This window comes from Notothenia coriiceps, unplaced genomic scaffold (genome assembly GCF_000735185.1).
Source record: "Notothenia coriiceps isolate Sejong01 unplaced genomic scaffold, NC01 NC01_scaffold00031504, whole genome shotgun sequence".
NCBI lineage: Eukaryota > Metazoa > Chordata > Actinopteri > Perciformes > Nototheniidae > Notothenia > Notothenia coriiceps.
Genome location: NW_011364205.1, coordinates 342713 through 456207, shown reverse-complemented (window position 1 = coordinate 456207; position 113495 = coordinate 342713). Strand labels below are relative to the sequence as shown.

Sequence of the window (113495 nt, the reverse complement as noted above, 5' to 3'; positions counted from 1 at the left end):
TTTATTTACAGTAAAACACTTTTTGTTATATTCCATGGTAATGACTCTTAACATCCCGATAGCAATGAATATATTAAATGCTTTGACAATAAATACATACAAAATTAATCTCTGTAAGCTGTAGTACTGTAAAAAGCACGACCAATCATCTGAGCCGGCCCGGCTAAAGTAACTGGATGGCCTACCTGCCTGTCAGCCTTCCATCTGTGCACAAATTTATCTCGTGCCCTCATTGATGATGCGCGTTCGTGTGTGTTGGAGGAGGGGCTCTGTAAGGAAGTCTGAAGGAAGGGGCAGATTTTTTCCGGCTGTGTATTTTCAAATTCTAGCGCACTCGAGCTGGTTTCTCCATTCTTACCTACCCTACCTTTAACTATTTTTAGGGTGCAGCTACAGGTTTTATTTATTTCAAAGTGGGCCCATTTTAATAATATTTGTTTACCTTCAAATGTGCAGAGGACTCCCCAATTGCTGTGTTTAATTTATTTTAAAGTAGGCCTGTGTATTATTTTTAATTCTCCTTAGGAGTTCTTTGTTTCTTATTAGAGGTTAACAGTTTTATATAATGTAATAAATAGCCTAATAAATGCAAAAAAACTGTAGTTTTTGTCTGATATAACAATAAATACAACTTTATTAGCTATCAAGCTATGAAATATGTTTTGCGGCTCCAGACAAAAAAATGTTTTGGAAAAAGGAGCAAAATTGCTCTTTTGGTCAAAAAGGTTGCAGACCCCTGGGTTAGAGCAATGCAAATATTCGCATGGCGTCCATTGTGAACGCAGCATAATGCAGTTCAGAAACCACTGTTCTGACGCTTTTAAAGCAACTTTTAACAGTGTGAGGGGCCCAAAGCCCATGGTGGCCGTAGGACGTACAATTATTTGTGGGGCATAACGGCCAGACCGAGGGGCTACGGCCGTCATGGCCGCCGTGAAAATCCCACCCTGTATGTGAGCGTGAAACTGTTCCTGTGAACTGGAGATGCCATGGCTGGACGCCACAGCTGCTCCAAGACATGAACAAGGGGAGTAATTACTGTATAGTGTACTTACATGGGGTAGGAGGTCAAATTACACTCTTTTCACTGCTATAATTGGAGACTTCATATACCTTCTCTGAATGATCAGAGTTTGGATTGTAAGGTCCTGTGGAAGCCTTAAAATTAATAGCATTTAGTCTAAATTCAATCTTACACTGATGAACTATAGAATGCATTTTTCAAAACAGCACAAAGTTGCAATCAAAATCCCTTCTTTATTAGTATGCGTTAAACAAAAGCAAGGTTTCTGTAATTTGTGTGAGTTGTTTTGACAGTAAAAATCTCAAGAGGAAAACATTTTATTTCCGAATGTATTGGCTTGTTAGCATTTGATGCAAAAAAACTCATTGCCTGATCCTGCATCCACAACCACCCTCACTACGAGGGCATATTGTAGGAACATATGGAGAGAGTGATGAGTTTTGTAAAATGTAGTGAGTGGAGCTTTCCAGGTCTAATATAATGTGCATTGACATCAGAGTCATTGCCACTCATCCTCTGCAGGGAGACATGAGGTGACATTTTGACTCCAAGGATGCATGTCTGTTCATTTCTAGTCTCTAAAGCCTAACCCTGATCTGTTTAACATCTGTCCTCACTCTTTAACTTCTGCTTCCCTTTTATATTAGCCTCTATCGAGACAGAATGTCTTATGAAACATATTGTGTGCAAAACTACAGGATCACAATTGAAGATATCAAGAGGGGGATTTATTTTTCAAATGTGAAGACTAGAGTCTTAACGAGACAGCACATGCAGCATGGAGTTTTGCACCCCGGGCTGGGAAAGCTCCCAGAATATCAGTTTGGGATGAAGTGTATCAGATACTTTAGTTAAAAGTAGAATAACCACACTGTTACAGTACTCTAACACAAGAGCAATCCTCCATTAAATATTCTATTAGAATAACGTTTCGAGGCACAAAATACAAATATGAACCCGAAAAAGAGCATAAAAAGGACCCTTTGAATGAACAACCAATAAATGATTAGTTGGATGAAAAACGTCTTGAACATGAAAAGTATATTAAATAGGTACATTTCAAAGTAATTCTGTACAGATACCCGTTGAGCTAGCTTGTATTTACCACTCATATGGTGTCTGCCTGTTAAATGCTGTATTTCCTGTTTGTTCTATAGTGCATTATCCAAAGCACCTTGAATTGCCTTTATTTATAAAAATGTGTTATATTACGAAATGATTTAACTTGCCTTTTATAAATTCAAGTCTCATCTGATAATATCAACTCATCTAATTGGTTATTAATCATTCTGTTTAATGTTATGTTTGCTGTTGTTTTTCTGGTATGTTTTAATGTCATGTCCAGTTCATCTTTCAAAAGGAAGGAACCCTTATCAGAAATGTCTGTTTATATTACGTGTTTCAGTGGCAACATTTGAAACATTGGCCCTGATTTTTGTAACTCCTAAATATCAATATTGGCATTGGCCTAAGAACTCCATTCTCAGCACTTGGCTTGCAACCAAATTAGTGCTAATTGCTATGCAAACAGACTTTTAATGTCAGGCGTCTTTCTGAATAAAACATGAGATGTTGACGCAAGTCATTGACTACTAGGGGTTTGCGACAACACATTCAATCAGGGTAATTTGTGCAGCACATTGAAAATATTTCACAACAAAGTATTTTCCTAGTAATTAGAGTGCAGACATTCAAGGTCAGAGGACAGTCATATTATGCTTGTAGCAAGCTGACAAACTACTAAAAAGGATTTTTTATGATGGCTGCCGGAGATTTAACTGATTAGCTGTGAGATTAGATTGGATGCGAGCTGATTGGAGTTACACAACACATGTTACACCCCACAGTTAGGAACTGTCGGATGGAATCCTTCACGGCGGCAGAGTGGACAGCTTCAGGGATTCAGCATGTCTGATCAGAGTGTGTGTGGTGAGGGAAGAGGTGTTACTCAGTCACGTCTTCTACCCACATTTCAAAATTAGCCCCAGAGCACCCATTAAAACTTCAAACCACAACCCTACCATTATGAAATATGTGAATAATTTGTAGTTTTTCCTCAAAGGCCTGACTGAGGACCTCATTAATCTACTGCAGGACTGCAAGGCAAGTCCTGGGTAAAAGTTTTACTAAACAAGGTAATCTTTCAAGGAAAATGTCAAACACTTTTTGAAATGAACTCCAAAATGTGAGGATTTGTCTTTTCTCTTTCATTTATGATAGTAAATGTTAATCAATTTAGGTTTTGTACTGTCAGGTTGAATGCAGTAATAGAGGAATTTGAAGATATCAGTATGGGCTCTGGTGATTTAAAATGGTAGTTTCTCAACGTATTATTGATAAATTAATTTAAAAAAAAAAGAATCAGCAGATCAACCGATGAATAAATGATTTGCAGTTGCAGCTTGTCAAGTGATAACGAAAAGAAAAGCATGTTATATATCACAGAAACAAGGTTTATCACATATCCAAGGTGCTAAGAGTGATTAATATGTGGCAGGTACCTCTGTAGGAAGCGAGGGTAGGTCTGTCTGTAGGCGAAGCCGGCACGCCGCACTCTGACGTTCTCCAGCAGCCCGAGGTACTCCACCTGGTGGCGGCAGCGCTCCTGCTCGAACAGGAGAGGCGACTTCACCTCGTTGGGCTTGATGCAGCGCACATAGTAGGGTTCCTAGAGTGGGAAACTGTGTTAATATCTAACTGAATATGTTTTATTTCTGATGCAAAATTCAAGACTTTGTTCTGGAACTCTCAGGCATGTTATTTTAAAATGTAAGGGTTCGTGTGTGTTTAAAACAAAGGGTGTATCATCCAGACTGCTCACCTTGCAGGCCAGGTTCTCCACCAACATGATCATGGAGTTTTTGAAGAGCGTTGCAGCAGTTAGTGGCCGTTTGGTGACCTCATTGATTCTCAGTTTGCCTTCAGGCCACATGCACTTCAATACTGGGTTAGAGCTGTGAACATGAAAGGAAGAGTTGTATAACTAGATATTAAAACACTTTAATGAGCATTGAGTAACAAAATAAAGAAATAATCAGTGTTTCTCTACTGATGTACGCTGCCACTAAGATTGTTTCTCTGATTGTTATCAATGTGGTTAAAAACTATTAAGATTCAAATGTGTATCCTAAAGTTGGATAAAAAGTTAGTTTATGAAGAGTGATGAGTTTATGTCAGACAACAACAACAAGAAGGAGATACATTGCCAAAAATTGAGACAAAATGTGAGTGTATTGTTAACGTAAAACTAGCACTGCAATAATTCATTAATATAATATATTCCCTAGGTTTTAAAAATGTATACTCTTAATACAGCACCAACCCAAATACTGTAGGTTTTCCCATTAGGCTATTAGCACCCACGTTAAAACATTTCTGGCTGCTATCCAAATTGTCTCTTAGGAGTAAAGAGTATCATAAAATGCACATTAAACAGGTCAGGTCAGTTACTAGACCTCACATTTATATTCAGCGGAGGAAAAACACCAGGGAGAGGAGCAGGATATAAGCCTGCTGAAAGGAGATTAGTTGTACTTGTGCTGCACTGTTCGTTCCAGAGCATAGTCATGTACAGTGATGCCAGGAATACAGAGAATAAAGTGTGTGATTGAAGAGGTGTGTATTACTCTGTGTGTTTTTTGATTGTGTCACCTGTTGTACAGCAGCCTCTTGAAATCCTGGAACAGAGTGTCTTTGTTCTTATCAATGAAACCCACCACTGAGTACCTGTGGAGAGAGGGAGGCAGGTGAATAAATGTTCGCAAAAACACATGTCTTGCTTATTGTTCTGACAAGTAACAGCATTACTATGATTATGTTGACCTTATTCTATCTCTAGATGATCTTTTTATTTACACTTGGCCACTTTTTAGGTACATTTTTCCAATCCTGCCACCAGAACAACCGGAAATGTTTATTTTCTCCGTGCTGAGGTGATGGCATTACACATTTGCTGGAGATTTGACGGCTGCTTATTCATGCTGTGAATCTCCTGCAACACAACTAAAAGTGCTGCCTTATCAGATTGAGATCTAGTGGCTATGGAGGCCATTGGAGTACCTTGAACTCAGTGCCATGTTGGTGGAATCAGAATGAGGTAAGATGTACCTGTGAGACGTTATTCACTGCGTGGTGCATTTGTTGTAAAATGTCCATTAAAGATGGGCAGTATGTGTGCATAAAGGGGTGCACATGGCAAGCAACAAAACTCAGGGTAGGCTGTGCATTTTAAAATAAGGCTTGATTGGTATTAAGGGTGTGCCAAGAAAATGTCTTCTTCACCATAAGACCAATAAAGAACATTTGAAATTCACCAAACAAGGCAACAATTGTTTCCAGTGCGAGCTAGTTCAGACTGTGGCATTGCTTTTCTTATTTGAAAGGAGAGGAACTGGTGGTGGTCTTCAGCGGCTGTAGTCCATCACTTCCAGGTTTAATGTGTTGTGTGTTCACAGATGTTGTACTGCTGCCATGCTTTTTGAGTTACCGTCGCCTTCCGGTCAACTTAGACGGGTCAGGTCAGGCTATTCTCCCCTGATTTCTCCTCTGAAGACCGTTGTACGTGAAAATCCGAGGACATCTCGGAAGAGTTTCTGAGACACTCAAACCCCTTTGTGTGGCACCACAAATCCTTGCAAAGTCAAAGTGACTTAAGCTGTGTTTCCACTTCATGGTAAGGCTCTGCTTTGCATGACTCATTTTGAGGAAGAGGTAATTATTTATTGTGTTTCAATGCACCCCTACCAGGGTGATGAGGCATGAAATGCTGTGACACCATCTACAACTGGTAACACGCTGCGTTACAAAGGAACGTATTGTCCTGTGTTGCATTGGTGCATTTCTCTGACCAATCATTGGTCTGCAGTGTATTAACTTCACCCCCTAATACTGTATAAACTCGCTTGGAACTTCCATTGAGGTGGAACAAAAACATACAATATCATCTGCTTTCCTCAACTTTTGCGTGTGAAAAAATATTTTAAAAAGAATCAAGTTCTGTATAGCTGCATGCCGTACCATCTATTGAAAATGTGGTATTACAGTAGATTCTGACATCTGGCATTAACAAGTGAACTTCTTGTCCAGGTCTGATTACTACAGGCATTGAGTGTCTTGACAGATAGTTGGCTGATCATATAATAGCATAACAAAACAGCTAGGTGTACAACTGCACTTAATAAAGTGGCCACTGGATGTTTAAATTGTGGTTTCCATGAATCTAAATATAAGTTGGACCTTACAGCCTCCTGTAAACGTTAATGTGTGCTGTTAAGCTATAAAAGCAGAGCTGCAGCATCCCATGCTGTGTGTTGTGAGCAGCCCTCTGCCTGCTATAAGTAGCTCAGGGATCAATCACGCTGCCAGTCAGGCTCCTATGGCTGAGTCCTCCCCTGGGCAGCAGACACTAGACAAATGAGCTCAACACGTTTGAGAGCCCTTTTTGGAGGCTTATCGTGTGTTATTTATTCATTTGAATGGTACCCAAGTACTTTGGGGCATTGGGAAGTGGTGCTGTCATTTTGGGAGACAGCCTGCTATGAAGATGATGTTAAAATGTTTGCATGTGTGCTCCAGTTGTGAATATTAAGTGGGGGCCAATTGTTGGCATTGATGGTGGTCATTTTAATGAAATTCATTTGTGTTTTATTGCTACTGTTCAGAATACAATGCCAACCTATGTGTGTGCACTACGATGACTCTACATTAAGCATTTCAACATGTTACAAAGTTTCATTTCTTTCAAACAAAAATAAAATAAATATATACATAAATACAAAAATACAACATCAATCAATTATAGAAACATCATCCACACACCGACCCATACTTTTGTAAAACTCTTACGATGTGGGAAGTAGGTGTTTTGATGTTGTTTATACCTATGGCAGAAATGGTTTGCTTCTAAAATGTTGATGCTTAGATAGAATGTATTCAGTATATACTACTTCAGACTTCAAGTAAGCATTTTAAAAACACCATTTTTAAAACATCTGTTGGAAAAACCGTGTTCCACCAAAAGTGTGTATTACTACTTACTTGTGCCATAATGCAACTGTAACTACAGCAAACGATGATATCACGGTGTACTGAGGGTAAAGAGTTTTTTCAAAACCATCCTTTTGAAAACAAATATTTTTGTGAATGAGTGGTTCTCCCACATCCCCAAAAAAACATCAAGTTGAATTAGGAAGCCAAACTCCCATGTGCTCTCTAAGCTGCCAAAGTACACGACTGTGATTTCAGTAGGCAGTTAGGTGGAGAAATTCAAAGGGGTATGGATGTAGGAAAAGAGCATGAATCACAGTTAAAAGCTTTTACGGAGTAGATCAAACTGAGAGACACTTACACCACATCTCCTGCGTAATGGCGGATGCGGAAGTCGCGGTCAAACTCCAGACTCTTGTCCGTGGGTGAGAGCTGCAAAGAGACAGACAAAGAGAGTGAGTCAGCTATTATAAAACATCTCAGAATAAAGTATGTAAAGAGCAAAGAGATACTGTATACTTAACAACACATTTTTTTCACTTGTTCTGCTTTTTCAAAAACAATAATGTTCCTCCTTTGCCTGATGCTGTCTTGTACTGATCACTTCGAACTGAATAATGTCCAACCATGAATGTCATTTATAATAAATAAATACATATAAATATGACGCATCTTCCAGCAAACTTCCTTTTACTGTATGATGAATAAAGGACGAGAAACCACATCTGGTTTCTAAATGTTGACCATTAAAGTTACGTCAATAGTATTGTTTATGTGCTGTAGATAAAAAGGTATTTCCATACTTAGACAGATCTATGAATAATTTACACAAGTTTCCAAAGTATCACCTTAGAGCCTGCATGATGTTTTGACCTTTCTTGTATGAATGTCATGATTATGCATAACATCGTTATGTCATCATGTCTTCATTAGCAGCTGTTTAGCAAATAAAATGACTACAAACAATGATTATAACGCAAAAGCAACGATATGTGCAATTCAGCCAGAAGAGATGGATATATTAAACTAAGAAAAATGATTTGAAAATAATTGTAATTTGGCTGTATTTAAGGTTTTCTCTTTTCTTATGTTGACATTCAAAGATGATAGCTCATCTGGAAAAAGTTTTCAGTTCGAGCAATATCATAGGAATGGTGTTTGATCAAGAGTAGGTCATAGTTTCTAAACAAATGTGACAATAGGACCGCTACACTTTAGTAGAGGAGGAAAAGCATGACCTTGTAGTCAGTAACCAATGTAGCTTTAACTGTGTTGTTATTAATATTTGGAAGGAACTGTCATACGCTTCAGAATCGTCCTGCTTGGATAGATTGGGTGAATTGTCCTTCTGAAAAATGTTGAAATATGGAAACGCAAACAAACAATCCAGATTCTTAAGCATCCATTTTTCATTTCTCTATCCTGGTTCATGATTTGCAGAACTGCAAGGGCAACTGCAGGCCAGATGCAGTGGGGCAGAACACACTGTCAGGGTGGATAAAGTATCACAGAAGAGATGAAGCGACGAGGGAGAGCAAAAGTGGAAGGAACATGCAAAAGGAGATGAAAAAAAAAAAATCAAGAAGGAGACGAGGACTGAGTAAAAGGGAAGAGAGATGAATGAATTGTGATGGGAAGAGACATTAACAGATAAAGAGCGTGTGTGCGCGTGTGTGTGTGTGTGCGCGTGTGTGTGTGTGTATGTGGGATAGTGATCCCTGTATGTAGGTCAGTTAGCAGGAGCACTGGGAGGGGAGAAGCATGAATGAAAAAGAGTATCACAGGTTCTCATGAGCATCCAGATCTGCAAACCTGCCAATGACAAGTACGTTTGTGACGTGTTGTGCAGCGTCGTAAAGTAAAGTCTGTGTGTGTGTTTCACTAAATGAATTATACAGACATGAGATACTGTATTATTAGAGGGAGACATAAGTGTAAAGGGGATCCAGTACTCTCATAACAATCCCAATGAGAGAGACGTGATTAGCATATCATATCAGAGGGCAGCAGCGAGATAAAACTCATTTCAACAAGGAGGAGAAAAAGACTGATGTCCGAAGGGTAATACAGATAAAGGAGTGGTTCAACATAATTAGCATAGAGACATCAAACCTGGCAACCTCACTGCAACGAAACAGACCTGTAATGTTGTGAGGCTGTTAAGAGGTGCTGGTAGGGTCAGGTTTTTTTACTTTAAAACAAAGCTAGGCTAGTTTTTCCCTAGTCTCTAGTGTGTATGCTAAGCTAGTCTCCCCACGTCTTGTCTTTAGCTCCAAGCTTGAACAAACATTTTCAGAATGATTTCTCCAATGCTACAGCAGACAAGTATATGTCAGACAATAGTGACCATACGACTTTTGCAACAGTTTGTTTGGATTTGTTCTTGTTTCAACCATGACAATACCATACTGTAGCTTCAATAACAAATCCTGGCCTTAAACCCATCCAACATCCTTTGGATAACACCCTAATATATTTTGTTTGGTTACATTTAAGAAAACCTCATGAACAATATTCCTAGATATTTGGAGGCCGGAATTACAGCAGAATAATGATCAAGGTTTTAGAACAAGACGTTACTATAGTAACATAATGTTGAAATGTGTTGGTGTCCACATACATTTGGCCACAGAGTATTGCATCAACCCGGAAAACTGTTGAGAAGAAAGAAAAAAAAAGCCAACAATCAAAACTTTAACAGCAACATTCCTCTCCACCTATGGTCCCGTCCCCCCCCCCACCCCCCCCACTTTACCTACTGGTAGCCTGATATGTACAGTAGCTAACTAGTCTCAACCTATTGTTTACTCCTCGCCAAAAAAGGTGTTACTAAGAAAATAAATTTCTACATAGAACCCGTGGTGCACGGAAAGAACACCTGCTGTCGCTTAGACTTGCCTCTCTGTCTCTCCAAAGGGGGGGGGGGGGGGTGTACGGCCGTGGTACTAGGTCCCCGACCTAGGTTTGGATCCAGAGGACGAACCGGTCTCGGGGGGTCAGTACCCCGTGGCGGTCGGAGTAGGGTTAAAGAAGTCTTGTACAAAATCTCTAAACCGCCAAGGAGTTACAGGTGTTTGTTTGAGGTGTTAACCGATTATACTGTGTCAGCAGGACGGGGACCAAAGGCACCGGAGAGGAACACGACCACAATTATAAATGTGCGAGTTATAACAATTGTTTGCAGTCTGGTGACATTTTCCGAAGGTCACCTGACTAGTCGACTAGTGGAGTGAGGTACAAGTCTTAGACGCTCAAATAGGCAACTTAGGTAGTATAGATGAAAATAAGTCCTATAAGAAAGAAATGTGTAAACCTTAGTCGCTACAAGTCTGTCATAAACTTCCCTCCAATATGCGGACCGACGGTGACAGCACATAGACGAAGAGTCTGGTGTTCCGCTAAACTGTCAACCTAGTCACCACCCACAAAATCGGAAGAGGCGGGAAATGACCGATGTTTACAACCACAAAAAAAACTAAGTAATTCACTCAACACCATGAACCGGTTACGACGTCGAAAACATCTTGAAGTACCAGGTGTGTACAGGACTTGTGCGTCGATAACGAACTTGTTTTCTTATTAGCGTGGGTCTCACACAGGAGGACACCGGGAAGTTAATGATATCAGATTTCACCCCCATCACCGGGGGACACTTTCGGACCAAAAAAAATAGGACGGGTACATAGAATTCTGGCCAGTGTCAGTGGAGCGTTCGACTTCCACTTTTACGTGTCTTCAATACAATAGTATGTGGGAGGATCAGTGAAATTGTGCCCACGACGATTGTGGAGCACATGCGACTCACCAAGGACCGAATTTATATAATATGTAGAGAAGTCAGATGTAGTTTCGTTAGAGTGGAGAGAAGAGCGGAGAGAACTGTAAAACAGAAAGTCAACAAGAGCGGGTAGAGTATTGTTTTTTATACAAGGATAGAGGCAGGTTTACTTCTGACTGTAGCCAGAACGGAAACGTATATGTATTAATAATATAAGGAATTTTATTGTGGGAACGGGAACAGAAACATTGATGTATAAGATGAGGTTCGGTTAAGGAAAAAGGTGTACACAGTGAATGCGGAAAAAAAAACTGAACCTGATTCAGGATCACAGTCGAGTCCAGGTAATACCCGGGAATTTCTACATAAAGAATGAAGAGAATGTGAATGAGACAACTAAGCGGAAAGTGCATTACGCACTTGGGATACTTTGTATCAGGGTTGACTTCAACAAAGTTGTCAGATTCTGAGACTACAGATCAAACAGTTGCGGTATTTTACGATTGCCTATAAGCCAATTCTATACTATAATTTGTCTCTTCTCGTCCTGTCGAGAGGTTTCATGCTGAATTTCTTTCCGTAAATGAGGCGGTATAAAGAACTTACTAATCCACTTTTACATTCGCTAATAGTTTAGATAGGTAGTAGTATCCTAAATTCTCTCAGATTTTGTAACATGAACTAGAACAACAAAGGGTTCGGTGTTTGTCCGGTCTTTTGTTCTCTATAAATTGATTGTTACTAATGTTTTTGACTTTTTCGTTGAAATAAATTCTGCGCCGACAAGACCGGACAAATCGATCTTGTGGTAGGAAGATAAACTTTAAGAAAATGTAAAGACTCTAAATTATTTGTAATTCGGTCAGGTTTTAGACCTTATTTATGACAGGTAGTTTTTTTTCGCCACATGATATTATAGACAGTCCTTATGTAAGAGAGTATATTTATTCGAACTATTTATAACCCATTTGCAAATAAACTAGGTTAATTAATTATACACCACACCACTGAGAAAATTTCGGGTAGATACTTATTAAGAGGTCGGCGGTCGTCCCGGAGAGAAGTAAACCACTAAGAGTCGGACAACTCATCCGAATATATTTTCAGGGTTATAAATACATATACTTTGTATTAGTAATCACATTCACTGTCTTTCTCGGTCTGGGTCCTCGTCCTTTGTAACTTTTACTCATACTTTTCATCGTCTCCTTTTCCTTATACAAATGTATTTAAGTTGTGGACACCTTAGATACAGTCGTAAACATAGGCCCGTCCTGACACCACACACACACACGACCACACACACACACACACACAACACACACACACACACAACACACACAACACACACACACACACACACACACACACACACACACACACACAACACACACACACACACACACCAACACACACACCACAACACACACAACACACACACCACACAACACACACACGACACACAACCACCCACACACGCACACACACAATCTCACCACTGACTAACATACCTCTCCAGACACACCGAAAGGTCGTCTAGGTCCGGACAGGAAAGACTGCCACGCAGACAACAGAGCGAGACACAAACAAAGCCACACGTAAAGTACACAAACAAAACGACGTTCACACTCAGTTATAAATAGGAACTTTTACACTAACACAAGAATTAAAGAGATGAAATCAATGAAGGGGATTAGACCGTGTCAGGTGTAGAGGTTGTGTCCGACCTTATGTTTAGAACTCATAACTCTGTAATAGGGATAGTAATAGGAGATTTTCGATTTTTATATTGTAATAATGCAATTATTAGAGTGTTTATTTTACAGAGCAACACACAAACGAGTATTAGACACGTTTTTTTGCAAGTCCCTTATAATGACCTTCGTGAAAGTTAGCGAAGTCTCCAAAAGATCTTAGAGGTCTTCTCCATGTATAAAATAAACTACACAAGAGGAACCTAGACGGTGTCTAAATGAATCCCCGGGGCTACACCAAACCTAGGTCCGGAAAACCTAGACTAGTTCCGGACTGACTATCTAAATCGAGGAGACTACCATTTAGCGACAGACAGAAGAATCCTCCGAAAATAATACAAAAGCGTTATAAAAGCTTTGAATACGTCTTAACCAAGGAAGACAGTGAGCAAACGGAATTCTCAGGGAGGTGTTACTCAGTGAGGTTATAACAGTTGTTTTTTCTCTCTCGTTTGCATGACAGTACGGACTACCTNCCGTTTTGTCTAAACGTCTCCAACGCCTCTGGCTCCAGGTACAATGTCTGGCAGTTAGAGGAGTGGCTGGCGGAGCGGGAAATGTCCGACTGCGGAGCCTGGCTCCGCAGTCGGACATTTCCCGCTCCGCCAGCCACTCCTCTAACTGCCAGACATTGTACCTGGAGCCAGAGGCGTTGGAGACGTTTAGACAAAACGGAGGTATAGCAGAGCAAAGTCAAACCTGACATCTGTGCTGTGACACCAGAGACATTCTTAAGCATCATTAAAGAACTCCTCCCTACTCAGAAAAGGAGTTTACTCCATGGTTCTCCAGGAAGCAAGCATTCTGCAAATAACTGTTATCTTTTTACAGGATCTTAGTTGTTGACTCCACTGTGCATGATGTTTTTGTTCAGACTCATTTATGAACAACCTCACCATTGGGTGTCTGAGAAACAAGGAGCAGCACACCTCAATCCAAACCCTCCCACTTCTCTCGTTGCATTAAATAAAGTAACGACAGGCCAATGAGCATTCTGTGCAGTACCTGATCTGCAGGCCTTTACTCCAGGAGCACATTTCCTTCCGCAGCAGCAGGTTGTTGAGTGTGACCGCACAGATGATGTAGAACTGCTGCTTGACCAGCTGTTTGATGAGCTCCAAGTCCATCCCGTGTTGACACATGGTGGTGTAGAAGAGGCCGAGGCGCTGCAGCAGGATCTCCACGGTTACAGCCGCCTCTGAGGAACTGCTGCTCCTCTTCCTCAGGCCGGTGGTTGGAGCCCAGAATGCCTTGGATGGTTTCGTGCTCCAGCATGCTAGCCACTGCACATAAGAAACAGAACAAATACATGTCATGATGTGGTTATGGAAAGGAGAAGGAAACAAGACGTGTTGTGAGACATTCTCACCGATCAGGGGCTGCATGTTGTTCTCTGTGCATTTGATGAGCTGCCGGTAGATTTGGATAGCTAGATCACCAAAGACCTGCTGGTACTCCGACAGCTCAAAGTTGGCGAGGCACTGCTCATTCTGCTTAGGAGTGTTGTGTGTTATGAACACCTATATGAAGAGGATGTACAGACGTCCAGGGTTAAGTAAGGCAAATGTACAGCTGTGAATATATCTGTGGTATAAAGGCTTACCTCGTCTCCACTGTACTGCTTCAGACAGTGCATTAGTCGGCATGTGTTGGCCAGCCAGAAAGACACCCTTTCAAAATCATGTCCTTTCCTCTATGGAAGAAGATTACAAATGAATTCAAATCAAAGCATCCCTTAAGTTTCTTTCCACAAATCAAAAAGGTATATACCCCACCTTTATGACCCCCTTGATGCTGCTGATGGTGGAATTGAGCAGCGTGCTGACTCTCTGATCGTCATTCACATTGTCTGCATATCGCACGCACATGAAGATGATGTAAGCCGGAAGGCCAGGAATGAAGTTGACCGCTACGCCACGTGGCTTCAGATCTGAGAAGGTTTGAAAGCAAAATTCACAAATGTGTTTTCAATCTTATTTATTTAATATTGTTTACATTACTTTGTATTTATTTTTTCCTTCTTATTTCTTTTCATCGTTATGCGGTTTGATTATTATTTTAGCCCTGGAAATTGCCTTGTAATATTTGTATTGGTGTATGAGTGCATTTGTGTACTTATACACCTGAACATATGGTGCTTATGTATATTCTGTGTATGTGTGAACAAAAAGTCACTTGAAAATAAGTGCTCACAATGTTTATATGCATATATTATTATTATTTATTTGCCAAGTACATGTGTACATATATATTTTTATATATAGTATTTTCCTTTTCAAAAAAGATAGTCAACTGCTATTGACATGTGCAGAAAATGACCCTATATCTAGTTTTCATATATGCATTTTTTTTTTTTCCCCAGTTTTCTTTATTTCTTTGTACTCCTTTATTTCTATACGTTTTTGACGCAATAATGCCAATGTTATATTAGGATGATTCACGGGAGGGTTACTTCCCATAAGCTATGCTTCAGCCCTCCTGCTTCTACTAATTTTGTTTATCTTTGTGTGTATGAACTATATTTTTTTCTCTTTTGGATGAATTAGTAGAATAAATAAAATAAAAATAAATCTGTGAAAAACATTAGCCTGTCATTTTAACCCATTCATAAAATGGTTTCCTTTAACATACCTGAGACCAGATTCTTGAGCAGGCGGCTCTCGTCGCCCCCCCTGTACTCCAACATGCCCCGGTACTCTTTCTCCTTGCGGGTGATATTCACCGCTCGGTGAGGAGCAGTCATCACGGCGGTCTTATTACTCTTTTGCTGTGAACTCGCTAAAAACCACACAGACACATTATAAGAAAGCCAGGGGGTTATGACGTACGAGTTATTTAGAAAATGCGCTGTATGAGAACAGTCGACGTGAATACCTTCAACATCTTCAACTTTTTGGATATAACATTTGAGATCTCTTTTCAGCTGGCGCATGGTTTGGTTCTGTTGCTCTTGCTTCTTCATGAGTTCCTAAAATGAAGTAAACATAGAGGTTAAGTCTGTGTACGACACTTTAACGGTGCTCATGCTTATACAAATGTGAAATTAAAACGTCTTAAAATTGCAGCATTGTGAATTATTTTTAAAAGTCTTAAATCAAAACACTTCAAAAACATTACATTTCTCTTCTGTATTTGTTTTGCATTTTATTCTTTACCAATGCAACAAAAACATGCACCTGAAAGAACAGAACATGTCATCTCATTTGAAAAAGAGGAAACAGGTAGACGCCCCTTCCAAAGGTACAGATCCAAGATGAGACAGAGAACTGTTTACTATGTGGGGACTCTGCTTTGCGATCATATGTGTACACAGTCATGATATGAATGAGAGGCAGAGTGAGAGATCCAGTCCAGAGTGCACACTCACCAGGTTCTCATCGGTGAGCCGTGTGATCTCGTGCTTCAGACTGGCATCGATACGGGCGCCTTCAGGCAGGAGGAGGCTCTGGGCCAGCAGCCTCTGCTGTTGCTCCTTTTCAACCTTCAACCTGCTCACCTCCTCCTGCAGCTTCCTGTTCTCCTCGTTGTGAACACGGTGCTGCAGCTGCATCTGGCTCTCCACGATCCTGTAAGATAGAGAGATTGTATTTACTTCTATGTGGCATGGACTTGCTCCAATGCAACTACAGGATATGATTGGATTACCTATTGGTCTCTTTCAAGCCTTCATAAGCCAGCCACAGCTCCCCATCTTCATTCAGTGTGTGGATGTCAGTGGACCTGAGGAACAGATCATTTCATTAACAACACTTAACTCTACTACCTGAAGAGTTGAAGCTGGAGTGGGAGCCACAGCTTACCTGTCCACATCTTGAAATGAGGGAACGTCATTGAGATCCAAATTCACCCTTTCCCCGAGCGCAGAGTCCTAGAGGTCAGTTGATGCAGGGTAAAGGTTATTTAGGTATTGTCACATGTCTGTTGCATTAAATACAAAGATACTAAATAAACAATAACAACAAAGTCGATGTAATTCACTTTTCACCTTGTATTTGAGAGCTTCTTGGCGGACCATATGTGAGCGGAGGAGCAGCACTTCCTCTTTTCGCATATCCAGCTCCTCATTGGAAGAAGTGAGTTGTTCCAGCAGGATGTTGTAGGACATAGAGCCAGCAGCAGGGGGCGCCAGATCCCTGTTCTCATTGGTCAGAGAATTACGCAGCTCATTCAGATCCTGCTTCAACTTCTTGTTGTCAGACTCCAGTTCTTGCCGCTAAGACATTTAGAGAAACAGTCAAACATCCCAAAATGTGTTTTTTTGTCTCTATTCACCTTTCATTTAGAATAGAAAACAGTTTTTAGGAACACTATAGTGATGGCTCTTTGTGGACATCTTCTTCATGGGATGTTGGAAGAGAGCTATCTACTTGTACCTGTGATGTTTCCTGCTTTTACTTCCTGGTAAAGCCATACTATCTCCATGAACAAGTTGTCAAATAAACTGTTGGCGGATACAGTTCATTTGTATTCAAAGTTAGTTTTTATGAACTCTTCAACAACATTGTGACATCCTTACACGTGTGCACGTAACTCTGACAACCAACCTTGTTTCCCATGAGCCCTAGGCTTTATGTAGTAGCTCTCTGATTGGTTACACCATGTCTGTCTATTGCTATTAGCCAATACCTTGACAAAAGTAAACAAATGGGACATGGTACACCTGGAGTACTGCCTTTTTTATCACTATCTCCGACATCTTTTTTTTTTTTTTTAATCTCTCAAATGTTATCAGTGTCCTTTGTTGTGAGGCGCTTCGAGATTTGTCTTAAATGCACATGCGTACACCTCTTCAAAATATAACTACACCACAACATCCACAATGGAAATAACTCCTGGGACGTTATTGTGTTGTCCTGAACTTTGAATAAGTCTTACCTTTAGTGTTTCCAAATCCAGTTCTGCTCGGCCAACAGTTCTCTGCAACTCCACCTCCTTTTAGAAAGAATACACACAACAAATATCAAGCCACAAAATGACCACTAGCTTATTGGTGAATAGCAGAATAACACCATTAAGAAACAAGGTTATCTTTTCATTCCATACTTTGGCCTTTTCTTGCTGGGCTTCTTCTCCCTTGTCCAGCTGCTGCCACAGAGAGTGCTTTTCCTGCTCCAGTTCCTTCACTCTTCTCTGGAACTTCAGCAGGACCGGCAAGTCTACCGCTGCCGGGGTCTCCTGCTAACAAAACACAGAAAGCATCGGGTGAGGAATCTCTTCACAAACTAACTACAATGCTGCACTAATAGGATTATAACACAGACAAGAGCAGACAAAGAAAGTCCCACAGCTGTTCCCAAAAAGCGTCCAGTGTTTTGTAAACAGAAACCTTGTAATCTAATTATTCACAGTGATCATTCAGGGCTATTCAATTAGTTTGGAATGGGGGCCGGTTGATGAAAATGATCCAAAGCAAGGGGCCGGGAAAAAGATGGCTTGAAATATGAGCAATCATATTAAGAGCTTCAGATACAGTAAATACTACAACAGCATAGTGGAGTGCATATATTGTGTTTAATTCAATCAAACAACATAGCCCCAAAGCCTTTCTAGATCTAAATGGCAGGTTCAGAACTCAGTAGGCCTACATGTGAAGCTGATTTAACCATCAACATCATTTCATTTCATTTAGGTGGAATGATCTAATCGTGACAGGAGTTGTCACTACAGTAGCTAGTAGGTGGGTTCGAAACCCGAGCCCGCAGAAGCTTTCAGGCAATGTCTTCCCCTCTATCCCTCAATGTAGCCCCCTCTCTGGAATAAAGCCACTCTGGCCCAAAACAAACTAAAAATGTGTTTACTTTTTAACATTATACTCAAAGGGCCAGTAAATATCACCCCGGGGCCGGATTTGGCCCGCGGGCCGCCCATTGAATAGCCCTGATTTATACCAAGCATTGTGACTGGCACTTCATGTCAGTAAAGCCGTTTTCTGTAGACAACACCAATTTGTCCATTGTGAAAACTGGAATGTGTTGTAACTGTGTTCACACCACAGCTGGTATTCTTGTCAACATATAACACGTTATACAGGCAGCTTTTAGCTCTCAGGGGGAGCTTTGGACACTCAAACATTTACATTGTATTTCTATCAACATCATTCTGATACTGTGTCTTGACATTGTGTAGTTTTCAACATTACCTCTGGTGTGATTGGGCTGTCCTCTCCCTCAGAGGAGCCTAAGCTCTGACCGAACCCAGATGAGTTGCTGCTGTAGTTGGAGTCTGTCCTGGTGTGACTACATTTGCTCGAACTCTGGTTAAGTATTTAAACAAATTAAAAAAACGTTAAGAAGCACAAGATAGTCAGACCATATTATGTTTTTTCATGACTACTGAACTAAATTGTGTGAGACCAATATGAAATATCCATGTTGATAAAATCCATAGACCAACTCTTGTTGTAATGTCAACAATGTGGCAGCAAGTGAAGAGTTCCTCACAGTGCTGAGGTCCAGCTCCTCCGTCAGGTCTCGGTGCCGCTCCTCCAGATCCAGGTGTTCGCTCAGAAGACTTTGGTAGCGAGAGCGCTCTTCAGTTAAGTCCTTCTCCAGCTGGTCAGCATTCTCAACGTTGGTTTTGATTTCTGAAACCAAACAGTTGTATTCATCCATTCATTGTTAATGCAGCCGTTACTGAGAGTACGAGGATGGTTGAGGCAAACTGCTCAGTACCTGTTAGCTGATTGGTTTGTTCCAGGACTATTTGGTTCAGTTCATCTTTCTCGCTGTTCAACAGAGTGTTCTTCTTATTAAGGTCTTCTACCATCTGATTGGGAGAGGAGGCAAAATCATCTTATCTTAGTTTTTAATACTCATTTCAATCATGTCTTTTGAGGTTCTTGAAACTGAAAAGAGTAGGAAACAATAAACTACTAAAGTTCATCAAATGCCCAAAGGGCTACCTTTAAACCATGAACTCTGGAAATGCAGATATTTAGCAAAAAGGGCCATGTAGAAAATGGTATTGAAGTTACCAGTCAGTTTGGATAAGTTCAGAGGAAGGAGACATACCTGTAGTGTGTGCTCCTTGTAGACCTTGGTCTGCTCTGTGAGGTGTGTGTTCTCTCTGCGTGTGTCTTCCAGCTGGTGCTGGAGGAAGGACAGCTGATCCAGGAGCGAGGGAAGCGTCGCTGCCTTGCTTTTGGCCTCCTGCTCTGATCTGCGTAGGTTTTCAATGTCTCTGCTCTGCTTCTCTCTCTCAGTGGTCTGAGTCTTCTGCACAACAGTCAGCCTCTCACTGAGCTCTCTGTTTTCTTTGTGCTGCGGGGGGGAAACAAACACATGTTGTGCATGTGATGCCACCACTCCCAATGACCCAATGTTTCTTCAGCCTCAATTATTTTCTTTTTCACCAGATTCCAGAATGAAGGACTTACCAAAGACTAAAGTAAACACCCACACAGTCACTACTCACCTGCTCATTTATCTTGTGCTGCAACTGCATAATCTTGTTCTCCATGCCACTGTTGAGCTTCTTGATGCGCTCCACAGAGCGGGCCTCCACCTTCAGCTTCTTTAACTCCTTCTTGGCCCTCAGGCGACGCACACAGCTCTGCAGCAGCACGATGGCTGCCAGGGTGCGTCGGTAACGCCGTCTAACCAGCCAGCCTTTCACCCATTTCTGGATGATAACTGCTTTTTGTTCATACATCAACTGTGAAAGAAATATATACATTATGTTATGTCAAAATATAATTTAAAAGTTTAAAAAAGGGTTACAAGGTTTCCATTAGTAGGATTTAATTAATGATTAAGCTAAACTGAAAAGGCAAATAGAGGCTGATGTTGACATTGCCTCCTTATGTCATTAAGATCTTATTTTGACTTTAAAGCCTTACATCAAAGTACAATGAGTGTGAAAGGACACCATATCCAGTTCCTTAAGCTCAGTCTTACCTTAAAGTACTGCTTTCTAGCCATGTAGGCCCTCAAGATGCACTGAATAGTGATGGCTGCAGAGCGCTGCTGCTGGTAGCTTCTCCTGGTCGCCCACATACGCACATTACGCTGAATGACAACAGCTGCTCTGGTTCTTCGCAAAAACTTCACATAACTGGGAGAGGAAAACAAGTGTAAGAAACATGCTGGATCAGCTGAGCTTACCATCAGCTCTTATTCTGCTTTTGTTGAATGTCTCCACTCACCAGCGCGCCTGGTGACCCCGGACATGTCTCTGTATGGTGAGAGCAGATTGCTTCATCCTCAGGTACTTTTTGCGAGCGAGCCAGCAGCGGATAGTCTTCTGGATGCGAACACAAGCATTACGCAGCTTGTCAAAACGAAGCTTCTCCAGGTACGCCACCTGACCAGCCCGGAAGAAGATCTTGTTTTTGCCAAACTGATACTTCTCTTGGTCCTAGGAAACAAACAAAAGATACATTAGCAAATATAATATGTGTTGTTTTATTGGGTCTGGAAGAGCTCCAATATTTAGTTTGCTATAAAACTCAAACAAACCTTTATTAGTTTTTCCAGGAGATTTCTGCAGGTTTGTTTTCTGTCAGAGAGCACATCCTTTTGCTTCATCAGGACCCGATAACGACTAAAGAATTCCTGATAGGTCCATCTGCAGCATTCATATAAACAAACACATTGGATGGATTCTTTTGAAAGGTGAAAGTTATATACATGTATAAACTGCACTTGGCCCTGTGCTCTGTACCAGATGCCGTTGAAATTCTACCTCGATGGAAAGCCTGCTGCTGATATCCGGATTGTTTCCAGGATGCCACATGCCCGAAGCTGCTGAACGGCCCTCACAGGGTCCATGCTTCATTCAGGATAAGCAACACAAAAACAAATGTTTTCAAAATAAGAGTACTACCCCTTCATCTGTGCTTCTTTCTGTGCTACTGCAGATATAAACAGAAGAGTGAAATCATCCTCACAAGAATGGAGATTTGTCGTCATTAGGCTTGATGCAGCGTACATAGTGAGGAGTCGTGGCATTTAGTGTGTCCATCAGCAGTTGAAGAGACTGCCGGAACTAAGTCAAAAGAAAAGAATAAATCCTTTATACACAATGTGGAAATAAGGGAATTGTAAAAAGCGTGGTGAAACATTCAGATTAAATCTCTATTATCAGATTTTCAGAGTCATATATTTTTTTGAAAGGCATTTAGATCTGACCAGCTGTGGAAGCAATACATGAAATCATTTTACATCATCATTTTTTTGTATTAAAGGTAGGGTGGGTAAGAATGGAGAAACCAGCTCGTGCACTAGAATTTGAAAATACACAACCGGAAAAAATCTGCCCATTCCGTCAGACTTCCTTACAGAGCCCCTCCTCCAACACACGAACGCGCACATGACCAAGGAGGGCACGAGATAAGTTTATGCACAGATGGAAGGCTGACAGGCAGGTAGGCCATCCAGTTATTTTAGCTGGGCCGGCTCAGATGATTGGTCGTGGTTTTTACAGTACTACGGCTTCCACAGGTGACATTTTTTATGGATTTATTGTCAAAGCATTTAATATATTCATTGCTATCGGGATGTTAAGAGCATTCCATGGAATATAACAAAAAGTGTTTCTGAAGTGAATTACCTACCCCACCTTTAAGCAAGTCTTTTCGCACTCCTTCCAACATCATGCTCTTTATGTTCATACCTGCAGTCCAACTGTCTTCTTGTTATCCCTCGGAGTCGGACCAGCTCGTGCAGAGACACCACTTCGCTTCTTTGTTGAACTTTTTGCCTTCTCGTCATCCTCAAACAGCCTCCGCAGCCAGTCAACCTAAAAACATTATTGTTCAGAGATTAAAGTTGCAAAAATACAATCCTTTCATTGGACAGCAGGTGGCAGTGTTTTCAATCCGAGATTCAAACGTGGGTGTATTTCCTCCAATAGTTGTGGTTGAACAATTCTAGGGTGTGTACCCAGGAACATGCAATACAAAATACACATTTGCTTTAAAATGTTGGGTGGTGACATTGAATCCCTGGAACTTCCGTGAATGGACTGATTGAAAAGAACCAGGAAGTGAAACTATAATGAACTATTAATAAACATTTCACCTGGCTCTTTTTCAGCACAGTGATATGCTCCTCGTTGACCGTGTCCTTGTTTTTCTCCAGGAAACCCTCACACTGGTACTCCACCTTGGCAATAGGAAATAGGTGTCATTTCAAAGTAAAGGTCATATTCATCGTTCAAAGTTTAAAGTGGACTGATTTGTAATGCTATAATAAATAGAATCATCGAACATTTATTGTAAAGGCATGAAATGGTATCTTTGCCAAAGCTCATGTAATGTCACAGTTGACTTTGGATGCTCTGCAGAAGTTATTACAATGTCACACATGACACATGAGTCATGCATCCATCCACTGACCACATAATGCCAACTCAGCAGGTGATATACGGCTCTTTATTACCTTGTCTGCAAAGTGGAGGACGATGAAAGCTTGGTTTGATAACCTGGGTTTATCAAAGTGAGCATTCTGCTTCAGGAGTGTGTTGTACAGTTTCTGGGCCCATGAGTCGTCAGAGCCTTTGGGCATCTATGGAAACAGGAAGGGCTGACACATTAGTTAGTCATCTTGGCCTTACTCATAACTTCCAAAAAGAGCACGGTGGAGATTTCTCCAGTGGAAAGTAGCTCGACATAGAAATAAATAATAAAACTGGCATTTTACCTTGCACTCTTCATCCAGGAGGTCCAGAACACCCAGCTTTGCCTCAATGAGATCAATACAGGGCTGGTTGTCGTCAAAGTCAATCAGTGTCCAAGGGATCTCCTCTTTCATGTACTCCTCTTGCTCCAGTTTGAAGACATGCTGGAGGAGGGAAAGGATTTACGGGAATGTTCCGAGGACAAACTGAATGTGTTGAGCAAGAGGATACACATACCAGGTTGAACTGTTGTTGAAGCTTCTCGTTGGCATAATTGATGCAGAACTGTTCAAAGCTGTTGATATCAAACGTTTCAAACCTGAGGGGAAAACATTGTTTTACATTAAGAGCTCTGACAATCCAGCGAAAAAATGAAAAGGCCACAAACCTGGGGAAAAAAACAAACCCGTAAATGTCGAGCACACCGATGAAGGAGTGTTGTTTTGCTGCAGACCTCAAGGCATTGTTAATACTGCCCACAATCCAGCTGAAGATTCTGGCATAGATGTATTTGGCGAGGGCATCTCGGCCATTCACCGCATTCATTTTGGAGACAGACTTCACATATGTTTCTGTGGTCGTCTTGAGTTTCCTGTGACATAACCAGTGGGCCATCTCTTCACTGGGCACCCCCATCAACTCACAAAACACCATCAGGTGGACATCGCCTGGCTGAAAATACATTCACAATAAAGCTCTTAGACGGGTACAAATGTTAACATCCTCAATACAACAATCGAATAGAAAAAATACCAAATACTAGTGTTGTATTTCGAGGAAATCAGTGTTTACCAAGATGCTGCTTTTGTCTGCCGACTGATCCTTCACCTCCACATTGCTAAGATGGAGAATAGCAGCCAGAATTTGGTAAATTGACATTTGATCCCTTTCACTGATTCCTACAAAAAAACAAACAACAATAAAACAACAACAAAAAGACAGATCATGAAAGGTAATCCAGAAACAAAAACAATGTTTGTCAATTTTGTATACATCAGGGGTGTCAAACTCAAGGCCCGAGGGCCAAATCCGGACCGCGACTTCATTTTATGTGGCCCCGCAAGAGCTTGCAAAGAATATAATTAAATATAAAAGAATAACGTTTATTATACGGTTACATGGCGCTTGACAGAAGCACGTTGCTCATAAACTACATGTCCCACAATGCATCTCAAATTAGATTTTTACTTTTTTGCTTCAAAATGTTTCTTTTATTTGTTAGAATTTGACTTTTTTTCCTCAAAATGTAACTTTTTTTAAAATGTTGAATTTGTTTTCTTTTTTTATCATTTTGTGACATTCTCACTGAAGAGACTTGCAATTATTTGCCCTAGACTTCTGCTTTCAGACGTAGTTATTTATGAAGTTATCCAATAAAAATCAGAGGCAATAATGCAATATAATATACGTTTATATTGATTAAATATTTATATATGTATTTTGATATAGTCTTGAAGTTACAGCCGGCCCTTTGAGTGCAACCATAATGCTGATGTGGCCCGTGATGAAATTGAGTTTGACCCCCGTGGTATACATGATAAATGCAAACCTCATTGAAAGGCAACAAGCACTCACCTAACCGTGAGAAAGCCCTCCTGGTTTTACTCAGGTCTTTGGCATCATCCACTCCATCAATGACTGGGCTCTGGCCCTGGTTAGTGAAGTGGAAGTCGTCTGCACAACCTTCAAACAGAAATCATATCACATTTTAAATTAAATATTTACCAAATGGATCCGTTTTAAAATCCGGCTTGAATGACAACTGATAGTTGAGTGACTCTTATACCTAACTGGAAGGCTTTGAACTCGGGTAAATGTGCAGAGGCGCACAGCTGGTAGAAGATATGGTAGTTCCTCTCTTCCTGGGCCTAAAAGTAGTGCAAAGGATACAAAAGAGGAATGAAGTAAATCACAGATGTATTGCAAACATATTTAGGAAAATGTATAGTTCCTTCAGTTAAAGGCGCATCGATAAACTGCAAGCCCAAGATTATGTCTCTTTTAAATAGTTCACAAAACCAAGTATGTTGCCATCTTCCTGAGTGAAGGGTCAGGCAGGCTAAAGGGAGTGTTGTTTATGATTGTTGATATTACGTTGCTAAGATATAGACATGTTGAAATGTGACATTCACATGACACTGTTCAAATCAATTAAATGCGAGGAGAAACAAAGCAAATGGAAAGATATGGAAGGCCACATTCAGATGGTGGTCACATGATAGCATACCAATGAAAATTACCTGAAACACAACTCTAGACTTCTCCAGTAAGTAGGTTCTCATGTTGGCCCCAATAATGCGATGCTTCTTGTCAAACCCAATCTCAATGTACTTCCCAAAGCGACTGCTGTTGTCATTCCTTGTTGTCTTGGCATTCCCAAGAGCCTGAGGAAACAGACAAAAGGCTTTCAGAAACTTGGTCATTTTATAATTGTTGTCATATTTCCCTGTTGTGTGATTCACCTCCATGATAGGGTTGGAGGCTAGGACTCTCTCCTCAACGTTTGCCTCGCCCGAGGAGCAGCTGACTGTGGCAAAGTAGCGCATAGCATACTTAGCAGAGACAGTTTTGCCAGCTCCAGACTCACCACTCACTATGATGGACTGGTTTCTTTCATCTCTGTATGAAAAGATGTGATGGCATACAGACGGAGGGTATCAGCATGGAGGTAAAGTAACATTTAATTCACTTTGAGATGTAAATTATAATTTATTTGAAGGTAACAAAACCTGGCCATCTGTTTGTATGCTTCCTCTGCCACTGCAAATATATGGGGGTCCATGTCTCCCATGTTCTGCCCACAGTAGGCATTGATGATGTCCTCTTCATAGATGGGAAGGCTCTCATACGGATTGATGGCAACGAGGACGATTCCTAAATACCACAAAGATAATCAGTCAGAATCTGAATATGTTATCTTACATGATTTTCAAATTAATAAAGTGTGTGTTCCTTTAAGAGCAGCCTGAGCCACAATAATCAGCATGATATACTGTAGATTATCTCAGAGCGTACAGTGAGCAGGGTTTCAAAGTCTGCAGTGACATTGATAGTGTGACTCAAAGGAGATGAAGCTAGTTACCACAGTATGTGTAAATGGTCTTGGAGTCGATAAAGCGCACTTTGAGGTTGTGTAGCACTGCAGGCTCATGCAGGTAGCTGAGAGCTGTGAGGTCATTTTCGCCCACCAGGATGTTAGGGTTTCTCAGTGGTGGCAGGTCGTTGGTTTTGGGATTTATTTTGTGTTCCACCTCCTAGAAAGACACAAGAAGGAAGCTATGAGTACCCACAGTATGAGACTTAAGGGAAAAAAAGACAAAACAAAGTAAAAATAGATGGTTAAGCAATCAAATCTTAGCATCAGTTGAACTTCATGGTAAAAGCTAACCTGCAAACACTGTGCTTGGCTTGTTCATGTTCGCTCATGATAATGCTTTGGCCTTATTTCCATACCTGGAGAGCATGCCCAAACTCGACCTCACAGCTTCAGGTAGCAAAGCTAGAGTGAACAGAGTGTAAAAACGAACTGTTGGTCAATCAGTTGACTTATTTTAGACCCAGTACATTACCCTGGCTTCCTGTATTCAAGGTGTTGTATTGTTGCATACAGAGGCAGAATGTCTTTGTCTTGCCTAAGTATTTATAAGCGCTAACCAAACACCACAGCTGCCTAAAATAATCCCACAGCACAATACAGAGTTATGAGTCTCTATTGCCAGTGCTCTTGCAGAGAAATGTGCTCATGGCTTTCTGACAGAATATCACACCCATTTCCACCTCAATGCCGTGTGTGTGTGTGTGTGTGTGTGTGTGTGTGTTTTCCTGTCTCACCGTGCCATCCTCCAGCTGCAGAGCCAGCTTCAGGTCGCCAGGAGTGTAATCTTTGATAAGCTCTGCTGACCTCCACACTTCTCCTGCATCTGGCAGCCATACACGGGCATACTGATGGACACAGTGGAGGGGATAAGGGTCAGAGCCATTCAACCACTTAACATTACAGTCAAACAGTCATTTTTACAAAGCTACAGAAAAACAGCGATGACTTGTAGCTCAGGAGAAAAGCAGGATGGCAAATTTGAAGTTAGCAGACAGCATGTCATGCGAATAAAATGGGCATTTTAAGTGGGAGGCAGAAAAAAACTCAGTGGTGGAAGAAGTATTCAAATGCTTTATTTGTGTAAAAATACCAACATTATGGTCAAAATACTTCACTACAAGTAAAAGTACAAAAGAATTGTCAGCAAAACGTACTTTAAATATAAAAGTAATCATTGTGCAGGAAAATAGCCTTTATATAATTATGTGTGTATATGTGACATTTATAAATAATAGTGTTGCATCAAGTAGCATATTAGTGTTGTAGAAAAATATCTGATTTACTTAATATGTAAAATACTAAAATAATTTGACTCTTTTGTGACTTCTAAGACTTTGTCCAAGTTTAATTTTTAGAGATGCATTTTTGTTAAAATAAACAAAAACTTACAGGATTTATCTTCTAAATGTAGTGGAGTAGAAGTACAAAGTAGCATAACATGGAAATACTCAGGTAAAGTACCTCAAATGTGTACTTAAGTACAGTTTGGGTAAATGTACTTAGTTAATTCCTACCTCTGTAAAAGCAATACATTTAGTTATCAAAAGGCTAAAAACTGTTCTGTAAACAGCCCTGACTAATTAACGCGAGTAAACCAACGTTATTCAAAGAAACGTTTTTAATTTACATTTTGGACTAGCGTGACATTAGCAAGAGGAAACCGTTGAATGAGCCGGAAAAACCGTCACAGAAAAACTGTTCCTACCTTCGCGTAAAGTTCAGAGGCTGCCATGTCTCACAAGTCCCTCAGTGAGTCCTCAGAAACGTCCTCTGCCCGCAGATAAAAGAAGCAACATTTCACTGACTCCCGAGGCAGGAAAAGTTAACTTCTCTGAGCTGCTCTCGTCGGAGGACAGTCTGTCTGCTGTCAGCTGCGCGTGCCCTGACACGTTTTGCTCTCGTGCGTGTTTCCCGCCACCTAGCGGCCAACACGCTCTTGGCAACTGTTGGCACGGGTGGATTTTGAAACAATGGGCCCCCCGGGCACAGTAATGGGGGGGGGAAGGCCCCGTCAACTCTCCTACACAGTAGCAGGACCATGAGCAGGACGCACAGATTGTAGTTGTTTTTAATCTTCTGACTGTTCTTTTCTGTGTCTTTATAGTCATTTTAAATCAAGTTTGTGTGTGTCATTTTGTAGTTGTTTAGTTGTTTTTGTAGTCATCTTTTTGTATGTGGTACTTTTGCACCTTTTTGTGCCTCCTGCTCGATGTTTCATGGTAATTGTGTGTTTTTTTTTTGTTAAACACCTCTTGGTGGTTCCTGTGATCTCTCTGTAGTTGGTTCGTGTCACAGTGAAATTGTTTAGTTTTATTTGTACATGTAAGTACAGGCGACGGTTGCAGTAACTCTGCTGAGTGAACCGAGGATAAGGCTCAGGTGGTGTAAACATTACTGCCATGGGATGGAAAATCACACCATGAGACCTAATAGCTCTCTCATTTTGGTCATAATGTAAGAAGGGTAACTTTACAGATATACATCTAAAAAGGGATTGTTATGGGACACACGGCAGCGTGTGTTGAAGCTAACTAGTTTATTTTGCTTGCACATAACCAGCAGTTTACATCAAAAAAATATAGTATTGTATTTAAGATGATTTCAGTAACTGACTATCACTAATATGTAATAAACTACAATAAGAAGACTTTGTTTCATTTAATCTGAAAGTTATTTTTTTGCCACTTGCAGATGAAAATATACTTACGTTTTTATTTTTACTTGGCAGGGTAAGGCTTTACATAAGAGGTTAGACCTGAGGCCATATGGGAGTTTGCCTCCACAATAAAACTTGTAATCATTGGTCAAGGTATCAACCATATAACGTTGTAAATGACTGCATGTTTTAAATATATGTTCTGCTCTAGTCTCAACACAATTAACTCACTTACATTGACATTAATCAAGCATCCATTGTGGTTACTTAGTTGAATTTATTCACACATGTTCCTCAATTTTAGTGATTCATATTTCAGTAAATATAATGAAAATACCAAACCATGTAAGTTGTTTCTAATCTTAGGTGAGTACACCACAAACTGGGCTACTTTTAGTGCAGGTAGTATTAGCAACATTTGAGGGCAAAAATAAAAGCAAGGAAACATTCAATTGAATAAGTGTACTTGTAACATATTATGCAAAACTATTTTATTTACAAAACAAATGGCACAGTGTGACTGCACAGTAAATGCACATGCACACTCCAGACATGTCATGGGAGTTTCTTTCCATAAAATCCTAAGCGATTCCAGTCAGACAGTGACAGACATTTCAGGCAAAATGCATAACTAAGATTCTCACTGAGGGAGCAAATATTGCTCAAGAGGAACAACGATTCATTACTTTTAAGGCCATTTTAGATGTCAGGATGAGATGGAGACCAGCAGCAGTCATTGCAAACCAATGTCACTAAAATGAATTAAATACAACTGGCTACAAAGCATGTGTGATCCAATCTTCAGTACTTGGAAAGCACAGAATCGAACGGCTTCACAGAGAGAGGAAGGGAAACAACCACGGGTTAGAAACAAAAAAGCAGGATTTCACCACTTTTCACTATTTATGTGAAATATGTGCCTCCATACGAGCAGTAGAATAGTCAAAACCATTTGAAACTGATATACATATCTGTGAATTACACTTCTACTTTTTGAGTACATCAATGCCAATGGTCTGTGGTGGTGACTAGTATTTTTGCCTGTGATGATCAGTTACATGGCGGATTAAGATTCCTCTGCTGCTCTTTAGCTGCTGTTAGACAGGCAATTTGTATGGAGGTATATATCCTTAAAAAGTGAAAATGTATAAGATAGCATTAAATTCTACTCATATTTATAATATTTTTTTGTCATCAATCACTATTCAGCATTTTTAAGATCTTGAGAAGGATTTGCAGCTTTAACTTTTTGTTGGACTTAGCTCACTGGCAATCCAGTGCCTGGCAGTGGCCATTTTTCTCAAGAATTTGGCTTGGTTCATTACTTGTTCTTAGAGAATACATATAAAAAGGTGAACATAAACAAAAATAAACCAAAAAGAAGATATAAAGTGGGGGTTGGAATGGTAACATAACGGTAAACATAAAACCCATTAACCAGCCAGTTTGCTGGCCACGATTGATGTCTTTCTTTGAGGCAGATCCTGAGGTGTTGGGATGTGCCCCCCTGTGATCTCGGTCTTCTCCGTTGGGGCTGATGGAAGCTGTTTATTCTTCATCTTTGCCTTTGCCATGTTGTAGTCACCAGAGTCAAAATACTTTGGCTGGGAAAAACAAAAATATATAAAGTGAGAATATTAGTATTGGTATTTACTCAGCAAAGAACTAGCCAGGTTTACATAAGAAACACACCCCCTTCTGAAGTCTCTTCCTCAGTAAGTCAGAGCCACCAGGCTTGGCTGCCAGGTTAGGATACCTGGCCTTCAGCTTGGCCTCCTCTGCCTTCTCAGGACTGATTACCGTGTCCTCCATTTCCTGCAGAGAAGAGTAGTGTATGGATGGAAAATGCACCACTCAGCTCACATAATAGGAGATGAACACTGTTGTTAAAAATGCATACGACATAAATGATTCATGAATCGGCAATGATATTATGGTACCAAATACAGCTAGCATGGCTAACGTACAATTTATATTTCAAAATATGCAAGGGCCGCCATAAGGTACAACTCCAACTGGTGTTTGCACTAGCATGAATCTTGCTAGTTCACTTAAGCTACATATGAACCCACTTCAGATATGCTATTGACTCCGAAACAGCAGGGCTTTTGTTTTAGTTTACCAATATATGCTAGGAGCTATTAGCTCATTGCTTGGCGGTTAGCCTCGTTCATGTCATTAGCTAACTAGCTTACTGCTAGCCGTGTGCTAATTCACAAGATTCGACGTGCTAGCAGCGCAGGCTAAGTGGTTAAATTAGCATTTTTTCACTAGTAATTTACCTGCTTTTCCTCCGCAGTTCTTGTTCCCTCAACCTCTTCAGACATCGTTGTATTTAATCCCTGGTTTTCTCGCAAAACTGCGGGTGTAGCGCTAGCCGTTCAACCAGCTCTTCTGGGATATGAAAGGTGGAAACGTTATTGGGAGCGACTCGGCGGGCGAGGGAACAGCCTGTACAGCAACAGGCCGGGGAGTCGATGCAAGAGCTGCGGATGTGGTGCAGGCTCCTTCAGTTTATTATTTTAATCATATACGTTGTGGCCCAAAAGGTATATTCTATACAATATTAAAGCTGATTTGTAAAAACTTGTTAAAACATTATTTTAAACAAGTATAATGTCGTATTGTTGTCTGATTTTAATAAAAAAAATTAAACATTGAATAGGCTATGTTGCGTTATGCTCCAAATTCATCTGTGTAACATCTTTAATGTTTTATATAAACACTTGTAAATTCATATTTAACTTTCCATAACTCAATGTTGCCTCTGTAAAATAAACTTCAATAATCAGAATTGTCTAATTAAAATGTAGGAATATAGTTGTTTGCACTTGTTAGGCTTGAAAGATTGGTTATTTTGTTGTGTTTTTCTATGTTTTACCAATATTAATAACACATATCCCATCTGATGTGGTCTGTGGTAAATACCAATCAGACTTACTTTCCCCACATTGAAGCCTTCATATTTATGTGTAAAAATAACTGACATTGTCCCTCTGCTAGCAGATAATGAATATATGTAATGTTTATCCCTGTTATAGCCTAACAGTTTAGATTTGGAGGCTGAATGTGACATTTCAATGTATTTTTAAATACAAATAACACATTTGTGGAATGCATAAATGATGAACATTGACTAAGCCTACACTGTTAAATATGATGTAATGTTTAGATTATACATTTTTTAAATAATTTGGTTGCAGTGTGGGAAAGGCAGCTAATGACCATGGGAAACTAAGGCCTTAACAAATATCCACAAGTAATTTGCTAATTGAAAGGTTTATCGTTCTGACAAAATATTTTAGCCAAAGTATATTCAGCTGAAGTATAAATACTATGCTTATAGTGAATATGTCGCAACAAAAACAAAAGTTAAGAAAAAATAGTTGAAAAGATGTTTATTACCTTTTTGTTTGTTACCCTTTTTAAACTTTTCTGTATTACTCTAATACACTTTACTATGCAAAATGATCGAGAACATTCTTTAAAGCACAAACTACCACACAGGAAAAAACAAACAAACAAACTTGGAGGCATGTGGTTAATTACTGCTGCTTTAGGGGCAGATAATTGTTAGATCAATGCGTTCAGTCCTCTTAAGCTTTTTAAAACTCAAAAGGATTACAGAGTCCATCATCAGCCAATTGGACATTTTAATTCCAAACAGGAGTACAATATAATACATGTTAACTTGGTCATGAGAGTCTTTCTGAAGATTACAGATCTTCATCCGCCATGTCCACGTCTTCTTGCAACTTCTGCACCATCTTGGCTTCCAGTTGTTTGGCCTTTCCTATAAACAAACAAACACAAACAGATTTTTAACAGTGCTAAAAGGACAACCGTATCTTATGTATATTAGTGAAAACAAACATTACAAAATATACATCATCTCTAGATTTTACCCAAGACAAATGTCTTTCCAATCAATATCCACCTCTGATATGAAAAATAATTTTGTTTTATGTCCGGACATTAGGTGTTGTTTGTTTGATTTCTCAAGCTTCATTGTGTTTATTGTACTAAATGGGTCAGATGCTATCAGTGAACAAAATTTTTTTTCATCAATTAAAAATACTTTTACATGATTACAGGATACTAGTTGTATACCGTTGCTAAATTTGGTTCCTAAAAAATGCTTACCTGCATGTGGTGCTCTGATAAGGTGAATATTTTTCTTCACTTCGGTGATGGCCTCCTCCTTCTCCAACATTTTGCCCTTCTTTAATCTATAAAGTGGAGGCGAACAAGTAAAAAGGTAAGGCAAGCACTGTTTTTCAAATCCTGTAAATCCAGTATTTGTTGAATCAATAACAGTTTAACATAAGATGGTGTCTCTAAGATGCAGAAAGATGAACTCAAAAGAAACATCAAAGAATGAAAAAAAAACGCCTTGCTCACCTGTTCATGATAAATCGTGCCTGTCGTTTCCGTTTGATTTCTTCCACCCTCTTCATTGCTTCCACTGTAAAAAATGTAAGTGAAGCATGACTACTCAGCTCAAGAATCAAAACAGGAAAAAAACCTACACATAAGAAATAGATTTCTACATTACCTGTCTTATCCCAAATAGCTCTGTTATATTTAACAGGCATATTTCTTCGTTTCTCAAACTCCAATGCGTTATCCTGAAAGAAAGGAAATGTGTTAAGTTACAGTAAAACAAATCTATGACAGCTATAGAGCTCTATTGATAAACCACTCACCACGGTCAATTCCTTTCCTGAGGCCTTTCTGAATGCTTTGGTCCATCTGGTCTTTCTAGGGTTACGCTTCTTCTTGAAGTTCTTGTGGCATTTTGATCTGCAGAATCTGAACGACTGTTTACAAAGAGGGGCAGAAGGAAACATTTTTTATGGTTATGCTTTTGTAACACCATTCATTTTCCCCAGTAAGCAAAGGGAAACTGCAGCAAACAAAGGTATTCTGATTCTTTCTGTTCATCCTGTTTCATTTACACAATAACATTTCTTTTACAGAATAGCATGAAAGGAAACGGACAGCAAATGATTAAAATTGTAAAATGTAAATTATAACAAGTTGAAAACTAGTGGGTTTTATATACATTATTGTATTAATATGTATCAAAATATGAAGAAATTATTAGCCTTCGAATCTTGTGTTTTGTAAAGCTTATGTTTTCTCCTTGTTGTGACTTTGTAAGGTTTTAAAACACATGTAGTTCTGCCAATTGAAGCCTTAAAAATTAATGCACATTATTTTGTGCAAGTATCGCTTGACACATCTCAACCAACACAAAGAAAGTTTAGATCAATAACCGAGGGTGTTTATGATAAGTCCAAAGTGAACCTCTAGAGGGCGCAACTACTCCACGAGCCAAACATGAGGCCCTGCTGTTTAAATGTCCGGCCTCAGCATCGACTAGATTTTCATTTAAGGCAAAGTTGATTTAACATTTCAAAAAGTATCAACATTATGCGCTCTAACCTCGAAATATAAACCAATTAATGCGAATAATATAATCACCATGTTGAGTTGTTAACAGTCTTTCAGAAAGAAAACGCATTTTTTGATCCCACGTGAGTCCCACAGCACGTTATGTTAGCATGCTAGCTAGAAAGCTATCGTTATTGGGCTAACGCTGACAGTGAAACACGAGCTTCTATTAAAGTTACAGGATTATTCATATGGAAATACATTGACATACCTTGCAGTCGTTCCTTACAAACATCATTCCATGCCCGGGATACACTGGTCCCGAGCAGAAATAACATTTTTCGATGCGCATTTTCACAGCAGAGACGCTGCGTGCGAGCACCGATACAAACAAGACCGAGCAGCCTCTTCTTCTTCTTCCCGTTCCTATTTCCCCGCCGCAGCTGCAGCTCCTGCCCCCTGCTGGCCCTGTGGTACACTACGCTTCTCCGTGGAGACATACAGTATTCTAATCTAGCGGACTCAAAGGACATCATTTACCACTTTCTTTGTTTACACACTACCAATGAACTTCATGCAGTGGTGTAAAGTAACTAAGTAGCTTTACTCTTAAGTACTGTACAATTGTCAGTTACTAGTATCTTACTTGAGTATTTTTAAATGTTTTGCTAGAGGTAAACTGTATATTTTTACTCTCCAACATTTATTTAATAGCCTATACTTTTAGTTTCCTTGCATATTTAAATGAGACTTTAGTTACAACTGAAATACATTTCACAAGCTACTCTGCAGCATACAAAGTAATTAAAATGAGCTGCACCTTTATGAGCTTTAAAAACACTTAAATGTATCAATAATGTGTAATGTAATCTGCAATTAGTACTTTTGGTATTATAAGTACATTTTGATGCTAATACTTTTGTACTTTTACTTGAGTAACATTTTGATTGTAGGGCTTTTACTTGTAACAAAGTATTTCTACACTCTATATACTTAATTATATATACTTTTTCAACCTCTGACTTTATGGGGCTTCTCTGTGATGTTTTGCCTTCACACTGACTAACCCTGTGCAATCGTTACCGTCACTACGGAAACTTAGAATGTTGAGTGACGTTTGCCAACAGTCAGGTTGTTGGGATTTTAACTGTTTTTCTTTTTTTGACATGTTCAAAATAATAATCTAATCTAATTTTCACATTCAACTTCAGTGTTTGTAACCACATTTTACTTACTTATACTGTAATTTACTTTTTTTTCATTATAGTAATGTCCTTTTTCTTTTTCAAAACTGTTTGGATTTTTTGTAATGGAAATTTCCACCAAACCCGGTTTTTATACCTTTATTAAGGAACAGGTTAAAAGTAATGAGTTTACTTTAAAAGATTAACACAATTTTAGGCTATTTCATTTGTGAATGATTCAATATGTAACACTATATGTTATCATCTCATACAGCTGGTGACCATTGTCTTAAATGTCATGATTATGGAGTCAAACATAGCTCTCTATGATCAATAAGCCAAACACCAGAAAATGTGTGGATTTTACTCAATTGTGAAAAAGACTTAAAATGTGTGAGGAAACCAATACAACACCCACACACACCCCCACACCCCCCCACACACCACACACACACACACACACACACACACACACACACACACACACACACACACACACACACACACACACACACACACACACACACACACACACACACACACACACACACGGACACACACGGACACACACACACACGGACACACACACACACAACACAACATTTTTCAATAAGAATTTTATTATCTAGTATTTGGGATCATCTTGAGATTATCAAAAAGTCTGTTGCAACATCTAAACACTTAAAATAATTTGTTTTGTTGCTCACTTTGGATTAAAAGATACATTTTGGTATTCAAAAGCAGAAATACAAAACAAAAACATAACTTTAATATTAACATTTAAGTCTACACTCTAAATCTACATTTGGCACCTGAGTTAAGTCAGCAAAATTATCTGTGGCTTCAAATGAACCTTTCATAATAATGAATAACACAGACAAACTTTTAACTTGAACTTATTAATTTAGTCAAATGTCCCATTTTAATTGGGAAATGTTTTTGTTTACGACATCATCTAAATTCAAATTTTCATTTTAACCTACTTAAGTATCATTTGGGTAAGATTTCCTGGTGATAAAAGGACAGCAGAACAGTTGGACATCTCAAGCTTTAAAAAAAGAAACTACGTTAAAATGCCTTTCTAGCAATCAAAACCATTGGAAATTATATCACATTTAAATGCAAATAATGTAAATGAAACCAAAGAAAATCACTAAATAACAGAGACTTCAAATTTCTTTGGTTAGGATTATTTGTATTACAAAGATATAAAAAATGATTATGTTGCTCTTCACACATAGGGTTTCCATTTTGATAGTCAGTATCCTTCATTGTCACACCTGGACAGGAGTTTTTATGGAGAGAGAAAAACAATTCTTCCCCATCGGTGATCGGTAACAGATGATTCTCTTAAAAAGAATAAATATCATCATCTATCACTGGCAGGACAAACTAGATCTTTGGTCGTGTGTCAAATATTTCCACCTCATAGTACCAAGGATCATGTGAATGAAAGCCATACCCATCTGAGGAAGGAGACAACTCTTTGGATAATAGCATCGGCATCACCGCTGCGTTTAGCAATGGTTTAGAAAGCAAACGGAGCACAAGCCAGGGAGACTTGTGCTAAAGCTTTTACCAGAATGAAGCATCATGAAAATGTACACTAAGAAAAGCATTCAAACCACCATTCTAAGGGAAATTTACATCATTGGCAAGAACAATATTTTTGGCAAACGCACCCTTAATGTATAATCTTTATCTTTTTGGTTGCCTTAAAATATCTTTTGTTTTATCAAAAACTCTTTGGGTACAATTTTTCCCGTCTTTGGATCTCGTCTTCTATGGTATGCAAAGCCCTTTCGATATTAAGGCCATGTTAAAGCTTTGAGTTCAGTGCACTGGAAATGCCAAACGATATCATGTGATAAAGCTCATATAGTTTGACCATTTCTAAAGCACTTGTTATTTTCACAACATACATCATTCAAAGACAATGCAAATGAAACAAAAAATCTTTCAACCGTGAAAATAAAAGTTCAGAGAATTAAAGAAATGAGCACCTCCAAAAAATAACGCCTGAACAGAGGTAGCAAGACATGGCAATGAATGTGTGTCCCCTGAGTCTGAAATAATACTGCACATAATGTGGTGAAAAAGAGGTAGTAATGTATACACAAGAATGTGGAGGTAGATAATCAGTCAAAAGGGTCCAACTTCACCCTCTGCTCCAGTGAAAAGTAATTAAATATAATGAAAATGTATCACAGTACATTCTTGACATTCTTTTTAACATTCATCGTAGGTGAGCTTTGGTTTAGGACAGATAACGGCGAACACAGACAAACAGGTAGAAAGTTAAAAAGATGGAAATAAAATGTTATAACGAACATCCATACAAAATCCTGAGGTAGATCCGAAGCGAAAACACCTTTCGTCCATCGTAGCAGCTGGCTTCCTTAACCCTTGTGCCTCAGGAAATAACCAAGGGGCTCAACTCAGGAAGCAAACGAGGTAGAAGTGGCGTAGCTCCGGCTGCTGGAGAGCAGCTTTAGGCCTCCTGATGTCAGGAGCCAACGTCCTGGGCCGAGTGCAGGGCAGGAGGGGAGCCCTGCGAGGTGCAGCAGAGTTGGGTTGCATCAGAGGCGGAGTGATGGAGGGGATGGCTCAGCATCTCCTCGTTTTCCACAACAAAAGACTGCTTCAGCTCAGCAACAGTGGAGCTTTGGCTGGTGGAAGGGTTGCTCAACTCTTCGTTGCTTTCTTCGTTGGAGTAGTGTCCCGAGTCCCCCGTCCCCTGGCTGCCCTCACTGGTCTGAGAGCTCTCCGAGTGGTAAGGTCCGAAGATGATCTCGCGGGATGAAGGAGGCAGAGGCGCTGAACCTAAATGCTCCTCATACCTCAAAACAGTTTTTCCAGCCTCGTACAAGCTGGCTCTCCTCTCAGCCTAATGAGGAGGAGAAGAGAAAAGGAAATTAACATAAAAAAGAGAAGTCTAAAAAGAAAGTGGATTGATCAGAATAATGTTGCATCACTCACATCACTTTCAGATGTGTTCCTCATTTCCCTCTTGAAGAGCAGCCACCTCTTGCTTTTATTCTTGCTGATTGGACCGCCACTGTTTTTGACAATATTAGACCCGACCTGGAACTAAAGAGAAATAAATCAGATCAGATTTTTTTTTATGGTCGTGTGCTCTTTTGAACATCAGACACATAACTCAAATATATTACATTTCTGAAACCAGAAGAACCATCATCACACTTTTTGTTTGTCTCACCTTGGTATCTAGAAAGTTGTGACTGATCATGGGTATAATGGCCTCAACATTCTCTGTATGCTGTTCATTGGGCCAGGAAAACCCAGCTTGTGGACCTCCAGGATCTTCAACAGCAAGGACCTTTTGACTGGAGGATTTCCTATGAATCATACAAAGATAATATCGTTAGAACATTTCAGGAGAATATAATGTTAACTGTTAAAAATTGAGTAAAAATTGACAAAATGTACCTTGGTCTTCCCTTACTGATGAGGATTAAGGCACATATTACAATACAGGACAAGGCGATGCTCACTCCAACAATGATGCCTGTCATGGACCTCTGGTCTATGTGGTAGAGATCATCAGAGTAGACTGGAAGATAAACAACAGTGTTTTAGATGGAATATAATTACATATGTTATAATAACTAAGAGAAATTAATTGAAAGAGGGGTGATAAACCTGAAGGAAATAAAAAAGTAAATGCCCTAAGCCTAAAAAATGCTGTTTAACAACCCTTCACATTCATAGACTGATGTTTACAGTTCATGATTAACACTGTGTGAAGGCCTGACGGTATAGCTTTCATTAGAAACAAACTAAACTTTTCACTGTCCTATTCAATGTGAACAAAAACGAATTGCATGTGAAAAATCGTATCAACATATATAATATATAATATATGGTTATCAGGTGCTGCTGACCTACACCTCCTTGTGGTTTGTTTTCTAACAGGAATGAGCTTTTATTCTCTCCATTTTCACTAATGATTATGAAACCATACTGCCTTTAAAGTGTATCACCTCACCAATTTATTTTATTAAGTTACATTAAAGCCTAAGAGAAATTCAAACCATTTAATTTCAAGACAACACTAACAACTGAGTATAGCTTTACTTGAATAATGAATGCCACATAACTACCAGCTTAATATAAATAAGAAGCAATCTAATGATGTGTACCTGTTGTATCGGGGAAGTTTTCAGAGTGCCTGGGGTTTTTGGTGCGGTGTTTTTTTCCATTCTTCAGAGCCAGCTCCACGATCTCAGAGAAAGGCCCGTCACCCACCTGGTTGGAGGCAGATATTTTCACCAGGTAGACGTTCCCCGCCTCCAGCTTCTCCAGCAGCGCCATTGTGTGGCTCCCTGTAAAAAAAAGCAAAAATGCAATTAAGTACAAATATAGAAAATGAATTCTAGTGCACATCATTATGCTTAAATAACAGTTACACCCCCTATGACATTATCTTAGGCATGTACATTAGTCCCATTCAACTAAGAAATACATTTTGTTTCCTGGAAATGTTTGTATATTTAAAAATAGTCCTACGGCACTAAAATGCTATGAGGGTTAAAAGGGATTAAGACATTTTTAGTGTTTCATTTATTTAGCTTAAAGGATGTTTGCAAATCTCTTGAATCTGTATTGACCTACTGTATGTGATGTTCTTAATAAATATATATTTAAAACTGTAATTATATCACCAACAAAACATATTTTATGATGCTGTCCACTACTCACCCTCCCTCTGCAATATCTGCCAGTGTCCAGCCATCCAGGCCTTCTGGGAGGCGTACAGGATGGTGTAGCGTGTCACCACCACATTGGGCTCGGTGGGCTCCCTCCAGGACACCAGGGCGGTGTCATCCTCGATCAGAGTGACTCGCACTCCTTTAGGCGGCTGGCCAGGTGCTGCAAACAGAGAAATCATATTTACGGTAAATTAGACTTGCTGAGAAATGTTCTGAGCAATATGCAATTAACTGACTTGTGTCTCGAGAGTAGAAGAACTGGACAAACAGAAACATAATCATGGTGAAATGATGTTACAGTAAGTTATTACCTGCTTGTAAAGTCTGACGGTAAACAACAGAACTCCAAGGACTCGACATCTGGTCCACATGAAGACGCACAACAAACTCATAGCGAGTGTTTGTTTCCAAATTCTGAACAGTCATGTTTTGTCTCGTGCTGTGGACAGACAACATTTATATATATGAGCTTTTGACATACAATTATACAGACAGCAAATTAAAAAGAGTACAACGGCCACATCATTCACAAACATGCAGTGTTACATAACATAAATACTTAGCAACAAAAACAAAAGAGTATTCTGAGGCTGTATTTATCATGCCAGATGTAAAATACTGAATTTGTTGGGGGTTCTCGGCTTACGTTTGCAGGTAGCGTATAGCAGAGGCGTTGTGGGTGCCCACAGGCGTACAACGGATGGTATAGCTGACAGCCTTTCCAGACGAGAAAGCAGGACGGCCCCAACGCAGAGACACTGAAGACGAGTTGGTGGCTGAGACAGCCACATGATCTGGAGGTGGAGGGGCTGTCGCCAGTTGGTCTCTGGCCGCTGAATGATGGAAAAAAATGTTTTTGTCATATCTCTCAATTTGTGAAAAGTTGTAAGGTCTATTTAAATTAAAAAGGCGTTTGAAACAAACAACAGAGAGATGTACTTACACACACATCCCGGGGTGCTAACTGTTTGGTCCGTCTGATAGCCATCACCAGCTTGACCGACAGCCAGAATCTTGACATGATACTTTCTCCTTGGATCTGAAACACAAAGAATACATTTTCAGTCATGTTGTAAAAACTAAAAGTGAAGGTGGATCAAAGTGACTGCTTTAATAATAATAATAATAATAGATTTAATTTGTTAGCGCTTTTACAGGTGCTCAAAGACGCTAGTGCAGCTTTTAAAACCTGAGTAGTCCAACAGGGCCCAGACATAATTCCAAACCCTGAGAGATTTCCATTAAAATGTCAAAAGCAAGAATAGATAGAGCAGCATTTATTAAAAAGAAAAGCAGACTCTTTCACAACTGGCTGCAGGAGGGGACACTTGCAGCTCATTAATGGCCCTTCCCCATTCCCTGACAATGCATGGCCCCCTGAGTCACCCCAACCCCTCCTTTATCATGCATTGTAATGAGTAGGGAGCATGATAAAGATCAACCAGGTCCTAGACCAAGTAAATATGGTGAGATGATCAATAAGCTCTATGAAATTATCACAAAACTATATTGTCTTTTACATTTTCAAATCCTATAAAGATTTTACAACCATGAAAATGGCAGTGCTAGGTTTAAAAAACTAAAACACACACATTACAAAATTGGAGGGAAACAACAGAGGCGAGATGAGGTTCATTTTTTAAAATAAAGTAATTATGGGGAAAACAATGTTGTATCAAGAACTGGGTCAAATACATCAGGAAGATCATTGTGGTCTGGGGAGGGAAGCTTTCGTTTGAAAACATCAGTAACATTTTAACTTGAGTGAAACAATTTTTTCACTTGGAAAGCATTGCATCAGCTCCTAAATCAGGGTGTTTGAGGGACTGTTTAGGTTTGTTTTATGCCTCCAGTGTGAAAGGTCAGCCAATGGGTATTGACCAGTGAAGGCGGTGTGTCCAGGCCTGACGTGGGGGCTGGGCCAGGGGCTGCCTTCAGCTGCTGGGATCCGAGGCCCATGGGACTGGGGGGGGGGGTTTGCCTCGGGTCACCAGGTCAGGCCAAGATAAAACAGAAGGAATCTGGGCTCAGGACTGTGGGAGAGTAGCCGGGCCCCTTTGTTCCCCCATTCACGCCCTTCCTACTGGCCTTGTGTTATAGCCTTAAACTTGGATCAGCGCAGAAAGAAACATAGCTCCAAGACAGAACTTTATATATCAGGGATATAATAGAACATGGAACCAGTGACAGCAACTTGTGTTATTATTAATATGAAATAAAAATGAAAGGGCTTTTACAGATCCAGCATATATTGAATCAGCTTGTTTGATTATTAGTAAAGAAATAAAGTGAAGGGTTTACAGATAAAGAGAGTTTTACTGCAAGCAAACATTTAATTTAAAACGGCTTATAACAATATACAGATTGGTATGTTAGCTTTTTAGGTATAAACTGCATAGGATGCACACTTATAATATTAACAGGCCCTGGTTATCTGCATATAGATTGGGCTTTGGGTTATTTACATGGACAGCACAGATGACCGGGGGGGGGCAGGGTCCTGATCCAGGACTGCTGTCTCATGGCTAAAGGTCAGTGTCTCAGTCCAATTTTGACCAATCCCAGGGGTTTTTGTTTGTGTGATTCAGTGTCCGGCTAAAGGGGGCAGTGGCCAGGGTCTTACAGGGCAGGCCTGGCCTTGGATGGAATACAATGGCCAGGATAATTATGCAAGCCGCGGGATGGCAAACGGTGGTGGGAGGGACATCTGGATCCTGACCTCTAACCCTGGGAGCCTGCTCTCACACTACACTGCAGCAGGACTGAAGGGGGCAACAGGGGTCAGCCCATATTGATCAGCACAGAGGGTGAAAATGCAAATGTAGCTTCTAACTGCCCACCGGATTAAATTGGGACCCATTTGAACCCATCGGTCACTCTCTGTTGTCTCTACGTCAATATCCCTGGTCTAGATGGCAGAGATGCACTAAAATAGTCAAATATACAAGTGATCTGTTCTTCACCCAATCCACTTCCCATCATCTCACAACACTAAGGTTAGACAAGCTACAGTGCATTACTCACCAAGGCCACTGATGGTGTAGGTGTAGTTTTGAGCCTGCAGCTGGAGGATGGGCTGCTCTGGTTGGCCTTCCTCATGGTAACACAGCCGGTAACCCTGGACAGCCACAGACTGAGGGGAGGTTTCCCAGCGTGCCATAATGGAGGTGCAGTTAAGCGGCTCAAGTTGAAGAGTAGGGGCTGAAGGCACTATGGGGCAGAAACACCAGACATGGGATCAATACACACATTTGAATTCAAAATATTGCTAAGCACAAAGGATGAATAAACAAAAAAAAAACAGGACACAGGGTATAGAGAAAGGATGGATGGTAGGTGATCTCATTATCACAATGGATGGGTGTGACAGAGTTATAATTTAAGTTGCACTGCGTATAAATGCATTAACCACACACATATCATCCCTAGTTTTCATATTCTAGACCTTGATCTCTAATAAAAAAATGTATAATTCTGTCGATTGTGCTGCTCTACATCAACTAAATATACAACCAAACTTTTGAAAGAAGAAGTTCAGCTTTGGTGGACAAACAGCCTCCCCCAACACACCAGGCCATGAAAAGAGGCTATTCTTTCCCCCCACATAGACGCCTGAGGCCCTCTCTTTATGACCCGTGACTGAGGCCACTCTAACATCACTGACAGCGAAGGGCAAAGGTTCCTGGGTAACCAACACAAAGACTGTGGGACAATGCTACAAGAGCAAACTCTAGTCCAAAGCCGGCCACTCTGCATGAGCCCTAGTGATCTTCCTGGTATTTTAACAGCAGCAAAACAAAACGATGTTACAAAAGCAGAAGCATAGTTTGGTACCACGATATTCTATTACTCTCTAGCATGTACTTATTGTTGGCTTTTGACCCTGCTAAAGATGCCTGCTTTTGACCCTAAGAATACATTCAATTACACTTCAAAACTTTGTCACAATTGACCAAAACTGCTCTATACATTAGAATGACATTTAGCTTTCACCAGCTTGCAACATGTTGTGGTTTCCCTTTCCACTTTCTGCAGGTTTACCTTTGCTGCTGGAGATCTTAGGTGTACGGTGGGAGGTCCACGTAGGAGGCTCACACCAGCCCACACGGGTGGCTGCAGCCATGCGGAGTAGGTAGATGGTGTCCGGCTGAAGATCTTGCAGCAGATATTCGGTGCTGTTCTGAGGTATCTCCACAGAGATGACAGTGCTGTCCGCAGCCGTGCGATAAGAGAGTCTGTATGCAGACAACCGACCGCGGCTCAACTTGGCGGGCAGCGGCTGCCAGGTCACCTGAATATCTGTGGCGCTGTGGCTGGTCAGACTCAGCTCTGGGGTACGTAAAGGCACTGCGGAAAGACATAGATATTAGAAATGTATTTAGTCCAATGCACTTCTTCAACATACAAGCATGCTGGCAGAAACCTCAAATGTCATATTTCCAATTAGCATTCACATAAATGAGCTCTAAGTAAGCAGAAAACTGTGCTAACAACAGAATGCCCATCCCCCTTATTTCAACTCAAAATGTGCTCTGTACACACATCACTTGCAAGCAAGTTAGCTTTACTACCAGAGTGATTTATAGCAAGGAATGCTGGGAGTCTCAATGCTTTATGCTTACCATCCTCCAGGGTATGTTGACTGACTTGGTCTGACATACGACTGGCTCCCATTGGCATATAAGCCACGATGTAAAAAGTGTAGTTTCGAGCTGGCTCAAGGTCATCGATGATATAACTGGTTGTGTCGTTGCCAATAACAATTTGGTATTCTTCGTTGTTTAGACCTGAAAGAGATGGATCATAAAGTGTGTTAAGATAATCAAAAAAAGAGAGGGACCTCTAACAGTTATTTGAAAGGCTTGATGCTGGCTTTATCCAAATGTCACTCATCTTTTCTATAAACATGGGTAATGAGAGGCACAACCATATACCAACCAACAAGGCTCTTAACACAAAGCTGATAACCTCTTAAAGTGTGTTTACTAAAAAGGCAGATATGACATAGGGTAACTTCAATGTCAATATAATGGTTAAAGTTAAATATCTCCTGATGCTACTGGTCTGCAAGACTGTGATGCTTTTAAAAAGCTACACTGTCCCTTTAAGTGCAGGCAGATTGAGCTGGGGAGTGGACAATGGGCTGGCTAAGCCTGTTGTTATTTCAGCAAAGTTGCCTTTCTGAGTCGTCCTTGACCTCTGATCTGCGCAGCAACAACAGATGGCCTTCACCAAGGAAAGTTGATCACATGTGAGAGAGTGAGATAGCGTATTGTTGCATCTGTTCACACCTTCATCTCTCCCAATTCATAACAGCTCAAATAAAAAAGCATGAACAGAATTAACTGGTTCTTCCTTTTGGTCTCACCTTCAGCCTTCATATAATGGATGGAGTAGGCAATGACTTTGTCTGCATTGTAGAGAGGTCTCTGCCAGGCCAGTAAGATAGCAGAGCTGGAGATGGTCTCAGCGTGGATGTTTCTCGGTGCACTGGGCCTGTCCTCGGACATTACAACAATAAGGCGAGCCAAGGACAACACAGAGCCCTGATCATTCTCTGCCATGCACTGATAGATGGCATCATCCTCTGGGATGATCTGAGTTATCACCAACTTACTGTGAAACAAGAAACACAATATTAACAATCAGTACTCACCTCAGAAAGTACATTGAATGTGATTTAGACAGTTTATTGGTATGGTACTTGGTTATGTTTGATTTCAATACCTGTTGTACATCTTGATCCTCCCATTTAAGTGAACCTCTTCTCCATTCTTTAGCCAGCTGATGCGTGGCGAAGGCACTCCCTCTGCTTGGCACATAAACCGGGCAGTACCTGCTCTCGGACGGGTCTGGCTCTCCGGCCTCTCAACTAAGGATGGAGGCACTGAAACAGACGTGTAAGAGAAAAGCAATGAGCACATAGTATATTGCTTTACATTTCGTAACCCATAGCAGACTACTTGAGTTGCTTCTTGCACCATATCACTTTCTCTATAAACAATGTGGACTTATCTTCTAAAGTCAAAAATATTTTCACATCTCAAAAAGCTTTAGCTGTATTATGGAATATAGGAAGCACGTATGATATGTTGTCAGAGAACCAGTGCTATATAAGTGAGACTCCACTGCACCTTGTACTGTGATGTTGGCTGCAGCAAGAGTGTAGTTGCGGGTTCCAGGGGTGGTGGCCCTGCAGAGGTACACTCCACTGTGCTTGGAGTTGACATCAGAAATAACAAGGTTCCCGTTGCCCAGCACTTTGGCGTTGTACACGTCGATGGGTTTCCTGTCAGCGCGGCTCCAGGAGATGATGGGACAGGGGTTGCCTGTGGCCACACACTCCAGGACAACCGTCTGGTGAAGAGACACTGAGACATTCTGAGGTCCTGCAATGATTCTGGGCCTCTGACGTGGTTTAGGGCCAGCACCTTAACAAGAAAGGAACATTTTCAAAATCAATTTCCAATATGATATGATGGCTTAATGGTCAGCCCTTATGCACTCTCTGTACCTTGGTTGACTGTCAGTGTGGCCTCTCTACTTTTCAAACGGCTACCAATGTTAGTTGCCACACATTGATACTGTCCTGCGTCTTCCAATCGTACATTGTGGATCTGAAGAACTCCGTTAGGCAAAACTGTGAATCTGGGAACATAAAACAATAACTTTAGGCACAAACTCTTGGATTTTATTTACATGTATATGAAACGGAACACATTTGTGTGTGCATTGAAAAACACAAGTGTGGATCCCGGAAATACAAGTGTGAATCCTTTTGCGGATCATGAAATACAAGTGTGAATCCTTCTGTGTGCATGTGTGTATTATGAGACTGTTCTGAGCCCATATCAAAGCATCTATCATGAAATCTATATTGCTACAATAAATGCAATTGGGAAAAAATTAAGTTTACAGAAATCATATAATCATATATTGAAACTTTTCTATTTACTAGCTGTGTATGTAAAATTAAATTGCATGTTTCGTTCAGGATTATTCAATGATGCAGAGTAAGGAATTAACAAAGGCCTTGAACAACCCGTGAACACAACAAAATAACTATTTTTTAAATGAGTGGTTGTGTAGATGAAACAGGATATCATGTGTAAAATCAAACCTTTTACAAGGGGCATATCCATATTAAGTCATATACCTAACCTTAAAACATATTAAGTATTACAATTAAGCTTTTTCCAAATGTTCAAGTCTTTGTTCGAACTCTGTTTACCAGGTAAACCACAGTTTGGGAGCTGCTTCTAAATAACAAATTCACATTGCTCACAAGACAATAAGATGTTACGGGATCTTATGATGGGGAAAGAAGGTGTGTTGATGGGTACCTTTCGGTTTTCAGAGGTAATGTGCTTTGGTTGAGCTCCCAGGTGATGGTGGCCGGAGGGCTGGAGGTGACGGCACAGGTGAGTCGTACCACTGAACCCTCAGTCACGACCATAGGCACAGGATGCAATACAAACTCTGAGATACCTGAGGGGGGGAAATACATTATCAATCAATGTAGCAGAACATTAAAAACATGTTTATTAACCTACTCTGAAAATATTCAGAATTTCTAAGTAGTGGGCTGCTGAATTCAATATTTACTAACACCGATTTGTTTGGCACTTAATTGTGTTTGTCACTTACTAAATAGAGCATATTCTTTCAATATTTGGTAAAACAAACCATACATTATGCATGCAACACCCTGACTGTGATGGATGTTAAATGATTGTATGAAAGGTATTGATCTTTGTGCGACACCATGATCTTGCTTGTGTGCAGATGAGCTATCAGGTCATATACTGACCAGCTGGTCCAATCAATGGATCAATTGAAGAATGACACTGAATGATGCATTGTTATAGGTAAAAACTAATCAATTCACTTTGCATAAGGAGGAGGGCCAGAAACCTTTAATATAATATAACATATCAAAAATACTGTTTAAATATAGAAGACAAACTATTACTTGCAGAAGTCAACATGACACACTATGTATATCATTTGAATCTTGAATTGAATTTTGTCGGACTTGTGTTGCAAATGTTTTACAGCTATGCTTGATATGCATATTTAAATGTTCTGCAAGACCCTGCTAGATCAAGTATAACTACATTTGCTTTAAAACTACTAAAACCACTGGGATCAAGTTCATGACTCACATTCTGTCTATGTGTTTTCAAAAGACCTTTCAATAATAACCACAATAAGCAACTCAAAATCTGCATTTGTCTCCAGAAGGATATTACAAATGACCTTCATTCATTAGGGTGATAACTCTCTCCCTTCCCCCTCACTCACAGGAAGGAAGTCAATATTATGTTAAAGAAAATCAATACCCTGTTCCCCCACTGAAACCCCAAATTTAAATCCTGAGCTTTGGGACATCTAAATTAAAGAGCAATCCTTTAATTCAAGACCTTAACTCATCAATATTACACAAATAAATAGCAACCCTGCTGATGTCAAGTGAATAAACCAGGGCCTTAAAATGATCCATGAAAGTTTGATTTTGAATGATTTCTCGGAAATAGCAGGTTTTCCTTCAGTGTTAGTACATGACAACCTCTCTATTTGTATAACAGGCAGTCTTCACTTAGGCAGGGATCAGAGATGTAGATTGTGGGTGTGGCCTGCACAGACACAGCCACTAATATGGTCACCTCTGCTGTGAAGTACAAATCAATGTCTAGGTCAAAAAGCACAAAGGTTTCTCTAAAGAGGTCAAAGTTCGCCTTTACCCCCTGTCCATTCAATTTGAGCCCAAACTGGGAGGCAGATCGAAAGTCAGTCTACCATTAGTCTACAAGAGTGAATCTTGTGATTTCTATGTTGTTTATATCCTATATAAAATGCTACAGTAGTATTACATTGGAATGACAAGAGACGTAACTTCTTCTATAAATGTAACATTCTCATGGATATGTGATACCCTGTGAATCCAAGAGGTGCTTAAATAAGTTATGTAGTCCTAGAAACAACAAGGAAAACACCTCCTGAATGTAAGCATGTTTTGAAAAGATCATCACTATTTACTGCAATATCAGGCCCGTTCAATCACATGACACACTGGCCTTTCTTTAACAAAAGGGGCTCTGCTTGACAGTGCAACAAAGCGGCTGATCCCGTGAAAGGGATTGTGGGCAGGGAGAAAGAACATCAGGGCGGCCGAGCCCGGGCAGGCCTGTGACATCACAAAGCCTTTCCCTGCTGACCCCCGACCCCCAGGACCTCTGGACAGAAGGGGAGCCCAGAGGAGGCCCATCCAACCCCTCCCTGCCTACAGCTGACCAAAAAACCTTTAACCCTTTCACTGACAAAGGCTGGACACCCGGCCACATTTGAGGGTTTTTATATCTTATCACACAAATAAATGGATATCTAAGTTTTCTTTTAATAGATTGACAAGAATCATGACATAATTGTCAGAGTAGAGTTGGGGTCTCCATTTGTTTTCCTACTTGTATTTCTATTATTATGATTAATAATCTCTTGCTGTGGGTTGTATTTAGGCCTTCAAAGTTTTGTCCTGTTAAGTATTGGGATATATTGGCCCAACGTTTTTATCCTCAGTGTCAAAATCAGTATATTTCAGAAGGCAATGTTGGTTTCCACGACACAGCTGATGGGATATCCTTTCTAAGACCTCTGAAAAGTGTCCATGGTAAACCAGGCCCATTGAAGAGACACAGCTGTCCTGTCCACTGATATGTGGACAAATAAAATGCCCTGAAAACCTAACCTTTTCTTCTGGGGCGGTCAGGGTGACTCCAAACAAAGGCTAAAAGCAGAACAGCCTTTCAGAGATTCCTCTGTGTGGCAGACCATTCAACAATTAAACAGAGCCACAGTCCTTATTGACAATGTAATCCCACTAAACATAAGAAGAGAAAAGGCTAAATCCTAACTTTTTGCAAATGTTTCTTACTTTCATAGGAGAAGAAGTTTTAATTGTACTAAGAACAGTAAGAAGATAGTTTACTCTGACTCATGGCTGCCAGTTTATGGAGTTTTTATGAGCTTTTAGATTGACTCTCCATCTACTTTTAACTGTCTCTTAAAATGATCCTATAACTGGACTGACAGCTCTGAACTCAAGCATGACCAAGTCTAAACAACTTCCAAAAACATGGAAAGCCAAACTTTAGAGGTTTTTCCTGAGCAAAGAAAAAAAAAGTGGGGTGGGGTGGGGTACATCTGCTTCCCATCTCCAGGTTAATAATCCATGAACTTGCCATTCTAATGCCTGCATGCTGACAACACAAAGTGGATATCACCGAAAAGTTAACTCATCCTCATCTTGATCCTAACCATGGAAAATAGGAACAAAATCCATGTTGTCTTCAGAGAATATCTTTCACTTTGAACTCCATACTTACTTGTGATAGTCAGACGTGATCTTTGGCTTAGGATAGCTCCATATTTGTTTTGGGATAGGCACTGGTAGAATCCTTCATCTGAATCCTCCTTGGTATCTTTTATCTTTGGTATGTACAAGGAGCCGTTGGGCAGAAACTGTATGTGCTCACTTTCTGTCAGCCGAACTCCATTTCTCAGCCACTTGATAGTGACTGGAGGCAGCCCATGAGCCTGACAGTCCAAGACTGCAGAGTCCTTTGGTAATAAGGTCACATCACTGGGCTCTGTGATGAAGGATAACTCGCTGAAACAAAAAATACCTAGAGTAAAAACAAAGGGATCATTAGTAAGGACTTGGTTATGTGTCTGTGCAATGAGACTACAAATGCACAACAATATATACTACTTCCATAAAGACCATAATGTAATAAAACAAACTTCATTGATATTACCTTATTTTTAAAGAGGACACGCAGAATGCATTGATTTCGTAGTATGATTGACACTCTATTGATATTTGTAATTAGAAACAGCTGTATTAAGCATACATAATCATACATTAATATACGTTGATGTATAATTGGCTGGATAAAAAAAGGTATTTCTGTCAGAAAAACATTGATGTATGGTATGTTGTTTTAATATTTGCATTGCATCTATAAATATTAGAATTAAGTTTGTCAGAATCCGGACGAGGTTAACAGTTGGCTGACGTTAATGACAGAAAAACACAGAACCAGAATAAAATAGATAGAAAGTAAAGGGTCACTTCAAATATAAAAACATGTCTTGTAATATTCTCATCGTCAACAAGGTTCAGAATACAATGTTGTCTCTGAAAAACATAGTTACAGAAGGCATATTTCTTATAGGAACAATAGATAACGTTAGCCTGCATTATGTTCACCTAATGCCATCAACAGTCCGCGCTCGGAACACATTATATCAGGTAAGCACTAAAAACTCAACAAAAACAAGACACTCACCTGATAAAGGAAGAAACAAAACTAAAAACAACCAGTGCTGGTGGACTTTCATCTTAAACTTCGCCATTTATCCAGATGTATGTGTCATTTTCCCCGAGCGCGACCCGCCGCTCTCCTTCGTGATGCTGTCCGTATATCCCCGAAATCACTTCTGATCTGCTGGCAGCACAGCACCGGCGGCTCTACAGGGGCCCCGCACCCGCCTCCTCACGCATGCGCAGACCACACAGGCCAGTAGCAAGTGTGTCCAAAGTGAGGTGTGGGGACCCCAGGGGCCTCCAGGAGGAACTGTCACAAAACAGGAACCGGAGGATACATTTAATTAATAGATAACGCAATGTTTAAAGAAGATGATACTTGTATACTACATACTCAGCTGGAGTGGAAACAGCTTACTCAAAGAGGGTCATATGTTTTACATATAACCACTATCATGTCTGTATCGGCTAACAGTGTGTATCTATCTTCCTAATGAAATAATAATAATGGGTGCATAGATTATTAAGGTCACATTATTTTACAACAATGGTCATTCGGTTTCCTTTGTGTTGTTATTTCTCCAATGCTTTTTTGTCTACTTTGTATACAATACATTAATTGCAAGTCTGTCCTGACAGAACTAGCCCTTTACTCTGTTGCTCTTCTGTTCTTGTGGTACTCCTTTTATCAATGTTAAAAGGATTTTTAGGGGTGTCCAAATTCAGATGAAGGGTCTAAGGACAATGAAGAATGTACTGTACATCATGTAGTTTGTAAATATTGTTCTGACACAAATTTTAGATATTGGGCTAGTAATGGATTTGTGACTTTATACTTGATTCAAGTCCAACAAGTGGAGTGGTTTTTAGTTCTTTCAATCAATCTATATAAAGCCAAAATGCACATTAACTGGATGTCAAGCTTGTATCAGGTCATGATACATCTTTAAACAATATTTTTCAGACGACAGATTGATCAGACATCAACCTACTGATTTCCCATGTAGCAACCTAGCATTGTGAGATCTTCTTTTTTGTGCATCAGATATTTAAGACAATAAACTAAGATGAACAACATAAATATCAGTTACCAAGGGCCACTGGTTATAAGGTCACCCTGGACGGCATCTGCTTCTAACACAAAACCTGGTAATTATAAGGAGATATTGATGGCTGCATGTCAGCTGCCTAATGAATTCAGTTATTGATCCAGCGACCGTGCCTTTTGACAATGACCCTTCCGTCTCCCAGCCCTCATTCAATAGCAATACAATGGGCTCCAGCTGTGGGATCACCCATGCTGTATCAGCGAAACACCCATTCATTGGTACAGGTAAATGCAGTCGTCACATTTAGAACAGGAAGTGTGTTGTACTTTCCAAAATATATTATATAACTCGTGTTTTCAACAACATCTGTGAATTGTTGATTAAGTATTTGTATGGATGACTGTCATAAACATGCACCCCCAAACTTTAATATCCAATCAAATGAGGAGAGTGGAGTGTAATTATGTATTGATTAGAGCTAACTATTGATTTAATCATCCAAAGCCTTATAATTTTAATTCAAATCTCAAAACCTAGGGTCAGGTTAATATCATCCTTTAATGTGTTGACTTAATAGTTTAGATTTCAAATTATTTAATTAAAGATTCTATACCCGAGAGAAAGTAGTGCATCTATTATTATATATTTAAATACCCCTTTCTTTATTGGGACATCACTTATGTTGTAGTTTATTAGTTTTGTATGATTTTTAACTAGTTCAATTTATTGACATGCATTCGTTGGCACTCATGTAAAAAGCATATATTTAGTTTATTTGGAGGCAAAAAATATGTCTTCCTCACACTGACGATTTTAGAAGTGAAGAGAATTTTAAAAAATGTAGGTGGATAACATAAACAAAACATGAGTTATCTGTATTGCTGCCACACTTTATCTATATCTGTGCATTCTATGGTTATTGATAGGTTGTATACAAACAGGAAGCATTATCCAGTATTGCTAAATCTGTTGAGTCACAGATGTTGTGTTGTGTAGGTTACCGCTGGCCTTCACATGGTTTAAGGTTAGGCTGTTTGGCCATGATCAATAGGGTTAAGGTCATTAACATGTTATGAATATCATGAGGCCCTGGGAAAGCGGCGCAGAGGACCAACGAACTGGCCTCTGATTGGCTGCAGCGTGAAGCGGCCACCCCCCAGTGACCCCAGAGGTCATCAGAAGAGCAGATGACCTCTGACTTCATCTCGGGGGGGGATGAAAAGGTTTGGACACTCGACTACTAAAATATTATAAGTGTGTGGGGTTCACCCAAGAACAAATAAACATCAGTATTAGTTTGACAAAAATCAATACCATAATGTCACAAGCTGGGGTCAGATCAATCAAAACTTAGTTTTTATCCTGCAATGTTTGTGTTGGAGACAGATACTAAGCATCTTTCTTAAATATAAAATCTTTCAAAAGCATTACCGGCAATGATATTTCATATAGAATTGTTTAGCTAATAAATAAGCCAATTGAAATATTTATAATTCATATTCTTTAAATACCACAACTACTAAGTCCTGTGAAGTTACTTCATGCTTTGAAGCATAGTTTTATTTAATGGAATAAAATACAAAATCATGAGCACATGAACACAAAGAAGATTCTTTAAAAAAGTTTATTGGCTTTTAAAACCACTTTAAAAATCTCACCAGTGAGTACTTTCCATTGAAAAAAGAAACAACGCGTTTGCAATATTAACAAGCTACTGTACATTAAGCAGTACACCAGACAACACCACAGAGGAGGGTTTTTTTTTCTACCGGTAGAAATGGACAAGATAGTCAAACAGAGTTGGTTCTGGGTCAGTCAAAGGTAAAGAATCAGAGTCACTGCTTGATGGAGCTCCTGTGCTCATTAAGAGGTGCATTTCCTTCTTTAAAATTCAATTATCAGTGCCTTATTGTTAAAGAAAGAATTAAAAGTTTCTTCACAAATGCATTTAGCAAAATAGGAATATGTCAAATCAACAGAAAACAGTCATCAACATAACATGTAGAACAACATTAACTGAGTAAACAGCACACAACAAAATTATGTAACTCATGAAACTAGCACTGCCAGTCTGGTTAACAGAACCTGCCCAAATCACAGAAGACAGTGGTTACCAAGAATACAAAGTACAACAGAAGTCATCACACATGCGTGCGTACAATCATTTATCAACATAATGCGCATGTAGGTTTTAAAAGGTTGTTTAACATTTTTTTTCCCTCAATGCTTTTTATTCTCATGTATGAGAATGAGTAAGAAATGTGTATCTCACTGAGATTAATGCACATTTTGCTACAAGACAATTAGTCATTTTCCGACAGTTAATTTCCCTACTCATCTCGTCATAAAAAATATTTTTTTCTTTTTTGTGGGCACCCATCATTACATTTGTCCATAAAGATGTGGCAAAGCCGTGTCATAAAAATTTAGTGCAATAATGTGAACCTCCAAAGTTTGTTGAAACATGAGTAATCGTTTTTTTTCTCCAGTGTCTGCTGAAAGGCTTTGAGCACAATGTCTGTCACAGAGATGTTTGCAACCAGCTAACAGTATCACAACTTTTTTTCTCAATATACCATGCTATTAATCCTGCTCAAAGCACACATCACTTCTGCAACTGCAGAGACCTATTATCTTTGAATAGAAAAAAAGTAAAAGAAAATCAGCAAGCGAGACCAGACAGCATTACTTTACGACACATTGAGCCAGAAATGTAACACACAACATACAGTATCTTGCCGACTATAGATCTGTTAAGCTTTTTTTTCTTTTGAATGGCACATACTTGGCTAGAATAAGGGCCATAATATAGTGTCTTGATACATCAAATCTCTATGTATCTATTCTATTTACAGATGGAGCTTAAACATGACTTATACAACATTGACAATAGCCAAAAACTCAAGCAAGCATCCTACTGTATCACAGAGCCTACCTGGCTAGCAGTGATGGTTTCAACATGCTTTCAGGTCCATGGTTACCTATAAAACATAGGACAGCGACCATTTCACAAATTTACATACTGTACATAAGATTTACGCAACTTAACCCTTTTCCTCAAATGCAATAAAACTCTTTTATATCTCCGAGGCGCCCCGTTTCTCATTGTTGGTAATGTTTCCTAGGACTGTCTCGATGTGTCATAATCTCATGTTATTCAAATGGATCATCTTTGGTATGGAAATAAGGCTGGATTCTCCACAAACATAATTTCATTTCCTCTTGATCCCAAGATGACATCAAGACATAAATGTCAGCCTCTAGCTTTCTACGTAACTAAGCCTTCTCCATACCATTGATATTCTTATCCAAGCTGGGAGTATAGCATGCCAAAAAAAATCTCATGACTGAAAGTGTGCCTGCCATGGTTGATGGACAACGTATCAAATTTCTCTAAATCCATTAATAATAAGGGCACACACAGTGTAGTCGTTAGCCTATACAATACGCATCTATATTGTAACACTGCAAAAACAAAAACAATAAGAAATAGTACAGCTGCCTTGATATGATGAAGCTCTGGATGGTTCAGAATGTTCTTAACATTATACTATTTACAGTCTCTCTACAGATGGCATAAGGCCTTGGACTTTGGGATTTAAGGCAGCCAGTTGTTGATTCCTTTCGATGTATTGTCCACAAAGTGGCCTGAATTCCCATCTTCTCCCTACTGATTCATCTACTCCCTTTATAAGATATTAAACAGTACAAGAAGTATAGGCTTTAAGAAAATGTCACGCTCGGACAATGCTCAGATGTGAATCAGTTTTCCAATGATTTGGTATATGATAAAGTATAAAGAATATGTCATAAATTCAGCACCTGGCAGCATGAGATGCTACCCTTTTTTTATATTCCGATATGGCAGGCAAATGTACTACAACTATTATGTGCATATACTTCAATCCCGATATTGTCTCCATTTGGTTGAACTTGAACTGCACACACTGAAAATAGTATACAACAGCATAGGTTTTTTGGTCTTTTGTGCCAAATTTCATACCCATCTCTTTCTTTCATTAAGTGTCCGTTAAATATAAATATTGCATTATTGATTGGTTATAACATGGAAGATTATGTTTCTCTTAATATCCATACCATTTGTAAGAGCATGCTGCCACCAAGTACTCACACTTCTTACTTGAAATGCTTAGATTTCTAATTTCAGATGAGAGAGAGAGAGAAAAGTACTGAGTACTGAAACTCAGGGTGACAAATGAAAAAGGAGAGAAGAAACCAAAGGTCAGTAGGAGAGATTTTCTGGTAAGCCTGGCACTTTGAACAGAACGGATGGCAAAGTCCAGACAAATCCCAACAAACTATAGTTTGAAAACAGATAAAATACATACGCACCAAACAGACAACAGAAAACAGAAATAATACAGATTAAAAGATAACGTTAGCCCAGCATCTCTACTGTAGTTGGCTGGTCTTTGCTTTCTAGCCAGTCAAAACCAGAGTTCACAGTATCACTGCATATCTGCTGAAAAAGCGGGTCGTTCTTCAGTTCTTCCAGTGTTGAGTCTTCATATTGTTCCTGCTGTTGATTGGGATCAAACAGCAGGTTGGTGTCCAACGTGTTAAGGTCAGTGATGCTACTGGACAGATCTGAGGTCAGTCTCATGTCATTTGAGAAGTCAGACGCCACAGCGTTGAGCTCGGAGGCTACCTGACCCACCAACTGGGAACTGGGGTTGAGGCCATCGTGCCCCAACAAGTCCTTGACAGTGTTGTTGAAATCCAGCTGCTGTTGCTCGTCCTCCACCTCCTGCTGCTGTGTGCTCTGGAGGAGGAGCTGTGATTGTGTCTGCACGGGATTCTCCTGGAGCTGCTGCTGCTGCTGCTGCTGGTGGTCTTGCTCACCAGGACCCGCTTGTGCTTGGCTGTCCCCAGTGGAGAAACTCACCTGTTCCCCACTGCCGCTGTTGAGGTAGCCATGCTGCTGCATCTCAAAGGCAGCAGGGCTGGAGCTAACAGGCAGTTGATTCTGGTGAGCCGTTCCTCCAGAGAAGCTAGGGGTGGTCTCCAGGATCTGTGTGAGGTTCATACGGGCCGTGTAGTTAGAGGGGAGGTTGTTTATACCCAGGCCACGGACTGAATCGTCCCCATCAGCCTCCATCTTGCTGAGGAGAACATTGGTGATTTTGGCGGTGTTACTCTGCCCCTGAACAGGCATCATCTCACTCTGCATCATGATGTTCAGGGGCACAGATCGGCTACGCTGGACCATGCTGTGGACAGAGCTGACCGTCTGGCTGTTGGACAGTATGTTGAGCACCTCGGCGGTGATGGGGGAGTTAAAGGGTGACACCACGGTTCGGGTGGTTGTAGTTGTATTTATGATGCAGGTCTGAGGGCCCGTGTTGCCACTAGAGTTTCTCTGGAGCACTGCAGGGCTGACACTGCGGCAACGGAAAGTACTAGACGCGGATGAGGTTGATGCTTTGTTGTCTAACGGTGCAGGCACAGCAAAACTCTCCTGTTTGGTTGGAGTAGTGACACCTGTTAGCTGCTGCTGCTGCTGCTGCTGCTGCTGCTGCTGCTGCTGCTGCTGTACCGGGGAAATAGGAGTCAAACGGCCAAAGTGAGAAGCATCCTGTCTCGTCTGAGCCTGAAATGACTGACCGGGAATTGCAAAGGCATGCGGCTTACGAAACTGGTCATCTACAAGGTCTTGGTAGCTGGGCAGAATGCCAATGCTATGGTTGGGCAAAGGACCTGTGGAGTTGCTGTTATAGCGGTTGTTGATCCATTCCAGTTTGGCTTTGTCAGGGTGAGTAGCCATCGGCCTCTGCATGGGCTTTACAGGGCTGCTGGAGACAATACTGGCGTCGTGGTAACCTGTGATACTTGAGTTAATAGGCGTGAATGCAAAAGGGTTCCTGCACTCCACTGGGCTCGGGGGGACGCTGCTGCTGCAGTTGGAAAGCGGTGTGCTGATGGGGGTGTGGCGACCCATGGCTCCATCCACCGGGGTGATGGGAGCCATGCGGGAGCAGGGGCTCTCTCTCGTCATGCTGTGCCCAAGCGTCATTTCCGAGGTGGGGGTGGGAGTTGGGGTCGGTGTTGGGGTGGGAGTTTGGACCGGAGTGGTGCTGCTGTGGACCGAGTGGAAGAAGGTGGAGCCAGCCTGGTGAGCATTAAGCATGGAGCCTTGACTGCTAGTCGACTGGCTTTGTAAAGACACGTCAACGCAGCTGTTAAACAGACCCTTCAGCTTCATCTGCTCCTCCATCTGGACCAGCTCCTCCACGATGCTGTCCTGGGTCATGTCATCGTCATTGAACGGGAAGTAGTCCATGTTGGGCTGAGAACCTGCAAAGTCGACCATCTCCTGCGTGAGGGTGAGTTGACTTGAGGCTTCGGAGGGCTGAGCTATTAGGGAAAGTTGGTCAGTGGGGGCTTGTTTGTGTTCTGCTGGGATCTGCTGCGCAAATGCCTGCTTCCGGAGCTCGTCAAGCTGTCCCTCCTCCCATATTGTGCTCTTTAAGTGGCTCATCACAGAGGCTTCGTGTGCTCCTGAGTTGGCTGCTAAAGCGTGAGGGCCCCCAGTGATCTGCCGTAGCAAAGCCTGATCCGACGTGCTGGTGTCGGCGCTGAGAGAACGCTCTTCGCGTTTCAACACCAAAGCTTGGGGTTTGACAACAGTCTGGGAGCCCTGCGTGTGTGTGATGGGCGAGTCAGAGAGTGCGAGGATCTGTGTGGGCCCGATGGAGGTGTGTTTCACAGTCACTTTGCAGGGGGCACTCTCTGGTCTGGCAGGAGTTCCCGGTCTGGGGATCCTCTTCAATGAAGCAGGTTTGGGATTGTCAATTATAGCGAGTGGCTGCTGGGAGATAAACACCCTCTTCACAGGAATCACATGGGACTCCCCGCCTGTGCGCTTCCTGGGGCTCTTAGCATCTAGGCAGGGGTCCTTTGTCATGGGGGTAACAGCGGAGGAGCCAATGGAGTTCTGATTATCAACAGTCAGGTACAAAGTACTGTCATGGCAGTTACTGTTATTGCTGTCCCGAGTCCCAGCTGCAGATACAGAGATGAAAGTGGACATGTGGTCACTTTTTCCCCTTGCTCCTCTGTCTGGTCCCGGAGAACACTTAATCAGGAAGCTGGGCTCACTGGCGGCCCTGAACTTAGCCATTCTCTCCACAGAAGCCATTTTCTCTGTGCCATGGCCGTGGTTATTGTCATTTCCAGCTGCGTACGTCACTTTGGTGTCAGTGGAGAGGATTGCGGTGGCGACTACGGCATTGGGTCTGATTGCACTAGACTGAGAGGCAGTTGAGAACGCACCGTGGAACTGCATGGACTCGTCCAAAGCAGCGATTGTATTCACACCCGCCGAGGCAGGACGCCCTGTTGTGCTGCTGCTGCTGCTGGGAGCCAGAGCGATGGCCGTCATCTTCACCACGTTCACCGAGCTGACGTGAGGTGTTGGCATCACAGTTTTCATGGGGCTGTTGGTGATGAGCAGAGTGGGGGGGGAGCGCAGCGTGATGGCACTGGTGGCAGAGGGCTTGGGGAGGATTTGTGCGTACCGTGTGCCGTGTCGTGCCATCCGGTCACCCACAGGACTAGCGGAGATGTTCTGGGGATGTTTGGGGGACTGTTTAAGAGACTGAGTGACAACTTGGAAGTTTACAGGCAACACTTTCCCCTCTGCTGTCCCGATAGGGCTGGGTGAGGTCATCAACTGCCTGCCTCTCTGTACCTGGGAGAAGGAAAGGGAGAATACAGAGTAACATTTAGGACCATTTGTCAATAACATGTCTGATCATAAATAGAGAAAGAAATGTAAGCTGCATACCGTGACTGGGCTGGGGACAGCTGCCACCACGATGCCGATGGTGGGCTGAGGAGACAGCAGAGCGGGGCTGCCACAAGACATTATGGGGCCGGGGGTGCTGGCCTCCGTCCTCTTCATCTGGGCCTCGCTGGGCAGAGGTGAGTGGAGCTTTTGCTCCTGCTGCTTCTTCTGGATTTTGCGCTGCAGTTGCTGCTTTGCATCAATAGAGGGAGAGGGCAGGGTCTTCACCTGGGGCTGGAAAGAGTTCGTCTCAGCTGTCGGCACAAACGCAGAGGATGGAGTTGGCGTCTTCATTCCTGTCAAGAGTAGAAAATTACACTGTCATTCAGAGCAAAACACATAAGATTTGCAGTGCCAAATACAATATAAGCAACTAAAGTACTAATGTTTGAAAACTAGAACCCCTTTCATCATAGAAAATCTTCCTTACATATTGACAAGAACCTAATACGAGAGATTCGTAAGTATTCACAAAATACATAATTTTCGATTCCGCTCCTTTTGAGGAAGTGTGAGAGAATTGTCTTTTTGGATTTTAAGCTACTTTTGGTTTGTGCTTGATTGCATTAAAGCCAAGATCTGACTGTTGTGAGTGCTTTGGCCACAATGTAGTCAGTTTGACAAAACGTTTTCTCGAATTCAACAATTAATTCAACACCTTGCACAGAAATAAGTGAAAATCCAGGCGCCGTAAACCATGATGTCCAATAATGATAAATATAAGGCACATAAATGAAAATGTAAACAACAAATGCTGTACAGGGCACACAAACCACACACAGTCCCACCACCAGCAGATCAGAGGGCATTTTACCTGTGGGAGTTCCGGTCATAACAGTGAGTGCAGCCATGGACTTAGTACCAATGTAGTGGCTATTGAGCAGGAAGCGGGCCAGGTCCTCAACGTGGTCAAACTGACGACTCAGGACCTTTTGGGCCCACTCGCACACCAGTCCGCAGGCTGCAGATCTCATTTCATCCTCAGCGCTCGGGGACTGTCCCGAAGGCTCCATCAGCTCACACTAAGGGAGAGAGCAGCAGGTGGATGACAATCGGGCCTTTTTACAAGTCAAACTAGATTTTACTGTAGGTTTTTTGTGTTACTTACCCCATCACCAGATGTCTGCAGATCCAGGTTGGGTAAGGAGGGCATGTGAACAAAAGCTTTCTTCCTTAACCCGCTATAACAGTATGTGAGAAGGAGTTAAGGTGAAACATCATAAAATGATAAAGAAATGTAAATTATAGGCTGGTTTTACGTTGGGTCCGGACAAATTAGATTTTGCGTCTAGTCTATATTGCTCAAATCTTCCAGGTCTGAGCAAGAGGACCTCTATAGCCCTCACGCAATAGCCTTTATTTACCTATCAATGCCACAAACACAATTGTAAATGGGCAAAGAGTTTATCTAAATCTAGAATTTTAAAATGTATGTGGACGATATGTGCCATTAATTCAGCTGATGGAAAGCTTATAACCTTAATTTTTCTTATTTAAAAGTTAAAACGGAAATACATTCTCCAGTTCAAATCTTGCCGCCACTACATGCCTATAACAAACAAACAGCATCAACTTAGTTGCTCACAATTTGAAGACTATGAAGGCAGAATAAAGTGATGCAAAGACAAAAACAAAGGTGGACATAGGAAGACTTTGTTAACCGGTTCATCTAAATTAAAGGATATTTGGATTTGCCCCTCATGCCCAGTCGGCGTGCCTTCATGTTAGGAAAGACATTCTTCATGATCTTTCCAAAGTCTGCTGCACTCAGTGGGTTGTAGCCGAGATTGTCACAATAGCTCCTGCAAGAAAAGAGCATCCTCCATAAAATTAAAGGTGAAATACATATTGATATTAGTTCTTTTTTCGTTTCCCAGACACTCACTTGTATTCATCGTACACCTCTTGCTTAGGGAGGGAAGTCTCCGGGTGCTCTTCTAGGTGATTCCGTATCCAGTTGAATGCATACATCTGTTGAGTACGGCTTGACGACATGGAACTCTGATCACTGAAATTGTTACAGAAAGAAAAAATAAATCTAGTGAGGCAATGTCCTCCATTTGTACGCATCATCTCTTGTTAATACAGAAACTTTAGTACCATAATCCAGGAGTGGAGGACCCCCTCTCATTCTCAGTCCAAATGGGCAGAATTTGGGGGTTGGGGTGATGAATAGATATGGGGAAACAAATGAAACACAGAAAGCTAGGTATAGCAAAAGTCTACAGAAATCAGTGGATTGCTTCAACATGATAATCAATCATACAGCCGAAAAATGAATGATAATTTCGTACAAAAAAAGCTCACCAATTACAGAAACCCCCCAAAAATGTGAAAAATATTCATATTTCCCCCACCCAGTAGATAGTAACAAGCAATGAGACAACAGTGCCAATAATGTAATGAGAACCATAACAAAGCAGCCTTATGTATGTGAGACACAAAAAAGTGAAGTGAAAAACTAGAAAAGTAAAGTGTGTGTGTGTGTGTGTGTGTGTGTGTGTGTGTGTGTGTGTGTGTGTGTGTGTGTGTGTGTGTGTGTGTGTGTGTGTGTGTGTGTGTGTGTGTGTGTGTGCCATACCTTTTATCATTGCCACTGCTGGGACCAGAAGGCAACTTCAGGTAGAGGTAGAGTTTTTCGATGTCTGTAAACTTCTCAACATCTTGCTGTATAATGAAATAACCACAGAAGGAAAATGCTTATTCATATAAAACTAAGTAAAAATGGTTTCCCAAACTGATTACATGAATAGCAATATGCAATATGGATAGAGAATGGAGAAATAAGGTGATCCAAAGACTTAAAAAGTTAAATTTAATCCAAGATTTCTAATTGTAACCTATTCACAGCTGGTGATGTTAGATGTTGGTTTGAATTAATTGTAACATTATAGTTGTATTAAATGTGTTAGTAATTATATGTAATACATCTGTGATTGGATGTGTTTTAGTTATTATAGTTGTTTGTGTGATGGACACTAAGAAATGTTGTTGAATGTTTGATGGAAAATAGCTTTTAGCTATAATCTGCCATATAGCATCTCATCTCTTCTTAAGATAAATGTATTTATGCATTGTCCTTGTTCAAAAATGTTTTTGACTCAGAATTTAGCGCCTATTTTTAAACGCTAAAAAGGTTAGAGTTACACTCAACCTTCCTACTATTGATCCCCCCCCCAATTGAAAATTGCTTTTCAATTGGTTTCTAAGAATGGACTCATCTTACCTCTTTCCTTTTCTATTTGCCTCTTTGTTGCTATGGGAACCAATACTTGAATGAATGAGGTGAGAGCCGTCAGCCAATGAGCGCTGAATGAAAACGCTAGTTACTAAAGCCCATTGCTACAAGCATAGAGTGAATTAGTGCTTCTCAGCTGTTGGGTCTTTTGGCACCATGCCCTTCAAGGTTTTCTTGGATATTCTAAGTTGACCTTTACACCTGGCGTCAGAAACGTATAAAAAAGGTAACCAAGGCTACCTCAGAGGTTCGGTTTACATAATGAGATGTTCATTTACAAAATCACATGACACAGATTACGGAGCCACCCAACGGCCACACGATGCAAGCACTATGTGTATATCACAGGTATCATTACAATAAGCTTTTTTGTTTTCTACATTCGAAGCTTGCATTTAGTTTAGTTTTTTTAAATAAGCTTTGATTGTCTGTCCTTATGTTTTGGACGTTATCAGCCGAGCATTTTTCTGGATAACTGTAATTTATGGTGCCATTTGATTGCTTGGCTTTACTTTTCGAATGGAAAGTCTTTTTTTTATTTGACTGTAGTGCAAAATTATGTTTTTTGAAGGCTAAACATCAACAAATATTACACAAAATCATGTTTTTTTTAATACACAATACTTCCTTTAAAGGATTTCTAATGTATGAATGTGATTAATTATAATTTGCCAGTTAAATAATTCATGTTATATATACTCACCAATATGCTGTCCACTTTTGATTGTACAGATTTGCTATAATAAAAGAAGAGAGCAAAAGACAGAAATGTGAATAAATATGACCTGGACTTAAAAACATTTATACATGCAAGATTTCCTCATTTCATTTCATTTAGTTTTTTCCTATCCCTTTTATTCTAATACATTTGATACGAAACAGAAAGAGTTTTTATAATTTTCCATCCAACACTGTTTTTCTTTTAATACAAATAAATACGCTTAACTATAATATACAACTTGACGTGCTGTAAAATCTGCTGCATCACCATGCCGTAAAGAAATTGAAATAAAGAGAAATATATATGGCACATCAAAACAGTGTCGTACATATTTATACAAATTATAAATCTCAAATTTGTATGATAATTAAGACTCTTAAAAGAATCAACTTTGGCAAAAACTCCAGTCTCAACTCTTCTTTCTGGTGGTTTCTCATTGGGTAGTGTGGGAACTGCCATCTGCAAGATTCTTCACAGATGTTTATTAGGCTTAAACTGGGCCATTCAAGGACATTTGGAAACGTTCCCAAAGCCACCTTGGCTGACTGTTTTGGGTTGCTGTCGAGTTGAACTGTAAACCTTCACCTCAGCACCCTCTCTGTGTTTGTGTGCACTCTGGAGAAGGTTTACGTCAAGATCCTTTTTGTATTTGTCTGCTTTCTTTCTTCCTTTTGACAAGTTTATTTTGCAAAGAAGCACCGCCACACCATCATGCTGTTAATATCCCTCTGCTTTATTATAATTAGTGATGTTAGCCAGTGATGCTGGCTGGCCAGTTTTAACATTTTTTTCAAGTCATTTGAAATTTGACAAAGGAAAAAAGCAATGAAGTTATAGGTTGTATACTCATCCACAACTACCAATGGATACCCCTTTACTTTATTATAGAGTGAGATTTTTTTTAAATTGTCATAATTTGTTGGCAGTTGTAGTGTCACACAATTGTAATTTATGCATCTTTAAATGCACCCAATTGCTTTTGGACACTACTTTTGTTGTCTACATAACATTACACATTAGGACTCACTATGATAGTAAAAGCCCAGGTGCTTTATTAAGGAATCGTAGTAAGCTGTGACAGTGTGACAGCGAGCCAGCATGCACGATACCAGGACCCTGAAAATGCAGCAGCTAAATTCAACTCAGCCGTCATTGTTTTCATTATGAAGCTTTATTAAATGGGACTTCTGTCAAAAAAGGAACTTCTGTGATTTAAGGCCACCATTAAGCATATTCCATGTATATTAAATTCAAATTTGGACTAAATAAAATGTTTTTGGAACTGGACAGCAATACTGCACCATATCGTTATAGGAGTTTAGAATAGGGGAAAAGGCATTTCAGACGCATCCCTCGATATCTCAACAATAATCAAAACAGGTGTAGCAAATACTTTATCTGAAAGAGCAATTTCATTTTTAGAAATGTTAAAATTACTTTTGAAAAAACCAAAAACAATCTAAAAGGCATGTTATCACTTTGTCATAATGGGTAAATTAGTAAGAAGATGAAAAAGGTAGAGGCTATAACAGCACTTTGTTTTTTAAATTGCCACATCTTTCCTTTTAAATCATCTATATTAAAGGATCCAGTTAAGTACATTGTGTCTTAATTCGTAATAACATGCAATTCATTTTAAATTACATGTATAAAGTAGGCAAATGTGAGGTTTACACTCTTCCCAAAGCCACAGAACAAAACGTTATAAGATCTGAGTAGATATAGATAATAAAATGTCAAGTTAATTGAGTTGATTTAAATCACAATTTACTGCAGGATGATGGAAAATCAAACAGAAAAAAAGGAGGTGTAAATAAATCCAACCACTCCAGAACCTCAACGTGTAAAAACTGCAGTATTACCAGCAGTGTGTTGTGTTGTTATTATCAGCAATAAATGAGTGTGGGTCTGCCTCTGGTTTGACACCTGTCATCCTGAGCATCAGCACCAGCGGTGGGCTTGGTTTCATCCATCACATGGCCTCCTATGGCTCAATGCTAATGATTACAGCTACTACTGCTGCAAATACCCATATTTTAACATGTTATTAATGCATAAACAGTTTGCATATGTGCATCATCCCTCGCTGTTCTCGTATTTCCCGTTAAATACCCTGGGTTAGCACGAGAGCACTGGTGTTATTTGCAGCCGCTTTGTGCAGCACAGACTCCCTGCCTCTCCACAGCTAGATACGCTAATTATGAGGCTAATGCTAGCGAAAAAAGGACAGTGTGGTTGCAGGAGGATAAAATGCATCCTTACCAAATGGAATTCTTTATTTTGAACTGTAACGCGTTAGCCTCGGGCCCCTGGAGTCCTGGCACTAGCGCTGGAAGAGAGCCTAATCCCGAGGCAGGCTTCAGACCAGGTTGTTGTTGATCATCAGCCATCGCGATGGAGGGGTTGGTGGGGGAGCTTTAACAAGTAGGCCTCATCCCCGGCTGTGCTGCACCGGACCCTCCGCTGCTGGAGCGGCTCAGGCAGCTAGGACAGCCCGCTGAATCCACCGCACAGCATAGCTACAAACACTGGGATATCACCCTTAAGAAACACTAAATTAAAACCAAAAAAAGCACCCGGGAATACAAAAGGCATTTCGCAGAGGTCTCTCTCCGCTGCCGCAAATAGCACGCCTGCAGCAGCCAGCAGCAGCTAGACGAGCTGCGTCAAGTCACACACAGGCAGGGCGGAGGAGACGGGAAGTAAACGGGAATTTGGCCTTCGAAGTAAAAGCTTGAAATGTGCCATAGTATGATGTATCTAGGACTATAGGTTATCATGCTCCTATGCTCCACAGCTCAACATCCTATAATGTGTCACTTAGTAATATATTTTAAATGGTTTTATGTTACACTCCCTGGATCAAAAGTCCAACGCAGGCCTGTGTTTTATGGAAATGTTTTTTCTAGAAATCACCCAAGACGTTCAAGACGTAGCCCACTGATTTTATACTCTTTGATTTCAACCTTACATTTGCAGGCTTAGATTTTAGACATGCATAACAGATGTGTCGCTGAAAAGAACGCATTTTTTCCTGTTTACCATCATTAAAAATGCATAGCATCGATCTACTTTGTTTTTTTGCAATTTTTAACTGCGAAAATATAGCCTATTTTCGAACAGTGAGAGGACCCTGTGAACATAAATAGGACCCTCGAGGACAATTCCAAAATGTTTAAATCCATCTTAAAATAATTCGAGATTTACATTCAGAGAGTTGATAAGAGAATAATTGACGTGCATTATTCATGTGATGGATACATCTTCCATTGTTAAAGTATTTTGTAGATTTGGAGACAATAATATAATACAATCACTAACAATTAGAAGTAAAATGCCAAACATTTGCCGGGTCCATCTTGAATTTTAACTAAATCTCTTTGGGTGTTTGATTGTTGGCCATTTGAATATAATATGAATGTAATATTTGCAAATGTTCTGGCATTTTGCACATAAGCCTACAAATATTCAACAATTAGTTGAAAGACTTAACAAAGATAAAATAATGTTTAATCTCCACTGGTAGTCTAATTGAAGACATATTTTCACCTCCTATGAACTGGCATGAAATCAGAATTTGTTTGTTAAATAGATGCACTCTAAAGTATTGTGCTGTCGTTTTAATTTTAAAATCCTGAAATGTATGTTAGTTTTTCATGCGGTGTTTTCCTGTAACTTGACGCTGGTCTGTGCACTGCGATTCCGCTGTCAGCCTGCAGGGGCGCTGCTGCAGGAAGCATTTTGATCAGATAGTGACAATGACGGGTAAACAGCCAGGATGATATCACCTCAACAAATAAACCGTAGACTGTATACATAAACCGGTCATTTACCAGCACGGGTATCAATCAAAACATCTGCCAATATGTTTCTATCGACTGATAATGTGATCAGTCTCTTTGCTGAGGAAATGCAAAAACAACAAACACATCTTCCAATATTTGTCTTTGCTCATCACACGGCATACTATGTATTCCTCTGTGGAAGTCTGAGACACAGCTGGCGGTAAAACAATAACCTGGGATGATGAATTAGGTTGGGACTTTGAGTAGCAGATATAAATAAAACGTTCACTTATGTCCCCCTAATAAACCTGCCGTATAATACATTACACGCATGCACAGTCAATTTGCTTTTAACTACTGCGTCTAACCTATTTATAATCAGTCATGTCTTTATATCGCCTTCTTGGAAATATAAATGGGGAATGTGAGAGGAATGAAGCCACCAGGTCAAGAAAAACAAGACCTAAATACATTCTTTCATCGTGACTTATTTTGTGCTGCCCTCTGTTGATGGAAAAATGTAATGTTACTCCACTGCTCCACTGACACCATGCACATGAAACAGTAGACGCACACACGCACATGCATTGCACGCACACACGGGAAAGACATGTATAGACATGTATACAGTGGCTATTAAGATAAGAATAACAGGAAGAAAAGGGAATAATTCAAAATGTTGCTACAGGGCTTCTGTTTGTTTGCAGGATGTGAAGTTGTTTATTAAATGTTTCTGTTTGTCCTGTGCAGTGAGCATCATCAAGGTATACAAACATAACATATGTGGTGGAATGTAAACAGTTCATTTATTCAAGTATTTTTTGCCACTTTTATGTTGTTGAACGTTTTACGTCACTGCATCTATTTTTTACGTTACTAGCTTTTTTGAAATATCTGATTATTCATACAAAATATTAACTAATAAGTGGATATCAGTCAAGATGTCAAGATGTGAAATGTCAAGATTATTAATGCTTAGACCTAATGGATCAGTGCAATTTTAATATAATTAAGTAATATACAGATACTTTGACATTTAGTACTTTGAATAATTTTCATACTCAATCATAATTTTGATGGTGAAGCGTTTTGAATGCATTGTGCTTTAACAGATTATTCGACCCTAAAAGACCAGCGTACTTGGGTACTTGAGTGTGTGTGTGCGTGTGTGCAAGCAGGTTAAAGGAGAACTGGTTCAGTTGTAACGCCCTCCAACCAGAAACTAGTTTAAGTGATGCCACTTAGTCACCTCAGGCTCATTTACATGAGCTGCTTACATACCAAGAAGAAGCCAAACAAACTCACAGACAAATGTGCCAAATGTTATTTATTTCAGTATTTATGTTTTACTCAAACAAACTTCTCTCAAATTCAACCCACAAGTATGTTCAAAATGGATGAGAGGTAACACCCTACGTTGTTATTGTTAATAACATGACCTTACACAATGTCATTATAAAAATAAGACACAAACAATTGACAAAAATGATTCAAATAAAAACTTGGCCATGACGATGTACTAAAATCAGAGCATTCCTAGAAATGAGAATATGACATCTGTGGGCGATAATTGTCGAATTTGGTGGTTTACAAAGACACTGGATTCATAAAATAACATGAACATTATGTATAATCCTGAAATTGGTATTTAAATGTCAGTATTGGGATGAAGATGATGATGCTAAAGCCTAAATAGTGAAGCTACTTATGACAACATGTTTATTTCTTATACATTTTCTGCATATTTGTAAAGAGTATATATTCTATTCTTCTGTTTGGCAATAAATGAGCATATAAAGCAGAGTTTATGAGTGTGTGTTGTGTTTATAAAGGCTATTTGCTCTTAAAGGTCATACGTTTATTAATACCAATATGCATACTCCACTGTATAAATCTTTTATCATATAGTTAAAGAGAGATGTTGAGCAGAACGGAGCAGTGAGCTGTTTCCTGGAAAGCACAAAATAGTCACAAACAAGAGGACATGTGAGGAGGAAGTCTTGTGAGGTGAGGCATGAGGTTGGCATTGACCAGCTATAAATAATATATATTTTATGTATGATATGATATTCTACTCTTCTTTGCAGATTGTAGTGTATTGGTGGCCAGCATAGCACCCTCTGCTGTATGAAAAGCAAATAAAACCATGATTTTTTAGGATTGTAATTTAGTTGTGCTGTGACTGAGATGTCATGGGTGTTTTGGATACAGCCTGAAATTGTGAAAAACATCTCTAAACACGTGATTTAATTATGATCGTGTCGCCAAAAAATTAAATAGATTGTAATTCGCTTAAAAATGTGTCAACAATTTCTCCTTCTCTCTATGTGTTATCACACACATCCATCAGACCTCGTCATTTTTCTGGCTTGTTAACAACACCAGAGGTGTGGAACAGTGACACTTCATCTAAATCTCAAGAAAATGTTTTTCCTTGTTAGTCATTGTTTTCTCACTCTATTTTTGACCTTCGGTTGCTGGCTATTCTGGACTGATTTATTTCACTGTCAGTCTCCTGTCACTTCCCATTTGGGCTTGAAGGTCTCATCTCAGCAGTCTTTGCCCTTGCTCATTCCTCAGAACGCTAAGATTTACACAACTCTCTTCCAAAAGTTGCTGCCATTTTTGTGACCATTTCATGAAACCTTCTGAATTTAAAACATCTCCTCAATAAAGCCTGTTTAGTTCTGATCATGTGTTGGCTATTATTGCTTGATGTTCCAAAAAAAACCTTTTAAGAGTAATTTTATCACAACATACTTAGCCATATTTTTATCAAACACATGCCGAATATTTCCGAGCACCTACATATAAGAAAACATGTTAAAATGAAATAAATAAATAATGACAAAGCTGATAAGGGCCACCCATTCTTGACGGTTAATATTTTAATGTACATACTAAAGAGGATTTTTATAGACAAGCAAAGGAAGCTGATTGTGTGCTGGCACACTTAAATACCCTCATCGCCCCTAATCACCACTTATTTTGTTGTTGTATAGTTTTGATTTCATTACTTGCCCCCTGCAAATGAAGCAGGTAATGCTCTAGACTGGCAGCAGTGACCTTAAGCCACCCGTCCTCTCCTCTGAGGCTATGGTGAATGTGGGACAGTTACCGTGGTGCAGAGGTCGGTGAGTCGAGCTCACACGTGCACCACGCAGCAATGGCCGCTCCAATCCTCTTACAACCCCCACTTCGTCCTGCACTCAGGCCAGACTATAAGATCAGCTCTCCGTGCTCGGGTCTTATCCCGGAGAAACAGGAGATCCTCAGCACAGAGTCACGCCAACAGGTATCAAACACCACAGCCAACACGCTTCCCTCTGCATGCCAACAGTAGGCCTGCTTGCTTTAAGATGCATTCACTGACATGTCCGTTAAAGGGAAACATATGAAGATAACTTCTGTATGAATTGCTTTAGTAGAAACACAATACTCTTAAAAGCTGGCTGTTGCAAGTGTACAGCCATTAACCACATTTTGATCTGTCTGATAAAATCAGAACTACTGTTGATAGTAAACTCCTTCTAATTCAAGTGCTCATCCAAAAATAATGTTTGTACGAAAGCTTTTTAATTAATTGGTATCTATTTTGATAATAGATGGCACATATTGTATGGTTCCAGCTTTTAAATTGTGAGAATGTGTTTTTTGATATACAGAAACAATTGAATACATCAACATGGCTTGTGGTCAATGATAATTATCTTCAAATCTTAAACCAAATATTACGATGAAGTCATGGAAAGCGTGCAGGCTAGCATAATGTGGCTGTAAGTAAGGAAGAAATACAAAATAATGATTACCTCTAAAATATGGTTTGATGTGCAAGTACGGTAATAATACCGTAAATGAAAAGATGTGTAGCTTTATCTACGTCTACTTTCTGTTAATCAGGTTAGTAAAAGGGTATAGTATGGGAGTCCCTGGCTTCTACGTCACCACAACCTATCCCTGTTATTGCAGATTTTATACGGCATTTTTTTTCCTCCGCCTTCTTTTCCTTGGCGTCCTGTGGAAGAGCGGATGGGAAATTCTGATGTCATCAACCTTGGCGCAGCGGGACAGAGGAGCATGCAGACCCTCAGGGTGCCACGATTGGTGCCCATGTGTTTGTGCCCCGTAGATGGTGAAATAGATGGTGTGGTGCTGCCTGCCTGTGCTGCACCTGCGTCCCAGCATGCTGATTGATCAGTTTGGTCATGTGGAATGTCACCATCTGCTCCCCAGTCCCACTCACCCCTTCTTGTGTGAATGCCAATCACTGGCAGGAAGATAGTTATTAGAGCCATGTCAAATCAGGCGCATGACGATGAGCAATATGCCAGCAACACTTGAAATGTGTGTTGCAGGCGTAGTGTGCACAATCTTACAGAAAAGGACAACCATGACTGCGAAGTGGTATACGTTGTATTTTTGTTTATATAGGTGAGCCATATCTAAATAGTTTTTTTACTTTTACAAAATGCAATCACAGTTTTTGCCTTTAATATATTCTGCAAATAAAATTGAATTTGATAACTGAGGGCTACAGTGAGTGCATATGTTTTGGTTTGCATATAAAAGTCTTAATTTCCTTTCTTATTTCCATCCTTTCCTCCCATCTTCTTCAGTTGCTTTTTGGGCCTCTTAATGGCCAACAACTTATCATGGGGCCATCAGAAGTGACATTCTTCATTGTAGAGCGTCATAACCAATGACATTTCAACCATGGGAAAATAAAGATATGCAAATCTGAACTCATTAACATTTGCATTACCTGTTTGAATAATCGCACTCCTGACAAGACTGCAATTAACTAAGATTGATGCAAAGTTCAGGGTTAGGGGACTGTATATATTTGCTCTTGGATCATTTACCCAAGGTGTGTGTGTGTGTGTGTGTGTGTGTGTGTGTGTGTGTGTATCCTTAGTGTGCCAGATAGGAGAACTGATTTCTGTCAGAAGAAAAGGTCATTCAGTATCCACTGTTGTTCCAGGATTATGTGTCCTGATTTCTGTCATTTATTTCACCTGCAATAAGGACATTTCCTCTTTATAACCAATACCATTTGACAAAAATAATAATTATAGGAGAGATGCTATTCCTAGAAAATAAAGGAAAGTTCAAGCAATGATTGTTATGATGAAGAGACTGACCGCCAAACCCAGTTAACACTAGCGTGGTCGGGATTAGACTTTGAGGAAGCTTAGGTAAAAACAGATTTAAACAAGAAAACACATTTAGTTTTTTCTGCTCTAAGATCAGGGTTTTTTGCACTTTCTTCCGTTGACATAACACTCCTTATCATGGCCATGAATGAAACTTCATAAAAAAAATTAAAAAAATGGAAACTATATAATCGGCTCTTTAAACTATTTCTTATAATCCTTTAAAAAGATTCTTGGAAAAAATGTGGTTTACTATTTTTGAAATACACGAGCTGTGCATTTAAACTCATACATAGGGGCAGCACAGCATGCATTATGGTAATGACTCAAATGGAAATGTGGTGAGAAGATTCCACATCACACAGTCCCGTGTGGCTTCAGTGTCAACACTGCAGGGTTAGTATGACAGTGAGTTCAAGATAAGTGCTGAGCGGCTGGCTCAGGGAAAATGATTTGATTGGATTCTTGTGAGGTCTTTCTAGGACACTTGCCGGCACACTCCTGGTCTGAGCAGAGTTGTTTCTCCCTCTCCGGTTAACTATATTTATGTAACATACAGAGAGATTACTGCACAACATATAGCAGCTCAGCGCCTAGCACCGTTGACATCGTCTATCCTATTAGTATTTTAACATTAGCAGCTCAGTTGACTTCCTAGAATCAGATTTAATTAAGTACTAAATTAAGAGCAAAACTCTTTTTAAATCTATTTAAAAACTGATTTAAAATTAAACAAGAAAAATAAATGTTTACAAGAAATATAAACAAACCAAAAAAGGTAATACAATAGAAATATGAAAATAAGAACAATGATATATGTGAAAAATCTCAGGATTTAAAAGTGGAAGAGCTAAGCAGTTTTAAAAGAGTTAACATTGTGCAGAAATGTGCAAAAATAAACAGGAAAAGTTAAAGGTACCCCGACAGTATTGGCTCACAAGTTGACAGTGAGAGTTTTCTAAAGAAAGTACCCTAAAATATCTGAGCTGTTTGTTTGCACATGCAGTAGGTCACTGTCAGTTTCAAGCAGTGGATTTACCTCACACAGGAAGTGTTTTCAGTACCAGGTCACCCAGACAGGCTGCTGTATAAATAACTTTTATCCCAGCCGCTGGAGAAGCTCACAAAGCCACACGTGATTACAAACTGAAGATCGGGATCTATTTGTACAAGTAGGTCAGACAGGAGTGTGGAGGCTTCTGTTTACTGGAAACATCTACCTGGCTTACACGTGATTATCTGCATGTATGCCGTCATTCTGAATTTGCCTGCATATGATTGTACACCAACGTAGGATGTCATAGAAGGGGATGACATTTAAACAACAAAATGCATAAACGACATTGTTAGTGGACCCTCACCCCCCTGTTTTAATTTCTCTGGTGTGGTCAAGGTGTTGGTGGGTGGGGAATCCCCTGATTATTACATGAGTTATTTTCATGATGCAGTTTTGCGAAACAGCCTCTTTAATTAAAAACAGACATCAAACGTAACAAAACAACCTGACTTTGTTTATTCTAATACTTTTCTTTGAATACATACAAAAAGACAGCTTAGAATATTCTAGTCCAGGCTTGTAGTACAGTAATAGCATCAACCCTGGGCCACCCCTCTCTGCCGTCTGGAATGGTCCGGCCCTTATTTGCATAAGTTGTCTGCGGGTAGCTGCATGACCAGCAGGGGTAGGTTAGGGGAAGGAGTGCATGTGGACTACACACACATGAGTAAAGACACGGACAGAGGAGCTGCTAGTGGATTGTATGAGAGTGTTGCACTGAATCTGACGGAGTTATGTACTGTGCTCATCCTGTCTCTGGCACAGGCAACAACTCCCTGATGTATTGCTATAACATGAAACCGGTGAGTACATTTCTTATATATTTATATTTTCTTGGTGATGTTTTTCATGTATTTGTCAGTGTGTTTGATGAGGATGCTGTTGCACTTTTGTATTGTGTTCTCAGATGTTCTGCTTGTTTGTGGACTTGCACTATGAAAAACGTTTTATTTGTTGATAGTGTTTGAAGAGTGTGTTCTATCCCCCTGACAACTTCATTTTGTATCAATATGAAATGTATTCATGTGGAAGCTATGTAAAAGTCTGATCCTCTTTTAGTGAGGCATTGGCTCTGTAGTTGGTGGGGATGCTTCCTACTCTGTTCAGAACATTTGATGGGATGTTAGGTTGTTTCATGTGGCTGGTTTGCATGTGTGTGACTGTGTGTGTCTGTGTGTATGTGTGTGTCTGTGTGTGATGGAGAAACCGAGGTGGAGACGTTTTAATGTGTTGTGTCATTGTCACTTCCCTGAAGAATTGTGTAAAAAGGTACAGTATAAAGCTTATTCTTGTTCAAACTTAATTAGTTGACACTTTTTGAAAGAACTTTGTGAAACATAAGGTAAAATAAAATCTCTGTGAGATGCTTACTGGTCATTTGTTTGTCTGCCTGTATGTTTGTTTGTTTTCTCCATTAACACATTCAAACCAAATTTGCATAGAAAGGCCTTTCTTATGACAATCAACGAACAAAATAATGATTACCTACAAAATCACACAACTTATAACAACTGCACAGCATCTGAATTAATGTTAGGATCCACTAACACCTCATTCACTTGTGGTTTTAACAATCTCGTGTTAAAATGCTAGGTTGAGACCTCATGCTTCCTGTTCACTGAGCACCGTGTAGTCAAGCCTAGCAGCAGAAAACATCTTGACATGAAGCAGATTGCTGCTTTTTCTATTTGATTTAACCCCGCTATGTTGGAGCAGTCCCTCCACCGCTGCTGCCATTATCAAAGGCAGCTTTGATCTCTGTGAGACTAACCATATCCAGACATCGTGGATCACAGAGGCAGAAAATTGGTTGCATGTGGCTGGAGTTGGCCATGGTGGGGCACAGCATAGGCCCTGAATAGCAAGTTGATATTTCACTCATCCAGCAGAGTAAAGCTGTGTGCCTTCACAATGGGAAATAGTGTGGCTTTTTGTTGTTTGTGTAACATATCTTTTAGATTAAAATTACTTTAGAAATGTTATGAATACAATCTAAATGATAACATTTACTTGTGTTTAAAATGATATGAGGTCAAGCAAGTATGAAGGTTTTACGTTATTTAAATTCTCTCTTAGTTGTGTTTTTTGGTTGAAGAAAGGTCCCTTATCATTTGTGATGCAGTGATTGATGGTTCCTAAATCAATGCTATGCTAAAAGAGGATGCCATGGTGACGGCCCCTCTCCAGTGGGGGCCACAGAGGGCGTACTGGGGCGGGGGGTGTGACCATTATTAACGGGTCGCCTGCTATGCTGATGGTAAGGAGGACAATTGGCTTTATCCTGCGCCATATGCTGCCCATGGCGGCTCAGACGGGCCCAGTGTCGGCAGGGGCTCCTCTGTTTGGCCAAGCCCACAATCACCATGGGACTCATGCCAGCCAGGGTCACGGCTATGTGTGTGTGTGTGTGTGTGTGTGTGTGTGTGTGTGTGTGTGTGTGTGTGTGTGTATGTGTGCTTAAGACCATGTGTCTTTGTGTGTGTGTGAGCCTGTGAGTGTGCTTGCAGAAGCATACTCAAGAGAGTCTTTAATAGCCTGCTTTACAGAACTTGTCGCCCGGGTAACTGACACCCCATTGATGCTGTGCAGGGAGGTTTATTTTCATTTCCTGGGGCACATCAAAGCAACCAGGGGAGGTGCAGGTGCAGCCCAGACCTCTTGGTTGGTTTGAGTGAGTGAGCATGTGTTGGTGTGTTTCAGGCGCATATGTGCAGTTTGTAGCCTTTAGAACTGAAAGAAAAACATTAACCAGAGGTATCTTCAGTTCAATTCTTAAATCTGTTATCAACATTTGCAATGTTTTGTTTCCTACAAAAGGGGATCATTAGGGTTCTGTGTTTGTTTCTTTCAGAGGACATAGTATGTACAGGCCTGTAATTATTTGAGAGGGAATTGTATCCCGGTCTTCAGCAGCCAGTCGAACCTGATCATGATTAGGACAGGGATTTCTCATGGTGAATGGTTCCTAAATCCGGATGAGGAGGTGCATGGATCTGCAGCTTATGGATTATCGCAATAGCTCTAAGTGTGCATCATCCTCTCTGCTTTGCTTTATAATACTGTTGCTTCAGCTCGTACTCACAGTATTAGGCCGTTTGTGACAGCAAGATTGGTTTCAGTGTTAAAGACAAATAGAATATCATTGTTTGTGTAAAATCATGTTGCACGTCAGAGTCGACAATGCCTTAAACACGCTTTTCTTCCTAGGTTTATGGGCAGTCTCCCAATAATGACGACGACATCAACCAGAACTCATCTTTTCATCCATCCTCCAAGGCCCACAACAATGTGTTCGCAAGCACCTTCTTTGGTGAGCGCAAACAATCCAGAATAATCATGATTATTCCAGCAGCAATCACTGCGATTAGAGAATTCAGCTGAGGTTCAGCATTCACTAAAACTATTTCTTCTTGTAGTATAGTTAGAACCAATATGATACAAATATTGACCTTATAATTGTGCTATATCAAAATGCAGAGAATCAACAAAGTAATTAGAGTTCATTCTTAGAACACATGAATGTTTGTACATAATGTTACTCCTATACATCCAATAGCTCTCTGCTAACCCGTCCCTTTCCAAGCACGTCAGAGAAATATGGTTCACTTTAAGTAACATAAAAACACACATAGCTTAAGTGGTTTTTACATTCTGGGCTTTAGTAGATATGATACTGAAGATAAGAAATACATTCTTGTGCTAGAGATTAAAATAAAAACATTAGAGTAATACATATAAAATGTTCTGTATAATAAGTAATACCAACAGCAGTGACATATAGAATAACGGTAAGACACATTTAGTAAAACAGGAAAACTTTTGATATTGAAAATAGTCATATGTAATATATATTTAGGTAAGGAAACCACAAAAAAATCTTACTGAACCTTAAAATTCCAATATTATGTTTCATGAACCATTAAAAGCAAATAGGTGTTTCCCATGATTCTCAGAGCTCAGACATAGTTTGTTATAAAATAACATTATCCAGCCATTGCCAGACTGACGGGGCTTTATAGTTTCCGTGGAGGCCGCTGTACAGCTTAATGCCTCGACTGGCTGTTTGAGATGCCGCTCCAGTGCAGGCTATAACATATTGTTATTCATTTTAGAGGGGACAAGCAATTCGCCCGACATCTGGAATGCTGTAAATGGGCTGAACCAGCAGGGCTATGAAGGTGCTCTGGGAGCAGCCCACCAGACCCAGGCGGGGGGGTACAGCAGCCTGCAGCCGGTGCAGCACAGTCACCTGGTGAGACTCACATCCTGCACCTATAGGCTGTCTGACAGCACAGCATCCCGTGCTAATTATGATGTGTGTTTACTGTTCAGGACTACTCTCCACACTCAGTGGTGGCTGCCGACATGAACAGGGGTCTCCCTCCAATGTCCACCTTTCACCGCAACAACACAGCATCACACACTCCGACAATCAACAACTCAGACAATTCAACAGGTGAGGAAATGGAGGAATTAACCTGCAACCTCATGTCAGCTCTGGTTTGTCTGCTAATTGTTTTAATATTTAATATTATTATTCTTTTCAGTCTCAGGAAGCAAGGGACATGTGTCAGGAGGATCACAGACAGGCGATACACTGGGCAAAGCTCTGGCCTCTGTAAGTATGCACCACCTCAATCCTATTAGAGCGGCTCATCTATGCCGTGTTATGTTCAAACAGTCAGACCAGCGCATAAAAACGAGCCCTGAGAGCCACAGCGGCATAATGCAAAAGGAAAATAGGGGTTTGTCCCTGCCTGGAGCAGACTAGTGCGTATTAACGAAAGGCCACTCTCGTGCTGCTGGACTTTTTATTGGCTGCCAACTAGTAAAATGACCAGAATTGATGAGTTTAGTTCAGGTTACGAGCCTGCTCCAAAGGCTGAGGCAGCGGCTGTAAAACCCTACGCAGAAATGACAAGGTGTGCTTTTAAAATGATCCATGCCTTACTCACACTCCTCCCCCCACCCTTCTCTCGCCCCATGTCTGCTGCCAGATTTATTCCCCCGATCACACCAGCAGCAACTTCCCCTCCAGCTCGTCCACACCAGTCAGGTCTCCGTCCCCGAATGCAACTGAACCTGCAGGTAAACTGGAGGAACACAAGCTGCTGTAGCGGCTCCTCAAAGTGAAATGTTATTTATATTCTGCGGTTTTCTGTCTTTTCACGGCCTTATTGGGTTATTTTCTTCCTCTCAGGTACCAACATGTGGTCCCGGAGTGCAGCCCAAGCACCAGTCTCACCACACTACGAGTCTTCCCTTATATCATTGGTAAAGACCTGATTTATATCACATGACGTTGAAATGATTGTGTTATATAGATGTAAATGAAAAGAAAAGGAGAATATATTTAATATGCAGTTCCTAAGATATTTTTAATGTTAAGTATATTCAAACAAATATTCAACAATAAAAACAGATATTAAAAATGTGAAAAATATCAAATGTTTGTGCGAACACCTGAAAGGGCCATTATGAAATATAACCAAAAAATGATGTTGATACTAATACAATTTATTTTAATAATAATGACAATAGATTGCTTAACACATGGACTGGAAATTGGGCAAAACAGCTAGCCTAGCTATGTCCGAAGGTTATAGGTTTTAAAGGTTGTTTTTTTTTTTTTTAAACGGAAGTTGTGGTTTTACAGGATTTTTTTGCCAGGCCTGGCAACCTCAAGGTCACGACAAGACAGCAGGAGGTCAGCAGGCCAAGAAATAGAGCCAATAGAGTCAAGCTATATAACTGCTTGCCTTGGCTTTATATCTAACACACAGATATGAGAGTGGTGTCTATTTTTCAGCCATCTCTCCTGCAGGACGTTCATTACAGTAGATCCTAAAGATATTAAACAATTTATTTAAGGTATATATTATTACATCCTCCATAGAGGTTATATTTTTATTTTTTTCTGTCTGTACATAAGCAGGATTTTCATTAAAGTGGTGGACAGGTGTAGCATGGGCCAATGATGAACCCAATATGTTTAGAAGCAGACCTAAATCATGAGGCAGATACAGACATTATCTTTTACTTTTTTTTAACATTGCGGGAGAGCATTAGGCCTTAGCAGAGGTCTTAGCCTTACAAGTGCCGTTCTACTTCCAATTCAACTTTTATGTTACTTGACATGACTGTTCTTGACACAATTAAACTGAAAAACTGCAGCTTTTTTGAGAAAAATGTATACAATGTCACATAAATAACTTCTCCTCTCTTGGTGTGCGTAGTCTCAGGTGGAGGACCGGCTGGACAGACTGGACGATGTGATCCACGTCCTGAGGAACCACGCTGTGGGCCCCACGGCCGGCCTGCCTGCAGACATCCACGGCCTGCTGAACCAGAACCTGCAAGGCCTCCTGGGATCGGCCGGCCCCCTGCCGCTCACCTGCCACACTCCAGCCATGGTAAACATCCATTTCCTTTAAATATTTAGGGAGGGACATGGCAGTGTGTATGGAAATTCCATGTTTTGTGTATGTGTTGGAATGTTCCACTCGCTATGTCTGCATGTTTTCCCCATGTACGAGTTGTTGTCCTTGAAAAAGGAAACTGAGCACAATGGAGAGTGGTATATGCATAGCTCTTGTATGGCGAGGGTACAGTATGTGCAGATTTTAATTCCACTGTGGGTGGTGGGGGACGCCTTCATCGTGCAATTCCCATTCCAGCATGTTTCCCTTTCAGCAGACCAGGGGATTTTGGCCCAGCTGGAGTGGAGTATATGCAGGGGAAAGGGCTTTTTAGTCTAATCCTTTGGGGGGAGGGGGCATTACATTCTCTCACTTTTATTTTTTCAAATGATGTATCTGTTTTAGTGTTATATGCAGGGAGTATATAGCAGGATTAAGATTGTCTGAGATTAATTTAATTCTGTAGAGCAAGAGATCTACCCGGTGTTACGTCGGAGGCAGATGTTGGTTGTGTTACTTATTTGTCATTGGTTGGATGTAAAAGTTGTATACTGTATGTGACTGAGGCTATGGACACATGAATAAAGCTCTTATCTCTCCCCTTTCTTTATGATCCTTAAAAGGTTGAAGCTGTCAATATGAACAACAACCACCCAGCCTTCCAGAGCCGCACACAAAATGGCCACCCGTACCCAGTCAGACAGAGGGCCACAATAAATGACATGCAAAGTGCAGGTAGAGGCTGATGCACTTGTGTATTTCACATCTGAACTTTTGAACCCATGAGCTATTAGGACTGAGTAGATTTCACAGTTTTAATATACCATTTTCTTTTTTTTTTGTGATGTGCCACAGGAAGTAATCTGGAGCTGAAGATGGAGAGCAGGGAACGAGAAGAGATGAACCACACTAACCACAGTCACAGCTCCGACAGCCAGAGATCAGATGAGGAGAGCAAAAACAAAACACAAGGAGATAACAGGTAACACTTATCTGCTTAGTATGAAAAAACTAGTTTTGTGTTTGAAACCAGCTGCTTAGTATGGCTTACTGGTTTAAAATGACTGCATGATTTAAAATCTGCACTGAAAAAAAACAATTGGTTTGAAAAACAATGGGTTTGAAAAACAATGGGTTTTGTGACAGTAAAGCATTACAGCAGATTTAAAGAAAGTCCCTCCCTCAGAGGCAAGTATTAGAGTGTTCTTACCGTTTGGTTTCACTAATTGAAAACACTGCGGGACCCCCTGCTGTGGAGGGCAGCTGCGTCCAGGCCAGCCTATTTAACTCTGCCTCATATTTCTTTTTCATGTTGCATTAAGTTAAAGGAGAAGAAAAGAGGAGCAGCCAGGACTTTCAGTGAATGTAAAGACACTGAAAGTTGTATTAAGGTGGTAGGGTTATGAAAGAAGTAGACAAGCGATGCCAAAATGAATCTTTTTATAGAGTCCTTCCACGTTCTTCAGTAGCCAATCACCATTAGGGGTTAAATACAACATAAGCTTAGTTATTTTGCTCCATATAGTTTGTATTATTATTTGTAACTAAGGATGCAACTACTACATGTATTTTCTTTTGTTATCAGACCATTATATGATAAGTGACATCATGAAATCCAAATGTATTGAAAATATAAAACAGAAAGACAGCAAATAGTTAAATCCCCCATTTAATTTTTTTCCTCAATACATTTATTAAACTTTTAGTTCTGCAATTAAATTCACTAACTTGGTTTGGTTTTACATGAGCCAGAGATTTAAAAGTAGACTGTACTTCCTGAAAATGTCACAGATTAATTTGAGGGTATGTCCTGGTGTCTCTAGTTTCAGCGGTCACTTCAGGACAACCCTCTTTGACATCAGCTCTGGAGCCTGAGTGCGTGTTTTCTTTTTATTTAGATCTAAAATCTAGTTCGGGGAAATTGAAGTTGTCGTATGTTGGCAATCCTCCAGCAAAAAAAAATGTTATTGGACGTTTTGTTCTGTTTTCTTATTCACAATCAATGAGACTATGATTGTAACAAAAACAGTTATTAAATTGTGATTAAATTGCAGTTCTTGATCAGGGGTTATTGATTGGAAAGGGATTCTCAATATAGTATGGAATGGCTTCCACAGAACAGAGGATGAATCAAATAACCTCAATAACATGTCAGCCCAGTGACCAGCAGAGGGCAGACACACCCACAGTATAACTCAACTGATGTGTGAATATCAGTATCAAAACATAAAAAGGCCTTTTAAAGATTTAGACAATAACTTGATACAGAATTCTTACCAGCATTTCTTTCTCTCTCATTGACGTTGCAGTATCGATGAGGATGAGAATCTGACCCCGGAGCAGAAGGCCGAACGTGAGCGCGACAGGAGGATGTCCAACAACTCCCGTGAGCGCCTGCGTGTGCGGGACATCAACGAGGCCTTCAAGGAGCTGGGTCACATGGTTCAGCTGCACCTGAAGAGCGAGAAGCCGCAGACCAAGCTGCTGGTGCTGCACCAGGCCGTGTCTGTGATCCTCAGCCTGGAACAACAAGTCAGAGGTCAGCGCATCCTTAAAGGAGGAATGGTTTTAAGTAAAATAAATAACGGAGAGTGACACCTAACATACAACAAGAGGTTTGGAGTTAGCATAGGAGATGAATCAGTTGATTACAGACTCTAAAGATGTAAACAGTTTATCCGGGGTAAATATCTTATATCTACTAACACACATTTTTATGTTTTCAATTTGAACATGCATTATTTTATTGTTTTTTATCCACTTGGAGGTAAAAAAAGTTGTTTTTTTACACAATTAGCAGACATAGCGCAATATTATCATTTATTTGGAGTCATGTTTCTGTCAACCTGATGATAATGAGCCTAATATTCACTCTATTTTTAGCTCTTTTTTGGTGCCCTCCAACTCCAAAGGGAAATATCTCGAGCAGCTAAATGCTCCTTTAGTGTATATCACCAGCTAGTCTCACCTCTTTGGTTCTAGGCAGGAAGTGCAACGAAGGCTCAAAACAGCTGCCAGCTGCTGCAGTTGAAAACTACACCGATGAAAGCTGATAAGACCAAAACATTGAGGTTGCAAACCGTCAAATTAAAACAATAGCTGAAAGATGCTAAAACGCTCATCATTAGCTGAGAAGAATAGCAGTCTGGTGAAAACTGCCTGTGGGTTTTTGACTACAAATAACATAATGTACAGTAAACAAAGTTAAATTGATTGTTAATATACAAATATTGATAAGATTAGCTTCAGAGCCACTATTACAGCAGCACACTTAACCATAAGCCCATAACAGCCGAAGCAGAATACAGTTGTTTTTTTCAAAATAAACTGAACTCGCATTTCACATTGGATGGCAATAAATAACATCCTTGTTCTACCACATGTTTTAGCTTCTTTACTTCTTTACTCAAACGCTTACCCATAGTTGTTGAATCCCACAGAGAGGAACCTGAACCCGAAGGCAGCGTGTCTGCGGAGGAGAGAGGAAGAGAAGGCGTCTGCAGCCATGGCGGATCAACAGTCCATGCATCTCGCTTTCCATCCCAGTCTGGCAGACCCATCAAACCCCATGGGCCACCTCTGAGCATCTGATAACTGAATCAAATACAGCATAAAGTAAGTAACATTAACTTAAACAGCCGTTGCACATATGTGATAAAGACATTGTATATTTTTTAGCAGACAGTGACTGTATTTTTATTTTTTGTAAAAAATGTTGTAATGCTACCAACCCTGTTTACAAACTTGACATTAATAATATTTCCATAGAAGGTCTAATTTAGCTATCATCTGTGTGTTTGATGTCCAGATGCTGATCGAAGAGCAACCAGGAAGCCCTCTCCGTTTGAACAATCATCTCCTTGCTTCCCAACCGGACTTCTAACTTTGTGCCTACACTTAACTTGTAACAGACAAATGCATTGTAAACTGCCGATGTTTTGTACATATTTTATATATTTATTGGTTATCCGTCTGTTTTGAATATATCTGAAAGGATGAAACCCAGTAGTGACGAGTGTCATCTGCAGTTTTGATTTTTGGAGGAGCCAGATATGTTTCTGATTGATCTTTTCAGTGTATCACTATTAACCACGTACACTCGTGATTTCCACCGAGCTCAGAGAACTGACATTCCCATATTTTTGTTCAGACATCGGATTTCAATTGTCCTGTGGTGTGTGTGAGAGTGTGTGAGCTGTTGTTTAGTGTGTGCATGTGTGCGAAGGAGTTTGACCATTCTATGAATGAACAGATCTCCCAAAATGTTCTTTGACAGGTCGGCATCATCTGTTATTTGTACACATTTCACACATTTATGTAATAGCACTGTTAACAGGATCACACTTAACGAGACAGAGGTGGAAAATGGACTTTGTCTTCTCAGAGTATATCTCGCTCTTCAGACTTAGTCAAAGCTCTTTGCATGTTTGAGTTTTTACTAGAATATTGATTTTTTTATAAGTTATGTAACTTATCTTTTATACACATATTGTGCATTTCATAATGTCTCCATATACTTTTACATATGAAAACCTTTTTGTGTTGTTTTAATAGATGTAGCCATATTCCATGCTCTGAGCAATACAGTGTAAAATAATAATTGATGTCTTGTTTGCATATCAAACTTCTAAACAAATAATAATTAAAAATAATCTGAAATTATTTCCATCACGACATGTACAGTTTAAGTAGCCAACAGGCATGTGTCAAATGATAATGTAGCAATAAATGTGTCTTTTCAAATAGTTTTTCAGTGTGTTCTTTTATATATTTTACTCAAACATAACACATACACCTACTGTATTTAAAGTACTACAACTTGTATTACTATTAAGTGAACATTCAAATACAAGAAGATATAATTCATTTGAGGCCAAATGAGTGTCCATTACGTTTGTGAAAGGCGTCTTTATTGGCGTAGCATTCTTTGCAATGCATATTAGGTTGTGCACAGTGAGGCATTGTGACAAGTTTTACAAAGGAAAAAAGGCTCATTAATTAAATATATGTTTTGCATGGTGTAATATCTGCAGGCAATCTGAGCACCTGTTTATTCCAGATGCCGGGTGGAGAAACGGTGACAGTGCCAACTAATACAATACACCTGTCGCCTTTTATGGTGCAATTGGTGGAGCAATATTTCCGATAAACAACATGTGTACAAACAAAAATAAGTGACCTCAATGCTGGTTTGCTAGCGTTTTTGTAAAGTTACAGATATATAAACAGCGTATCATGTTATAAACGTTTACCTGTGCTCTCCTGCATGCTTTCCTGTCATCCCAGGGTGTGCGTTTAAAAAAAGTCCCCGGGCATTAAACACCTCTTTGTGGTTCCGGGAGGGTTACACCAAGAAGTTTGAGTAGGGTGGTGATAAATAAATGTTAAATGTATATTTGGTATCTTTGTTTTAGTTTTCAATGTATTATTTATAAATACGTCGATTAATCGATGTGAAGTATTTTGATTTCATGTTTATTTATGTCTAACTTGTGTTTCAATATTTTATGAAAAACCGACTCACTATCACACCCCTGTTTTTGGTAGTGCCTAATGCTGGCATTTGTGCTAGTGATGGCGAGACGAAGCATTATGAAGCTTTGAAGCTTTCCAGCGGTTCTCAAAAGGGTTCATCTCATGAGGCTTCATCTGAACCCCCCTGTTGGTCAAAGTGTGTTAAACAGGCAGACATCTCAACAGTGTGATCTTTCTGTGAGTTCCCAATGAGTAAACCTTAGAATAACTCTAAACAATGAACATGAGATCATATTTTAATATTTAGTGTATGAATATTATATATACATATATATATATATATATACCTGCCCAGTTACTCTCACAACGAATCAGTATTTGCAGTAATCAAATTAGTTATCTAACATAGCCTATGCCATTTCAATAAAAGTCCTGCATCCAAATGTTTACTTAATGAACAGAACTTGCATATTATCTTCCAAATGCAATGACTAAAAAAGTATAATGTATTTAATTATTAGGTGGTTGTGGTCATTGTTATATTGGGATTTACCGCTTTCCAGAGGTCAAGACGCTTCAAAGGGTCACTTGTGAGATGGTTAATAGTAGGAAAGTAAACAAAACAAAACGTTATCAAAGTAATGACATAATAGTTCATGTTGTAGGCTCTTCTTCATAAATAAGAAAATCACACAGAGTTGATCAAACTAGCAAAACAGTTTGCTTAAACTTTCTTCTATGAAATGTTACAAAATTACCAAACTCGAGGTCCCCTTATTGGTGGCCAGACCAGACCTTTGTTAGGTACTTTGGTTGTCTGTCATCGCCCATCTCTTCCATCATGGGGGTGGTCCAGTTGTGGATTATTTATGGGAAATTCTAAAACAAAATCAGATAAACACATGTATTCAACTTCATCTCTAGGTCTAATACAAGATGCATTTTTGGGGGCCACCTGCATGATCAGAAAAAGTATGCTTTTAACCGGCAGCCTTTTAAGTCTGAAGTGTTGTTCAATGGAAAATAGAGATATATTTTCCCGGTCCTGTGACAAACTTCAGGAATAATCAAAGATTTAGGCTACATGGCGTGCACTGACGATGACATGGAGACACTAACGGGTGGAGTAAATCATAATATCCCATATGGTTTGAGTATCCGACAGAGCAGGCAGTGAACGCCTGTCTGAGCGGGACACAGGGCTCGGGTGGAGGCAGGACAGTCTTCTGGACGGAGAGGGAGGAGGAGGACTCTGTTCAACACCCAGACACTCAGCTGGTAAGTTTTTAGCTCAGATCTATTTCTACCGCATGTGTCCTTAATTTACCAGCCCCGTATTGCTTTTACGACGTCTGTCTTGCAGGGTGTGTCTGCGGGGATCAGTGGTGAGTTTACGGATCATAATATACTTTTTCAACTTCTTTCTTCAGTGTACAGTAAAGTGTTGTGATATAGCCTACTCTGTGATGTTATAGATAGATGTTATTTAATGTTAGATGCCTGTTTTCAAAGTAACCGAAAGCTTTAGACTTGGTTTACTGTTAAGTAAAGTGGCCTGAAACCGGATAAACGCATATCCGCTGCACGTTCACAGCCACATGAGATCGATAGAAAGAGTGGACATACACGTAGCCTATGACAAATTACTTTAAAAGAGTAATGGCAAAATCAATAAAAATAAGAAACAATGGACTTGTCGCTTCAATATATTTGAAATAGCCATATGAACAACTTTTTGGACAAATGTCCTGTTTCTAATGAAGCACACTCTATAAAGGCATCAAGCTGTAATTAGCTATCATTAATGTTAACTAATAATGTTTCATGGTACAGTTATACTCTGTCAATACATCATTCGGGTAAGTTGTACAAATCCTTTTGGTACGCTTTTCTTCAATTGACTGTATGTTGTAAAGTAGCCGATGTTATCATTTTGTAGTTGGCGACAAATTGATGTTGGTTTGTTACACTGTCCTTTTGAGAGGGCTTTATTATGAATTTAATAGTAAACTACAAAAACAAAACAGAGTTCATGCCGGAGGAGGATTTACCACAACTTGGTCGCCTAACAGTTGTTCTTGTTAATAACTTTTAATTAATATAGAAAGCGCTTGTAAATCGTATATAAACACTATTAAAGCAATTATAGAACCACTTATTAGAAAATGGTACCATATAATTATTTTCTGAACTAACTTTTTTTAAACTTTATAAATGAGCTGTTGTGTTACTGATTAAAGCGATACCCTCAGGATTGTACTCCTATGGGTTTTGTCTTCTGCACAACACCTCCTGTGTTCTTGTGTTTCGTCCTCACAGTAACATATTTGTAGACAATCATTTTCTTGAAGTGTCATACCGTGAAGTGGGTGACGACACCTCGGGGACCCCAGCCAGTGGTAGTCGTCATGCAGTTGTACAATAGTACTCTGTCATGAGCACACAGAAGTAGCTGTTTTCATTGCAATATCAGCCTCTTGTCTGTGTGTATTCATTCTGTCTTTATATCTGCTGAGTGCAGCTGTGTGAGGAGCTCCCTGGATGTGTGTCATTGTGAGGCCCTGACCCTGCTCCAATGTTGTGTAAACACCAAACATGTCCATCAGTCTCTAATTCCCATGCAGGGTCAGTCTGCTTCAGCTTCATATTTAACAAGCAGGTTTGTTTTTTCCACAGTTCAGAGTCACGATGGATTCTCGCAGGCTGAGCGGCTCTCCGGACGTCAGGATACAGAGGGGCTACACCAAGCAGCAGAGTCCCAGAGGCAGCCAGGATGACTTGTTCGGAGTCAGGGTGCAGATCCAAGGAATTAAAGGTCAACCCTACGTGGTTCTGAACAGTTCTGGCGAGGAGATCCACCGGGACGTCTCTGTCATCACTCACCAGGCGGGGTACAATCCTGGCATGGTGAGGAGGTCTGAGGATGAAAGACGCTCTCCCTCTGAGTCACAGAGGCCTGAATCCTCCTCTGAGTTTCATTATCAGAAACATCCGGAGATTCTGAGACCTTATGACCCCGAGAGTAATAACCTGAACGTAGTTGTACCTTCAGCAGCGTCAGTCGCTCGACCTGCACAGCTAAACACCAGCCCTCTTCCTGAAAATGTGAAGAAACCCCGGATCCCTCTGCCTGCTGAGGGCCCAGTGGGAGACCAGAGTGATGTGACCCCTCCCTCAGGTAGTCAAGTTCCCGCAAGGTCGCCTAACTCAGTGGAGACAGATTCCTTTATATCTGTCGGGAAGCTAATAAGCCGGTTCAACAGCAGCCAGCGTAGAGGAAGAGGCGGCCCGAGGAACCGGTTGGACCCGGAGCAGTGTCGAAGGTCCCGCAGCGCGGACAGCGGTAGAACCTCAGAGTCCTCTTCCTCCTCCTCTTCCTCCAGCAGAGCCTCGTCTCTGAAAGCTGTCAGGGGCGAGACCCCAGGTGGGATTTATCCTCCAGGATCAGCCAGGGCTAGACTCCTTGGCGGAGAATCTTCTTTGACGAGGGAGGAGAACAAGAACACCACATTGATTAAAGGACATAATGGAAAAGAGACGATTTCCACACATGCAGCAAAATTACTTCAAAGGGCAGAGAAACCTTCAAGATCCAGATCATGTAGTGACCAGACCGATGAATCTGATGAAAGAGATGCACAGGTAAAGAGATTGGCGCTGAGTCACAGTTTACATTTAAAAAGGTGTATTGATTGGCTGTTTATTCCCTAACCAGGTCACTCCCGATCTTCTGAAAGGACAGCAAGAACTCTCAGTAGACGCACCTGAAGACACAGCCAAACAAATACTCTTCACCTACCTCAAAGACGGGTAAGTACTGCTTAATTCATAATAATACCTTTTCATCATACATTTTATTTATACATTTTACCGTTTTTCCAGGTACTCGGAGACAGTAACATGTCAAAATTCATAAAAACAATATTAAAACACATTTTAACTAATAAAAAACACAACAATAATTACAGATTAAAAGCAGTTCAAATTAATAATTTAAAGGAATAATTAAATGAATAGTTCACATTTTGGGAAGTATTGTAATTTGCTTTCTTGCCAAGGGTTCAATGAGAAGATTGATACCACTCATACATCTGTACCCTCAATATGAAGCTACAGCAGTTTAGCTTAGCATAAGACAAGAGCAATGTCACTTTATTCTTTGAAAATTATAAACTGGAGTTCTTTTTTGGCCCGGGCAGTAACTACCCGGATGTTAGATGTGCTGTTTGACAGATTCTTTTTTTCAAACCTTTGAACACAGGAAGGTTAGCTGTTTCCTCCCAGTGTCAATCCTTGATGCTAACCTAAGCTTAGCTTAGCTAAATGGTTGTAGCTTATATTACATTTATAGTACAGATACAGAATCATCACCAATCTTCATATATAATATTTTCCAATTATATCTTTAACAGCTAAATAAATAAGTTTGTATTTTCAATTTGTATATATTTCAGAGCTGAAATTGTTTTTTGTTAACACTATCTTGTAGTCAGATAAGGAGGTGCTGCTACAGCTGTGTGTGCTCAGGCATCAGACAGGAATGCAGAGCATGTACTTGTTTCCCCTGATAAAATAACTTCTTCTCATACAAAGTGTTTACGATCCATCAGTGGCTTTTTAAAATATGTGCAGAAGTAGAGCTATTGTTTAGAATAACGCTGGGTAGGCGTAGCGTTTCACATTTCCCTTTCACACTAATGAAAGGTCATGTCAATGTTTTCGTTTGGCTGATGTATAAATATATATTTTATCATTACACCCTGTCAGTACAGTTAGGGTGTTTGTAAAGTATTTTACTTTCTCCTCAGGACGACTGATGATGACTCCACCACTGAGAAGAAAGTCACCCTGCTGCTTGAAAAGGTCAACCAGGTCAAGTGGAAGACTGCTGAAAATATGGAGGAGGAACAGAAAATGTGTCTTGTGATAATAATGTTTTAATGTCTTTGACTGAAATAGACAACCATGTTGGGCTTCTCTTTTTCCACATGTGTAGGATTATGCAGCTGAGGTGAAGTTTTTGCAAGACAAACAGGCAGTGCTGCAGAAAGAAGTGTCTCAATTAAAACAACAACTGGAAACAGAGATTAAGGTGTAGTGCAGACCCATCCTGCTGATTCACCTCTAAAACACTCATTTCCTATTCCTGTGACTAATGATGTTGTTGTGTTGCGCAGAATGAAAAGACTCTGGCCAAAGCTTGTGAAAAGGCCAGGACAGAGAAAAAGAAATGTCAGGAGGATTTGGCCAAGAGTCAGGAGGAGCTGTGCAGACTCAGCCACCGACTGGCTCAGATGGAGGCCGAACTTCAGTCCACCAAACAGGAGTAAGAACTTCCGAGTCAACGACATTTAAAAGGAGAACTCAAATCTGATGCTAAACTAGTATTGTAAATGAAAAATGTAGTTTCAAGCCAACACATTTCATCCAACAAAGACTGAAACAGGAAAAAACTGCTGCTGTTGACTAGCTGTTTTTTGGCTTCTAGAAGTCATTGTTCCCAGCCGTAAAATAGTCCTGGACTTGCAAATAGGTGGGGCTCTAAATGTTCTGGTAGGGGGGTTTTGTTTTTGTTGGACACAGCCAAACTAGCTTTTCAAACTGTGTATCAAATAGACGTTGATGTTTTTCTCGGACAGAATACCTCAAATGAATACCTCCATGCTTTGTTTCACTTTGTTTAAATAAGCTTCTGCTAATACTTTGAGGCAGGGATTTTGAAAATCTGAGACAGTGAAAACAGAAAAAGGCACCCCTTCCCTTTAGCTTGCTTCGATTTTTTCAACTCCTGGATGTCTATTGGATCATGATGTTATTTGATCCCAAACAACTCAACCATTGCGCCGAGATAGCCTAAATGTGCTGTTTGAAATTCATTCAGAATACAGCAGATAAACGCCTCACACTTCACAAACCTCTGCTTTAAGGTCATTCAAGTGAACTGTGTTGTATGATCTGATGAGAGTCATTTGACCGAAAGCGGGGTCAAATACCATCAGGATTAAGTGTGCAGATATCCTCTTTTGCTATCTAGTTTCTGAAACTTTAAAGCATGGTACACAGTCTTCCTTTCTTGAACTCAACACATATCTGTAATATATCTCTCTCTCCTGCATATTTGTGGATGTTAGGCTGACTCGCATGAAGGCAGAAAGGGAAAGATCTAAGACGGAGATGAAAGATCTTCAGCAACAGCTCTCTGAGATGCACGATGAGCTGGATCAAGCCAAAAAGGCCGAAGTGATAAATACACAGAAAGAAGTCCTCCTTGAGGTAAGTGAAACCACATGAACGAGATACACGTCACAAATCAGAAGCAGCTGTAAAGCTCCCTCCCTGGCCTCGAGGTAGTGACCTTTTATTTTTGATTGATGCATGTCAGGAAATGGCGCATCTACGTCTGGACTTTCACGAGATACTACAGGTGAAGGAGGAGCAGGAGGAGGTGCTGCACCACAGGGAGAGGGAGCTCGTCGCCCTGAAGGGGGCGCTCAAAGAGGAGGTGGAGACTCATGATTCCTACATGGCCGCTCTGAAGGAGGAATATGAAAAGGAGCTTCAAAGGCTGTTCAGGGATTTAGAGCTGGCTCAAGAGGTAACATGCTTCTCCATCTTTGTCTCTTTTTCCTAAAGCTACAACGTGGTTTCATCATTTGTTATTCTGTCCGCTGTCACAGAGCAGTACTATGCTGGGTCAAAAGAAGGCTGAAGTAGAGGAGGAGAGAGGGTCAGCTCAGGTGCAGCTGAAGGAGACGAGCCAGGACAGAGATCAGCTGAGAGGGAAGGTGCAAGAGCTGACCAACAAGCTGGATCAGCTGAGTCAGGATATCCAGGAGTCCAAAAACACAGAGAGGCTGCTGGAGCAGGGAGTGAAGCAGCTGGAGGTGGAACATTCAAAGAGACGCAAGCAAAAATATCTTTTTATTGACATTTAACTTACTGATGTGATCTAATCATCCATTTTCTATGTACGTCCCAATGTGTTGGTGTTCTGCAGAGGGAAAAGCAGCAGGTTGAGGAAGCACTAAGAGATGTGAGGAGGAACGAGGAGGAGATGTGTCAGTCCAACCAGTCGCTGCTCACTCGCTTGGAGGACGTGCAGGTAAAGCATGGTGGCATTGTGGTGACCTACATTTTTTACTGTAACTATTAAAAATACTACCTGTTTGAACTGTTTTGTAATGCATAGTAGGTGGACGTTGTGCTCTTTCAAGCTTGTGTGAAAGTTGGATGTGTCTGTTGTGTGTGTAACAATGGCTATGCCGTCCTTTTGGCCAAGTCACTCTTAAAAAATATATCTTCTAGCCTGGTTGCATGGATGCATACCATGGTGCTGCATGTTTGCCGCATGCCATTCTTGTCACATGTTTCCTGCCTCTCTACACCGGGAACTGCCTGTTTAGCCATGCTTTGAAACTGATCTGTTTTCCTTTGGGGTTTTTTCCTCAGGGTAAGTTGACCAAACTTAATCATGACCACAGGGACCTGAAGGAGAAGCTCAAGGAGGAGAGGAGACAAATAGAGGAGCTGTGGAAAACCAAAAGTGAGCTGGAAGATGAGAGGACGCTGCAGGACAGGAACATGGAGCAACTGCAGAGGAAGGTGAGAGGTGGACCAGGAATGTTTATTGGGCCCTATGACAATATTATTATTACTTTGGAGCCAACACACGCCTGAAACTCTTGTTGTCTTAACCCTGAAGCCACATTGGATCAGCAGACAAATCTGGTATTTCTTGTGCTTGGGTTCGATGTAGCAAGCCATATGGCCGTAAAACGTAAACACGTCCACTCATCTCACAGTTTACGCGCTTTGTTTAGATGAACATCATTATGGAGGAGTGCGAGGCGTCTACAGATGTTCTTCAGAGCCAGGTCGATGAGGCCAGAGAGAAGAATCAGAGGGAGTTGGACGATCTGCGGAGACAGCTGCAGGAAAAGGGAGCAGAGTTGGAGAAGTCTCGACAAGCAGCCAAAAAACTTCAGGAAGAGGTGTGGTACTCATTGTCTCTCTGATTCATCACCAAGTTCAACTGAGTCACAACTAAAATAAAGTGTGAAGGAGTTATTTCCCTTTGTTGAACTATTTTGCTTCTTATCATGTGTTAATGGATCGTATTTTTCTTCCATTTTCTTTGGGGGAAAAACAAAAGCAGTCTCGGATGTGTTACCAGATTTATGTACGTCTTCATTTCTGTCTGAGTGATTGTTTGACCCCATAGCAGGCGGTGCGTTTTACCTTATCTTGCATTGTGTGTTGCTCTGCTATGTGCTCAGCTGCTTCCTCTGGAGGAGGATCTGCGGCGCTGTCGCAGGGAGCAGCAGGAGGCCCAGCTGAGGGGCCGGCAGCTGGAGCAGAGGGCGGAGGAGCTGGAGGAGAGGAACGCTGCCACGCTGGGAGAGCGGGAGCGCCAGGTCAAACTCATGGAGGTAACGTCCCAGCAACCTAAACTGGTGAAATTAAAGGAGTAGTCCAGCATTTAGTAATGTGCTCCCATAATGTCTGGGGACAATCATAGATACTAGATATCCTGACTTTAGTTTCTAGTAGGAGTCAAACTCCATTAACGCAGTGCCCCTTCAAGTGCCATCAGAAGATGTACTTATTCTAAACTGCATTTCCGTAAAACTGAACATTTTGTAATTGTTTCAATGGGTGAAAGAGAAAGAAAAACAGAAATAATTCGGACATACATTTAAATCTCAATCTCAATCTTTATTTATTTATATAGCACATTTAAAACAACCTTCAGTTGACCAAAGTGCTGTACAGGCAATAACTACAATATTAAATAACACAATGGGAGTACAATAATAAAACAATAATTAAAAACATGATAAAAAGCACAATAACTAGAAACATATATATAAAAAATAAATAAAAAACACATACAAATATAAAAATGTAATGTTCAACTAGTATTAAAATACATACTACATACTCTTGCTTTCCTCATGTTTCCTTTATTATTTGGTGTATCTTGTGCAGATCATTGTAATCAAACGCTTGCAAAATGTATGATGTGCCTCTTATGTGGTGCAGTCAGGTTTCTGAAAAAAGGCACTATGAAATAAAGTATCCCTGCGATCATCATCCTTTAGTCACGCTCATAACACAAGTTGAGTCATACGGTGTTTAGATGAAAACAGCAATTTTCCCTGACACAATAATAATACACGTATTGTTATGTTTACTAAAAAACATTCTAAACTAGTGATCATCTGGAGTTTTTAATTTAAACTCTCATTCCAGCCGAACGTCCCACCATGATTCAGTTTATCACATCTTTTGAAGTATTTATCCTATTTTTTATTAGGACCCCCATTAGCACTAGCATGAGCGTAGAATACTCTTCCTGGGGTTCTCATGCACAAACATAGACACAAAAACTAAAAAACACTGCTGATCATTTCATGCAATTCATAATTCAATGTGAAAATGTCATAAAATATCATAAAATGTTGACCATCATTAAGCCAAACTACACTAATACAAAATATTGTACATAGCAACAGACACAGTTCAAGGATACTTTATGATACAGAGATGATTTTTGAGCAAACTTTTGAAATGTTCAGGTGCCAGTATTTGCCCTCACTTGTTCCTGTGAACTATAAGGGTGCTGCCATAGCAACAACTTCTCACAGCTTAGCACTGTTTGTCTTGCTGATGACAAAACATCCCACAGTGACAGCAGTGATCACTGTTGACACTGCGTATCGACCGAGGAAGCTCCTGTTTACTGTACAAAGTTATCAAACCTGTCTGGGTGTTCTCAGGAATCTTCTTTACTCTGTCCCCCTCTTACAGGGTCAAACACTCCCGTCCAATCAGCACTGAACTGTGTTTAATTCCATAGATACCCTCATTTATTATTCGTTTTTTTACCTTTTTGTTTCCTTTTTATTTATTGACTTGGTTTGTCCATACATGTACTTAGCTTAAAATGCAACAATAATTCATTTACAGGCAGTATAAGGAAAACAAAACAGATACCTTTTTATATTCCTTTAATAAGAAACTAGTCTTTTTTATGTGAAGGAAAGACAGAAAGCAGACTACAACTAACTACAAACTCAAGGGATAGATTTATCTTGATGGTGGTTTGAAACATTTTGTTTGTTTCCTTCCTCTCAGGGACGTATCGGCCAGTTAGAAGAAGATCTCAATGAAGAGCGCTGCAGTGCTGACCGCCTGATGGAACGACTCGACAAAACCAAAGAGCAGGCAGGTTCACTCCCATTGCTGTCATTACCTTTCTTATACACAAAGATCGTATTATGCGTTCGCTAAAATTCATAAAGTTCCCCAACTGTGAAGAGACAACATTATTGCCCAGTCTTCTGTTTGAACGCACAGCCCTGCAACTGGTTTTAAACATAAACAAATTAAGGACTGAGTATTCAGGTTTCCACTCCTTAAGCTCTGTTACTTGACAATCACTTTTTTAACTCCCATAACATGACTGAAATGCAACAAATTGATATATGTTTGTTCATCTCTTATGTCTCCATGAGAGCCTCACATCCTCAGTGTGCCTGTTAAGTAGGCCACCATTCATGGGAGCGGGGCAGTCCAGACTAATTGACACAAAACAAAGTGCAAAGGAAAAAAACAGCAAACTATTGTGAGCAGCTTTCACACTCCCTGCACCGGGCCTCTGGATGTTATTAGAGAGGAGAGAGCTTTAGATCTGACGTGGCTGCTCAGACTAGACAGCATTTCCTCTCATTCTAGGAATTAAGAGAAAAAAACATTTCATTTAACCTGAAAGTGACCTTTCTTTTTAATATGGTACTGTCGTGTTTTCAGTCAATACTGAAGGAAGTACATCTAAAATGCAAGCCTATACTTAACTCTATGTTTAGATATTGGCATACATAATGTATTAGTGGTTTATTGACCACATGCTTTACCCTTCCTTCCCTGCTTATTATTTATATATTATGAGGGAAGCCCAATGGTGAAAGATCCATAAGATCTTTTACTTATTCAATACAATAAAACAATTTATAAATACTTAATTCAAGGTAAGGGCAAATGTTTTTGAGAATCAGAATGTGGAAGTACAGCTATCTCAATACTTATACTTAAGTACAGTTACTGTACTTAGTGACTTTCCATCAGTGCTGAATGGCAAATCATGTGTGTTTCCTCTCGCTAACAGATGGATCAGATGAGGGCCGAGCTGATGCAGGAGAGAGCCGTCAGACAGGACCTGGAGTGTGACAAGCTGAGCCTGGAGAGACAGGTACTGACCTTTGACCTCACACAACGCCTCCACAACAAACCACCGTTTAATTTACTTTTACAAAAAAACATCAGTCCACTTTCTGAAAATCCTCGATCGGACATCAAATCCTATCATCTGTTATCACATGACTATAATTCCACACAAAGGCTGCTTTATTTAGTCATATCTCAATGTCTATGTCAATATCTGGCATCAGATGTGCAGCAGGGATAAACCTACGCCATCACCCTCTGCTGACGTCCACATGTCAGTGTAAAGTTACTTAAAGGACAGGTTTTCCCATCAACAAACACTCTCTGTTTACATTACGTGTTACCAAATCGCATTACACTTTTTCTTCATTGAGCTCCAACAAAAATGTTGAAAGCATTTCCTTTCCTCACAAACATTTGCAAAGCCAATTGTTTTGAAATTGTTAAACCTGCATTGTTTTCATCCATGCTTGCAGTTTCCTCCTTTCCTGCTTTTTCCATGGTTCAATCTGCACTTCTTGTAGGATAGTGGAAGGGTGTGTAATCATTGGCTGGACTGTGAATTGCACCCTCCTCCTGCTTGTGTGCATGCATGTGTGTCCTCCTGTGTCTCTACAATGCTCCATGGCACTCCTAGGTGTCACAAGCGCCCCAGGGTACGCTTTAATTTAGCCTAGTTTATGATTTTTTTCTGTTTCACTTCCTGTCTCAGAATAAAGACCTAAAGGGCCGAGTGACTCATCTGGAGGGATCACAGAGGACCAACCAGGATTCCCTCGTCTCCAAACTTAACAGCCGCATCCAGGAACTTGAGGAAAGGTTGCAAGGAGAAGAGAGGTAAGGACTAAGTAATGACCTTATAGCTCTTATAAATACATGTGTACAGAGTTTGTAAGTCTCAGCACCCAATAACACTTTGATTAATGGCTCCATCAGACTTTATGGTAGCCGTAGAGCAGAAAACTCTCACATATCACTTTCCCTGTGGTTGTGAGGGTGAGAGTATCTCTGGTCTGAAACACACTAGGAAGGTGTTGAGTTACAGGAAGCTGCAGCAGTGATGTGATCTCTTGGTGCTTTTTGCTCTCAGAGACAACAACAGCCTGCAACAAGCAAACCGTAAGCTGGAGCGCAAGGTGAAGGAGATGAAGATGCAGACGGGCGAGGAGCACATCAACCTGCTGAGCCAGAGAGACCAGGTACACAACGGCAGAGAAATAACTCAAAGTTGTAAAGTAGTCAGGATCTGTGGATTGTTCTTGTGACTCATTTTCTCATTTCAGCTGACTCAGAGGCTGAAGACGGCGAAGAGGCAGATGGATGAAGCGGAGGAGGAGATCGAGCGTCTGGAGCACTCGAAGAAGAAGCTGCAGAGGGAAGTGGACGAGCACATCGAGTCCAACGAGCAACTTCAGGGTCAACTGGGCTCGCTGCGGAACGAGATGAGGTGACCACTCACCTCCTGCCACTGAGTTTCTGTCTAAGATACAGTGTTTATTAAATCATGTTGTTCTATAACTCTTTCTGTCATTTCATGTGTTTACATTTACAGGCGCAAGAGGAAATCGCCTCCTGTCAGTAAGGCCGGGGAAGACAACGGGAACGACCTGGATGACTTGGGATCTGATTGACTGATTAAAAGCTAAATAACCATTTCTGGACTTTCAGAAATGTTGGACTATCATAACATTATTCCATTAACAAACTCAGGTGTGATTTCATAATGTTTCCAGTTGTTAAAGTGAGAGACCTTGCCAAGGTTGACCTCTTGTGGCAACATGTATAACTGCAATATCTGACAGACTGATGTTTTACAATGCAACAAAAAGCTTATTTACTTGTACTCAATTTGATTAGTGTGTTCCCTAATTTATTCATTTGTTATGTGTTATTGTAATATGATGCAAACTGCAAACTTAAACCAATGAATAAATGTCTGTGTTTTACGAACTCATGTTTTTACAACTCCAGTCACTTTTAAAAGCTGTATGTTTGTCTTGTGATGACACACACAACTAAAGAAAATGAGTTTTGAAGATGCATTTTATGGAGATGCAACACAAATTCTAGTTTGTGTGTTGACGAGGCTGATAAGAGGAGTGTGATGGTCCCAAATGGATCAATGGTGTGTGCTGAATGGCTGCTGCCGGCCAGAGGTGGAGATCTGACAGCTCCAGAGGTTCACACTGCTCGACATCTGGTAGTTGTAACGGGGATTGGCACAGGGACACATGGAGAAAAAACAGAAGAAAAGCATGAGGCAACGCTGTGCTCTCAAACATGGAATATTCAAGGAATTCCTGGCAGAATTCCTGGGGACATTTGTCTTGGTTGTAAGTATCATTTTATTTACAACATTTTGTTTTTCTCATCTTACAAATCTAAATATTGTCAAAAGTTCAAAACATTTTTGCTTTATAAGTTGTGTCAAGTCTGAGAAGTTGTTTATATGCTTTCTTCAGTATAGTTCTGAACTCCAGATGGCAGAAATCTCCTTGTTCTTTATGATGTTAGTGACAGTCTGTTCTCCTCTTCCTCGTCAGTTGTTCGGCTGTGGCTCAGTCGCTCAGACCGTCCTCAGTCGAAACACCTTGGGCGAGCCTCTCACCGTCCACATCGGCTTCTCCGTGGGCCTGATGATGGCGGCGTACGTGGCCGGTGGAGTGTCAGGTAAGGTGGTTTAATGTGGCTGTAGGAACTTCTGCACCGAATTGTTTATTTCCAATCAAGTACAACTTATTAAACAACATCCACCACACGTGCAATAGTTGTTTTTTTTAGATGCATGTGCAAGAGAAATAAATAAATAACTGTTAATGGATTTTCTTGAGTCCAGACTATTATTGGCATCCTGTCAAATTTACTGGAAAATAATATCAGCTTTAATTATATTGTTAATTTGTTGTTTGCACATTCAGCTTATTTGCTGCATTTAATCTACTGTTTAGCGCCGCAGACTGCATTAAAAATAATTCATAGTTATTACAAAAACGACCTGTGCCAGAACCTACAAATAACCATACACTGCTCGCCTGTAATGAAAACACTGTTACTCATGAGGCTTGCCGTCTGTAATGATATAACTTTATGGCTTCCTGTCCAGCCATGTGCCACCTCTACGACTCCAGTGTCAGCAGGAACGTGCCAGCTCTGCGCAGATCCAATGAATGTGCACTGACCATTGATTTGTTAGTGCGAGTGCACAGCCTCTCCGGGGTCATACATAACCCTGGGCACTGAATGTCCTGCAAACTGCATCGATCACAGGCTCCGTTCACCAGACTCAGCCCGAACAACACCGCTCGCCTCATCTGAGCTGCAGCTACTTCCAATTTCTAATAATAATAATAATAATAATAATAATAATAATAATACAAGGTATTTATATAGCACCGTTCCTGGTGCTCAGAGACGTTTTACAAGTAAATAAAGGAAATAATGACAAATAAATAAAAAAGTCCTGGACTAAGTTCAAAGGGAGTTAAAGAGGGGGTAGAAGATTAAAAGTTGAGAGCAAGAGTGAATAGGTGAGTTTTGAGGGCTTTTTGACATTAACACAATAAAATGTTATTCATGCAGACAAATCACTGACAGGCGACATATGTTTTTAAAATGTAAAATCTGTCAGGATGGGAGCACACCCTGAAATAAAAAAGGAACCGAGTAATGCTCCCTTTTGTTTTCTACTTTGAATTTTAAATAAGTGATCCATTATTCGGCCTCTTTGCTCGTGAACAATACATACTTAACAAAACCCTGCACCGCCCGGGGGGGCCGCTCCCCTTCTGCTGCCCCTCGTAAATGTGACAGCCTCACTAATGATGGAGAGGGTATCATGCCAGACGACCCCCACCCGCTGCATCCCTCTCTCACCCTCTGCTTTGTCTTGCTCCCAGGGGGCCATGTGAACCCTGCTGTTTCCCTGGCCATGGTGATTCTGGGCAAACTGAAGATCTGGAAGTTCCCCTTCTACGTCCTTGCTCAGTTTCTTGGTGCTTTTGCTGGAGCTGCTGCAGTCTTTGGATTATACTATGGTGAATACTGCTCAACTTTATTCCGTTAACATGAATATTAAACCATACCACTTTGTATGAGTAAAAAGCGTCATCAATGTGAGATACAAGTGTATTCCTTTGCACAACTAATGTCTGATTATCCCCCTCACAGATTCTTTCATGGACTTCACCAGTGGGATTCTGTCAGTCACAGGAATCAATGCAACAGGCCACATTTTTGCTTCCTACCCTGCGAGACACCTGACGGTCCTCGGCGGCTTCATCGATCAGGTGAGGTCTGGTCACCGTGACGTCAGTGGCAAGATTGACGTCTGCTCTGTTGTGCATTAAGGCTCAAATTCAGGCTCTAATTGAACAAAGTCTGGCCAATATAGCCAATGCAAAATTGATTGCCCCCTTTAATCAGAGAACACCCCCTCTTTTGCTTCAGTTTTGGGGCTAATTACCCATTTCCCGGCCTTATCTGGAAGGTCAATTATTTACTTAACACCATTAGTGTGTGAAGCGATCCACAGATAACACATCTAACAGCTCAAAACTGATCAGGTGAACCACTGAGATAAGTCTTATCAGTGTGATTGTGGAGAGCGATCATATTAGTATTAACTTTAGAAAATCAGTTGTGCTGTAAAGGTTGTGCTAACTAAATATAAATATGAGTTAAAATCGTATTTTATTTAACCATCAAGATTAAATGATTAATATTACAGAGGGAATCATGTGCTAAACAAATGTGGCAAATGTGATAACAATGTTCCCAATACAGCCTAAAACGTATAGACATTATCTCTACAAATAGTATTTAAAACCAACACAATTGTTATGAAATATATGATATGTTAACAAAGACATTCAGACACTTTTTTTCTACCTACTTGTTGTCAATATACATGAGAGTTCTCAAAAAACAGTAGTAGGAATAGGAAAAGGCAAAACACTTAAACTAAAGAAACAAAGAAACAGAATTACATAAAATACTATTTCTGTTTTTATCCCTGACCTGCCTAATTTCCAGTTTACCAAACGAGTGCCGTTCCTCTCCTGCAGGTGGTGGGGACGGGCATGCTGGTGCTGTGTATTCTGGCTATCATTGACGACGGGAACATCGGAGCTCCTAAAGGCGTGCAGCCGCTGGCCATCGGTATGATCATCATGGCCATCGGTGTGTCCATGGGGCTGAACTGTGGGTACCCCCTGAACCCCGCCAGAGACCTGGGCCCCCGGCTCTTCACAGCCGTAGCAGGATGGGGGATGGAGGTCTTCAGGTAACAGTGTACAGACCCTAAGAGCCTTATGTTAGTTAGGGTGGCAATTGTATTTGTGTAGCTAATTTCATTACACTTACAAGACAACATCTGAAAATATACACATGAATAGAACATTGGTAGCATCACTGAATACGTCTCAGTAATATACAAGCAAACACACAGCCACTCAGCAAAAAAGTAAATATATATAACCCCCTTCACATAACAAAAACATGCACACACATTTTTCATGTTATTATGTATGCCTTTATTTTAAAACGTATTACATTTATGAATTAAGGAAAATCCATATGAGATCATTCTTTAAAAGAAAACCAGTATAAATAAGAAATATTAAACAATTGTAAAATATGTTACATCTCTAGGGAACACCTATCATTTTATAAACCCACATATTTATATTAACTAAATAGTTTTTGAGTAAGCATATAGACTAAATAGTATGCATGATCTCTATAATGGCATTTTGTGAATTGCTCTTTTTGAGAAATACCACAAATATAAGTTGTTTGCTGTAATATGATGTTTATCTGTTTGTATTGTTGGTTTGTTTGTCAAACTTAACCAGGATGTAATTTGCATATAGGTTTAATAAGTAGGTTATGTTTTTTAAAGAAATAGATTTGATCTTAATGTAGCCCAAAATTACATTTGAGAGTTTGTTACAGGAGACAGTTAATAATTGTATATATAATTGTATATATATCGTACATCTACTGATGAACAAGCGAGCTGCTGACACGAAGCAGCTCGGTGTTACATAATGTCACATGCACTTGACAGGAAGTCGATGGTTGTGAATGATCCGGTGTGGCCCCTGACCTGCAGTGGCCTCTGAGTGTGACTGCCACAGATGTATTTGACTTTTTTCCTTTTCCCACTGCAGCACCGGAAACCACTGGTGGTGGATCCCTGTAGTGGGGCCCATGGTGGGGGGGGTGGTCGCCGCCGTCGTCTACTACGCGTTCATCGAGCTGCACCACCCCCGCACCGAGCCCGAGCCGACCCACGAGGTGGAGGAGGAAGAGGAGGAAGAGGAGGAAGAGGATGATGAGGGGAACAGCATCAAGGACAAATATGAGATGATCACCATGAGCTAAAAACAAAAAGACTTCCAGGACTTTCTGGTCAAATGAATCTGCACTCAGCGTCCATCTGTACGGAGGTTTCCTCTGTGTCCACACCAAATACTGGACTGTCTCCTCTGAAATATAACTTTTTATGTTTTATGTTTCATAAGCACATAGATCTCAGTCCTGTGGGCTTCACATTGTTATCATAAACATGTTGTACATACTGTATTATAGATATTAGACCCTTTGTTTGGATAAACTATACATCTGATACTGAACTAGTAGATGTATATCCCTGTCAATCTCCTTTTAGTTTTGCTCCCTGTTTACACCAGTGGTTGTGTTCTCTGTATATCTACTTTTTTTTCTGTTGTTCTAACTTATTATTGTTTTCTTCTTTTGCAAACCAAGAGGAATCCTCCCTTCTATGCTTTCTTAATTATTGTGTTTTGATCTGTGTTGTTTTGTCTACATTAAAGTTTCGACAAATATCCATTTCATAACAGATATTTCACTTCAGGGATCACTGAAAACTGCAGTTAAGCAGACAATTTGTTTATCCAATTCCCATCTTAGCATTTACACCATTACCTTGTATAGTCTCAAACGTCCCTTAGATTGTTATGTCCGCTTGTGTCATAAACGGAGAGAGGACAGTAACGGCAGGCATGAATCTTTGCAGGAAACCTCACCAGCAGTACATTTATTAGTCTATTAGTGTAAACACCTTCAACTATTATTGGACCCACACGAGAGATGGATCATTTGTTTTAAATTATGATTGCAGAGGATGATTACACCTCTCAGTGTCAGCTCAGTGCATTATGCCTTTATTAATATTGTCTGTATTAGCTGATAACTCCAGTTAATGTCCTTAAAGAGGATTTGAGTCACAGCGAGATGTCTGTTTTGAAGTCGAACTCTAGGCGGTACCTCTGATTTTGAAGTTATATAAGGAATGCGGATACATATAACATATTATAACTCTTCCTGTCATCCACAAAAAAAGCATCTAGCTTATAAAAGCACATAATTGGTTGATTTTCTTTTTTTTTGTTTTTGTTTTTGATATACTTTATTAATCCCCGTGGGGAAATTGTTTCTCTGCATTTGACCCATCCTAGTGTTAGGAGCAGTGTGCTGCCATTTTGAACGGCGCCCGGGGAGCAGTGTAGGGAACGGTGCCTTGCTCAGGGGCACCTCGGTAGCACTTGGTCTTGCCGGGACTTGAATTCGTGACCTTCCAGTTGCCAAGCCAAGTCCCTATCGACTTCGCCACCACCGCCCGTACAACTTTCCAACTGGAGCATGACTAAGATGTCTTCCCACCTTAAAACAGAGAATGTGAGGTCCTTTAAAAAGGTCCTATTATGCTTTTGGGGGTTTTCCCTTTCCTGGAGTACGTTATATCGTTTGTTCTGCATGTAAATGGTCTGCAAAGGCCCCAAAGGGAGTTTCTCTCCCCCCCGCGCCTGAAATGCCTCTATTGGACTCCTTTGTGTTCTTATGTAACACAGTGACATCACTATGTAGCACTAACGCTTCTATTGCTCCAACACATTGTATGTGATAGGCCAGCAAACCAATCAGAGAAGACTGGGCTCTGATTTCAGACAGAGGGTGAAAAGAGAGAAAAATAAATAGCGTTTTGAACATTAAAGTATGTACACATCTTACTGTAAAGCCACAAAATACAAATATGAAACAGAAGATTAGCATGGTAGGAACCCTTTAAATAAAAAAATTTGAAACAACTACTAAGTGTCACAATTATTATAGTGCACAGTGAAAGCCAAGTGAAGTAACGCACAGTGAAACATGAATTAAGTGGAGGAACAGAATTATTCGCAGAAAAATGTACTTAAAGTATCACAAGTAGAAGTATTTACTTAGCAGTCCATGTGTTGTTTTATTAACAAAGTGTATTATTATTGCAGATGCACTGCTCTATCTTTAAGTTCTACAGCTGTTTATTTAAATCTTTATATTTTAGAGGCTTGTCATATGTTCTTTGTCTTAAATCATAATAATAGAAAGTGTTATGTAAAATGAAGCTGAACCACTAAATGTATCTCTTAAATGGAGTTGAGATTGATAGCAGCACAAGATCGAAATACACAAGTAGACTGGAAGGGTCTCAAAATTGCACTTAGGCAGTACTTGATCAAATTAATTTAAGGAATTAGCGAGCTGCAGGACGCGTTTAGCCTGAGGGTCAAAGTAGAAATCTCATTATTGTTCATGTCGTGTATACATTGCACGATTGTATACATGGAGCACAGAGGAAAATCATTTTGTATAGACTGACAGCTCGATCACTCCATGTGCATTAAGTGAGGCTGGACACTGAACTGGTAGTTATATTGTATGATGGTTTGTTCAGGGTCAGCTGAGTGTTGAAGCGAGTGTCACTCAGTTCAGTGCGGGTGACGCTCCTGGGTGCCTGTTTTTACAATGATGCTTTGTCACTGCAAGGAGAGACAAAAGGTGCTGCTCGCTCCTCTGTGTGTGGCGTCAGCTCCTCGCACCGAGCTGAAACACAGAGCAGTCACATTGTCCTCTCTGCAGGATCATTGTTTAAAGGCACACAGGGACATCAGCTTGGAGAGGTAAGAGAACATGGAATGGTGCATCAATTTAAAGGTCACCTATTATGCAAAATCCATTTTCTATGTCTTTTATACATAAACATGTGTCCCCTCTGAGATTCTCTCTCTTTTTGTCCTGATCCATTTATATAAAAACTTGTCTGAAAATAAGCTGATCAGATTTTGGCCACTTTATGATGTCATAACGATTTTTTGGCTTGTGTAACCATTAGCCAATCACCAACCAAGGTAAGCCCCGCCCACCTTATCACCTGAATCTCCTCCTAGAGCACCATTGTGTTATTTTTAACCAAATATCTCTCAGAGGGGCGTGGGGAGGGGCTCCTTATTTTCATCTAAAGTAACAGACAGAGAATCAGCTCTTTTGAAACAGAGGGGATTATGGGATACTGCAATGATCTGTTTGGTATTTCGAGCCAAACACTTCAGAGACATGTTTTGTTTATATCTGAGTTTGTAGATATTGCAATACAACTCACCGCCTGCATTATCTAGTAAATATTGAACCTCAACTTGTTGTGGGTGACACAGCTGAGGATCCGCATTGAAAATCAATGGCTGGCCCCTTTCCACTGCATGTGCGAATGCGTGCTCCCAGGATCGGACATACACTCTCCAATGCAGTGAACGTCATCACTCCCGGAAAAGCCGTCAATAAGTTTAATCAGCCTTTGGTCCCTTGAAAGGCGCTATACAAATTGAACCTATTATTATTATTATTATTCAAAAGTGCAACAGTAATGAGAGGGCTAGATTAAAAGGCAAACATTATTCATCAGATACTAAATTGACTCTTAATTTGAAAGATAAAAGGGAAGGTTTTTTTTTATCCTCAAATCGCTTCTTCTTTATAACGCAAGAAGAAGAATGACAAATCAATATGAGGATGATACATCCCGCTTTTGGCCTGCTTTTAATTGATATATTCATATCTTAAACTGCACTGTAACTTTTATTGATGAATTTTTTCTTTTAATGTTCATTTTATTATCTTTGCTTTTTAATGACTGTTTTTAAATGCCATTTTCTTAATGTCTTTCATTTTGGTAAAGCATTTTGAATGAACTTGTGTTGAAAGGGGCTATATAAATAAACTTGCCTTGCCTTTAACAACAAGTTGCAGGTCAATATTATGTCATTGAAATTCAATATAACTCATGATATATCCCTTTGTATGGTCAATCTAAGGATAAAAGAAGAAACGGGTCATCCAAATCCTCGTTGGTCACACAGAAAACTTCCCTTGGTTTTATAAACATTTGATGCATTTTTTCTATTTATTTTGAGAAAACATTGTCAGCTAGAATCATTCATACATTATGTTACAAAAACAAGTTGAATGTACAAAAGTAAAGGTTGCAGACTTTGCGTTTTAGATCACAAGCACAATCTGAAACAACTCCACTCAAATCACCACGAGATTCAGATGACATTTATAACAATAAACGAAAAAAAAAAAAAACTGATTTCCAGTTGTCCAATCTGTGCCATTTTAAACTCCTCTGAATTAATCCTCAGCATATACTACAAATTAAAACAGAAAAACAGAGCACACATTACGGACAGTAAACAGGGGTCTATTTTATTTTTGAACGAGTCTTTTAATTAATGCATTTCAAGAACTCCAAAAATTACATCTCTTTGCACAATACAATTTGAAATTCTTTTTTAGTAAAAATGTTCAAAGTGAACAAAAATTTCCGATACTGTATAAAACACAGTGAACATTAAAATCAGACAGTAGTATTACTTTTTAATCGTGTTCTTTCGGCCTACATCACCTACAACATTTCAACTCAATTTGGACATTTTCAGTGCACGTTTATCTAAAAACTTTACCAAGACTACGAAATTAAAAAGAAAGTAAATTTACAGGCATTATTCTTCTGCTCTTCTACCCAAACCATGCCACAGGAGAACACAGACAGAAATGAGAATGTAACATTTACTCCATCACCCTGAATTGTTTTTACCACTGATGATGGTGGAGAAAAGCAAACTCCAGTTCAATTAGCACATATAAGAACATAAATAACTTAGAGGAGAGGAAAGTTTGTCACATATGAACATCTTTGAACAACTTACTCTGGAATTAGAATACAAAAAATCAAACTGATGTATCAAAATGTCATTTTTCCATTTTCAAATGAAATGCACATTTTCGAAGTACTGTACAAGTTTACATGTAGATGAAATTTAAAAAGAGCTCCACTTTGTACAGACATGAGACGTTATAGCGACCGCAGACCGGCCTAGTTCATCTGCCGTGTCTAACCGCGAGACACGTTATTAATATGTCCCCTCCAGAGCACATGTGTGAATGTTACAACCATCAGGACAGTGTTGTAAGATATTAGTTGTGATTAGTATTGCATGCAATTAAAAATGATACTGCTAGGGTAAAATAAAGTCAGAGCAATAACTGTCCTTTGCCACAGATATTATGCAAAATATGTCTATAGCTAACCTTTCACCCACTCGCCACATCCTATTTGGTGGGAGAAATGTTTTATCGGCAAGTAAAACAAGACATTTTGCACAAAATATCAAATCTTTTTTGCTTGGTATAATCATGTTGTCATTTGCCCCTCGTGCTGTGCCGCACTAAGGTTGGAAGGAAACACCTGAGGTCAGAAAGTCCAACAACAACCCATCCCCTCTCCTTCTTGCTTTCCATTTTCACTGGTTCCTGAAAACGGTGTTTTTACAAAGCCTGTGCACAAAAGACCAGCTGTTTAAAGTTTTATAGCACACTGATGTTAATGGAGGCCGGCACTCATGAGCTCTTAAGGGGATTCAGTCCGTAATGAGATCTGAGCGGGAGTAAACTGCAGGTGAGTTTAAATAAGAAATAAAAAGCAGCAGCTTGCCTCTTGTGAAACTAGTGACCACACTGAGGAGATGTGTGAGTAGTGCGACAAAACTGCTGCGTTACACGGCGCCTTCCACTGGTTTTAAGACTCACATTAATAGCTGTCAAAGGAAATAATGTTGCGTGACATACAAGTATTACAGACCAATTCAAAGTCACATTTAATAAATGTGTCTGCATGCCCACATTGACAAATTCTTAGATTGGCTATCTGAAGAATAATAGAATGATTTGATCTCACATTTTTTTTGAACATCCACACCGGAGTCGTTTTTCAATTTATTTCCACACTCATGTAAACTAAGTCTGTAACATGAATACACTCTCACTTCTAGACTAAGCCACAGCAGCCTCTCCCTCGTCTTCATATCTGAGCAGGTAGAATCGTCCTCAGCTTCAGTTAGTGGTTATTTCATTATTCATCAAAAACAATTCGGTAAAGACAATAAAAGGTGATCCTCCCTTTCTGGACCTTGAACAAAGAAGGCCTGAAAAGTGGGATATGGTGACCCAAATTGGAAATCTATCAATCTAACGAAAGTGAAAGAGATCCACCTGATTGGACGACTGCAAAGAGAACTTGATGGCGCCAAATCCTCAACAGCAACGTCCAAGGAACTCTTCACAACCATCATTCCTTCATTTACGTGTTAAGAGTCCTGAGAGCACTAACCGAAGAATAAAAGAAAAGTGAAGAATTACACATTTACAGTAGAAGAAATAGTTTGTTTTCACTTATGATACACTAAATATGTACAGTCACATGCAGAAGGCGGTCTGCACGAGAGACCGGAGCCTGTGTCTTTTGCCGTTTGACATGTGTAAATCACAAAAGTGCCGCAAATCCCCACCGAGTGTCTCTCATTCCTTGCTAGAATGGCAAAAAAAAAAAAAAAAAAAAAAAATCACGGAACAATTCACCAGCAGCCACGGGCGTGTCACTCAAGAAGACGTTGCAATAAAACAAAAAACACGTCACAGAATGTACTAAAGCTACACATGATTCCTTAACTCCTTGGCACTCCTTAAACAGAAAATATCTCACAGATTTTAGTGCACCACTATATGGATGAGGAACTTACAATATATACCATACTAGTATAATTTTAGGAAAAAATGTATTATACTTTTTAATGCATACTTATCACAGTCAAAAAAATAAAGAAACACAAAAATCCAGTGGGGCTAAAAAATAATTCTGTATTTTGGTAGCATTTGCCCTTTAACCACCTGAGTGCTAAATCGCTGAGCGAAAAACTGTTCGTATTTATGACATAAGCCTTCCTAAATTCGACCTGCCTAAAAATTGGGACTACAACGAAGTGGCGTGTCCCCGGGCTCAAAAAGTTTTTTGTAATTTTCCGGTTAGGGATGTATATTATTTTATTTTCTCTTTTCGGAAATCCGACTTGTTGTGGTGCTACATATTTGCCTTCGTTTCTTTTTTGATAAATCCCGGGCCCGGGACGGTCATTACATGGGGTTTAGAAGGACAGAGCTGAACGACCGGCCAAGTCGTCCACGGATTCCCCTTTTTGGAGGGTGAAAAGTTCTAGTTTCAAGTGTTATACAAAATTAAAGGTCCTCCTCTCGTTTAGAATGTTCAAAACGTGAGCATTCTGTTGGAAAAATTAGGAAAAAGAAAAGCGCGGACGGACGCTCCTGTACTTCTTCCTTTAACCGTCCGTCAAGAATTCTTCGCGGTTCACGCAAACAAGACAACCACGTCTTAAATTTTTTTCCTGTCCTTTTTTCTTGTTGGCGTCCTTTTTTATTTAAGGACCTGGCGTCTCAGTTGAGGTCATACCGGAACTTTGTCAGGGGTATGATCCCTAAAACTTACCTTCAATTAGGAAAACGACACCAAACAAGTCAGCAGTTATGGAAGGCTTAATCGACCTCCCTCCCCCTATGTTTCGAACTTTACTGGTCTGTTCGTCTCGACTCACCTGTGGGGGTTCCCTGCGTGCTCTCGTGAGCTTGTAAGTCTCTTCGTTAAAGCTGATTTGTGTGTTGTGACCGTGTTTGTCCGACAAACGGACCAACGCCGGTAAGCTCTGCCTTATTTGTTTATTTATGGATCGGATAGCGCGCAAGCAGTGTAGAGCATAGGCTGTAAAAATGTAAGAGTCCCGAATAACACTATCCTCTTAGTCCCACGATTATGGGTTCGTCCTTTCCCCAATACCAAAAACCTCAGGCGTTCTTCCATGAGGACCCAGCTAACCGCGATTGTGTAGTACCCGCACCCCGGTCATCACAATGTAACCCCAAGCAGCAAGGCCAGCGGTGTTCGCTAGATCATGACCCACGCGGAGTTTTATACCCGGTGATAATCTAGGTTCGGGGACATAGAGATGAGTTTAGGGTCGACTTACCTCGTGCGGTTATAAACCTTCGAGTTTGTCCGCAACCTACGTGTGTTGGTACAGAGACCCGCGCGCTATGGTGACGGTCCTCATTCGTACGCGGCTATGACCTAAGATGGTGCATCTATCTAATTTTGTTCCGTAACCGTGCCGTCTTTGTGCACTCGGTTCCTTACCCACACAACACCACGCATGTGTACGAAAATCCAGATCAGTGATGTGCAACGATGGAATCAGCGTATGCAGCAAGGACACACCGTCTAATGTTATGTGGCTGAATGTCTTCTGAGACGAGATAGTACACCGAAGGGCTAGCTCTTCCGAGTAATTGGTCAAGTTCGATATAAAAAAAGGGGGAGTGTCAGATGAGGTGATTATATGAGATTCCATAAACCGCGTGGGACGCGTCTACGTGAGTGTGTTCAGTTGGTTCTCGTTCGGTGTCTAAGTTATCATTGACTACGGGCGTGTCATCATAATAACTGACGAATCTCAAATTGGGATGTCCTGTCGATTGCACCTGTTAACTACACCACACGCTGTCTGTTATTTTGTGGGGAGAAATTAGGGACGTCTACTACGAAACGACATACATCTTACAAGGGACTTGGTCTTTCGTTATATAAAGATTCGGATATAACTATTATAGAAGTGTTTTATGGTACAAACAGTCTCAAGAAACGTTGTTGTTTTTTGTTGAACCGGAATTGAGTGGGACGTTGAAGGAGAAAGTACGAGAGTCGTTCGTTTTCTTGTTCCTAATTTTCACAGAATGTCTACGTTTGAAGTTTGTTAAAGAGAGGACGAGACTTTAATTGTTCATAAAGCCACTGGAAACTAGACCTTTTCTACCCACCAAAAGGGGAAAGTTGCGTGGGACGGGGAACTTTTGGCCGGTCCGGTTCATTCGCTGCTGTCTGCGGCTAACCGGTAATTGACCGTCGCTTCGCGGGTTTATCAGGAAGAAAGGGGAGAATTCGTATGGGTCGTAGACCACAACAGTCGGATTTGTCGGCGAAAATGAAATAATGTGACAGTCGCTAACCCGGACAATTACAAAAACTAGGCCGGAGGGGACACGGGCATTCGTGGTCCGATTTTCCAGGGCATGGGTAATTTCGTAGGAAGTTGACTTCAATAGACTATACCGGACAGTTTCCGGGCTCAGCCCGGAAACAATATACAGTGCCCGAATTTGCGGGTGGTGGTTTGGGCGACTACGGTTTATGCTATTGCAACTGCGGCAAAATATTTCTCGGTGTTCTTAAAATTTTCGAACCCGGGGGAATTTATAGCGTAGACGACTAATTTTTCACGGGAAAAAGGGATAGTATCCCCTTGATCATATAAAAACAGTGAGAAATTAGTAGGTCACCTAAGGTGAAATAGACAGTAGCGAAGACGTGCGCAACGGCTAATACGGAGAATAGAGCGGGAACAAAACACTTCGTATAATTTTTTTTTCTTTCTTTGCGTGGTGCGAAAAAACACTAGTATTACGTGTGTATGAAAAATTTTATATTTTGAACCCTTCCAAAACCTGGTCGTAACCTTTTCCGTCTACAAAGGGTAACTCCTTTGCAACAAAAATTACCTAGGACAAAAAAAATAGACTAGTCGGACTCTTGACAGGCAGGGGTATCCTAGCGTCACTCCGGGACAGAGGTATGACGACGAGAGACAGCGTCCCGTTAAGTCACGTAAATAGATGATTGAATGGAAGAGTCGGACAGTGTAGAAAAATAAAAAGAAGACAAGACAAATTGTTTGTAAAGGAGGCTCTACTCAAATTGCCGTCAATTGGTTA

General features: G+C 40.3%; 9 protein-coding genes across 10 annotated transcripts; 3 read left to right on the top strand and 6 right to left on the bottom strand.

The window, feature by feature from the left end:
• Positions 1-3497: 3497 nt before the first annotated feature.
• LOC104960121 (unconventional myosin-Id-like) lies at positions 3498-10649 on the bottom strand. Its single transcript, XM_010788087.1, has 5 exons — positions 10605-10649; positions 7371-7441; positions 4676-4750; positions 3846-3978; positions 3498-3692 (listed from the first exon to the last, which is right to left on the bottom strand). Exons 1-5 carry the CDS (start codon positions 10647-10649, stop codon positions 3498-3500), a joined length of 519 nt encoding a protein of 172 aa, XP_010786389.1.
• A 2462-nt stretch (positions 10650-13111) lies between these two features.
• LOC104960106 (unconventional myosin-Va) lies at positions 13112-28173 on the bottom strand. Its single transcript, XM_010788064.1, has 38 exons — positions 27961-28173; positions 26990-27100; positions 26241-26412; positions 25888-26032; positions 25621-25777; positions 25399-25542; positions 24945-25026; positions 24734-24841; positions 23951-24057; positions 23565-23830; positions 23396-23477; positions 23182-23322; positions 22921-23046; positions 22561-22644; positions 22154-22279; positions 21429-21526; positions 21224-21310; positions 20998-21106; positions 20685-20896; positions 20437-20593; positions 19955-20194; positions 19552-19800; positions 19213-19306; positions 18982-19124; positions 18681-18794; positions 17585-17719; positions 17417-17473; positions 16527-16754; positions 16342-16409; positions 16187-16261; positions 15909-16107; positions 15416-15509; positions 15173-15319; positions 14317-14471; positions 14145-14234; positions 13911-14061; positions 13547-13824; positions 13112-13178 (listed from the first exon to the last, which is right to left on the bottom strand). The coding sequence occupies exons 1-37, from the start codon at positions 27985-27987 to the stop codon at positions 13562-13564; spliced, it is 5043 nt and encodes a 1680-aa protein (XP_010786366.1). The 5' UTR covers positions 27988-28173; the 3' UTR covers positions 13112-13178; positions 13547-13561.
• Positions 28174-29358: 1185 nt separating this feature from the next.
• On the bottom strand, positions 29359-31408 carry arpp19b (cAMP-regulated phosphoprotein 19b). The gene is made up of 3 exons (XM_010788063.1): positions 31194-31408; positions 30604-30726; positions 29359-30515 (listed from the first exon to the last, which is right to left on the bottom strand). The coding sequence occupies exons 1-3, from the start codon at positions 31236-31238 to the stop codon at positions 30345-30347; spliced, it is 339 nt and encodes a 112-aa protein (XP_010786365.1). The 5' UTR covers positions 31239-31408; the 3' UTR covers positions 29359-30344.
• Positions 31409-32294: 886 nt separating this feature from the next.
• rsl24d1 (ribosomal L24 domain containing 1) lies at positions 32295-34719 on the bottom strand. The gene is made up of 6 exons (XM_010788062.1): positions 34580-34719; positions 33618-33731; positions 33467-33539; positions 33313-33376; positions 33055-33140; positions 32295-32704 (listed from the first exon to the last, which is right to left on the bottom strand). Exons 1-6 carry the CDS (start codon positions 34658-34660, stop codon positions 32628-32630), a joined length of 495 nt encoding a protein of 164 aa, XP_010786364.1. The 5' UTR covers positions 34661-34719; the 3' UTR covers positions 32295-32627.
• Positions 34720-37854: 3135 nt separating this feature from the next.
• LOC104960120 (protogenin B-like) lies at positions 37855-51640 on the bottom strand. Its single transcript, XM_010788086.1, has 19 exons — positions 51574-51640; positions 50608-50907; positions 47569-47713; positions 46740-46873; positions 46360-46656; positions 45953-46112; positions 45594-45841; positions 44848-45012; positions 44267-44572; positions 43250-43435; positions 41169-41264; positions 40872-41058; positions 40537-40664; positions 40215-40385; positions 39656-39838; positions 38943-39066; positions 38713-38851; positions 38472-38582; positions 37855-38379 (listed from the first exon to the last, which is right to left on the bottom strand). The coding sequence occupies exons 1-19, from the start codon at positions 51638-51640 to the stop codon at positions 37999-38001; spliced, it is 3528 nt and encodes a 1175-aa protein (XP_010786388.1). The 3' UTR covers positions 37855-37998.
• A 2570-nt stretch (positions 51641-54210) lies between these two features.
• On the bottom strand, positions 54211-67011 carry rfx7b (regulatory factor X7b). The gene is made up of 10 exons (XM_010788061.1): positions 66629-67011; positions 64349-64382; positions 62989-63074; positions 62508-62546; positions 62293-62415; positions 62093-62209; positions 61516-61600; positions 61222-61429; positions 60408-60703; positions 54211-60311 (listed from the first exon to the last, which is right to left on the bottom strand). The coding sequence occupies exons 1-10, from the start codon at positions 66754-66756 to the stop codon at positions 57000-57002; spliced, it is 4428 nt and encodes a 1475-aa protein (XP_010786363.1). The 5' UTR covers positions 66757-67011; the 3' UTR covers positions 54211-56999.
• Positions 67012-75000: 7989 nt separating this feature from the next.
• Positions 75001-85525, top strand: LOC104960102 (transcription factor 12-like). Of its 2 annotated transcripts, none has more exons than XM_010788060.1 (13): positions 75001-75164; positions 77569-77671; positions 78474-78613; positions 78694-78817; positions 78915-78979; positions 79359-79449; positions 79562-79635; positions 80598-80774; positions 81404-81515; positions 81636-81762; positions 83090-83319; positions 84221-84395; positions 84589-85525. In XM_010788060.1, exons 1-12 carry the CDS (start codon positions 75096-75098, stop codon positions 84361-84363), a joined length of 1455 nt encoding a protein of 484 aa, XP_010786362.1. In that variant the 5' UTR covers positions 75001-75095; the 3' UTR covers positions 84364-84395; positions 84589-85525. The 2 variants fall into 2 exon arrangements, with proteins under 2 accessions (XP_010786362.1, XP_010786360.1); XM_010788058.1 differs by having other exon boundaries at positions 75002-75164; positions 78909-78979.
• A 1897-nt stretch (positions 85526-87422) lies between these two features.
• On the top strand, positions 87423-99431 carry LOC104960101 (cingulin-like protein 1). The gene is made up of 19 exons (XM_010788057.1): positions 87423-87533; positions 88932-89897; positions 89971-90065; positions 91064-91127; positions 91252-91347; positions 91433-91581; positions 92387-92528; positions 92638-92850; positions 92933-93139; positions 93253-93357; positions 93705-93857; positions 94076-94246; positions 94532-94684; positions 96393-96482; positions 97423-97506; positions 98194-98318; positions 98572-98680; positions 98765-98928; positions 99034-99431. The coding sequence occupies exons 2-19, from the start codon at positions 88944-88946 to the stop codon at positions 99110-99112; spliced, it is 3153 nt and encodes a 1050-aa protein (XP_010786359.1). The 5' UTR covers positions 87423-87533; positions 88932-88943; the 3' UTR covers positions 99113-99431.
• Positions 99432-99502: 71 nt separating this feature from the next.
• On the top strand, positions 99503-104291 carry LOC104960083 (aquaporin-9-like). The gene is made up of 6 exons (XM_010788034.1): positions 99503-99814; positions 100025-100151; positions 101378-101515; positions 101649-101767; positions 102545-102762; positions 103652-104291. The coding sequence occupies exons 1-6, from the start codon at positions 99713-99715 to the stop codon at positions 103863-103865; spliced, it is 918 nt and encodes a 305-aa protein (XP_010786336.1). The 5' UTR covers positions 99503-99712; the 3' UTR covers positions 103866-104291.
• The last annotated feature ends 9204 nt before the right edge of the window (positions 104292-113495 follow it).

Excerpts from the sequence above, each read along its gene's own strand:
- rsl24d1 (XM_010788062.1), bottom strand. The coding sequence starts at position 34,660 with ATGCGCATCGAAAAATGTTATTTCTGCTCGGGACCAGTGTATCCCGGG. Across the intron at positions 33,540-33,617 it reads CAGGAAAGGAATTGACCGTG|GATAACGCATTGGAGTTTGA; the intron begins GTGAGTGGTTTA and ends CCTTTCTTTCAG. Across the intron at positions 33,141-33,312 it reads GCACGATTTATCATGAACAG|ATTAAAGAAGGGCAAAATGT; the intron begins GTGAGCAAGGCG and ends TCCACTTTATAG.
- LOC104960106 (XM_010788064.1), bottom strand. The coding sequence starts at position 27,987 with ATGGCAGCCTCTGAACTTTACGCGAAG. Across the intron at positions 23,047-23,181 it reads TCCTGGATGAAGAGTGCAAG|ATGCCCAAAGGCTCTGACGA; the intron begins GTAAAATGCCAG and ends CTGTTTCCATAG. Across the intron at positions 16,410-16,526 it reads AAGAAGCTCTCAAATACAAG|GACTCTGCGCTCGGGGAAAG; the intron begins GTGAAAAGTGAA and ends ACTGACCTCTAG.
- LOC104960083 (XM_010788034.1), top strand. The coding sequence starts at position 99,713 with ATGGAGAAAAAACAGAAGAAAAGCATGAGGCAACGCTGTGCTCTCAAA. Across the intron at positions 101,768-102,544 it reads TCGGCGGCTTCATCGATCAG|GTGGTGGGGACGGGCATGCT; the intron begins GTGAGGTCTGGT and ends CCTCTCCTGCAG. Across the intron at positions 102,763-103,651 it reads TGGGGGATGGAGGTCTTCAG|CACCGGAAACCACTGGTGGT; the intron begins GTAACAGTGTAC and ends TTCCCACTGCAG.
- LOC104960121 (XM_010788087.1), bottom strand. The coding sequence starts at position 10,649 with ATGGGGGTGAAATCTGATATCATTAACTTCCCGGTGTCCTCCTGT. Across the intron at positions 3,979-4,675 it reads AAGAGGCTGCTGTACAACAG|CTCTAACCCAGTATTGAAGT; the intron begins GTGACACAATCA and ends TCATGTTCACAG. Across the intron at positions 3,693-3,845 it reads TGGAGAACCTGGCCTGCAAG|GAACCCTACTATGTGCGCTG; the intron begins GTGAGCAGTCTG and ends TTCCCACTCTAG.
- rfx7b (XM_010788061.1), bottom strand. The coding sequence starts at position 66,756 with ATGGCTGATGATCAACAACAACCTGGTCTGAAGCCTGCCTCGGGATTA. Across the intron at positions 63,075-64,348 it reads CAAAAGTGGACAGCATATTG|CAAGATGTTGAGAAGTTTAC; the intron begins GTGAGTATATAT and ends TTCATTATACAG. Across the intron at positions 60,704-61,221 it reads TATGACCGGAACTCCCACAG|GAATGAAGACGCCAACTCCA; the intron begins GTAAAATGCCCT and ends TACTCTTGACAG.
- LOC104960102 (XM_010788058.1), top strand. The coding sequence starts at position 75,096 with ATGTACTGTGCTCATCCTGTCTCTGGCACAGGCAACAACTCCCTGATG. Across the intron at positions 79,450-79,561 it reads GAATGCAACTGAACCTGCAG|GTACCAACATGTGGTCCCGG; the intron begins GTAAACTGGAGG and ends TCTTCCTCTCAG. Across the intron at positions 79,636-80,597 it reads AGTCTTCCCTTATATCATTG|TCTCAGGTGGAGGACCGGCT; the intron begins GTAAAGACCTGA and ends TGGTGTGCGTAG.
- arpp19b (XM_010788063.1), bottom strand. The coding sequence starts at position 31,238 with ATGTCTGAAGAGGTTGAGGGAACAAGAACTGCGGAGGAAAAGCAG. Across the intron at positions 30,727-31,193 it reads GAACTGCGGAGGAAAAGCAG|GAAATGGAGGACACGGTAAT; the intron begins GTAAATTACTAG and ends TCTTCTCTGCAG. Across the intron at positions 30,516-30,603 it reads GGAAGAGACTTCAGAAGGGG|CCAAAGTATTTTGACTCTGG; the intron begins GTGTGTTTCTTA and ends TGTTTTTCCCAG.
- LOC104960120 (XM_010788086.1), bottom strand. The coding sequence starts at position 51,640 with ATGGCGAAGTTTAAGATGAAAGTCCACCAGCACTGGTTGTTTTTAGTT. Across the intron at positions 46,113-46,359 it reads AGCCAACATCACAGTACAAG|TGCCTCCATCCTTAGTTGAG; the intron begins GTGCAGTGGAGT and ends CGTCTGTTTCAG. Across the intron at positions 45,013-45,593 it reads CCATTATATGAAGGCTGAAG|GTCTAAACAACGAAGAATAC; the intron begins GTGAGACCAAAA and ends CATCTCTTTCAG.
- LOC104960101 (XM_010788057.1), top strand. The coding sequence starts at position 88,944 with ATGGATTCTCGCAGGCTGAGCGGCTCTCCGGACGTCAGGATACAGAGG. Across the intron at positions 93,358-93,704 it reads CTCGCTTGGAGGACGTGCAG|GGTAAGTTGACCAAACTTAA; the intron begins GTAAAGCATGGT and ends TTTTTTCCTCAG. Across the intron at positions 94,247-94,531 it reads CCAAAAAACTTCAGGAAGAG|CTGCTTCCTCTGGAGGAGGA; the intron begins GTGTGGTACTCA and ends CTATGTGCTCAG.